Source organism: Triturus cristatus, chromosome 5_2 (genome assembly GCF_964204655.1).
Source record: "Triturus cristatus chromosome 5_2, aTriCri1.1, whole genome shotgun sequence".
NCBI lineage: Eukaryota > Metazoa > Chordata > Amphibia > Caudata > Salamandridae > Triturus > Triturus cristatus.
This window is the reverse complement of record NC_140588.1, coordinates 764,832,385-764,976,563: the sequence shown is the minus strand read 5'-3', so window position 1 is coordinate 764,976,563 and position 144,179 is coordinate 764,832,385. Positions and strand designations below refer to the sequence as shown.

At 44.3% G+C, this 144,179-nt stretch overlaps 1 protein-coding gene across 1 annotated transcript; it reads left to right on the top strand.

Annotated features, from left to right (window-relative positions):
- The first annotated feature begins 39,692 nt into the window (after positions 1–39,692).
- On the top strand, positions 39,693–113,206 carry LOC146829241 (sodium- and chloride-dependent neutral and basic amino acid transporter B(0+)-like). Its single transcript, XM_085607870.1, has 14 exons — positions 39,693–39,927; positions 49,966–50,110; positions 64,255–64,386; positions 69,159–69,329; positions 73,641–73,773; positions 75,981–76,113; positions 79,486–79,626; positions 93,040–93,268; positions 96,882–97,007; positions 97,115–97,233; positions 102,172–102,271; positions 103,663–103,772; positions 110,476–110,643; positions 111,946–113,206. Exons 1-14 carry the CDS (start codon positions 39,868–39,870, stop codon positions 112,108–112,110), a joined length of 1,932 nt encoding a protein of 643 aa, XP_085463996.1. The 5' UTR covers positions 39,693–39,867; the 3' UTR covers positions 112,111–113,206.
- Positions 113,207–144,179: the final 30,973 nt, after the last annotated feature.

Here is a 144,179-nt window from a genome sequence, read left to right as displayed (position 1 = left end):
AGCTTGTCAGGGTTTACTAGGCCCACAAAGAGAATGAAAGCACGTGGGTTTGTAGAAAACACAATACATAAGCACTGCACAAGAAAACAAGAACTAGTAAACGTGTGTATTCCTGTATAGATTAGAGCCAACCAGATACACACACAGTCAATGCCCTCCGGAGGGTGATGTAGTGGGAAACAAAATGGAGGCCACAGTTGAGCAGCATGTGTTTTATACAGAAACATCCCTTGTATTCATTGCACTTGGATGTTCAGTAGCACCAGAAACAGAAAGAGGAAGAGTTGAGTGACACCATGTCACCAAGAGAAGCACTTATGTCATTGATAGTGCACAAATGCGGGTGGTTCGATCAACGTGCCCCACCTTTCCAGCTCCTACTATTGAGAAACCACTCAAGTATTAAAACAAGTGCAGAGCAGAAGCATTGACAAAAATATTGATATCTGACTGGGAGAGAAACCAGCTACAGAGGCTGACAACTGCCTATTAGTGCATGGTGAGCCACTTCATCATTCTAGGGAGCGTTTTCTTTGTGAGGGGAAATTATCCTGTAATGGAGCCATATTTGTTGGTACTCCAGACTACAGATAGGACTAGACTCCTTGTCCGAGAGGAGTAATGGAGACGATTTATTGCAATGTAGCCTAGATAGGACACTAACGAAGCATGAGCCAGGATGGTCAGAATAGCCTTAGCCAAATAAGGAAGAAAAAGACAGTACCACATTAGTGCAGCAACATAACAAGTGCCAGCTGGAGGACAACCACCTGAGAATGCCCTGGAGGTGGATTATGAGTCTGACTCCCATCTTTCAATTATTTAAGAAAAAGCTCCTTGCTCACCCTGAGCCATATGCTTTTGCCCTATTCTAACAGCTAGATTTCATGACCGCTGGACAGCTGAAGCACCAGCATGCCTCCAGGTAATGTTTGTTCTGGAAATAAATAAATAAATAAATAAACAAATGTGAGAAATCAGGACCTGTTTGCAGTGTTCCCCCACTTTTTGCCCCCATTACGACTCCTATTTGCTGGTTTTCTGACTCTGGCTGCACCCTTGGCTCTGCTAACCGGGCCCAGGGTCTGTGCTCTGATGAAAAGTATATAGTAATTAGGTGTAATTATAATTTATACTTACAGCCTAGCTGTCAGTCCCTCGTATATAATAGGGCATGTAGGTTTAGAGGCCCAGTAGACTTAATGCATTCAAAAGTGCACTAATGTGGGGCCTGCTTTCATTTTAAAGGCACCATTGCTTTTCAGTCTGTCTTTACCTCAAATTTATCTTCAAATTCGACTTTGCAGTTAAAGGTACTTCCAAAGTATCAAACTACCTTATATTTACATATAAGACACCCCTAGGGTCTCCCCCAAGGACCCAAGGGGTAGAGTGCCTTGTAAGTATTAGCAGGGACATTATAACATACGTTTTGTATGCCCATGTGAGGGAAAAACTGCCAGTTTCATGTTCCCATTGTAGAAAAATAGCTCCATAGGCTAACATGGGAATATTTTATTTAAGTATAACTATTGACAGGAGCGAGCACGAAAGGTCATTCAAAGACTGAAAATGATAGGTATGATAAATACAACATGCCACTGTTAGATTTATAATAACTATTACAGAAGAGAAGTTATAGAGCTTTCTTTTCTGTAAGCAAAAATCCGGCCTTCTAGTTGCCCTCTCCTGATTGGCCAGCTTCTGCCAGGCTGAGCCAAGCTGTCTTAATAAGGTATGAAGTGGCCTGCTAGAGAGAAAAATGATTTTCTTTGGGTGAAGAACTGCTGCTGTAGAAGCAAAAGGCAGGATGGGGGTGAAGTAGCCAAACTGATCTTCAAAGGGAGAATTACACTTTAGGACAGCACAGGTTCACACCCAAATCCTACACACCCAGCCACACAGGAGCCCCTGTAATTCTATTAGGGAAGTGGCTGGAAGGGGAGAGCTAAAGAATCTTAGCCACACCAATGGGTTGGCTTAGCCAGATCTAACCCTCCAGGAGAGAGTTTCTCCATCTTGGATTTGGGAAGATTAGTGATTTCTGGGACAAGAATACGCCACAATTTGGAGGAAGTGGCCATACCTGAGATTGGCACCCTGCATCCCATTGTTCAGGGAAACCCCCTGCTTGACGTTCAGTAACACTGAATAAAGATCTACTGCCTGAAACAACAAGGAGAAGAAGGACTGCCGTGCTGGAATCCTGGTCTCTACCCAAAGGACTGCACCTGCTGCACAATCTGTTACTACATCCCTAAGCACTTTGCCTGGCTTCACAAGGATTAAGGAGTGGAATCCCTGCAAGCTACAGGTTAACAAAGCAAACCTGCATCATCTCCACCAAGAATTCCCCATAACGGAGTACATCCAGTGGACTGTTAAGGATTTGGTCAGGTGCATTTTGGGAATTGTAGTTCCAACATCCCAATAACCATCTCAGAGCTTCTTGACCTTTGGATTGGTGTTTTGAACACTTTGAACCCACAAGAGGAAGTTCCAGAAGTTTGGAGCAACTTTTGGAATAAGCTCCATGAGGTCACAAACCCACCATCTGGCCTAAATTCAAGTTTGTCCTACTGAAAGCTCCAGAGCTCAAAGCTTCCAAGAGTTGATCGAGGGCACGCGATGGACTAAGCCGATGAAGCGTCTGAGAATCCGGCCTCTTTGTCGAGAGAAAATCCTCTAGAAGATTTTCTAAGTGCAAAGGTAAAGTTTTGACTGAGGCCTCACGCTTAGTGTATCAGACCATGGCTCCATTGTGGTCAGCCATAAACTTTGACTTTTTCCCGGTCAAGCGTGACCAAATGTCCCAAGTTGTTGCTATTAGTTTTTAAGCGCTCAAAAGTGTTTATTCTTTAAAAAACTCAAATCTCCAGTTCCCTACATTGGACTTTTTTTATTTTGGTGTCTATTTGTTCATACAAATAGAGCTTATTTTTATAAATTGGTGTTGGATTTTTATTGTGTATTGTTTCTTCCTTGTTTAATATATTGGTGTTTTAAATGCTTTACACACCTGTCTCCTAACTTAAGGCTGCCTGCTCGTTGCCAGCTAGAAAGGGATGAGCAAGGGATTCATTTATTGAGACCTTGACTGAACCTTTTATTGTGTTTGTGGCCTTATTACTAGTGGTAGGTCTCTACTCAGCACTACCAATAAACCACTTTCCAACAACAATTAAGTAAATAAATAAATAAATATAGCAGCCAGTGTTGAAGTGAATCTGTGGAGTCAAATAACTATGCTTGGGATCATAGAACGTTAGTGGGCTGGGACTGATTCATCCCACCACCGGAGTACCCATGGGCTCGGGACCGACTAGCTATAGTGTCTCGCTTACCTACCTACTAATCCACAGAGGAACAAGTGGTTAGACACCCCAAAACACAACACTCCCAACCCTCTGATGAATCGCGGTTGCATGACACACCCTTTCGCTCTCACACTCGTACTAGTTCACAATAAGATCTTCAAGTGGCCCAGGGAATCTAAGCGATGAGTGAGGACCCTTTAAGAGAAACGCTGTGACTGCTCACGTGGAATGTCACATGGAGGAGGGGGAGGCACTAATACCGGAAGAGGAACAACGAGAGAGCGGACAGAGAACGCCAGAGTTGCGGGAGAACGAGGGAGAGGCGATTCCTAGGAGAGGCGAATTCTCGATGGAAAGAAAGGAAGATGGCCGGAGGAGACCGCGAAGCCTGACGAGCGAAGCCGGCGAAGCCCCGTCAGCACGAGCCGAGCCAACGAGTCCCGCCACGGCCCCGGAGTGTCGTGGCTCTCACAGGTGCGTGGGCGCCTACGGGGTTATTGGCAAAGAGGGGAGGGGGAGGTTGGGAGGGACAGGGAGAACAAGAGGGAGACACGCAGATTAGAAGCAAAAGGGGAATGAGAGTATACGCTAAAATTCATCCTCGTGCCTGTGCATGAAATCACCTTCCTCTTTTTGATTCCTGTCACCGTTCCCTACCTCCTCACCTCTTATATGGTTTTCTTTTGTTGGCCACGTATATTTTGTTTCTTCTTTCTTTGGACATATGATTTTTGGTGTTGGTGGTCCCCCCACACCCTTCCCTATTGTACAGTTGATAGAGAAGATGAACTTACCTAAGTCCTTTTTCTTTCTGAGGGAGATTGTTGGTCAAGGAGACGTCATCCAGGAGGCCACCATAGAAGACCCTAAAAGGAAGAAGAGGCAAAAGAGACTTAAGAAGGATAAAAGTCATAAGGAAACTATTTTTCTTGCTCCTTCATGTATAGATATATTCAAATAAAGGAAAAGTATACTCATTCTGAAGCTGTACAATTCTTTGTGAAAGCTACCCCTGGAGCACAAAACCTTACAATATCAGAAGATCTCTGGGTGTTGGTAGCAGACCCCTTACCTTAGCATGCACAGATAAAGGTTCTACATTTCAGGTGCTGTCACAATCTCTTCCCTGGAAAGATCCCTCGTCAAGTGTGTTGTTACATATTCTTGCATACCAATATGGCAGAGGTACGTGTTCACAAACAATAGCTGCATTTGTGTGTTTTGTCTAGGTGCTGAGACCTGACCAAAACAAAATAACAAGGTGGCATTGTTGTTCGACCTTGTCTATGGTGTGCAAACTAAATCCCAGGAAAGAACAGAACGCAAAATCAACTGCAGGTTCTGTGTGAAAGTACAGTGTGTCACAAAGCAAAATACTTTTGTATAGTAACAAGTGCAAAGCAGAAAACAGTCTGCAATGTGCTCATGCTAACATAGGGAAAAACAACAATGGGCCTGCACAGGACATATTACACCCTCCCCTTGGTCAGGATGATAGCACCAAAATGACAACAGAAATCAGATGACAAGCAGATTCAAAGCGTTCACAACAGTTTGTAGTAAGTGTATCCATCCCGGACTTTGGTCAGATCAGACAAGAGAGGTGAAATAAGAGATGAAAAAAAAGCATATTTGGAAAATAACGTGTCCAATTACAGCGTATCGCCGGGACCCAAGATGTAGGATGCCAAGTGAGAAGACAAGGATTACAATAAGAAATCTAAACCTTCCAAATTGGAAATGTTAGCCATCCAGTTAAGCAAGTCAAAGGAATAAATGTGCTCTTCGTATCCAGTTGTCAAGAAAACCATGAAAGGACAAAGTTTGGTTATTTTGATTAAAATGAGATCCAGAAGGCACTGCACATTTGCACAGGGATCACCACCGGCGACTGGCCACAATGCAGGGTTGTACACCAGTCACATACCAAAGGAACTGTCCTGGTTATGGGCCACTAAGGGACTCATTGACTGTTCGAAATCCAGGGTTGTGTGACGTGGTTCAGCCAGGCAGACATCCAGGGCCCATTGAAAGGAGCACGAGATGTAATACAACCCAGGCTGCACACAGGTTAAGTAAGCATAGCGGAAGGTTAGACAAAATTCTGCACCCAGAGCATTTAACGGCACCACACCAAATCATTTCAGCATTCACTCATGGTACAGTTGCAGCAATGCCTGTCCTGCAAGGACCACAAATGGAGCAACCATTGTGGAATAGCAGGAAACATTTTAATGTATAAAAGCTGAGATTACTCCAAAAATTGTTTGAAATGATGTCAAGAGGCCGGAGCCCACAAATTAAAAAAAGTGTGCCAGGCCCATGGTATCAGACACATTAAATATTTGATGTATAAATTCTGAGAAATGTAGTGGGAGATTTGTGTTTAACACTGACTGTATTTAACTAGATGTTCTTGCCACCTATAATTTGAAGGTCTCGTGTGCTGAAGTGAGAGCACTTTCTTGTTGAAACAAAAACGGTTTGAGTATGCTTATTTTATTGAAATCTGTTTTCAAAGTTGGAATGGAAGCCATATTGAGCTATCTACACTCCCATCTGAAGAGGGAAACGACACATTATTGAAACAAGTAACTAACTGGGAAACAGACACCACGTACGGGATTTCTGCCCACATACCGCAAAAGTCTTGATTATTAAGGATGAGATAACTGCCATTTGAAAGCAGCATGAGAGTGGGAATAATTGCAGGAACCGGAGTTACTTTTAAATAGCAAGCCAGATTGGGGGCAGAAACATTACAAGGGCTGTGGATTTTTGCTTGTTTACACACAAAACAAAAGGGAATGACCGGCAGAAGAGTCGCACCCTTCCCTTGTGAGAAAAACTTGTCTATCAGCATGTTGACAATGATATGTAAAGGGCAGGGGCTATAATTCATGTATGTAGCTGCTCCCAATGGATTCATATCTACCTATTGGAAAGTGTTTCATGCAGGTTGTGAACTGAACATCGAGATGGGCAACAAGATAACCCTGTGTATTAACCATACAGAGGTATGAATTTCCGCCACAGTAAAGGGAAGTTGTTCAAGTTTTTCTATATGTAGTATGGTGTAACTAGCATCTTTCAAATCCATTGACTGCTGTTTATGTGTCAAATTAAGTGATAAGAATAATGCGCTACAGATAATGCAAGAGGACGCGTCTATTTTTTTTTTTTTTTTTTTTTTTTTAAAACCTTTATTCAGTTTATCCGGGACACAGCTATTCAGCCGACAGCCCGGAGGTTCGGCAGCATTGGTGAAGCAACATAGAAATGCATTCACACTGAACAAACAGGAGAATCAAATAAAAGGTTAAATTTTAAAGAAACACCAACACAAACCAAACCCTTGCAAGGCGTTAAGCTTCGAGTGCACATGAGGGGTGCTCATCAGGGGAAGTCCGTCCCATTCGTCTACCAGAAACAATACTATAATGAGGGGAGGGAGGGGGAAAGCAGAGACCCACAACAGGCAATCAATCATCCACAATACGCATATAGCCGGAAAGAATGTCAAGGGGAGAGCTGTTCCTCTGGCTGATCCAGGTCAGGGGGCAGACATATGTCCCCTCTATAGTGATTCCATCGCCCCCATACTGCATGCCATTTCCGCGGGCGCCCTCTAGCACAATACACCGTCTTTTCCCTGAGCATGCACCAGTCCATATTTTCCTTCCACGCTGCCAGCGCGGGAGGCACTGCCGAGCCCCACAGGCGCGCAACATCCCGCTTGGCCACCATGTTCCCCAGGGTAACCCACTGAGTCTGTGCGTCATCAAGATCGGTAGGACCCCAGACGTTCAAGAGACAACACCGCGCCTCCGGTTGCATGACAATGCCCGTCACCTCCCCCATCACTGCATGCACTCGCTTCCAAAACTCCACAATCACGCCGCATTCCCAGATAATATGGAGGAAGGTGCCCACCATGCCACAGCCCCGCTTACATAGACCCTCCTCCGAAAAACCCATATGGACCAGCCTAGGACCTGTCACGTAGACTCGATGTAGTATTTTGAGCTGGACCAGCCGCAGACGCGACGGAATCGCAACCTCCTTAGGAGAGGAAACTGCATATTGCCAGTCCTCATCATCCAGTTCGAGGCCGTCCCTAGTCCATTGATCCCGCAACCCACGAAGAAGGTCAGCCCGGACATTAATCAGCTTCTTATAGATGAGAGAGATCGTGCTCTCCGGCATATGGCCATCCAGAATTCGGTCCTCCAATGGAGAGGACGCAGGCACCTTCTCACCTTCTATAAGGACCGATCGCAAGGCGTGACGCACCTGGGCATAGCGGAAAAACTCAGTGTTCCCCAACTCATACTCCTTCTGCAGCTCCTCAAAGGACTTCACCTCGCCCCGATCCAGCAAGTCTCCCACCCTTGAGATGCCGATCAAATCCCATTTCTCAAACCCTTTTGTATGCCAAAGCTTCCCAAGGATATCCGAGTCAAATAGCGGGGTAGCAAGGGTAAGTCTGCCCTTCCAACCCAGGGAGTCCGTCGCCAACTTCCACACCCGCACCGCCACCCCAGTGGGCCCCGTAAGGGACAAGTCCAACGACTTCGTGTACAAGGCCCTGTGGTGATTACCGCCACGCAGTAGCCACCGATCCATAGCGAAGCCGGGGCTCGACGCCGAGCCATAGACGCCATGATTAATCGCGCACAGCTGGGTAGCCCAGTAGTATCTGCGAATGTCCGGAAGCGCAATACCACCATCGTACCACCGAAGCGTCAACTTAGCGATCGCTATACGTGGTCGCCCATCCCACAATAGCGAGCGTTGGAGGCTCTCGACCTCTCTAAAATAACTAGTCGGGACCCAGTCAAGAGTATTCTGCAATGCATAAAGAAAACGGGGAAGAGACATCATTTTAAACAGTGCGGCGCGTCCGAGGAGAGAGAGCGGCAGCCTCCGCCATCCCGCCGCATCCCGCCGCAGACGCGCCGGGGGGGGAGCAGATTCTTCTCATATCGCAGGATGGGGTCAGTGGAGATGTAAATCCCAAGATATCGGAAGCCCTGCTGGGCGATCTGGATCGAACAGTTTCGGGGGACAGGTGGAACATCGCCACACAGTACATACAGATACGACTTTCCCCAGTTGATAACAAGGCCCGAGTTCCTACCAAAGGAAGTCAAGACGTCGCAAACCACTATGAGAGACTTCTGGGGCGAGGCAAGGTATAATAGGATGTCGTCGGCGTAAAGTGAGATACGATCCTCATAGTGGGCGACCATCGGAGGCCACGTATACTCGGGTTCCATCTTATCCACGCTGCAAGCGGCTCAAGAGCAAGGGCGAACAACAAAGGCGACAGGGGGCACCCCTGCCGGGTGCCTCTCCCAAGCTTGAACGGCCTGGAAGCCCTCCCGTTTACCACAACACTAGCAAGGGGACCCTCATAAAGCAACCTCACCCAGCCAACAAATCCGGGTCCAAAGCCAAACTTAGCTAGTACCGCCCACAGATATGCCCACTCCACCGTGTCGAACGCCATCGTGGCGTCAAGTGACGCCACAATAGCCGGCTCCCGCAGCGTGTCCACCCTAGCGATCACACCGTGGAGGCGCCTAAGATTCAAAGCAGTGTTACAATGAGGAATGAAGCCCGATTGGTCCGGGTGGATCAAGTCCTCAAGCACTCGGACCAAGCGGTTCGCCAGGACCTTAGCGAGGATTTTCGGCTCAGCGTTAAGAAGCGATATCAGCCGATAGGAACTACATTTGTCCCGAGGCTTACCGTCCTTATGTATCGCCACTATGGTTGCCAGTCGTTGATCAAGAGGCAAATATCCGTTCCCCCGCGCCTCCACGAACATGGCGCGCAGGTGAGGGGCGATCTTATCCGGACAAAGCTTGTACAATTCGATAGGCAAGCCATTTGGACCGGCCCGAATGGCCCCCGCCACTTCATCAACCGTTATATCACCATCCAGGTCGTCCCTATCTACATCAGAGAGGCAGGGCAGAGCAATATCACGCAAGAGGTCACACGAGTCCGCAGTCGGCCTGTCCGAAACCGAAGTGTACACTACGCGGAAATAATCCGAGAAACATTGGACGATACCGTCGGGGTCAGTAACAATCACTCCCTCCTCCGTCGTTAACTCCGGCACCACTCTATTGACCCGCTCTTTTTTGTCCAACCAAGCTAGCAGTTTCCCGGCCTTGTCCCCAACATCATACAGACGGCCCTGCTGCTCCCTGCTAAGGGTCTTGGCAGCATTCTCCACCAAATCCCTGTACTCCGACTGCTTCAAACTCAGATTATGCAGTGTGTCTGCTTCCACCCACTCCTCTAGGGTCTTTTCTAAAGCCGCAATCTCATCCTCAATCTGCACCACCTCGGCGTCCGTCCGTCGCTTGGCGGCCACAACCAGTGAGAGGGCCTCCCCTCTCAAAACGGTCTTAAACGCCTCCCATAGAGACACCGCCGAATCCACCGAATCCTGATTGTCCCGGAAATAGTGATCAACTGCCTTCAGCAGTGCCCTGCGCGTCTTGGGGTCACAAAAGTACCAGGGGTTAATAGGAGCAGCCCTAACCCCTCCCACCCGGCCAATATCAAAACGGACCCACACCGGGGAGTGGTCAGATATGCCGCGTGCCATATGTCGAGCCTCAGAAACTAGCGAGGCATTCGCAGCCAGGGTGAGCACATAATCAATCCGGGAAAGACTCCCATGCGCCCCGGAGTGAAAGGTATACTGACACTGAGCAGGGTGCAGGAGCCTCCAGCAGTCCACAAAGCCAAAAGTGTCCATGAAGTCAGGAAGCCACTTCTTAGCCCCCTCGGTATCCCTGGGCGGGTGCCTATCGAGCAGCCCAGAACCAACAGCATTGAAATCTCCTCCCACCACCAACAGTCCCTCGGGGAGTTCCAACAAGGCTCTGCCCAGATCCGCAAACGTGGAGGCCTGCAGGGCCGGAGGAACATATACAGAAACCAATACCAATTTTCTACCCTCCCACCTCCCCGCCACAGCTACAAACCACCCCCTATCGTCAACAATGGTGGAATCAACCTCCAGTGGCAGTGAGGCCCGCACAAGTATGCCCGCTCCTCTGGAGCCCGATGAGAAGCCCGAGTGGGCAATGAATTTGTAGCCCTTTCTATTGAGTGCATAGCACATATTGCCTATAAGATGTGTTTCCTGCAATAGGGCAATGTCAGGCGAGGCCCGTTTCAGGAATTGTAAGACGATCCCCCGCTTAATCCGATCACCCAAGCCATTAACGTTCCAGCTAATAATATTGAGGCCCCTACCCCCCATCCCCAAACACCAAGAGACCTTCACCCCCCCCAAAAAGCCACCCCCAAACCATCCTGACAACAATTACTACGCCTTGCAAGAAAAACCCCCCCAACAACCAGCCCAACACCCCATGTCCACCCCCCTCCCTGCACCCCTGCGTCAGCTTACAAAGCCCCCCCAACTTGCAGTGTGCCTGTCGCCCTATCAAAAACAAATCTACAAAAAGAACCCTAAGGGAGGAAAGAACTCCTAACGGCCCTCCGCCACCCCCTCATTACTGCAGTTAGCCACAAGTCATTGTCCGGGGGAAAACTAAATGGATTCAACACACGGGGCATCACTCCTGCTCAGCCCGGTCACTGTCCCTTCCCGTGTTACAGTCCCCGCTGGTCCGCCTCCGTGGCAGAGCGTCCAACCACTCTCCGGCCATTTCAGGCGAGTCGAAGAAGAAAGTCCGATCCTCATACACCACACGCAGTCTGGCAGGGAAAAGCATAGCGTATTTTAAATCCATCTCCCTAAGGCGCCTCTTTACCCCCAGGAAAGACTGCCTTTGCTTTTGCACCATCTGGGTGAAGTCAGGATAAAAGTTCACAGAGGCGTTCTGAAAAGGAACCGGGCCCGTCACCCTCGATGCTTGCAGGATAGCGTCCCGATCCCGAAAATGAAAAATTCGGGCGACAATCGGCCTTGGGGGAGCTCCCACCTTAGGCCTCCCGCCAGGTACCCTGTGAGCATGTTCTACTGCAAAATACTTTCCAAGGCCCTTAGGCCCAAGATGGTTCACAACCAAGTCTTCGACGAGGAGGTCCACTGAGTGCTCCTCCGAGGATTCCGGGACTCCAGTAATGCGCACGTTGTTGCGCCTGGCCCGGCCTTCAAATTCCTCCAGCCGACGGGCAGAGAGATCACTAGCAGCCCGCAGCTTCTCGACCTCCGCTTGCAGCCCCAATACATCATCCGCAAGGCCCGTAGTCTTGAGATCCAGGGACTTGGCTCGCTCATTGGTTTTTGCCAAATCCGCACGGATCAAGTTAACATCGACCAAAATAGTATCCACTTTTTGTGCCAAGGCATCAAACTGTCGCCCGATCGATGTTTGTATCCCCTCTATAGCCCCCATAACATCCTGCAACGACAGCTCCGTGGCCGGGGCCGGGTCAGCTTTCTGTACTTCCAACGATTGTCCCGATCCACCAGGGGACCCCTTCTGCTGGGCATAGCGATCCATATTGTTGGACTGGGTATACCCTCCCCGCCTGGTTGTCTTGAGTTTCGGCTTGTCAGCCTCTGCTTTGGCCGACATTGCAGGCTCGAGAGAGACAATTCCGGAGAAAAGTCCCTCACCCAGTTAGCCGAGACAGGCCGGACCGTCACTCAATGACCAAGGCTGGCACGAATCCTCCAGGTATCCGTGGAGCCTCCGGATGCGCTCTCAGGCCGGATCCAGCACAAGGCTAGAAAGTGAAAGTGAAAGTGCGACGGTCACCATCCGCTCGTTCACACCCCGCTGGCCCGCTGTTGTTCAATTAGAGGCCGGGCATCTTGCCAACGCGAGCCCCTGGCATCCCTCGGATGTAGGCCTCAATCCGCCATCGTCCACAACTCCGGTCCCCGACGGGCGATTTTGGCCCGGACAGCGTCAATCGTCCCCACGATGACTCATCTGCAAGATACCGTGCATAGATGACAGGATGAAGAACAGGATAATTGACGGAGGGCGCGAGGGTCTCGGGAGCTCAAAGCTCACGCAGCCATCTTGGTCACGCGCTAGGCTCCTCCCCCCGACGCGTATATTTTTAAGTGTTTGCAGTGTCCAACCGAACTGCATAGCTGATCTAAGTTGATTCTGACCATGATACAAGGTATACACTTCAGTTTGCACAATATCTATTACAGATGACACAATATTATCGAAAGTGTAAATACGAGATGACAATGTGATTTAGATAAGGTGCAACAGCAAGCACCTTATCTAAATTATCTTGCTCATTCTGGCGTAAATGTACTGCAGCTTCCAGTTGTGACAATTTCCAAATTTCATTATAAGCGGCATAAATAAATCGTTTTGATCATTGGAATTTTGGACCCAAAAGGAAATCAGACAAGTTTATATCTTCGGATGGGAGGGAAAAATATTGTCTCACAGCAGACAACGTGGAATGTTCTGGCCACTGTTGACATACTTTACCTATGGAATAAGTAGTGACAGTGTTGAAATGCGGTGTTTGTGAATAATGTGGATCTGGTCTATTTAATTTGAACCCAGAAGTACTGTTGATGAAACGAGAATGCCAAACATTTGTGCTCAATGCCATATTGACCACCCAGACAGAGCCATCATAGAAGAAATAAATGTACCATTTTGTATCATATTATTTGGTTAGCCTTCAGTATGATTTGTAAAAGATTGTCAATTGTCAAACAGGGCCAAGAATGGAATAGTGGGTGCATTCAGCTCTTTAATCTTAGCCAATCCCAGAAAAGTAGTCTGTTGGACTGTGTCATTAAAAAAAACAATTTGAGTAGGTATCAGACACGCACAGAATAGAGATTCTGTACCCTGGACTTGCCATGATTTTACCCCATTCTGATGCCAAGTCGATATTGTCATTCCAGTAATCATGTCCTTTCAGGGCTAAATTGTCAATAAACAGGGATGTATATATTAACTTGGTCTGAGTAAGCATATATTTTTTAAAATAGTGGAAACCAATTTAAAATAGTATGATGCCGGATCTGAAAAGTTATAACCCAAAAAATAAGTATACTTCATCTTTTGTGAATTGGAATTACCTTGAGATGGAGTTGGGCAATGTTCCCATTAAGTGTAATTAAAGTGGGGATGCTGTCCATTAGCTCTATGCAAAAAATGGTGTCCATAATGTTGATACCAGAACAAATTGGTATAGTTAGCGAAATTTAGATATATATCCTCACTGTCAACAAACTGTGTAATATTGTAATCCAGAAAACATAGAATTTACAGCATCGACATCCCAATCATCCGATTGCAACCCAGGCACTATCATATCAACCATAGAAATATGGAATGCATATGGTATCTGTAGGGTCTCCATAGGACCAAAGAAGTCAAATGGTACTTTGTCCCATACAATTCCATCAGTGATGGGGACCGCTGAAATGTTAACAAGGGACTGATCTCTAGAGAGTTTCTGCGAGGAAGAACGTGGGGCCAACACCCCGTTGACAAGATCTACAGCAAATTGTTCTGGGAGGTAGTGGGCATTAATCAAAAGGAAAAAAACTGTCACAAATCCAATCCACATGGACAGAAATACAATGGAAAACATGATCTAGATATAAATCCAAGGTGGTACAAGATAAGTGTATTTTAACCAGGAGATGAAAATGCAAATTTCCGCAGGAGGTGGGGTTAATACAGAAGACAAGGAAGGACTGTCTGAAGAAAAATTATCTTGATCGATGTAGTAACCAGAAAAACTCAGCTGGAATAATTGGCGGCTGGAATTCTGGATGTAGACCTGAGGCTTGCACTCCTGAAGGGGCCTTAAGGGGTGGATCCATAATGGAATGTGAAGACAGTAACATAGGTGCAAGGGCAACTGAAGACTCAATATCTCCCTCCAGCAGCTGGGGAGAATCAGTAAGAATGTAGCTCACAGGCTGTAAAGGAATATCCCCTCTTGGGACACCTGAGGCATACTATTGAGTTTTGGCCAAATTGTGTACCTTGAAAAGTTCAATTGAAACAAAGCGGTTTTCTTTGTATTTAGGAAGTGAAGGTAAAATCACAGTTTGGGTACCCTGAAGACTAAGTACAGGAATAGGAGCATGGTAAGAAGTATCAAATTCTTTCTTGATCACCATCTTTTTACGAACCAGATCTCCAACTTTGGAAGCCAGCCAGAGACAGAAATCAGAGCTGCTGCATCAGAAGACAGAGTTGAAGGCAAATGGGTTTTAGCCAGAGTATCGCAACACTTTTGTAGTTCCTGTAAGACAGCACAGTGGTTATCTATGTCAAAGGTTGCAACAGCCGCCACAACGTCTAGACCATCAAGGACCAGAACAAACATCTTGATGCCAAAGAGCATTTTGTACGGTGTCTGCCCTCCTAGAGATCTTCGAAGGAGGGTATTGAGAGCACGTTGCACCCCATAAAGGCGAGTTAACCAGCCACGGTTGGTACCTAGTAGCCTTGCTGTTAAAGATTGCTTTAAGTCTCAGTTCATCCGCTCCACAACAGAATTTCTCTTGGGCCTATATGGACACGAGAAATGCAAGTGCACTCTCACTGACATCAAAGAATCGTGATATGCTTTAGAGGCGAAAGCCGAACCCTGGTCTGAATGGAAAGTGCCACAGACATATGTCCCGACAAAGACATGCAAATCTTTTATAACAGTATGAGCATCAGCTGAGCGCTGTGGCCATACCAAGAGGAACCTTGTGCCAGAATCCACTGCTACCAAAATATATTTGAATTCAATATCGGATATAAGAGGACCACAATGATCAAGATAAATACAGCCAAACAGCTGATCAGAAATAAAAAGGTTTGTCTGTGGTGGTCACAACACAGTAGAACTCTTAATTGGTTGACAAACATATCCACGAGTCTGTTGGTATAAACCGCAGCACCAATAATGTTGCCATAAAAGACAAACAGTGGCAGCTACTCCTGTGTGTGCAGAAGCGATACTTTCATCAGCAGCCACTACCAATCATTGTCTGCGGTCAGAGTTGGGAATCAAACGATCACCAACCTTAGGAATGGACACAAAAGGAACTTTGTCAGTAGTCAACTGGTGAGTACATTTAGAATGAAATCCCAGAGGAAATGGAGTATCATCACGAGTTGCGGCAATGACAGCCAAAATGTCATCATCAATTTTAGTCATAGAACGTGTAACTGTGCCTATTTTATCTGTGGCTACTGCGTATTTGGCTGCTTCACCAGCCATCAAATCCCAAAAGTATGTGCTCCTGCATGTTGATGGCTCAATGTATGAACAACATGTGTCAGTGGCACGCGTTCTTTAACCCCTTCCATGCTCATGACGGAACGGTTCCGTCATGAGCCACGGTTGAGCTGTGCTCATGACGGAACCGTTCCGTCATGAGCCCGCCCGCGCTCGAACCCTTCAGCACCGCGGCGGAATTCGCCCAGCGCTGAAGGGGTTAAGAGCGGACACTCAACCCCAAACCATGTTACGCTTTACTGTGCTACCGTCAGAATCCCAAAAATCATTTTGTTTTCCAAAAAACAAATTGTCATTGAATGACTGAACACAATAAAAAGAATCACATATAACTAGGGTGGGGAGAGGAGTTGGCCTAACGGCTAGGGCTGTCGACGTCGAATCTGGGGATCTGGGTTCGAGTCTCGGCAACGACGCTGAACATCCAGTGATTCTGGGCAAATCACTTAATCTCCCCGTGCCTAACAAATAAAATGAATGTGTCCTCATGTAATGCAACTGGTGCTATGTAAAGCGCTCTGATACCCGATGCGGGTCAAGTTCGCACTATATAAAACTCTGTGAGAAATAAAAAATAAGATTAAAAAAAAGGGTGGGTAAATCAGAATCAGCATATTTGAGAGCTAAAAGAAGACCACTCAATTCGGCCAGCTGGGCCGTGCAGCCCCTAAGGGACTAAGTATGAACCAAGGTAGAGTGAAAAACTCCATCTTTCATTCAACCTACGACAATAGTGCAAGCTTCGGAATGAGCCTGTTTAGTACCAATGGTAGTTTGTGCCGAACCATCAGTGTTAATGATACATTCGTGCTGATCAAGGGGAAGAACAGAAAAAGGCAGAGGGTGAACATGTTCAAACTGAAGAAACTCTTGTGTTTGCAAGGAAGGGTCAAATATTAACCTGGCATCAATGGATGTTAAGGACGTAGCCCATTGAATCCAATGTGGATGCAGAGCTCCGGAATTAGTAACACTAGGTTTCGTGACCGCCTCTAAGGCAGGTACAGGAGAAATGACAAAAATGTGTTTACCTTGAGCAAGAGAGCGTTCTTTAGGAATGTCCACCTGCACAGCAGTCAAAAAAATGTAATTAGAAGAAAAACACAGCTCTGCAGGAGTATACAGATGTGATTTATAGGAAATTGGGACAGTGTCCCCCTCATTAAACGTCATATAAGTGAAGCCGATCGCACAAGGCAAAATCCTGATTACCAAATTGGTAGTATTCAATCTAGTCTGTAAGTATAGCCTAGCAAGCAAATCTGATTGTAAAGCACGCAGCAGCGCAATGTGTCCTGGTAGCCAGTAGGAAGCAGAAAAGGATGGGTCTATCAAAGCATAAAAAGGTTTGATAACGCTAAGCATAGTCAGGAATGTAAGTCCTGCCAAATTTCAGAAAACCAAGCAGAGATTGGAGTTTCTTAAAGGTAGACGGAGGTTGCAATTGTGCACATTTCTCCAAGAACTGGGTGGCTAACCAATGACCTTTATTAGTTAATTCATAACCAAGAACAAGAGCGGCTAGAAAGGCAATATGCGACTTCGCAAAATTGAACTTGTAGCCAAGAGCACTGAATCACATGAACATGTGATCCACTCTCGCAAGGTGGGGATTAAGGCCAGATGTACAACCTTTTTTTGCTGTCGTAAAGGGGATTACGGCCCCTTTGAGACTGCAAAATAGGACACCCAATGTACTAACCCTATTTTGGGATTCGCTAGGCAATTACTGACTTGCAAAATAGGGTTAGCGACTCACAATTAGGAAGGGGCGTGCCAAGGGCGTCCCTTCCTAATAGCGAGTCCATAACCTATGTATGAATATTACGGTCGCAAAACACTAGCAGTTTACCACCCTTCTCGCACTGGCAAACCGGAAGGGGTCCCCAGGGGACTCCTTCCCCCTTGAGAATGGATGCGCAAATAATTTTTAAGAGCAGGCAGCGGTCCCAGGGACCCCTGCCTGCCCTTGAAAAAATGAAACTGAAGCATTTTTTTTTAATTTTGATTTTTTAAATGCAGCCCGTTTTCCTTTAAGGAATGCCGGCTGCATTTTTTTAAAATAACTGCTTTATGGACAAAGCAGTCCCAGATATGGTGGTCTGCTGACCCCAGCAGGGCACCATCCCTGGAAGTGCCATCCATTCTCAATAGGGTCGAAATTGCGACAGCCGCATTAATATTCATGAGGAATGCAATTTGCGACCCCCCCATTGGGAATCGCAAACAGTGTCTGAGACACAGTTGTACATTGAATTTTGCGACTCGCAATTTGTCTCCATTTGTCGCACTTTGGGAGTCGCAAAATCCAATGGTTGTACATCTGGCCCTCAATTCATCATCAGTCAGGTATATATCATCAACATAGGAGAAGGCTTCAGGATCAGTATCATGCAAAAAGGAAATAATATGTGCTGCAAAAAACCCGGGGTTATTCTTATACCCCATGGGCAATCTCACGTATGTCCTCTGAGATCCGTGGTCGCTGAACGCAGACAGATCCCAGTGACTGAAAAATCCAGTTGAAATATCTAGTGTAGTTTAAAACCGTTTACGTATGATATTATTCACTAACATTGTATTATGCATGCTTTGCACTGAAAATGTACGAGTATGACTGTTCAAATGTCTATAATCCACAACAATGCGATACGAACCATCAAGTTTCAAATAAGGAAAAAGAATATTAATTTCAGAGACACAGGGTTTAATTGCACCCTAATATTCTAATTGAGTTAGAATCTCTTAAAGGGACGCTTTGACATCACATCTGATTGGATGTTGAGGCTGAGGAGTAGGATGCATTGGAACAACATACAAAGGAGAATCCTTATCCTAACTAGCCTGGTTGCTGGATAAGGCAGAAGCCAAAGCAAGAGCCCATTCAGAAGCATAAGTATGCTTAGTCTCATCAGGGACGAATTGCGAAAAAGAAGGAAGGATCGCATCCTCACCTAAAGGACATGCTAGAACAAATGGGGGAGGCCAGTCAATTTCCACCAACAAAGTATCATCAGAAGTCTAATTGTCCCTAAAAATAGCATTAATGGTGCATTTAATGTCACCTTCAATTTGAATGTCTACATGATAACGTCTACCAGGTGGAGCTACATTGGGGTCCGCGGTTTTAATAGGTACAAAGGTATTAGTTGCTTTTGCCTCGAGAAATAGGTGGAGTGTCTGGTGTACTACGTTAATTTATGCCACGCTCTCAAGGAGAGTAACTGCCCCACTCAGGAGGAGGGTTCTCTCCATCAGGGGCATATTTCACTGTTAAAGCGGCAACTTTCTTCTTCTGGAACAAGGCTCTATATGGAGGTGGTTCCTCTCTCCTAACTTTCACGTCCAAGAGCGCTGTAGGTCCCGCTTGGGTTGCGAGGACTCACCCTGTCTGCAATCCTGCCTTTTTCCTCAGTCATGCTGTTGATCAGACGATTCCTGAAAGACATGGGGAGAATGCGGATCAGGAACCTGGAACCTGTCTGGAGTTTTATTTTAGAGCGATCCAGTAGTTCATGTTTATGTTCAGAAGGGTCCGGTGGTGGTGACTGTAGGAAGCTGGGTTTCTGTTGCAGTACCCCCCCCCACACTTTTTGCAAGACAACTGATGCACTTTGACTTGATGTGCCACGGGTTCCTGCCAATCAGGTTTCCAGGGCTTGTGTTCTTTCCCAAAAACTGTACCTTGTGCCCCCAATTGGCACTCTCTGGCCACAGGTCATCCCCTGGTAAATGGTACCACAGGTACCCAGGGCACTGTGACCAGGGAAGGCCTCAATTATTGTGCCACCCGTAGAGGCCCTGTACCTTTATACTCACACACTGCCTTTGCAGTCTGCGTGTTTTGGTGCAGAACAAAGTGACGAGTCGACAAGACCCACATCCCTGTGTGCCATGCCTACAACCCACTGCCCTGGCATAGATCAGCCACCCCTCTAGCTGTGTGCACTATACCAGTGGTCAGGGTACAGGTGCATGAGTCCTGTACCCATACAGTGTCTAAGTCAATTCTTAGACATTGTACGTGCAGTACTGCCATTAAGAGTATATGGTGCTGGGAGTTTGTCATTACGAACTACACAGTACCATAATGGCTTTACTGAAAACTGAGAAGTTTGGTTTCAAACTTCTCTGCACATTAATCCCACACTGATGCCAGTGTGGGATTTAATGAAAAATGCACTCAGAGGGCATATTTGTTCGCCATCTTGCAGATGGCAGGCAGGACTAGGGATTGTGCTCACTCCCCCACGTGGAGTGAGCACACAAAAAGTGTAGTTACCCTCAGGTCAGTAGCCCATTGGCTACTAACCTCGAGACCCCTGAACCAAGAAGGCAGATTCCCGCAACCTAAGAAGAAAAAAGACGAAAGAAGACACCCAGCATAGGAGACTTCAGAGAACAACATACTTGGCCCCAGCCCTACTGGCCTGGCTGAGGTTTCCAGGGATCCTGCGCCAAAAGTCTCATTGTCCTGCAGCCAGCGACCTCCAGAACCCTGGAAGGACTGACTGCCTTCAACAAAGACCAGATCTCCTGAGAACAGCAGCTCTGTTCAAAAGAAAACTCCCAAGACAGACTCTGAGTCTGCTGAGTACAAAGAAACCTGATGCCTGGAACTACCACTACACCAGTCGCCTAAGGCCCAAGTTCGAGTGGCCCACTGGTCCCAGCGAGGTCCCCCAGCGCAACAGCGTCCGAGTCCACCGTGGGTTGACCCCTCCAGGACTCCCCGACGTCACCGGCAGCCTGTGCAGGGAGACCCCCAACTGCAAGTGGCCGGATAAGGTGAAATCTGACCTCAAAAGACACCCCTGCATCCAGCCGCCCTGCGCTCTTGAGGAAAGAACCCGAGGTGCACCTACGTCCCTGTGCCCGAAAACGTTCCTGCCCAGCTGTTGATTCCTCACGAAAGTCTTCCTGGATTGAGCCCGCAGCTAAAAACCAAAACCAAAAATCCCTATTGAAAACAACAGGGCGCCCGACGCCAAAACAGCACCCTGCATCCAGCCGCCCCTGCGCTGCTGCAAGTGCACTTTGTGTGCTAAATCGGATCCCCCTTTGCCCTGAGCCTAACATCAGGAGCTGGGCTCCCACAACCTTATGGCCTGCTCGTCAGCAGTCAGCAGCCACCAACCAGAGGCCCCCTATTCCGCTTTAGATAACATTGGGCCTCAGCACTCTGCACCCCGAGTGCCTTTGAGGGTGTACCAAGAGTGTATCCTTGACTCTGGGGGACCCCTGTGTCTACCCCCAGAATACCAGCTCCCACAACTGAATACTTACCTTTGAACCGATAACCCTATTTTCCTCCATAGGATTACATTGACTGTTTTTCTGTGGAATGTTTCTAAGTGTGGAGTTGGAAAACCTAAGAAATCCTTTTAAAACTGTAATAAATAACGCTTTTACTCACCTTTTACAGGAAATGTCCCAGTGCAATATCCAGGTATACTGTACTGTGTAAGAAAGGTAATCTGCAAAGTACTCTACTGGTCATTTTACAAACAAGCCTTTACAAAGTATATGTACTGTATTTCCAAAGCATTGCATTTTCAGTAACAATACTGTAATCGAAACAAAGTGCATATACAATTGCAAACCAAACTGTGTTACAACTGCATGAATACTGTAAAGTATGTATTGCTTACCTGTGCCAGGATTGCTTGATTCTAGAAAATAAAATAACTAAAAGAATATTTGTATACAAAAACAATTGGTCTGACGTTCAGGCTTTGAGTGTGTGAATTCATTTGCTGACTGAGTGTGTACAACAAATGCTTAACACTGTCCTCTGATAAAGCCTTACTGCTTGACTGCACTACCACAAATAGAGAGTGAAGTGCTATCTACTTTACCTCAGCCTACCTTTTGGGTTCCACTGGACTCTGTGCACACTATACCTCACTTTGGTATAGTATATACAGAGCCATCTTCCTACAATGACCCACAATGAGACCTAGGCTTCTGTTGCTGCTTAGATTTGTCCCATATCTTTTTAGAAAAGACAGGACAATTCTCTTTCTCAGGAGGGAGCTTACCTTGAGAATGATTAGAAGGCCAAACACCCAAATTATTGCGACCTAAGGACATATAAACATCAGCAATAATAAACAACAACTCACGTTCCCAATCAATGTCAGCCACCGAGGAAAGGCGTTGACAAACCATTAAGGGAGCTGATTCACATTTAATATTAGAAATAATCATTTCCGAGACTACTGGAAAAATACCCATTAACTTCATTCCCAAATCCAGGGCAGGACCTGCCCCATATTCTTTCTGTACTTGTTTGAGAATGCTTGGGAGAACGCTCATCGAGGGGGTGCCATAACAAAAAAGTGTATACACTGAGGCAAACACCGTCCCCTAGGTGATAGAGTTCGCTGCGGGGAATCAGATCACTAGCCAAGCACATAGTGAGGATTCTATGTTTCTCAACAGGACCCGTAAGAGGAAAAACCACATCAAGCTGATCAATTTTCTGAGCAATCCAAAAAGGGCAGCTTTCAAGATTCTGAGGACGTTTGCCCATAACCAAATTAATAATAAGGGGACTAATAATAAGATATCACCAGGCAGAGCTGTGAGAATGGCATGGCAATAAATTGGATCAGACGTCTATAACGGAGAACTACCTGAGCATAAACCTCTGCCACATTGGCGTTAATATACAAAGGGTAGGGAGTAAAACAAGCCAACAAGGGCCAAGTGGCCTGCCAATACCTAAGGGGCCCATTCGAACAGTGGTAATAGGATGGGATAGGGTACCATTAAACCAAATCTGGTGTTCTCTGGCCATAAGAGGAACTTCAACAACCGCATAAGGATGATAACCGCTAGAACAGCAGCAGCAGTATTAGCATGAAAATAATTATCATTCGCATCCACAGCGGGAAACATAACCCAGGAGTAAAATATTTCTAAACCACATGCAGGATCCACCTCGACTACAAAAACAACTGGAGACCCTGTGTTTGAGACTCCATTATGCAACAAATGTTGGGGAACCGCCTTGTGGCAACGAGCCGGAATCACAATCGGTTGAGCCATTAAGCCAAAGAAAGGGATACAAACGGTAGCACTAAAACGGGTCAAAACATTTTAAAATTCAAGCTTGAAAAACCTACGGCAATAGGTGATCCAAACAAACTGAGGAGGCAAAGCCCTCTCATCATGGGCATCTCCAGGAAATGGTGCAAGGGTATTGTGGACAAGCACAATCGCTACTCAGGGGACCAGTGAATAAGTACCAGATCAAGTGTTGTTGGTACCATTTTGCAGGAATTCTGTGGAATCACAGAAATATGCTTGAGATCATAGAACTTTAGTAAGCAGGGACTGAGTGATCCTACTGGAGTACGCATGAGCCCAGGATTGACTAGCCTATTCACAGAGGAACAAGTGATTCGACACCCCAGAACACAACACTCCTGACCCTCTCAGGAATCGCGTTTGCAGGACACATCCTTTCACCCTCACACTCATACTAGTCCACAATAAGACCTGAAAGAGACACAAGACAAGTTCAAAATGTTCATTTTAACCATTGTGCTCTAGTATGCAGTATACATGCCACAATAAGTAAGAAAATGCCTAACACAAATACGGTCAGCATAGTAAGTAGTCCATAAATCATAAAAAGAGCTGTCATTGTATAAAACAGACTCAACTTAAGCCCCTCCCCTTCTCTAACCACCTCCCCTTCCACCGAAACAAAATTATTATATATCAGAAGAGCAGATGCTGTCACGATCGCTTTCCTGGAAAGATCCCTCTCCAAGTGTGTTGTTACCTATTTGTGCATACGTATATGGCAGAAGCACATATTCCCAAACAACAGCTGCATTTGTGTGTTTTGTCTAGGTGCTGAGGCCTGACTAGAACAAAATAACAAGGGGTATTGTTGTTCGACCTTGTCTATGACATGCGGACTCAAACCCACGAAAAAACAGAAAGCAAAAACAACTGTAGGTTCTGTGTGTATGTACAGTGTGGCACAAAGCAAAATATGTTTGTATAGTAACGTGTGCAACGCAGAAAACAGTCTGTAACGTCCTCATGCTAACATAGGAAAAAACGACAATGGGCCTGCATGGGACATGTGACAGCAGTGTCCAGTGAACTCCAGAAGATGATCATGTGAGTACCAGTAGAGATAAAACCTGATAAGGGCCATGTGCAGAGATGCCCCAAACGTAAAGAGGACTAGAGATAATAGAAACCAGATGTAGAGCCATTTGTGAAGTAGTGTTGAGTCTAGTGCCTGTATCGGCCAACAATGAAACCCTTCCAGCTCGTGTTACAAATCATAAGCAAATTCCAGATGCCTGCTCAGGTAACTTTTTGAGTAAAAGTGATGTTCTTGAATTTCTACAATGTCAGAGGCCATGCTGCAGGACACCTCAGGCTTTGGGATGAAGCAGTGAAAGTGAAAGTGCCAGTCAGTGAGGCAGATGTGGATTTTTTGACACGAGAGACAACACGTTGCACTTTGCAAAAGCATTTAGTGGCATTGTAGTAAACTATTCAGGGAAGAGCAAGTAGTTTGGAAGGGAAAGGGACTTAGAACTGCATTTCATCCGTATCCAACCCCTGCCACCGATTGCTGGAAAATACATTGAATCATTGACACCAGGCCTCAAACACAAGAGTAGTGGGTGTTAGAAACTGTAGTTATTGCACCAGATATGACAGGTGAACCTAGATCCTAGGATTTGAGCATTGCATGCATAGGTTGTAGATGAATGACCTGAGCAATGATGAAGCAGCTGTAGCTGAAGCAAATAACACAGTTCCAGGCTACACTACAATAATTTGCTCTACATCGTGTTTACCTACAGTTTATGCACAGACTAGTAGTATTCAGATAATGTTGTCCTGTCAGATGCCTAAATCTACCATAAATGTCCTCTAAATACACAACAAGAAAACTGCAATCACAACTCGATAGACAAGAGGCAATCACTTCATTTGAGAAACACATGGCAAAAAGGGCTATTTATAGCTCATGGGCTCCTATTGTGAATTTCTCTATATTTTTATTAAAATATGGAGGACATCTATAGAACCTTTAGGAAAAATATAAAGCAATATACTTTTGACAGTGAGGATGGCAAAATGTAGGCGGGACAAAGCAAAATATATAACATGTGGAAAGTGACCAGGGACGGGGAGCGACTACTGACTGGAGCTGGTTTCCTTGACCTTTAAGTGGTTCCTGCACTGGCACCAGAAATACCAGCAACAAAAACCTAATGTTAAACCAAGGGCGAACAAAGTCACCACCACATTTCAACTGTTGGTATTTTTGACACATGGTACTCTAAATGGAAATTATTGTTAATCTGGGCTATCTGTTGTAACACTGTCAAATCCACTGATAAAGAATGCATACCTTTCATAATCATTTGACTATGCATCGCATACTTTTGATAATCATTTGAGTGCATAATCTGGTAATTCATTTGTATTTACCCACAACTTTATGAGTATGCTTCTTCTTTGTTGATTTATTGAAACCAATCCAGTGTGAAGGACGTTGCCCGATTAGGGTCACCCGGGTCACTTACGGCCACCTCTCAGCCTTTCATACCAAATGAAGAGTCGGTCAGATATTAGAGAATACCAGCCAATATCTCTTTATTTAGGTGCACTCAAAGTGGAGCCCAGTCTGCCAAGTCGCTGGAAGTGCTGCAGAGGGACTAACTTCAGCAAGCATAAAGATACGTTATATACATTTCAAAACCAATGAAGGCACGCCAACTATGGAATTTTCCAAGCCGATGAAGCAAAATAGTGAAGTACAGAAAATAAGTTGTGATTCTGAGGCCGGGCACACACTATCTACTACCTTAAGTGCCCGCCACTAGACAAGTGGGAGAAGGCCCCTATCTAGAGGAAAATGTATGCGCCTATAAGAACAGTGTATTCATTAGTGAAGCAAAACTTAGCCTTGGGGAAACAACTCAACAGTGGCCTCTTCTCGTAAGTAGCAAAGAATAAGTTACGAATATAAGTCAAAATGGCGCCGACATAGAAAATGGCGCAGTGAATGCTAACATGCATAGAACAATGCGCAAACATGAATTTCCTATTCTAACAGACCCTCCTTTTAGCATGAGCTAAACATTTTCTAGTAATAGCAAAGAGCATATAAAACCATAAAACAGAAAGTCATAGGTAAACTTCTTAGGAGCACTCCATGTTGTCAACATCAGGAAGAGAGGCCGTAAGGACGGAAGAAGTCTCGAAAATGCCCTCCTCTATCTGCATGAGGTCATCGATCTCCTTTTAAACCATAATTGCAGCATTGCTGTCATGAATCGATATTTTCCTCCTAGGATTGAGAAAAGTTGTGCAATAAGAACAACAGGAGGGAAGGCATTGAACAAGGACACAGAAAGAGACTAAGATCACAATGAAATACATCAACTTTTCAAGGATCCAACCCTAGCTGCCAAAAAGAGACCAACTCCAGTTCCACTTTCCATTCCTTTAACATTTTCTAGGATGTTTACAATGTGTTGGGTAATATTCTTTTCCATATTTGTGATCACGACTACACACTGGTCTCCTACTACCACGCACACACCACCACTCTAAGCTAGGATGCACTCGACTGCATATCTAGTCTGCTCTGAATATATTTGCATGCTTTCCAATTGGGTGGTGCTGTCACGCAAAGCTCCCACTGGGGAGTTAGACAATATTTGCAGTACCACCAAATGTTATAATGGAGGAAAGAATGTATCCAAAAGTAATACCATTACTATATTTGTTGACTTCAAGAGTTGCCTCGAAACCCTGTAAGAGAGAACACCACAACAGGTCCCCCAATCATCCCAAACACTAAAAACATAGTACCGCCGAGGGCACCCCCAAAGCATATGACCCAAAACAATAGCGGACTTTATACTGACTTACTTCCAGAAGCAGCGAATTATGTTATTATTCTGACTGGAGTTCCTGGGTTGGCTGAGGGTAAGACAGAACCCCATGCCAACCTTAAAAATAAAGTTATATACTGGCTGCGAACTAACAGACCCCTGCCATCACACATAAATGGTGACATAGTGTCTGTTAGATGATGCAATTGGGTAGGTACCCGCCCAAAAGACATTGAGGGGGACGTGGTGATAATTAATTTCAGGGACCATAGAGTCGTCACCCACATCACTGACTGGTTTCTAGGGAGAGGAGATGGTGGTATCTCATCCCGCGATTTGAGCTATTTTTACCCTAAAGCTCTGCTGACCCATCCCAATTTGCCACCAATTTCTGAAAGCTCTAATACTTTACAATCCCCCTTTTGGGACAGCCAAAATAGCATAAGGAGACCCCATATAATCATTCCTCCCCCCCCCTTCCCACCTAGACGTACTCATAGGCCGCCCTTTCATTATTATGGCAACTACCAACACATCAATCACAATGAGCTATGGAGTATTCCATTACGTAACCAATTCGAACCACTGTCAAGCCTCGAGGACCTGGATAGACAGCTGAAGGTTACTCCATGCCCTCTGAAATCCGGTCCTCTACCTGGGATCTATGCACACCAACACTGGCGTGGGCATGACCCCTCTCCTGACAGCTTCAACACTACCACCGCAGTTAGCGAAGTCATCAAACCAATTGAAACAGGAAGGTCCTTTCCCACGCCCAATGGGTCACTAACTCAACAAATTCCACCTCCACTGGAAATGAGGGTACAGGGGGATTCTTTACAACCAATTCCCCTTCCCACTCTCATGGCTGGGGAATCTTTTGATACTATGCTACACAAGGCACCAAATCCATCTGCCTCCTCATACTTATTCTTGTCCTGGAACGTGGCAGGGCTGTTAAATAAACTTGGCCAACAGTCTTGGCGGGACTTGGTGTAGAACTACACCATCATATGTCTGCAGGAAACTTGGGCCATAGATCCGGCACACCTACTGGGGTATCGGACCTTCCACTCACCAGCTCTACCCTCCTCACACGGTAGAAACAGTGGGGGTCTATGCATATATCTTAGCATACAGAGTGGGCTTACTGTCTTAAACTAACTCCTGGCTGAAAACTATCAGATTTTAATTCTTAGATGGGGCATTTCTGTCAACATGATTTTAATTAATTTCTATAATAATGTGTCCACTGTCAACCTGGATAGAGTTATAAACAATCTCCTAAGTGATGTCTCTTCTACCAAGGAAAGAATAGGTGGAGAGTTTTTTCTGGTTTGGGTGGGCAATTTTAACTGTAATATTTGTCAGGACGGACCGAAGGGCTTGTGCGGCCTCGGTATCCCTACTGACGAGAACCCGAGCCACTTTGTTCATTCTAGACAGGGTGACATCCTAAATAATTTTTTGTCCTATTTTAACTTCACATATATAAATGAGCTATGCTCGCTGCTCCAACAGTTCCAGCCAACCTTCCATGGTAAAGGGTGTAATTCTATCATTGATTTTACCTCCTTTCTAGAACGTATGTCCACTTATTAACTTCATGGGAGACATTAGATGTCATTCACGGAGACCACTATCCAATTTCTTTCTCCATAAAAAAGGCAGAACCAGAGCGGATACGGAAGGAAATCAACCCCACTAACCAACTCCCGATCACCCTTGCGCGCAAAAACGGTTACACCCTCAAATGGGACAAGGTTGATCCCGTGGGCCTTTTAACTAAACTGTTATCGAAGACGAGGAAGGAAATATTCATCTGCCTCTCCCCCAGTGTTGACCCATTAATAATTTTGGATTCCTTTTCAAAAATCCAATTAGCCTTAAAACACTTATTGACCAGATATCATCGCCCGGAATCGAGCTGCCACTCTGGCTGGTTCGATCATAAGTGTACCACTGCACTAAAACATTTGAAGACGGTCCTCCAAGCTACTCCTAGATCCCCTCCTGAGATTAGAGAAGCCAGACAACTTTATCGTCTGGCAATAAAAAACAGGGAGAAATCAATGAAAAAAGAAGCATGGCAGGCCGTAATTTCAGCCTCCAAAAATAGGGACTCTAGTGCATTCTGGAAAGTGGTCAACGCTCCTGTTTTTCGTGATAAAAACAATACCGTCGCGATAGATATCACCATAAATGGTGAAGCCTGGGTCACTCACTTTGAACAGCTATACGATAATGAAACCCCTTCCCTATCAGTACCTCCCGTTGCTACCATTACTCTCGGATATGTGGAAAGTCCTTGTATGGGTGCTTATCCTTTGGGAATTTCGTTTACCTACGCCGAGGTTAAAATGGCAATCAGCGAGTGTCCCTTAGGAAAGGCGCCCAGCCCAGACGGTATACCATCCAATGTTTTTAAACACAAAATCGACCTCTGGGCACCACTCTTAACCAATGTCATGAATAGCGCATGCCAAGTGGGGATATTACCAACATGGACTGAGGCCATAGTGGTTCCGATATTCAAGAAGGGAAATAGACAAGATCCAACCTGTTATCGGCCTATTTTCCTTCTTGATGCACTAATGAAGGTGGCCGGTCGCATTGTCTTAAAGAGAATCCAACTGTGGGCTGAGGAAGCTAACATCATATCCAGCCTCCAGTATGGTTTCCGCACCGGCATGGGAACAGTAGAGCAGAGCTTAAATTTGTATTTTTTAATTTCTAAGTACACCCAGGCCAGGAAGGGGAACCTTTTTATTACTTTCATTGATTTGAGCTCTGCGTTCGATTGCGTGGATCATAACCAACTTTGGTCCATGCTATCGAACCTGGGCATCGACCAACCAATTTTAAATTTTATCAAGGAATTATACAGGGGCGCTGGGGCCACGGTGCGCTTTGGTAAACAAGGGGAGTGCTCGTCCAAATTTTCCATCAAGAGGGGAGTAAGACAGGGGTGCATTCTTGCACCCCTGTTATTTACTCTATACATAAACTCTATTGGCGAGCACCTCAAGGGATTCCCTTTCGATTTCCCTTCCTCTCAGGGCCACCCTGTCCCCATACTACTATATGCTGACGACGCGGCTATCATGTCGCAAACCAGGCTGGGGCTTCAGCGAGCTGTCAACAAATGTACCTATATGAATGATAAGGGGCTAAAAGTCAACACTTCTAAGATGTATATCATGGCCTGTGGGCACGGTTTCAAGAAAGTACCCTGTTCTATATACCTTGAGGGTAAGAGGTTGGAGACCACTGATAAATTTCCCTACCTTGGAATAACCTTTGACAAGAAATGCACCTGGCATACAGCGGTAAAAGCGAGAAAATTAGCCTTCTCGAGAGCGGTTGGCGCACTGCACAACTTTGCGGCTAAACTTGGTGGCAGACCAGTCATAGAACTAATTACACTATATCAGGCAAAGGGTACATCCACGGCCATCTATGGATCGGGTCTCTGGGGTATTGAAAATATAACACCTATTCAATTAATTGAAAATCAATACCTCAGATATCTGCTGGGAGCCCCAAAATCCTCAGCCACTTATCGTACCCACATTGAATTAGGTATCCCTTTTATTTCTGACACTATTAAAATTGCACCTATTCTTTTATGGCACAAGGTGTGGGTTACCCCGGAGACAGCTTTTAACCGCAACTTAATTATTGACTGTCTCACCTTGGATGGAGTCAGACATATTAAAGGGTTGTCCCACATGCAAGACCTGTTGACTGAGTGTGGCCATCCCGAGTTTTTCTCTACCCCATCTACTATGGAATCGATTTCTAGAAAATCACTGAAACAACTGACCATGAAACATCTAGCTAACAAAAGATGGTCTATAGAAAAACTAAAAAACACTGCGTTGACATACCAGGAAATTACCATCAAACCTGGGCCGCAAATGTACCTCGTTGGTGACCTAACCTGTTTCTCAAGAATGTTGCTAACACGCTTTAGATTTGGTACTTTCTTCCGTATTGTTACTTTTCCATCTTACAATAATTGGTCGAGGGACTTGCCCTCCTGCCCCTGTGATGATTCATCGCCCAATCTAATTTGCACTGTCTCTTATTTTGTAAATTTTATTCTGTTTCACGAAGGATTATTTTGAGACCAATCCTTAAAGAGTGGGGCCTTCGCTCTTGTAGAGCTGTTTATGTGAGATTGCAACAGCTAGAGAACCACTCAGTGGCTCACGCTACATCCAGCTTTTTAAAACTCCTGATAAAATTCAGAAAGTCTATGTAATGCACTTAATTCATGTACACATCAGTTTTTATATGGTTTTTATTATATCTGTTTTTACCAAATACGATATGCTCGATCTGTATCAACACTGTTTTTTAATCCTGTTTTTCACCTTGGTGATTTTTTTTGGGTGGGTGTCTGTTTTTTTTAATTTGTATGCTTTTATGAATTCATGAATATCGAATAAAGCTTTGAAATTTGAAATTTGAATTTGAGTCCTTTGTCTTTAGCAAAGAGCATGTGCCCTTACACAATACTATCCCTGAACAATTGACATACAGTATAGTGTCAGTAAATTTGATAATTGGACAACAAGCAGGGTAAAAACCAGCTTCTCTGGGAACTGTCAATTCCTTATACTGGTAACCCACCAGAGTTACATTCTGTTTTTCCATATAGAAGTTGTCGCAATAAGCGTTGTTGTCACACCACGGATAACCCATGCCTCATGGCTTTCTATGATATAGACAAAGACCTGGATAGCCAAACCCAAATACTCCTTGCACTTCTACTAAGTCAAGGGGTTGAGTATTGGTATAATTGACAATTGTCAATGGATATGCTGTCCACAGACTAGTGACAGATTCATTGGGGTAACAAGCAGTCCCTTCTCTAAAGAACCTCTTGTGTGTATCTAGAAATGCATTGCTTGGAGCCGTCCTTTTCTTTCAGAATTGAGGAACAACCTTATCCTTACTATGTAAAGGTACACTTTAATCACCTTCCAAAACCCATGATACCCCACATAACATGAGTAGGAGCAAAATCACAAGGGATTACCTACATGAAGTCACGTGGCTCAATGTGAATGCTAAATAAAACAAAGAAGTAAGTACCAAATCGGAACCAGGCAAGGGAACAAAGTCTAGTGTCCCCACATGGACGATTTCTTTACTTTAAGAGCTTTTAGGAGCCCTCCAACCATTCGATCCAGCCTGAGTTCCCTTGCCTGGATCTGATTTGGTAATTGCCTCTTCGTTTTATTCAGCATTCACATTTAGCCATGTGACTTCATGTAAGTTATACAGAGTATTCAATCTCTTGTAGATGCTCTATCTTTTCTGTCCTGATGAAGACCCCATGCTAAGGATTCAACAACCTTGATTTTGGGAAGGGCTCAAAACGTTGACTTCTGTTCTTCCATTAACAAGCATAAACGACCGAGATTTGTTTCAGCGTTTACAGATTGCTATGTTTTGGTTATAACGATTTACCTTCTGGAGGCAGACAGGTTGCTATAATGTATATATGATGTATATATGGCACATTACCTTTACCTTTCCTTTCCTTTCAACCCTCACAAATGCACTTTTTATTCTCACCCTCCTTTTCAGCCTGAGCACCATTCTCCCAAGTGGATAGACAATTGTGATGTCTTTAACAATTGATCTTGATTTGTTGAGAATAAATTGCATCTATTGCTAACGTATGATTATGTGGTTGTGAATGCTTTCACTTAAAGAATTTTCTATGTTTACTTTGAAATTTCCTATTGCTATTTGTGACCAAATTCTAATTATACTGCCATTATTACCCGGGTCGGGTAGCATTACGGGTTACCCCATTGATACTTAACTTTCCTAGATGTAAGACATTCCTGTTGCTTCATCCATATCATAGTCATCATGGTAATACTGCCCATCACGGGAGTCATCAAAGTAATTATTATCAGAACGACCCTGTGAGGTGGCACCGTTCTGAGCCCTATCAGCCCCACCAGCTCCGTGGCCTCATCCGTGAGAACCTCGTCCTCTAGGGACCGCCACCTTCTGCAAAAGCACAGGACACTCGCCACACCAGTGACCCTGCTCCTTACAATATGCACACTGATTCGGCCCCAAAGGCGTCGTATTTGGCGGCCTACTAGTGCGTGGAAGCTGTCGGGCAGAACCACCACATCCAATTCCATTCTCTCTAAATGCCTGTTGCAACAATACCTTCGTCTTAAAATCCTTATGCTTTTTCTCCGTCCTCTCTTTCTCCTACTGGTCCCGATGTTCATAATATTGAGCCATATTCAAAATACCAGAAGGGGAAGAGGCAGATCAGGTACTTTCAGAAGCCTGTAAACGAGTCACAACTTTGGGAAGTAAATTAGAAATAAAACCTGTCGACAAACAACCTAACACCTCCTTCAATAGACCTATCCTGCTCACTATAATCCAAAAATGTATCCTCAAACCGGGTGAAGAAATCAGACACACTCTCATCTTTCTTTGTCGCATGCCGTCAACTTGTCCCAACTTACTTTCTTCGGCAGAATAAGTGAGTGCATATATGTAATGATACGGCCTGGCAAAGCAAGTATCTCTCTGCGGGCTTATTACCTGGCTTTCTTTACTGATCCCATACTTTAATTTGATCCCATGTACTACCCAACTCCGCAACATGATCTTGAGTATAAACCTGCCTCCAGAAATCAACCGAAACAAGAAGACCAAAAAACATTTCAATATCAGCAAGAGTCATTACCGTCGAAGAGGCAGCTTCAGTCAGTTCTTTATAATAAGCAGTAGGATTTTTTCTAGGATCGGGCAAATGACTCTTAAGGGATAAAACCTAATTTCTTTTCCATGGAGTACAAACCTATTGCTCCTGGAAACGGGCAGCTACACCTGTTCGAGTAACATTACCTCACTGATCCGTTAACTCTGGTATCTCTGAGTGATAAATGGGATGAACTTCTTGCATCGGAAACTGAGATACTGTGATAGGAATCTTCTTATGCAACCTGCCCCTATGGGCAACCAACTTGGTAATGTTCCCAAAAATGTGACCTGGGTCCAAACCACTGGCATACACGCAATCTCTAATATTGAATAAAATTTGTGGCAGGTCGTCCCCAAAATGTTGCTGACAAAGGCCAATTAACGTAGAGAACATATGTTTAAGAGCATGCTGCTGTATAAAAGGCTCATAATCTTTCATCAAACCCCAAACATCCTCCACACTGTAAATGAGATTACTACCCCACTGCACATCCTGGTTAGCTACTACCTTCTTCTCCTCATCCCCCACCGCAGACCGTACAAAAGGGCCCATACGCTCCTTAAATTTTGTCAAATCTCCATCCTCAAATCAACATCTTGGCACCTCAACACCCAATAATGCTGGGACATGATCCATCAAATATGGAGAAGCAACAGAAGCACCGGGTAGGATAGTCGCAGGTGGGTCCCCTAGGGGAGAGAGAGCTGGACATAGGGATTCCGAAACAATAGGTGTGCTTCGTGTCCTAACAGTCACAGTTTCCACAGTACACATGATTGGACCCCTCTGCCTTCTGAGCAGGCACGGAAAGAAACAACCCTGCTCCGCCAGTGATTCACACATAATTGAAAAAAATGTTTAGAACCACAGTTGTCCGTAAATTTACAAAACTGTATTGGTAATCTCCGGTCCAAAGAGAAAGTGACAGACACCTTGTGGTGCAAGCCTACACACAAGCTCTTTCCTGGTCCTGAGGAGAACCCCATCTCAAATTAAAATAGGGTTTCAAAACGTGTAGACCACTTCTTGTCCAAACAAATGTTGATTAAAATAATTGACCAGGTTAACCTCTTTTCTTGCAGGATTTATGGCTGATAATTAATTTTGGTTACCTGAGCTACACAATGTTTGTCAAGAGCCCTTAGTGGAGTAATGCTGTTTTTTGAAGAGTTTTCTAGAATTAAAAAAAACGTCCAGATTTGTCCTTTACCCAGCTTGGGCTTTCTCTTTTCTTTTCTTTTCTTCCTTTTCGTTGAAATAATTTGTGTTTTGGAAATTTGAGCTAGTTCACCTTTAAGTATATAACAAACGTGATGTATTGGGATGCCATTTATGTGATTAGGGAGACATTAATATAAATGTGTATTGTCATGTGGTTCTTATGAATTTATGTTGAATTTGCCTTAAAAACTCGAACTAAAAGACAAAAGTGAAATTATAAAGAAACATTGAGCAAATAAAAATAAAATATATTTTTTTACAGTCAATATGAGTGTCGCGTGTGATTGCGATCAAAGAATGATCTAGTAAACATCAGCATTGGCAACAGTGTTGCTCTTCATGTATTAAGTTTGGCCTGGCCTTGCTGATTAGGGCCAGAACCCATTAGTGTTTTCACTTTCTAAAAGTGGCCTTTTCAAACACACAATTTAAAAACCACCTTTACTAAAAGGTGGGTTATTAAATTCTGAGTTCAGAGAGCCTAAATTTCAAATCTCTAGATGTTCCTAATTGAAAGTTACACATGTAAAATGGTACAAGGCAGCTTCAAAGTTAGCCTATGGGAGAGCTAGTCCTTGCAATAGTGAACAACGAAATCACAGTATTTCCCTATCAGGACACGTAAAACACACCAGTACATGTCCTACTTTTCATATACACTGCAGCCTGCCTATGGGCATACCTTGGGCCTACCTTAGGGGTGACTAACATGTAGTAAAAGGGAAGAGTGAGGCCTGGCAAGTGGGTGCACTTGCCAGGTTGGCGTGGCAGTTAAAATTGCATGCAGACACTGCAGTTGCAGGCCTGAGTTACATCGAAAAAGGTCACTTGTACTACTAGTAGCATTTGAGCTACAGGCCCTGGCACCTTCAGTGCCCTTTACTGGGGATTTACCAGTAAATCAAATATTCCAATCATGGATTACCAATCATAATTACAATTTACACTGGGAGTAGTTGCACTTTGACACTGATCAGCAGCGAGAAAGTGCCCCAAGCATCTTAGCCAGCAAAATCGAAATCCAACACAGAGTCAAAGATGTAGGAGGTAGAGGCAAAATGGCAGGAAAACCACACCCAGAATGCCAAGTCTAACACGTATGAAGTAGATCATCAATAAACTCATATGTTCGCTGAAAATAATTGTAAATGGTAAGTTATGTTTTTTTCTGCCCTTAAGAAATAAGGATATGCATGGTTTATCCATTAGGTAGGCACAATCATAGGTTTCAACCACCATCACCGAGGCTGCTTTCAGGGTACCTCTTAGAGGCTAGGAAGTAGGATAATCCTGCAGAAACCAAAACAGTTCAGCTTCTGCTGTCTTGTCTTTGCGTTTATAGAGACACCTTTCAAGGACATTGTCACAGTTGACTAGGTGGTCTTTTGTAAAAAAGAATTGGGTTGGAGGCAGATCCACCCTCGAGGCCCCATGCCTCTAATTCCCCACCTCAGAGTGTTTTCTTTGGTTTTGTGTTTTGGTATTTATAGACACACACCTGGTCTGCCTTTGGTAACCTCAACCCATGTATGTGAAATTGTGAATGGTGAGGTCCCTGTAGCATCTTTGATAGTGTGCCTTGGGGTGTATCAATTCTGACACACCTGCTTAGAGGCATACCGTTATTGCATCCCTCAAGCGATTATTGCCCGTGTAAATGCTTCTGTGATATGCCACTTGCACACTGGAAAAGGTGTTTTCTATTTAAGATGGGGCCACAACCCATGCAACTAATGAAAAGCCAACGTTAAACTGCCCTGGTGAAACATTTTTGTGTCAGAATAATGTGTATCACACAAGGGCCTATACGTTCCTTTGTGGCATCTTCTGTATTACCAAGGGGCACAGAAACACAAAAAACATGGAAACACACATTGTTGTGCCTCGCCTCTTTGTTAATACAGCTTCTGGCCTATACAGTAAAAGTGTCTCCCAAAGCAAAATTATTGTGGACCAAATGCACAAAGGGGCTTACTTGCAGTAATGTTACAAGTGCGGAGTCTCTGAACTCATAGCATAGTCACTATACTCATGGTGGAGTCTCTGCACTTGGGGTTGAATCTCCGCACTCGGAGCTGAATCTCCCCCTGGCACACTCTCTGCAGTGTGCTGGGCAGAGAGTACGCCCTGAGAGCAGATATTCTGCCACAAGTGCAGAGACTCCGCCACAAGTGCAGAGACTCCGCTACAAGTTCAGAGAGTCTGCACTCCAAACTTTACTACACATAAGTCCTTTTGTAAATCGGACCCTCAGTTTTTTTAAACTCAGACGGTAAAGAGTCAAATGTTGGTCCTTAGACTGATCGGCAAACACAAAGGCCCATACCTCAATAAAGTTATTTTGGAAATGACCATCTTTTATGGGGTATTCACCCAGACTTTTTCTTTTACTGCTCTATGTTTTGCTGAACCCATATTGTTGACTTTTCGGATACTGCAAGCTTTACTCCTTAAATTGACATACACTTCATTGACACATATAATTTACTTATAATTCTCCAGTAAATTGTACTGCATGGACCCAGGCCATGTAAATGTAAAGCTACTAGTGAGCTGCAGCACTCATCGTGCCATCTACTAAAGCAGCACTGTAAAACATGTCACTGTCCTGCCAAGGCAGCCTGGAGGACAGTTTAAAAACTGCTATTTCCACCTGGCAAAATAAACCTTATTTTCCAAGCCTAAATCTTTTTTTTATTACTTATAATTCAGCTGTAAGGTAGGCCATAAAGGCTCAGCGGGCAGCATGCATGGTATTTAAAAATTGGACAAGTGTAAAGTTGCTCATGACCTAGCAGTGAAAACCTTGAAAAGTTGTTTGTGCAAGGCTAGCCTCCTATAGACTAACACTGGGTTACCTTATTACACTTAATAAGGGATAAATTCAGTTTAGGAATAGCTAGAGAAGTACTCCTTCCTCCCATTTCAATTTCAATTTAACATTCTCTAGAGGATGTGGCTTAACGGCTACAGCGGTTGACCTCGAAGCTGCGGATACGGGTTTGAGTCTTGGCAACGACGCTCAGCATCCTGTGTTTCCTGGGCAAATCACTTAATCTCCCCGAGCCTAACAAAAATGAATGTGTCCGTTTGTAGCGTAACTGGTGGTCATATGAAGCGCTCAGATACCTGATATATTTGGGTCGAGTTTGTGCTATATAAAGCTCCAAGAAAAAAAAAGCTTACATTATTATTATGCAAAAGTCACATTTTTCTGCATAAAACATCAGCACCTTTCTGTGAGTGTCCATTGTCACAACTGTTAATAGTTCTCCTGTGGTGTGATATGTTTTCCTTTCAGAGAGAGGACAAAAGGGCATTGTCTGTGGGGTTCGCTGTTCCTCTCCTAAGCAGGATAGACTGGGGGGTTGTACCCGGCTCTTCATGAGCTTCATAGGGTAGTCTTAGGGCTATACCCAACTCCTGGGCTTGCCTGTCCTTTGTTTCAGTAGACATACTGGAGCCTAACCCATGGGAAAAGGTAGACCTGACCAGAGCATAGTTTTAGGGTGAGACAAAGATGTGTCCCCCACCCACAGACTGGCACTGGATATAAAAGTGGCACCCTCAGAACCTAGAATCAAAACACTCCTGGACCTGAGAAAATACTGAAGGACTATTCAACTTTCTGAAGAAGGGTGACTTGACTTGCGTTGAACCCAGGACCTCAGAAGTGACTCCAAGGATCAGTTGGCTAACCTCGTATTTGAGCTTCCGGGACAGAACACGTTTCCAGAGGTCTCTCCTGCTTTCCAGCCAATTAGACCCAACTGGACCTGACTTGGTCCCCTCTTCTGACTTCTGTGGGAATGACTCCTGAGCCCCCTCCACCCCCAAATGCTGGTCTCAAGTTAATAGACCCTTGGCCAGAGTCAGAGTTTACTCCTCTCTGCTCAACTGAAGGTTTCATCAGAATTGATGCAGCAAAGCGCAGACCGATGCACCCCTCACATTGACGCACTCGCAGCTCCTGATCTGCCGCTTCACTGTACCTGATGCAGCATGGCACAGAACGATGCAGAGCCTAGCAGCGCAGCACCTCACAGCTCCTCATCAGCGGCTTCGGCGCATCTGATGCAGAGCAACACAGAGGCAGCGCAGCAGCGCACAGCCCCCGCACCAAGGACAAAATGTACCAATCCCACTGGGCTGCACCTTGTCCTGTACCCTAATGACACTCCATTGCAGTCGGCCTGAACTTTTGAATTCATCCCAGTCTGGCACAACAAGATACCCACAGTCGACACTTCACGCCGTTTTGGAGCTATTTTGACTTTAACCTTTAAAAACTCATACAGCTTGTTCCACTGATTAGATTTCTGATGTTTTGGTGTCATTTTATTTATTACAATAATCTCTATGTTTAAAGCTGTTTTGGGATCTTTCTTGTGTGGTGTTATCACTTTATTTGCTTATTAAATGCCTCATAAATACTTTACAAATTAACTCTAAATTAAGGCTGACAACTTTTGTGCCATGCTACCAGAAGGCTAAGCGCATGCTTATTATGTGACTTTTGTGGTTCACCCTGATGAGGGTTTAGACTATTATTAGAGAGAGGCCCTCACCCCTCCACACTAATAACCGAAGTTCTTACAGCTTATTTATTTATCAACGTTTTTTTTATTTGAAAAGAGCTAAGCAAAGTGACAACAAATGCAGGGGAGGTTGTGACCTCTGGTGAGCGCTGCCGTCATGTCAGGTTTTTATGTTGTTTGTACAGCGATGCTTTCCCCTTCCTTGCTGGAAGTTTCAAGTCATAAAACCTCTTAAAAGGCTTTCTCAAGAACTCCCTTAAATATAAGTCTGGGCTCAGCAGTGCTCCTGAGATCATCATTTTGAAGCATAACATGTAAACCTGCAATCACTATATTATTATTATTACAAAGTATTCATCTTGTTTACTATTCCACATACATACATAAGCCTCAAAAGGGCACTAAATCAATATGTAAATTGCTAAAGCATTAGTAATGTCTAAACTATTTTAAAAGTCCTCTAAATTGAAAGGTGATAGGTAACCTGACTGTCAGCGGTGAGCGCATGGTTTCAACACCGGCGATGTGGATCTGAGTGCTCAAAGATGTGGGTTTGCTAATCCCACCCCTCCCGCCCCAGAATGGAAATTCCTAATCGCAGCCTCGTGTTATCGCCATGTCATGAAAAACAATGAGCACTCTCAGGAGATGTGTATTGAAATTACAAAATCTCGTCGCTCTGCTAATGCTGCAACGTTTCCTGTAATTGACTCAGTGCAGGGAGGCGGTTGGCAGCCTTTAAAAGGGCTGGGAGCCGGGGCATGGCCACTTGGGTTGGCATTCCTCGCCAGGTGAGCCGGTGTTAAGAGCGGGTTCGGAGCTGGGAGCGAGCGCAGCCGCACGAGCGCAGGAACTGCAAATAACACTCCCTCCTAGCTCCTCGCGCCGGTACACACGGGAGGGAGGCCATGGGCATTTCACTGCCGGGATTCCTGAGATGCTGTGGTCGGACCGCCAGCAAGGACTTGGTGAGTGCAGCGTTCCTTCACTTGAGAAGTTCACTGTTTGACCACCTTATCTCTTCAGGGCGGCATGCTTCTTTTCCCGGAGACATACTTTCTGAAGGTGATCTGACTGCCTCTGTCACTGGAGCATCAGCAATTCTGGCCTTGCACAGGAGGGCCGCACGGAATAAGGACGCAGCGCATTTACTCCTCTTTTAAGTTATTTGCCGTTAAAAGAGTTAAGCCGACTGAAGTACCTGTGGCCTCTGCACTCCCTCGCCCGTCCTAAACCCTGAGCCGTGAAGCGGGCTTGGGCGTGCACCTGTTGCACCCTGGGAGCAGGTACTGGCACCGGCATCGGCGTGAGCTAGCCTCGGGCGCAGCGTGGCATGCCAGCTCGCATGCATGTTAAGGCTGCTATTGTTCTGCAGGGTGGACATGTTGTTGGCATACTCCCCTCCACCGTTGCGACACAGCGCCCACGGTACACCAATACTTGGAACCAGCCCCGCTCGGTGTCACGCACTTGTGGCAAGTGGCTGCACTCAGGGAAATCTTATGGATTTTGGTGGTCCTGGGCCAAACGTATTTCGGGGGCCCCTTTTTAGAAGAGCTTTTAATTCATGTTCCAATTTGCGCTCTTTCATGCCATCTTTGGCCAGGGCGCTGACACTGTGCAGGCACACTGGTCAAACATCTGTTTATAGCTACTATTCATGGACAGTGAGGTATTTTTTCAATATTGTAACACAGCAGCAGCTCATTAATATTACTGCAAAGAATATCGGCGACCCTCTCTCATTTCTCATATATCATGCCCTCTTTTGAGCTAAAAGCACTTTTCTTATTGATCTTGCATGAAAGTTAAAACACAGCATTTCTCTGTAAAATATCTGTAATAGACTCTCACACATCACCCACATTAAAAGTACATTAAAGTAGAATGGTATTTAAAACAATCTGTTTAAGAATTGTTCAAGGTCACCAGGGCAAGACTCTCTGTAGAACAGAGCTGGCTCTATCGGGGGCTTCCTAAGGGCCTTGGGCCAAAGCCCACTTTGCCCATTATTGGACACCCGAGTTTCCGCCATGAGTCACCGAGGTCTGCCCTCGGTGCTGTTGTTCCGCAGGAGGTTTTACTGCTACTCTTTCTTAACCAGCCCCAGCGTGTGCTGAGGCTGCCCTGGCGAGCTGTGGCATGCGGACTGCTGCTACCACACTTGTTTCAATATTTAATAACACCTTTGTAAGGTGTCCCTGCCGTGAAACGTGATGGGATATAGTATGCCGGACATTGTCAGGGGCGCCCTCGGCCCTAATACACGCAAGGACAAAAGGCACCATGGCAACAGCAGTTGGCAAAACCAATAGGGCTGACCTTAGAAAGAGTGCAATGGTTTTTGGAATGGTTTTTGTTCTTTTGGAAGCATATGCAACTAACTTATGCAACATACGAATACGAAATATACAAAAAAAGTCGACTGTGCAAGGATGCCTTCACCGACGTTGCAAATCAGCCAATGGGTGACATGGGCTGAGATGGGTGGATGCAAAATGTTAGTGTCACTTCCCCAGGCCGCTGGTCAAAGGCGCTTGGCCTAAAGCCCCTGAACATATGTACGTTCATATGCATTTTTGTAGGATATTTTTAGAAGCCATGAGGCTGAAGAGACTGTCTCTGTGCCAGACCTAAAAACAGCCATGTTTGCAGTGCTGCAGGTACGTCACGCATCCAGTCCCCAACGCCACTGCGACTGCAGGACTAATAAATCGTATGTCCCTTACTCACTAATATTGAAAAGCACACCATAGCTGGCATTTTGGTCCACAGAACAACTGCTTTACAAAAAGCAGGTATGGCCAGATGTCTCTAGCCTGCTCTCGTATTGTTAAGGCACAGAAGTTCAAGTTTGAATCGCTTTAGCAAAGTTTATTTTTCTCTTACCTGAAGTATAGATATACATTCAGAAATGAACAAGCTGTGAAAAGGCATACGGTGCACTCCGCGAAAAGCAATATGTCAGCTCAACAGAGTTTCTGACCCTCAGTACTCTACAAATGACAGGTTTGCAGCCATGTTGGCAGGTTGCAACGTGAAGGGGTGAGTGGCCGTTGAGTGGGTATGTCTCTGTCGTGCCCTGGAGGCAGGCAGTCTAGACTCGCTGCCTTCAAGGCCTGTTCAATTCAGCTGGATCCGACCAACGTTTGATTCCTGAAGGGGGCGCTGTTCGGTGGCTGAATGAGACACGAAAAGGACATTCACCACCTGCAGACACAAGGCTGGCCCTGAGGTCAGACAACACGTTTATTATATACTCGAAGCGCTGGGGGAAGAGGGCTTGTGGGCATCAAAACGTGGCACAGAGCAGCTCCACGCATATCTTAGATCCCCTGCAGCGCTCTGTGGTGAGGATCGCTTGCTGTCTTATGTGCAGGGAAAAAACATCAATTTCAACTCTGTCAAATCAAATCTATTTCCAATAAATTCATCTCATACGCATTCGTTATTTAACTCCTTTTAAGGAACACTCCAGTTTCCCACTTGCACATATTACAACCAACCAGTAAAGTAGACTACTGTTGAAGTATGCCCTGTAATGAGCTAGAGTTGCACACAGTGCTTTCTTCGTTTGGTAGGGCCTCGCAGCACCTGCAGAGTTCAAGTCCCCTCACCCATGTTCTCTGGGATTCTGTCACAGACTAGTCTGAGTTCAGGTTGTCCAGATCCATAGTGTGGTTTGGTTAACTTGCTGGCTTGGTATATTTAAGTCTATGTGTTAAATTCAGGTACTTTCGAGATAAGAGTTTGGCATTTGCATTTCCTAGTTTGAAGTGTATGTCTGAGGTGATTTATAGCATTGTGTGTTGATATGGATTCCTCTAACATACTGTGGGGTGCACAGTGGGTGTGTAATAAATTGATACGAAGCGAAATGTAATTTTATCGAGGATGGGGTTCCACGGTCTAAGTATATGGGGCCTCCAGGCTCTGTAGAATGTGAGCATTGTTCTGTCTGTGTTTATTTATTTGTTATGATGGATAGTTTTGTGTTGAGTTTGGTGGGATCCGGCTATATGGAATATCTCATTGGTGTTGCATAGGTATTCAGAGTATTGCCTGGTATGTTGAGTTACATTTACGAGGACGGATCTGTGATACCATATTATATGGTGTATCTGGCCTATGATGGATGCATGTAAGGTATTGTTTCGAATGATGTCTGTTGGATGTGGGTACTAGATATTTAAATGTTCTGCCAAAAAGGATCTGCTGGGAAAAAGCACAAGGTGGCACAATGCAAGCTACACACTCAGGGGCAAATAGAACTCCCACCCGGAATAAAAATCGGTGTAGCCACGCTCCCGAGGACCAAACTGAGGACAGATGTGTCAGTCTTTTTCAACACAGGCTATGCCACCAGACAACAGAGTTCTTCCAACTACAACCATTCTGCCTGTAATATCCCTGTAGTGCCCCTCAACCAGGAATTACCAAAGTAAGACAATTCAGTTCATGTCCCACCAAACCCAGGAGAGAACAAACCAAATAAAAGGGTGTGAAAAGCTGAAGGGACCCCCAGTGGTCTGCAAAGAGTAACCAATGGCAGCAAAGGATGATAAAATCGGCGTGGAGCATGATTTTGGCACGCAGAGAAAACAATGAGGGACACACATAAGACAGAATATGTGGATCCAGAGAAAGTGAGATTTAGTGGAGAGAATAGCAGCAATGGAGGAAGGTATGCCTCCCTGCACGTGACACTACCGGATCCCATGTGTGTGGGAAATATGTGTTGATGTGGTGAGAGAGGGAGATGGAGGAGAAAGTAACACATTATATGTCACTGGGGTTAGAGATTTCAATAATAGCACTAAATGGCTCTTAAAAATGACCTGGTACAGGGTAAGTATGTGCAAATGCAAACATCACCCCATGTTGAGAGACTCTTAGGAAGACCTCAGCACAGAAGAGGAGACATCCCACTCCTGCCAATTCCCAATCAATGTTATTATATAGCCCTAGTAAACCTGTCATGTGAAGATTCCCAAGCTCTCTGTTTCTCTTCCAACACCACCAGACCACCCACCGGCCACTGTTCATCTCACTGGAAAATAGCATAAAGTAGTCTTAGAAAAAGAGCCTGCACTGGGAAAAGCTCTGCGATGCCATATGACTGGTGTGCCAAGGATATGGAAGCCAGCTCCTAGAACGGAGCAGAACCCGGGTTGGTACATATGTTAGATCTGAAGAGAACTGGATGGCTAAAAAGATGGGTGGAAGTCTTCACGAAAGCAGTGATTTAACCAAGATGTCAGTTGGGCCTTGGGCACTCTCAGCAACTTGACTTACACTGGAGACAGCAATTTGGCTTCTGATACAGATTCTCTTAAGAGAATGAGAGTAGGCATGGCATAAGTAAGAGTCTTTTGTCTCTTTGTCGCTAGTTTTAAGTTGCTGATATGTTTCTTGTTAAGCAAACATAGATGAATGGCGAACTAATGTATTTCTACAGCTCTGCCAACAGCTGCAGGTCATGTATTTTCCTTCAAAACCTTACCTGTCATGGACTTGCTGCTATCTCTATTCCTGGTCAAAGGGCTGAGTTCAGCCTTAAACAGGTTAAGTGCTCATATGCTATACAACAAATAGAGTGATTATATTGATGCAGGTCTGAATAAAGACTGACCCAGTGTCAGGACCAAAACTCACATGACCTCTCAACTAACCCCACCCAGCCAACTCTGACTCCACCACTCCCACCTCTGACATTCACAGCCATCTTCACCACTGGGTAGCATGATTCCTTATTCCAACTCTGAGACCTGCCCTTAGAAAGCCCAGCACACAGAATTGCCAAAGAACCATTGACCACCATTCCCACAACCTGTACCCCATTGCAACCATTCAATTCCATTTAAGTTGGACACTCCCATTAAAACTCCCTCAACAGATTCATCCTGCATGAAACTACCCAAATTGAATCCAGGGCTTGCCAATGTGAAAGCGAGATGCTTAAAAGACCATAAAACAAATCCAACATCAAGGGAAGGTGCACACCTCACTCAGACCATGTCCATCGCCACCTTTAGGGCTCTCCACTGTGGCTCTCATCCCTGACTCCAGAACCTAACCACCTCCACAAACACATCCTCCATCCTTGGAACAAATATGAGCTCTAAGTGCTCTACAAATGCCCCATCTTAAATAGCTGCAATGAGTCGTAAATCTCAGAAGAAGATTATGGCCTGTCCTGTGGAAGAGGGGACGTGCTCAAGGACCTTTAATATTCGGGCTTCCAGAACCCATCAAGCCCTATTACCTGGTTCCCCCCAGTCTAAGCACCCCGTGTACCCATTGTGGAGCATACACCACTGCCAAATGACACATGTGGTAGCCGCTAGAGATGGCACAGGAGGAGGTCCGAGAGACCATAAGCATCATCCTTCACTAGAGAAGGGGGCCCACACAAGACTGTCAGGCATGTACTCCTGAATACTAAACTGAGCTACAGCATGCTCCACCGGTAGATCACTGAATAGCCCTTGAAATCTGTTGTAAAGACCTAACTATGTGCTCAATCCTCACCCCTACCTCTCTCCCTGAGCTCCACAAGCTCCACAGTGAAACCACTCAAATCCTCTGAGCCATCACCTTCCAGACACACATGCATCTCATTCTGAGGACCCAGACTGCCACCATTGCCAAACAAAAATGAATTCCAAATGAAGCAATGGCCTGTTTGATATCATCAAAGTATTGAATCTCCCAGAGAGTATGACAGCTCACAAACTGCAAGGTCTGGGAATAGCTTGTTACATTCAACATCTTTTCTTTATGAACGTGCTGAATCCTTTTACCATGTTTACCATTCACCTTTTCTAATCTTGCCCTATTCTTCTTTCATTATTCAGTTTGCCGATTTGTGCCCTCACCATCACTCCCTGTTGATTTATTGTGCCTCATTTATGATGCAATGTTTCACGTGATGTTGTCTTTTAGGACTGTAAGTGGTTAGAATATGCACTACTGAAATGTTCTCAAGATGCGTAGTTGTGGCGTGCACCTGGGGTATCACCCTCCGACCGGGGTGTGGATAGGAATATGCAAAGGTAGTGGCGCTTACATCAGCGACATTCCCCTGGGCACAGCCAAAAGCCTGCAAGCAGCAGGATGCAAGATGCTTGACAAGAGCGTTAAAAGAATAAAGGCTGATCAAATATTCATTCCTTGAATTGTTTATTCATGAAGTGTAGATGCTTCATCTCCAAATTAAATCAATTGGCTCTCAATAAGTCCATCTGTCCGTTTTGACATATCTCCCGACGCATTTCGGGCAGGTCGCCCTTCGTTAGGGGAAGCATCTATAAAGTTAATAAGCGAAAAATATCATAATGGTCACCAAATAGGAAACAGAGAGAAATATCCCTACACCAATAAAACCTGGTGTCACAACAATTTAGGAAAATGAAATCTGGACAACTGTCACCACAAATTGAGCATGAGGTAAGTGATGGATAAAAGTAACAGGTTATAGCCCGAAGTACTGATAGAACCTGACGAAATAAAATAAAGTGAAATGAGTCATCTGTGTGTGGCTAGCAGTGGAAAATGCGCGTGAAAACACATGGAAAAATAAATACGGGCGGAAGAGTGCTCGTTAAAATCATGCGTGCCAAGTTCGTTATATTCTGGTGTGCATCATGCTGGTTTAAAAACAACATTGAGTGAAATGCAAGAACCTTTGATGGGATAATTATGAAGAGTGAACCGTTATCGATCCATGCAAACTCAAACGTCCGTGTGGCAGAGCGGTGATCGAGACGACTGACGTGGTGCAACCCGAAAAAGTGAAGCGTATTTTGCCTGTGCACATCCAGTGTTTCATTCACCGGTTAAGGAAATTAAAGAAAATGTAAGAATTTACGTTTCAAACGTTATCCAGGGCGTGTATTGAATGGGTAGTCACACTGAAGAGCGCAAGTGGTGTTGGTAAAATTACTGGTGAGACGTGCTATCGACACAAAAAAGGGGCCTGGAGTGATAACAACTTACACTCTCAAAACTCGGGTGCCATCTTGGAGTGTGGGATCGGATAGCAAATTAACCAAAAAAACAGTGCAAGCAGTGATGTGCATAGACGTTTAAAAACGTAACTCTAATAAGGGAAAAAAGGTAAAGTGAGAATCTTATGTATGAACACATAAAAAATATGTTTGAAAATGACCTATTCGTTGATAGCATATAATAAACAATAAAGATGACAATTGAAACAGTGTGGTAACCGAAACGGGTAATGGTTGCCCTGATGGCACTATTATTCATGATGCGACAACAAAAAATGTATGAACCAGAAAATACTTATATGTCCAGAATTTGTGAGATCAATAAAGTTTCTGAGAAAAAGAGGCTATGGTGTATATAAGAAGGAAAGATGGGAAGAAAGTAAACAGTAACGATATTGAAAATGAAGTGGAAAATGATAGCTGGAATGAAGTATGCAAAGGAAGAATGTGAATAAAGTGGAAACGAACAAAGAGATGATGAGCAACAATAAATGTGACAGATAAGAATGAGATGACTAAAGAAAGTGTGAAATAATGTGGAAAATGATAAGCCGGAGTAAGGTATGAAAAGGAAAAATGTAAAGGAAGTAGAAACAAACGAAGAAAAGATGAGCAACAATGATGGTGACAGATAAATGAAACATGAAAGAGATGAATCAGGAAAGTGTAAAAAGAAATATCATCAGACAATAGAAGTCGTGTAATGTGACATAAGCACACAGTGTCAGTTTCATAGATAACATAGAAACTCCATGTGATCATTAAGACCATTCGGTTTCATGGAGTCCAAAAACTTAATCCAAAGGTTTTCCCTCTGTAAAAGGAAATTGTTGTTGTCTCTGCCCTCTCGCTTTTCGATTACTTCCAGGACTGCAAATTGTAGCTGACTGATGTTGTGACAGTTCTCCATGAAATGTGTGGTGATGACGCAGTTGGTATTACCGGTGCGAATTCTAGCTTCATTCTAGCTATCATTTTCCACTTAATTTTTCATATTGTTACTGTTTACTTTCTTCCCATCTTTCCCTCTTATATTCACCTTAGCCTCTATATCTCAGAAACTTTATTGATCTCAAAAATTCTGGACATATACGTATTTCTGTTGTCGCATCATGAATAATAGTGCCATCAGGGCAACCATTACTTATTTCGGTTACCACACTGTTTCAACTGTCATCTTTGTTGTTTATTATATGCTATCAACGAATAGGTCATTTTCAAACATGTTCACACACAAGATTCTCACTTTACCATTTTTCCCCTTATTAGAGTTACGTTTTTAAACATCTATGCAAATCACTGCTTGCACTGGGTTTTCAGTTAATTTGCTATCCGATCCCACACTAAGATGGCACCCGAGTTTTGAGAGTGTAAGTTCTTATCACTCCAGGTCCCTTTTTGGTGTCGATAGCACGTCTCACCTGTAATTTTACCAACACCACTTAAGCTCTTCAGTGTGACTACCCGTTCAATACACGCCCGGGATAACGTTTGAAACGTAAAAGTTCCTACATTTTCTTTATTTTCCTTAACCGGTGAACGAAAGACCGTATATGCACAGTCAAAATACACTTCACTTTTTTGGGTTGCACCGCATCAGTCATCTCGATCACCGTTCTGCCACACGGACGTCTGAGTATGCATGGATCGATAACAGTTCACTCTTCATGATTATCCCATCAAAGGTTCTTGCATTCACTCACTGTTGTTTTTAAACCAGCACGATGCACACCAGAATATAACAAACTTGGCATGCATGATTTTAACGAGCACTCTTCCGCCCGTATTCATTTTTCCACGTGTTTTCACATGCATTTTCCACAGCTAGCCACACACAGATGACTCATTTCACCTTATTTTATTTTGTCAGGTATTATCAGTACTTTGGGTTATAACCTGTTACTTTTGTCCATCACTTACCTTATCCTCAATTTGTGGTGACAGTTGTCCAGATTTCATTTTTCGAAATTGTTGTGACACCAGGATTTAATGGTGTAGGGATATTTCTCCCTGTTTCTTGTTTGGTGACCATTATGATATTCTTTGCTTGTTAACTTTATAGATACTGCCCCTGACAAAGGGCGACCTGATCGAAATGTATCGGGATCTATGTCAAAACGGACAGATGGACTTATTGAGAGTCAATTGATTTAATTTGGAGATGAAGCATCTACACTTCATGAATAAACAATTCAACGAATGAACATTTGATCAGCCTTTATTCTTTTAAAGCTCTTGTCAAGCATCTTGCATCCTGCCGCTTGCAGGCTTTCGGCTGTGCCCATGGGGATGTCGCTGATTTAAGCGCCACTACCTTTGCGTCTTTTAGGACTTAGCATTGTGCATATATATTTGCCAATAAGAGGTAAGTTACCTAAAATTAAGTGTTTGGTATGAAACTTGGGAGTACTGAATTAATGTGCCTTATACAAAGACAGGAACCGGTAGTGGTCACTGACACATTAGGAACCATGAGGGTAAAACAGCTGGAAGCGGCCTCCAAGACCATTCAAAGTTTTCTGGTTAATGGCACCCAGCTTCACTTTCTCACCCATGAACTGTCCAATGAAGCAGTACTGGAGGGGTTAAGGAAGAGGCCAAGGGGAGTCAATAGAAAGTCTGAAGCAGGTCTCAAGTTAATCTCCCCCCATCCTAACCATCAATAGAGCCCTGTTGGACTAACAAGCCCCTTCCACCCTAATGGCACAACAGCAAATATACAGGGTGTCATCTGTCATTCTCACCCCCTCACTCCCTGCCAAGAGATATCAAAGTTATAATGATTGACGGCCCCCTCTTGAGATATCACCACAGTCCAGTTGGTCCCCAAATGCTCACCATTGACCCCTGCAGAAAGATTGGGGGCACCTATAACTCCAAGGTCGCTTTCCTGTTTTTGAAGAATGCATCAGTTGTAACCCAGCTGGACTAGCAAAATAATGGATTAACATTGTGTTTTATAATACTCTGCAATAACTTAATGTTTGCATGTTTCAGGCGTCACACGAGGGCAGCAAAGATGAGAACACAGAGCGTGGGAACTGGTCTAGTAAGACGGAATATCTCCTGTCCATGGTTGGCTATGCTGTGGGATTGGGCAATGTCTGGAGATTCCCCTACCTGACGTTCCAGAATGGAGGAGGTACCGTATTCATTCAAAGACGTATTTCTAATAAGAGTACACAATAATAACCTTCTGATTAAAAAGAACTTATTTGAAGAATGAATTGGCACATGTAGTACTTTGGAGGCTTCTTAGTTTAGTAGAAACAAAAGTGATGTGTGAAATGCTTCAATTAATCTCATCCACTGGTACTTTCTCTGGTCCACTTTCCAGTGCAAAATTTTGCTAAACATTTCCACTCCAGGCCCGGACCAACTTTACGTCTATCAGCCATTGTTGCTTCTACACAATTTGTCCAAGATCACATGCGTTGGTGCAGAGGGGAAACTGGGACGTCTATGAGGACCAGTCCAAGGTACCACATTCCCATACAGGCACGGCAGATGCGGACTTTGACAACCAGTCAATGTTTTCTCAGCTGGGTTTGAAAGAAGCACCTGAAAGAAAAATCTCACATGCCACTGGAATGAAACTTATTTGTGTGACAAAATTATCCATTAATAAGGGTAGACGTGCCAAGCTGAGCACAAGGGCACACGAAAGTGTAAGAACGAAGTGAGCGAGTCAGTAATAAGTGAGTTAGGCCGTTTCTACACTGATCATTAACCGTGCGTTGCTTCTAAAAACATACTTAGTCCTGATGGAAAGCCGTAGGCCAGGCGCATTCTGTCCAGAGTGTATCGCGGTAAATCACGCATTACAGCTCTGCCCAGGACCTGTTGAGAAACTCACACCTGGCAAGTCGCACAGACCGCTTGTCAGAAAGTACGGTCTGCCCACATTTGTCTTGCCCGGGCAGAGGGTAACTACCACGGACTCCTCGAAATGGACTGTAATTGTTATGTTTTCACGTCAGACAGTCCGTCATTCCTCTGAGTCATGGCTGGCTTTAGTTACTGAAGACGCTGTGCTCCTCTTCAGGTAGTTTCTTTCCTTAACTCTCTCTATAGCACTGTTTCTCCTGACAGGCCACACCTTGCCAGTGCTCAGAATCAATGACTCCCACAAACTCATCCCGTTGCATGTCTCGTGACGCCACCAGCAACAACCAGCTTTCCCGCCACGCCACGCCCTTCCTTTCCATTTCTCCTTGGCCTGGTGTACAATGCACTGCGTCAGCACGTTCTACATTCCGCATCGGTTTAACCGAATTATTTCCAGCAGGCTTGTCCAACCTTTTACGACACAAGTAACGCAATTCGGGTATAAATCACCACTTACAAAAATAGCAAAGCGCCGCTGTGCAAGGAAAAGGATGCAATGATTATTAAAACAGGTTGTTGTGAGTGGTCACCCTGCCTACAGGTATACAACCCAGTGTACAGAAAGACTATTGGATGGAAAACGAAAATGGGTAAGAGAAAAGAGGTCCGTGGTTGGTTCAATACATTTTTCAGAAAATGATGGTAGCCAAACTTAATCTGTTGAATGCAAAAGACCAGGATACCAACCTCGGATCACAGGGCCTTTGTATCTAGCTTAACACTCGTTGCACCCAAAAGAATTTGTGGTATTTCACAATTCGTCCAAAGTGCAAAAGTTGTGCACACCCTCCTATAGTGTGGTAGACCCGCGCATTTGCCACAAAAGGAAGGGGATCTCGAGTCAGAGCTGCCTTGTGTACTGTTCTATAGGGAGCGATGCCGAGAGGCAGCAGAGCAGGCCCGGCTCCCGGAATTTTTATTTGGGTGGGCCAAGGGTGCATTTGGGTGGGCCACTGCGGGCTGGATTTGTCGCATATATGTCTAGGCAGGCCTGCTTCAGGGCCCTCCTTGATCTCTTGTTAGTCTTACAAGGCCCAGTAAATCGCACTCTTTTCCAAATCTCTTTCTAAATGTTATCACTCTCAAAAACAGTTTTTTCGATGTAATGTTCCTTTGATGGGAAGAGGAGGTTTCTGAGGTGGGAGTATCAGGCAAGTGACTCTACTCAGACTCCCTCTGTGCGAGTCTTCAGGGAGAATCCCTCTTCATTACTACCTCCACCTGACCCTGAACTCGGCAACGCACTCCCTTACAGGCTTAATTATCCACTACTCCTCTCCAGTGCACCTTATCTCACAGCTGACCTTGGGCCCCAGCCCCAAAACAGGTACCATCGGGCTCCACTTTCATTTTTCCCAGTAAAAACCTTAGTAAAATCACCTTCAAACTTAAAACATTGAATATAGTGGTAAATATAATTAGCACGCACTTCAAAGTATGTTGCACAGTAGCCCTTATGACCCGACTGCTAATTAAATAAACAAAAATAGAAAGGCCATGACAGGGCTGATGCGAAAGTCTTTTTTGGCGCCACACCAATAACCTCTTTCTCCGTAAATAACCTTTACTACCACCTTCCAACAGTGCCCCTCATCCCTCCATGCCACCCCTAGTGACCTCCTCCTCGGATTCCCTCACTGCCACCCTTCACTAGTGCCCCTCATCTCTCTGTAGCCCATCCCCCTCATGACCTCCTCCTCAGACTCCCTCACTGCCACCCTCCAGCAGTGCCCCTCATCTCTCCCTAGCTCCCTCCTTCACCCCATGACCTCTTCTTCGGATTCCCTTACTGCGACCCTCCAACAGTGCCCCTCATCGCTCCATAGCCCCTCCCCCTATTGACCTCCTCCTCGGATTCCCTCACTGCCACCCTCCAGCAGTGCCCCTCATCATTACGTAGCCCCTCTCTCATATGCATTTCATTTGTTGTACAGCGCTACTCATATCAGTGTAGTGTGTGTACTTTACACCACGCACACATTATACAGAGACAATGAATCATACAAGTATGTAAATCAGTCTACAGGGAATGTCACAAAAGCCAAAGAGGATTACAAGGTGTATGAATCACATGTCATCCATACTGGTGGGCAGTATATTTTAAGAGGGTTTGGTCTGGAGAAACACAACCTTAGGATTTAAAGAGTATTCCATGGGGGTCAGCTTTACTGATAAAAATGTATATCTGCCCAAACATACTCATTTTAGCAACATTAGAATAATGAAAGACTGGGGAAGTTCTAGCTATATCACAAAACAAAAAAAAGCCAAGTTCTAAGTATACCATTCATGTTTGTATGCAGCTCTTTGGTGACAGTTCACAGGTCACTGTCCTATGTTAGGATTGTAACTTCTGAACTGCAAGTAGCACAAGGATCTCTGTGACAAAGGCAGTAACCCACTGAGCTTCCACATAAAATACAGTTCATCTGCATTTAAAAACTACTAACAGACAAATGATTGCTCTCCAGCAGGATCATTTATCACCAGCGGTATCTGTGCATTTTGTATTATTGTTGTCCTGCATCGGCCATGATAATGATAATAACTGTTTAAATGAAGCACACACGAAGTATGTGTCCTGCTGGGCCAGTGCAGATTTTAAAAAGAAAAACAAATAGCAACACATTCTCTTAGTCAAACTTTGTGTCACAGCCTGATGTGATAAGCAGCTGCAGGGGTCAGGAAAGGTGAATAGGAATAAACAAACTTCTTTTCTCCTGTACTGCATAGAAAAAGAAATATCCACGCAGCAGAACATTGTCACCTTTGCCATGTGGAGATGAAGGGGTGAAAAAATAAACATAGCCTCGTTTACATGTAAATGGTCTTTTAAAGACCTGTGAAGTACTGGGGTGCCTGCGATAATCTCTAAAACTGAATGTGTGTGCGCTCCCGGGAAGCTGTCTCGGCCCGGGCTGACACACACGACCTGTGCTTTGTGCACCTGCCTTCAAGCCCTCACTGCGAGGGCCAAGGCTCCTGTTTGGCCCCCCTGCAGCAGAGGGGGGCCGATGGGCGCTTCTTGACTCCCCATAAGAGTAGGATGGTGTAAGGCCACATATTCACCCTTAAACATACACCTGCATTCATTGGGTCTCTAAAAGGGGGGTTTAATCACCATCCTGTAGAGCAACAGTTGACCGAATGCAACAAAGTGAATGGAATTCGTTTTGCATCAGTTGAGGACCCACCTCAGCTTAAAATATGTAATAGGGTTAACTGATCACTTCTAGCCATAGGTCAGTCGTTTTTTCCTGCTCTCTAATACCACTGTACGGCCTTGAGCTTTATCCATGTTTAAACATCTCACCGGAGAATGACAATTTTTTTTTTAAATTGGTGAATACCCCTGCATAAAAATTCAGAAGTAAACACATCACTGCTTAATAAGTAACAAATTACACCGCTGAGTTCCCTATAGAACAGCACGAGAGACAGGCTATCTGATTTGCTCAGTATAGTCAAAGCAACTTGTCGTAGAAGAACAGTATTTTCATTTGTTGGGTGACTTCCAACATCCTGCTCAATCTTCTGCTGACACCACACCATTCAAATCCCTCTCCTGTGCTGTTTGACCAGGTCAAACACAAACATTTGTACACGACCTCAAAAGAATTCCTGAGATGATCAGATACCTGACCCACCACTCGACCCCCGGTGACAGCCGACCACTACCAGAGGAAGAAAGATACCAGAAGCAGAGCTTTAAAACTTAGCCTTTGCTCAGACAATTATTAGCAACAAATAAATTGAATGAATAACACGAGTCACCTGCCACTATATTTTAATCAGTTTATATTTCCCTCTCGTCTCTAATATTTGATAAAACATACACCTACATCTCAGCTTCCAAACATTCAATGATCATTTCCAAACTTAACACTTTCACCTTTCAACTCTTGCTAATATAACTGAACATTCCCTGCAAAATAAATACTCCGTCCAGTCTTGAACTGTTAGGCGAAAATTCAGCCTCCTCGTTAATCTTTAACGACTGATACACACTGGAATGTTCCCCTAACTGCATGCATTTGAGTCCTTTCTTACTTTAGTCAAATTATACTATAGTGAAAATAGCCATTCCTTTGAATTACATTTCAGGTTGATTAATGTTTGGTTTATCTATTTTTGTTTAGTTAACTGTCAATATTTTCACTGCGTTCTGACTTGTTTTAACCTAATTAATTCTATTAGTTTTCCCCAAACCAGCCTATAGTCCAGGATGGAAGTGACTTCCGTTTAACAAAATCCGTTCCAATGTATTGAATATTCTTTCAAATATATTAAATATTTCGGAAGAAATCATGATCTCATGTCGTCCTCTGTTTTGCTAAATCTTTGTTCTTTAACCTTAACTGACTGATACACGGTTCCTCTCCATTGAAATAGGGGGCTTTCAACTCTAATGTACATCACTCCACAACATTTGTTCTTTTGTTATGCTTCTCTTTGCATTACCAGAACTGAAATGCTTTTTCTGCTTACTTTGTTTTTCTGTGTATGGCTTATTATCTAAACAATATGCATTTAAAATACTTCCTTTATTTTTTTCTACCGGTTAAAATGAGTTGCATTTCTCTCTCATGTTTGCTTGTTTACAACCTTACCTGCCCATTTATAATGAGCAGAATCCCTGTCCACTCACTCATTCATATCAGCTGATTCCCAAGACTGCAAGAAACTGGTTGGCAAACATCTGCATATTCACCTGGGAGACTGAGGTCGATTTGCAGAGATCTATTGGCTTACTTGCGCTCCTGGATTCCCACCATGAATGGTCTCGGGGGAGTTTTTAATTTGTAAAGCGTTTTCTGAAATTCAGACCCTTGTAGGATAGAGGGAGGTGTCAGATCTAGAAAATAACCTTATTCAAAGAATGCTACTTTTGTAATATTTTCCCCTATACTTTCCTATAGGGAGAACTCCACCCAGGTAAAGGAGATATCCCAATCTGTGTGAAAAGTTACTAGAAGTATCTTTACACTGATAAATTCCGTCTTAGAGGTCTTCACCCCCAGAACGGAGGGGGCGGAGACATGTAAGTCCACATTTAGATGTAATCTAAACTCTGAAATGGTGGATAGCAAACAACTGTAGACACACCTAAGTGTGGTAGTAAATATATACGAGTAAAATTACATGTGCTGTGTATCAGACCCAATGTGTGACTCATTCCATTCTCACTGTTAAATTCTGAAAACATCAGCATTGGCATAGATCAATACTTAAATGAGTTGAACCTTCAAAACTTGAATATGTTGCACTTTGCCATATCTTTCCTTCTAATATATTTGAGAACACATTTAAAAAATACACTAACTCGACATTGCCTAATGTTGTAAAATTCATTGTTGGTTTTTTTTTTTATCAGTCTTTATTTCGACTTGTTGTCATAAAAGACACATATAAAAACACAATACATCATCAGGTACATAAAAAAACACAGTTCATCATCAGGTACATCCGTTGGAGCTACACATTTGAGTTATACACAGAAAATGTAACACTGAAACTAAAAACAGCAGGATTTAAGATCACTACATAAATGGTATTCCTACTCGACCAAATAAGAAAATAAATATCTGTCTTCCATAAAAACATACTAAAACTATAAAGAAATTCCACAATTGTACTGGGTTTACTTTAGGGTGACTGGAGAGCTTTCAGTTTCCCAACTCTTATTGTCCACATCCATTTTAAAAATGTTGCTGTCGCTATCACTATTGTTTCAGAACAGTCAGTTTGAAATATTCTCAGTGCAGTAATACCCGTCATAATACCCTTTTGAATGCAAACTGCTCTTATCCATTTGTGACGGGGAGCCTTATATTCTGGGCAAATAAACAAAACATGAGCTATAGTTTCCGGGTGTGTTATACAGAAAGGGCACATTTGGTCACTTTTACTAAATGCCCATTTACAGGTGACCGTATTCAATGGGAGGGTACTTACCCTAAACTGATGGAATAATTTCCTATCATGAGGCATTGTAATCAGATCCCAGTACATCTCATACCCAGGAGTGAGTTTCAGCTCCAAAAAAGCCTTAGTATACGATGGAGCAGTGTGTGACTGGAACTCCTCCTGGGATATGAATGAGCAGTAGGCCTCTTTTAACTGTTGTTTGGTAGGAAATAGTGTCTCCTGAGGATTATCCCATAGATCCCCCATACCTAGAGAATTAAGGAGGATTTTAACCTTTCTAAACCATAGAACTTTACCCCCAGAGTCCATAGCACGCGTTTCCAGGAGTGCTAACGCATAATGATGCAATTCCGGGGTTACCCACAGTCTTCTCCAATAGGCAACTGGTCTAAATCTGCAGATATTTTCTAGACTCTGACAACCCAGATTCATGCGCAGAGGTACGAGTGGTGTGGAATGTGGAAGCCCTGTTATACAGCGGAGAAATTTGTTGTGTGCTTTTTGTAGACCTGCTATATCAGACGACCCACACAGTTCCGCTCCATATAGCATGGAAGATCTTACTCTTGAGTCATAAATTCTTAATACTGGGGCTACAGGTTTAGTGGCTGACAACTTAAATTCTCTTAGAAGGGCACCAGATAGTTGTGCGTGCTTAGAGATTAAATGGGCCACATGCGGCTTCCACTGTAACCTAGAGCCCAATGGGATGCCCAGGTAGCTGAAGCTATCAGTCTGCTCTAACGGTTCCCCATTCATAAAGACTCTGCCCCTAATGTTCCTATGCCTATGCATCGTCATAAATTTGGTTTTAGAGACATTAACAGAGAGGCCATAGTCATTCAAAGCAGTCTATTGCCTTCTGAAGCCCTTCCTGAGTCTTAGATAAAAGGAGGGTATCATCGGCAAACATTAGCAGGGGGACAGGGATGCCGTTCTGTTTGGGTGCATCAGTAGTGGAGTCCCTATAATAATCTATAACTCTATTTATATATAGTGTGAATAATGTGGGTGCCAGCACACACCCTTGCCGCACACCCCTTTCCGTTGGAAATCTGTCGGTCACCTGGCTCTGGTTACCCCATCTGACCTGCGCGTAGTTATTTTCATGTAGTTTTATCAAAACCGCAAGCAGTTCTGGTGGGATACCCTGCTCGTGGAGAGCTCTCCACAACCTATCTCTTGGGACTAGGTCGAATGCAGCCTTTAGATCAACAAAGGCTGCATAAAGTGTGCCACCCCAGGACCACCCATTTTCAATATATTGTGGAAAATCTAAAAACTTGATCTACCGTGCTAGTCAGGGGTCGGAAGCCAGCCTGTAGGATGGACATGACTCCCGAGTCCTCGATCCAATTCTGGACCCTAAGAAGTACCATTCTGGCCACAACCTTCTGAATACAGGCTATTAGGCTAATTGGCCTATAGTTTCCCGGGTCAGCTCGGTCACCCTTCTTAAAAATTGGTATGATTTCTGCTCCCCGCCATATATCCGGCACCGTAGTGCCTTTGGCAATAGTGTTCGCCAGTAGTTCGATGTAAGGGACCCAGACTGATTTACTATGCAGAAACAAATCTGCAGGAATTTTATCTAAGCCCGGGGCCCTGCCCTTGGGTATTAAGTTAAGGGCACATTCAACATCTTTCTTGGTGAACACTAGCGTGTTTGCTAATAAAGGACGGCTGAAAGAGGCCAGGGCGGGTATTGGGACCTTGTTTGTGTTAGCGAACTGGGACTTAAAGTGCTTAACCCAATGTTCTGGCGGGACATAATTAACCGGGGTTGGTTTTTGGTTCCCCGTGCCCCACCTCACAAGATGCCAGAAGTCCGTCGGATCTCTGGACTTACTGGCTACCAATAGCTCCTCCCAGTATTTAGTGTCCCACGCTTTTTTCGCGGCATTTTGTGTCCATTTGTAATGGTTCATTGCCGCCCGAATGACCTCCCTGTCAGTGGATCGCACTGCATCAGCTAGGGATTTGTATGCAGTCCTGCAGTTTTTATCATACCATGACTCCGGTTTTCTTTTCCCTTTACCAGAGTTCCTCTTCCTCGGAATACTAAAATATTTACTTAGTTTAAAAAAAAGGGTCGAGTGAATGTGGAGTACCCTGCTGCAGTAATCCTCATAATCCAGCTGCCCCTGTATTTCAATGATTGCTTCATTTACCATGTCATTCATTTCACTAATGGTTTCGGGTTTACCCAGACACTCGGCCCATCTTACCCGCCGAGTATCATTTGCCATGACGATGTCATCTACTATGTCATCTGATGTTAACCCCTGCCCTTTGTGAAGCTGTAGCTCAAGACTGAGAGGTTTGTGGTCACTTTCGATACGATGAATTACAGTCATATCACGTATTGATGACCAGAATTCAAGATTGACCAGAATATAATCAATTCTGCTGGTGCTAAGTCCGTTGTTAAAAGTTGGATTACCCTGCTCATCCCCTCGTGTCCTGCCGTTCACTGCTCTCAACCCGTGTTCTAAACTGAAGGTCTTAAGTTGTAGGGCTGCCTGGGTCCACCGTTTAATAGGGGGTATACTAAGGGGGGGGATTTGCCAACAGATATCCTCTGCCTCAGTGAGCTCTAGATCCGTGTGGTCCAGAGGCTCATAGGAGCAGTTGAAATCTCCGCAAATTAGTATATTAGCACCTCCCCTCCAAATACTAACATAGTGTCCCAGTGCCGCCATGACTTCTGACGATTTCCCTCCCGGCTTTCCCCTGGCGTACACGTTAAAAATAATGAGTTCACCAAATGAGGGAGATTTTAACTTAACCCCCAGAATATCCCTTGAGTTAATTGCTAGTTGTGTAGTTGTGAATCCATCATCCTGTTTTACCCAAGTGGTCAGTCCCCCCTTAGGTCTTCCTTTATTTATTTTGGTTGCAGCTATTGCGAAGTGAAGGTACCCTAGTCTGTGTTGGGGTTCTAATGCCCATGTTTCTTGCATACTGACAATCATGTAGTTATCAATAAAGGTAGCCCAATCCCTGGAGGCCATCTTATTCTTGAGACCTGCCACATTCCACGAGACCAAAAACTGGCTCTCCACATTACTACTTAAAGGATTGTGAACGTTTGTAGTGTCTCCTATGCTGCTGTTAGCCAGCACTCCCTCTGTCTCTGGTCCACTGGCCTCCACCAGACAGCCAGTTTCGTTAGCCTTACTTGAACAGTTACTAGGTATAGGATAACCTGTGACTCTAGGGACAGCTTCATATTTGATTGGACCATGGATTGTTGTATCACTTACACGGCTACCTTGGTTGTCTGTTTGTGTGCAGTGGTCAGAATTATTTGGCACAATTATAATGACATTAGTCGGGTTAGAAACTCCATCAGATATACATGAAACAATGGGTACATTCCCTTCCAAAGCCTCAACCAAACCACCTGCAGTTGAAATATGTGCACCCACTGTCTCCTCCCCTCCTGACTGTAGACTTCAATCACAGGCATCCAGACCACTAAAGATGTCAAACCTATTTGACATTTCCAGTGGAGTGAATGGTACTGGATAGTCCATGCTCCTATGTACAGTAATACTTGGCCTGGTGGGTACTATATTCCACCCAGGTGTTTCTGCAATTGAGGCTGCATGATGCACATAGGCTGAATTCCTGTTATTCATCATAATGGGGAAGTGGGTTGTAGGAAAAGAGTAACCATGAGCAGGTTGGGAAGGAAATACTACAGATCTTGGGTAGAAGTAGGTCAGAGGGCGTGGGATGATGCTACTGTTAAGGTTAACCTGAGGCCAATTCAGGATGTAGCGTACTGCATTGTGATCTCTGAAATTGACCACAACCACGTACCCCCCCGATGTCTTTAGGTCTTCCACCCAACCACTGAAGACGGCGTACATAGACTATTTCGCCATCTATGTTGCTGGCAATTGGCCTGTGTGATGTCAGCCAGTGTGTTATTTTGTTCTTCAGTTGGGAAAAACCTTCCCTCTTGTTCACTGGGAGCTCTGGTACCCCTGTGAGAATCACTACATATGGTGCGGCCTCTGGCAGAAGATCCGGTAGTGGTCTCCTTGACTGTTCCCCCCGGGTCTGCCTGAGGCCTCCCTCCTCATGTCTTATTGACCCAATCGGGCGATTGCCCAGATCTCTGGTAAATTTATTATCAGAGGTTGATGGATAACAGTTGGATTTAACTGTTGCAATACTTGCAGGAGCATTTGTCTGATTAGTAGTGGAATTATTATGAACGGGTTTAGGAGCAGGAGCTGTCCCACTCAGAGGGTGACTACTAGAGGACGGGGCGTCTAATGTGGGGTTATTTGAAGTTGTATTTAAAACTGACACAATTTCGGTAGGTGATGGTCGAGAGTTATTGGCGGATTTAGCCGCTAGGGAAGGAACTGAGACCAGTTTGGGCTCTAAATTAGCTTTTTGTCTAGTAGGGCTTCTCTTCCTACCCAAGTCTGCTTCTATTTTCCCTAATCTGTTCTCCATATTTTTCAATCTTTCCACTATTGCTAGAGTGTAGGTTCGCATAATCATCTCAATACTATCCAAAAGATTACTGGTGTGTATTGTATTAGACCCATTATCCTCCAAGCTGTGTTTAGTGCTATGTTCCCCCTCTGTATGTGCAGAAGTTAACAATGATATGGTAGCATTATCCATTCCAGTCACGTCCATGGGAACTGCAGCAGCTATAACATTAGTACTAGAGGGGATAGCCTTCTTCCCAAAGTCAGTAGAGCTCAGCTTCTGCTTGGAAGGTTCCATCCTTTTGCGTCTCCTCTTGGTAGGTGGTGGACCATAATTTGTAGTTTGTACAGGTTTCTTAGACCTTTCTCGTACGGTCTTGGGAGGAATAGGTGTCACAGCAATCAGAACTCCAGAAGTACTGGGAGTGCAAAAAGGATTATGTGGTGAGATTGGAATGTCTATTCCAGTAGAACAAGTGCTGGGCACTTCACAATCTCTCAGCAAAAGAGGTACACCATCTGTGAATAAGGTATCATTAGCTAGGTCTGGGGCTAACTCTTTATTAGGAATGGCCGCGGGGTTAGGCTCAGACAGTGCCCTATTCTTAATATTTTCAATAGAGCGTCGACGCTCAGCTCGGCGCTCTACGAGTGAAAGTTCTGTTGAGCCTCCGGATGGTGTTCTAGTAATATAATTATCCAGAGTGCCATTCAATAAAGTCCCCACTCTATCAGCCACCGTTATTGTCGGACTCAGCACAATCGAGGACATGTTATAAACTTGACAAGTAGATGACGTAGCGATAGAGTGTAATAGCAACTTACTGTACGCTGAGTTCTTTTAAATCACAGTTTGGCCAGGGGGACGGGTCCAGTCCAGTCTCGTAGGTCCTCGGAGGGCCTCAGAGGGCCCGCTCTTTGCCCGGTCTTCGCGCGCGTCCCGCGTTGCGTCCGGAGGCCTGCCTATGTAAGAGGAGAAAGGGGGCAGGAAGAGGCACCAGGTGCGCGCGATATCCAGGCGCTAGCACTTCTGGTCCTCGCAGTTCGCTCCCTGTGTCAGGGCGTCAGCTCTCCCCACCAGGTTGTTAGCACCCAACAGGAGGAAGAATGACCGAGCACACGGGCTCCCAGGTCAACAACAAGAGTTCGCCAGTTACGGACAGCAAAGGTTCTCCAGGACGTGGTCTGCAGGCAATAGGAAAGACTACGAGCGGCTCCCGCGGAGCGGGGGCCGCGAGTCGTTTTGAGGATGCAGGGAGAAGGGGGCGGGAAGAGGCACCAGGTGCGCGCGATATCCAGGCGCTAGCACTTCTGGTCCTCGCAGTCCCGCTCCCTGTGTCAGGGCTTCAGCTCTCCCCACCAGGTTGTTAGCGCCCAACAGGAGGAAGAATGACCGAGCACACGGGCTCCCAGGTCAACAACAAGAGTTCGCCAGTTACGGGCAGCAAAGGTTCTCCAGGACGTGGTCTGCAGGCAATAGGAACGACTACGAGCGGCCATTTCATTGTTGTTGTTATCACACACATCCACTCAGACTTCTCCTTAACACATCATATTGTGTGAAATTATCATTCCAACACACTGTGGGGCTTATTTACATGCCCCTTGCGCCACAGGTGTGTCACATTTTGTGACACACAGGTGGGGCATTTTGCTGCCCAATACTTACAAGGACAGGAAAAGCCACCCTGCATGGTTTTGCCTGGCCTTGTACATACAGTCCCTTTACGTGCAGCACTTTGCGTGAAAGGGGCGTTCCATGGGCATTGGTGTGGGTGTTCCCATGCAATACTCATGGAACCTGACACATTCCCAGACTTACAAGAAATCATAAACCGGGGAATGCGTCTGAATGCTGTGCTTCCCCAGGGGAGGCGCACCGAGGAGAAATGTTTTCATTTCTCCTCGTCTTTTCCCTCTTTCTATGCATGCTGCATTCTGCAGCACACATAGGACGAGGAAATCACCTCTTCTGATTTCTTTTGTGAGGAAGTTGTCCCTTCCAGCACAAAAACAATCATAACCTAACGCAGGCACACTTGGTGCAAGGGTGCCTGTATCGGGGCTTGGAAGCTAATCGTGCACCAGCGTAAAGGAGAGCAAAGGGATCCGTAATATTGTTGTAGATGTGACACATCCCTTTGCTTCGAATTAACTCAGTGTGGCGCAGCCAAATGGCTTGCGCCCCTGCGCTGCCTTATTTATTTCTGATCCTCATACACTTCAACCACACACTTGCAGCCATGCACTAATGCACTCTGAAGAGTTGCCAGCAGCCCCAAGCATGTCAAAGTGCTAGGGATGTAAAGCGTTATTTAAAATCTTCAATAAATACATCTCTCAGAGTGAGTGTCAGGATACCACACTACATTTATTTAATAAAAGTGTGAATATTTTGAACGCTGCATTTTTCATACGTTTTAAGAGGCGTTGATGCATGATGTGTTGGCTGCAAACTGAAGGAAACTTCTAGTGAAACAATGTTTTTCAAAATACCGGGCCTTTAACAGGCACCAACGTTTTACTGCCTATGTCAAACAGAATCGCTTTTTAACATAATCTATGGATGCATTTACATAGTCTGCATGCTATTTACATTTTAGTCTTTTCCGTGATATACAGTGGATAAGTTCTTCCAAGACAGAAGCACGATCGAAGTCTGAGAAATTCATTCTCAAATGAGATAGGCCGAGTGTTAATAATATTTCCTTCAACTATTATATTGCTCTGTTGAATTAGCGCCTTAGTGTCCATATGTTTACATTTCCCCAGTCTAGATGTTCAGTAATCCAAGTAAAAGAAGCTCTTGCATTCTGAGATTTAAAAACATTCCTCCATGTGTTTTATGAGAAAATATGATATGTGATAATTGTGCATTTCCACATGCACAATCGCATGCAAGCGAGCCTTGCCTCTAACATGCCCGGGAAAGGGGACGCTGTGCATTCATTTCGTTTACGATATTAGTTAATGTGCTGCTAAGTTGTTTTCTGACTCTGATTGTATTTTTCAGGTGCATTTCTCATTCCATACGCAGTCATGCTGGCTCTTGCTGGACTCCCCTTATTTTTCTTGGAATGTTCCTTGGGACAGTTTGCCAGTTTAGGGCCTGTTTCCGTGTGGAAAATACTTCCAGCATTTGAAGGTGAGTATTTTTGTCCTTTTTGTTTTTTGTTCTTTTCTGGCGCTGATTTAACCAAGATTGCGTTAGATGAAAAAATGAATGTATGAAGGACTGGCTTACTGAGTGCACACCTGTAAACCAAATGCCGTCTTGGACTGCGTTGGGGAAGTTTATAAAACGCCAATCCACACATCTTTTGCAGGTTGCCAGCAAATAGCTACACAATTGAAGATAATGGAGTGTACTGTGAACTCTGAACTTTGAGGAATTGTGTCATTTTAGTACTGGCTTGGAAATAGAAAAGGTGAATGTTTATCAGAAGTGCTTCATCGAACAAAAGTCAAAATGCGCGCCCTTTTCATTTGAAAATCAAATGTCCAAATAGTCAGCAGCTGTCACTATAGCCCCTGAAGCATCCTTGCAGTACTCCGAGTAGTGTCCTGTAGTCCTGCCTGGGTTTGTTTTTCTAAGTTATAAATAGTCGCTTACTACTGATATCCCAAACACTATTCGACATCTGTAGGGTCAGAGTTAACATTTTGCCGATGTACTGAGGAGACAGACTGAAAAACATGGTGGCCATGGGCTTACATTGGTTATGGTGTCTTTTAGCAGACAGAAGGCCCTGGGATGGTGGGGACTTCCTCTCCAAGTATCTATATGTTTAATAACCTAAGAGTTTTCTGTTAGTAGACAACATGCACCAGGGATCTGAGTATCAAGCTAACAGAAATGAGATGTTATGTCATATGTCGTCTTGATATTTTTTTATTCACTATATGCTGTCATGTCATGTCATGACACATCATGTCATTACTTTCATGTCATGCTTTACAATGCTGTCTTACAGAGAATTATACCATGTTAAACGGGCCTTTTGCAAGCCCTCATTGGTTGACTGTAGCTGGTGAACACTTTTAATGATACGCACAGCGTCAGTATAGCTGTAATAGCGATTTGCAATACCACTAAAAATACCTGCCTTCAACCTGCAGGTCATACAAAGGACGACCAGGGCCTGTATCCTGGTGGGCTTTGCTGGTGCACCACAGAGTCAAGAGCTTTCATTTTTGCTCCTGACGTGTGTAACGTGAATTCATTTAACCCAGTATTTCTTTGAGTCCGTGCATTATTCTCAGATAGCACAGCACAGAGACACTAAGCAGGGGTTGCCTCTTTCTGGTGGAATTCTTGATATCCTAAGTGGGTTTGTGTGATGTGTGTCTAGGATTTAAAATGTTTGCTGTGGGTGAGGAGCTCTAGCTGAAGACAGGGGTCAACTTGAGGGTTGTCCATTCTCTTTCAACACTTGTGGCTCAGGACTTGTTTGCGTCAGGGTGGTGGTATGATGGACTTTGTTGTAGGTAGGCGGCAGGCAGCTATGAACCTCTCCTCTCTGCTGTAGCCTAATCCAGGAAGTCACCCGTCCTTTCTTATGTGGCCGAATGTGTTGCCATGATTCATCCCTATAAGTCATGAGACACAAATCCTCCAGGCACAGAGCCCTTGTTTTTGTCGTCTGAGGTTATTATTCTGTTGAAAGATCTCCTAACACTAGTTATAAAGCGAAGCTTTTAATTCTTCTGTTATTGCGTTTTCCTGCTCTAGTCAATTGACGCCTGCTGCTCCCTGTGAAGGTGTTTGCGCACAGAAAGGAAACCAATGCAGCAAGATAAACATAACAACAAGGGTTATTTTAATTTAGAGAACTGTACATTAGCAGTGTTCTGCTTTTTGATTGGTTCAGCGTCAGTTGATATCAATCCAGGAAAGTCGTAGCCAGGACCTGAAACAAGTCTCATTTCAGTTGCAACTCAGATATCCCTCTGTCTTATTCCTAAAACGGCTGCCAGTGAACAGCATAGGGTTCTGAGAGACATAATGCTGAAGAAAACAGCTTCAGAACCCTTCACTTCCCCGTGCACGAGGCCGCATGTATGCGTGATTCTTGTTGTGTTCTTTGCTGCTACAGCATCTCAAATGAAGTAGGTTTTCATTCTGTTTCAAAACAGGTGCTTCCTTTTTGCAGGTGAGGGATGAGGTTGTAGTCATAAGTACCTGATTATTGTTTGTTTGATGAAGTGTTTATCGCTCTGTTGGGGTTAACGTGCCACCAAGTGGTAAGATGATGTATGGAAATTAAGGGAAAAACAAAAACGGAGAAACCCCATTGAGAAACCAAGTCATAGAAAAACAATTTTAAGGAAATACAAATAAATCAATAATTAACTGAAACATTTTAAAGGGAAGATCATTTTAAAGAAACACCCCATGGCGAAGATTAGGGGTAGGTGAGGGTCTTCTTGTTCAGGAATGGGTGCTGTTCAGGGGTGAGTTTTAGGGTTAGGGGTGGCTGGGTTTTAAGGCTGTTCAGGGGTTTACAGAGATCAGGTGTAAGTGGAGTTTAGGGTTGGTGATTGTTTTTAAGATTCAGTGCTGGTTAGAGTTGTGGGGTGGTGAATGGGTTTTAGTGTTCGGGTATGGATGGAATTTAGGATGATGTGGGATTTTAAGGGCTCAGTGGTCGGTGGAGTTTATATGTAGAAAGTGTTTTTAGGTTTCAGGAATGTGGGAGTTTAGGGATGGTGAGGGCTTTAGGGGTCGGTAATGGGGATTTTCTGGATGTGGTGAGGGTTTCTTAGGGTTCAGGGATGAGTGGAGTTTAGGGGTGGTGTGGGATTTCTTCTACACCTTAAAAACAGGTATGCAGAAGCCAATAAAAAGAAAAAGACTTTCTATGAATTGGCTTCTATTAAGTGGCAAATGCCATTCATCCTGAAAACGTCCATTAAACCGTCTAGATGAAATGGTTTCTCCGTAATGGAATCTCATTAATTTGTTTTCTATGAAATCTCGCAGCCTGTGGTTAGATGCAGACTTGTAACCATGTACGTATAGCATTTCTAAACCAGATGCATCTTTAGTCATTAACAACCAGAGTAAGTATGATGTGTACTTTTTCATATAGGTAGTCATACACATAGTTGGTTCTGTATTGGAAATTTCAAAAGTACCACCACATCACCTAAAACACAGTTGAAAGTATTTCAAAGAGCACTTTAATAGCTACACAAAACTACAGAAATAACAAGAGAAAGGATGAGCTTTGGCTTACAAAGAATTATTTTGAATATATGTGGCTATGAATTTAAACTTTCCAATATTATTTCTTTTTTGTCTGTGATTCAACCTTACAACAAAGGACCCTATTTACGAGAAACTAATGCAGCGATGTGCCGCAAGTCATTTTACTGTGCCACGCAGTGTTCGTTTCAAGGCATAGGGATGCAGCATATTTACAACACGTCGCATCTCTGTGCTTTCTCTGCGCTGGTGCACAAACTGCTGCCCTGTGCCGGCGCAGGCACCCTTGCACCATAGTGCAAGGATGCCGGCGTCGTGGGGAGATTGTTTTTGTGCGGGAAGGGACACCTTCCTGCACAAAAACAATCAATTGAGGTGATTTCTTCTTCCATTGTATGCTGTAGAATTCAGCACCCATTGAAAGAGGAAAAAAACGAGGTGAAATAAAAGCATTTCTCCTCGTTGCGCCTCGCTACGCCACCCCTGGGGATGGTGTAGCATTCCAACGCATTCCCAGGTTTACGATTGTTCGTAAATCTGGAAAGGCATCAGTGAACATGGGTGTTGCTTAAGAACACCCATGGCACGCCCTAACATGCAAAGTGTTGAATGAAAAGGGGCAATATTTACAAGCACACGTAAAGCCACGCGGGTTGCCTTTACTGGTGCTTGTAAATATCACACAGCAGGTAGCGCCACCAGTCAGCCGCGGCCCATGGAGGGAGTTCCGTGGGGCGGTAAGGCGGGGCGGGGGAGGGGCAGGGTGGGGGGTTCTAAAAACCGGAATATGGATAATAGCAGGTAAGTAAACAATACGAATTTCGTAGCACGCGCTGCATCGCAAAATGCGATGCAGCGCGCGCTACGAAATTCGTTTTATTTATTTAATTGTTTACTTACCTGCAATTATCCATATTCTGGTTTTTAGAACCCCCCACCCTGCCCCTCCCCCGCCCCCGGATTTACGGCTGTGGAAATCTCCGCTCTCATGGTGAATATCACTGCCCCTGCAAAAGGGCTTATGCCTACCTGAAATTCTTATGTGAATTCCTGGCAGTTGTAGAAAAGTCACATTTGGTTGTAACCTTAACGATACAGCCATATTTACCTTTTTGTATAGGGCCCCTAGTGTATACATTGGATCCTACTCCTGGCAATGGTAACCGCTGACCCTTGAACCAGATCCAGCTCTCCCTAAAGAACCAGGTTTCAAAACATTAAGTAAAAGTACTGGAAAAATTGCTTACTTTTAAGTATCGGGAGCCCTCCAGCAGGTAAAACTCTGTTTTGCTCGCAGCACCTAAAATCTTTGCACTATTTCTGCCTCGAAGCAATTTTTAGATTCATAGTGTATGCTGAAGTCAACGAGAATGTTTCAAGGCATTGTGTTGGGGTTTGTGTAGCTTTGCTTTGCACGCCATGTAACTGTGAATGTTTGTTAATTTCTTGTGTTATGTATATGGCAGACACATGTTAAGTAGAAATTCGTTTTATTTATTTAATTGTTTACTTACCTGCAATTATCCATATTCTGGTTTTTAGAACCCCCCACCCTGCCCCTCCCCCGCCCCGCCTTACCGCCCCACGGAACTCCCTCCACGGGCCGCGGCTGCCACCAGTAAACCTTTACTGAAACCTTGACAGTTAACTTATTTTGCCCTCCACCTTGTTGTAACTTTGTTCCTTCTTCGATGTGTTTTTCTTTGCAGGTGTGGGAGTGACGATGGTCCTTATTTCAACACTAGTGACTATTTATTATAATGTTATAATCGCCTACAGTCTTTATTATCTCTTTGCCTCGTTCACAAGTGTACTTCCGTGGTCTGACTGCTCCAAGTGGGAAGGGCTGAACGATACCATATGCAGTAAAACACCCAAAGGTAGGTTCAGTGTAATTTTACCATTTCTGTCTTGTTTTTCTATGACTCAGAACTTACTTTTTCTGTGTTGTTGCATTAGTAAGCTGAATGATTGATATATTTTACAGCAATACCTTTTATTTTTTTCAAATGACATTTGGTATAATTTAAGAAGTGTGCGGCTGCAGACAAAGGGGCATATCAACAAGGGCTTTATCTCTGCTTTTTTGGCTTTAAAAGCCAAAAAAGCAGAGATAAAACTAGCGCCCTATCAACAACAGGGTGCTAACACGCAAATTTGCATGTTAGCACACTTTTACTCTACGCTTCCCCTTGCATCTCTAATGAGATGCAAAGGGGGCGTTCCAGAGTAAAATAATAGGAGAAATGTCGCTAAGCGACATTTCTCCTATTATCAAGAATGTCGCTAACCCTGTTAGAGACAAAAAAAGCAGCGCTAACCGCGGTTAACACTGCTTTTTTACGTCTGCTAATCTTCTGACTTAGCCATGATATCCTATGGAAGGAGATTATCATGGCTAAGTTTGCCTGTCCCTATCAACAAGGTAACGTGTGATTATCGCTGGGTTTCCAGCGATAATCTCACGTTAGCCTGTTAGCGTGTAGATTTTTATCGCTATTGAGATAAGCGTTGCTAATAGCACGCTATCTCAGCGATAAAAATTCACGATAGCCGGCGATAATTATCCTCACGCTAAGAGCGCTGAGCGATAATTATCGCCGGTTGTTGTTGATATGCCCCTTACTACTTTTTGGAATTCACCAACTCCTGGAAGTATTTGTACATGACTCAGGTTTCCATGCAGATTCCATGGGAAATCACGGGATTTCTATTGTGAGAATCCGTTCCCTCTCCATGGAGTTCTCTGCAGTGAACAGCTCTGCACAGAAGGCATGGATTCCCCTCTGCAAATGCATATGTTTGTTTTTGTTGTTGTTATTTTTTCCTATGGAGAAACCCCTTCCATGACGACCTATCACATTTGGCGGTAATCTGATCTGCTTCCCATCTTTGATGGGGAGTTACGCCAGTCCTGTCCTTGGGTAAATATTTGACCTGTTTCAGGATGGAAAGGAATTGGATCATAATTTGGGAATGGCAACAAGAAGTTTGTTTTATCAAACGAGGGGGACTAGAAGTTTGTTGCCATTCCCAAATTATGATCCAGTAAGTGGGATTTATCAAATTTTCTAGGCAAATGTATGTTTGGAAATATTGACTTGCCACTGGTGGGATTTACGGCTGTGGAACTCTCCGCTCTCATGGTGAATATCACTGCCCCTGCAAAAGGGCTTATGCCTACCAGAAATTCTTATGTGAATTCCTGGCAGTTGTAGAAAAGTCACATTTGGTTGTAACCTTAACGATACAGCCATATTTACCTTTTTGTATAGGGCCCCTAGTGTATACATTGGATCCTACTTCTGGCAATGATAACCGCTGACCCTTGAACCAGATCCAGCTCTCCCTAAAGAACCAGGTTTCAAAACATTAAGTAAAAGTACTGGAAAAATGGCTTACTTTTAAGTATCGGGAGCCCTCCAGCAGGTAAAACTCTGTTTTGCTCGCAGCACCTAAAATCTTTGCACTATTTCTGCCTCGAAGCAATTTTTAGATTCATAGTGTATGCTGAAGTCAACGAGAATGTTTCAAGGCATTGTGTTGGGGTTTGTGTAGCTTTGCTTTGCACGCCATGTAACTGTGAATGTTTGTTAATTTCTTGTGTTATGTATATGGCAGACACATGTTAAGTAAAAATTAAATTTTGACAGTTTTAATCTTAAAAATAATAGCACTTTACATTTGTTTTTTGTTTTTTTAAAGAGCACCCCCTGTGTAGCGGCTTCACAAAACACTTCACCCATATGGTGCTTCCTGCCTGTAATTTTCTATACTTTTCTTCGGAGGCTTATTTTGCTTTCCAGCTAGGTTCATGCTGTTTAGGTCTCATACATACATTTATACTAACATATTTTACATATTTAATTTTGTCTTTGTTATTCATGAAGCTCTCATGCTGTCAGTGCATGGACGTTCTGTAAGGGTACAAAGCACGTTGGTCTTCAGCAGTCTTTTGAATTTCCTATAGATGGATTTTAGGATGAGGCATAGCAGGAAGAGATCTCCAAAAAAGAATGTTGCAAATCAATGGCTCTGCATTCAAAATGCATGTAATCGGCATGGAAAATTGTGCCATATTCAGGAGACTGGCCTTAGGCTACTTGGAAGGAGTTAAAGTGTCAACACTCTGGTAATGTTGTAGGACAACTTTCCATTGATCATTTTGAGTTTCAAACATAGGGTCTTGAAATCAAAGGTGTATTTCATGAGCAGTTAATTGCAGCTCTCAAATCCAGGATGATGTGGCTTGATCCTGATAAGTCAACGATGGGGCAGCAGCTTAATTTTTGTGCTGTGCTGTGCAGTTTGTTTAGCATTCTGTCTTTTTGCAGACTATGTTGCTGAAGGTGACATTGAGGATGTTGACTACACGGATCAGCCAAATCCTTTGAGAGCTTCAGTAGGGATGGAAAGAGCTCATAAACAGCATGAGTTCATAAAGATGCAATTCTCCACTTTTCTTCTTAGATTGAGCCAACATGTCAACAATCACACCATGATGTTTTGTGAGACCATATAGAATGAGGGTCAGCACTCCTCACAGCCCTGATAGAGCCAATGTACACTGCAAAGAGGTGGTAGAAAAATAACCTCAATTTACAAAATGAAAATGGGATACTGCTTAGTATGCTCACTGTCGATCCGCTGAAGAACTTAACAAGATGTCCAGGGTTATATGGTTCGTTATATGGCTCGTAGTGAGACAGGGTGTTCGCTGAAATTGATGGGAACTGTAGAGGTTGAAGATGACACAGCACCTATGGTGCCTTAGTGGCAATGGAAGTGTGTCTGGAGATAATGAAAAAAGTGAGGGACCACAATCTAGGTTCATCAAAATAAACCTGGAGCAGCAGGCAACAGCATAATAAATCAGGCTGACCAGTAAGGAAGAGGTTCTATTATTCAAAGTATGGCACTGATTACATTTAACATCTTTATATGTCTTTTGGTCACTAAAAACCCAGTCAGGCCCTGATTTATAAAAAAATGTTACATTTCCACCCGTACTCATACTTCTACGAACAGCTGTAAATGTATACATTTGGGAATTCACAAATATTTACAGCAGCAGACTTGGACAGCTGCAGCTTTTCAGACATTTTACTGAGAAAATCTTATGAAATGGTATATTTCCCTGACATCTCTGCATTGGGACCTGGCAACTTAGTGGACAAATGCATGTTTTCCTTCATGCATGGATAACATTTCTCACCTTGGAGAAACACCTTTCCTTACACCCCAAGGAAGACTGAGGGTCTTACACTACAATCTTTACACAGCAAGCAGAGTTACCCCAGCTCTTTGCTCCTTTGCTGACTATGCAAATGTCTACAAACGTACGAGTCTGTTGATGTTCACAAACTCTCAACCAATCCCACCCCTCACAACCCTAGCATGTGGTTTACTACTGCTTGATTGTAGGTAGTGTTGGTCTGGCCAGTGTACATTTTTGGCATTGAAGAAAGAGCTGGGCTGCAAGCTAGGGGCCTGCTTTCAGAGCAAGTTTGGTTGCCATGGCCCTACCATGATCCCTTGGCCCCTTCTAGTTGCAACCTCCTGCCGTGTGGGTCCAGTTTGAACATTGTTCCAGGACTGCTTTAGCTTCCAGTCCAGCCTTCGGCTCGGGCCTTTAACGCTGCAGCAGGCCTTTAACAGCCGGTATAGCCCGCTACGGCGGGCTATAAGGCTATCGTAAAACCTACAAGGTGGATGCCTTGAATGTGTAAACAGAGCCAGTTTCATCCATAAATGTAGATTTGTGAGTGGTAAATGGCTTTGTGACTCCGACTCTCTGTACTTTGCATTACTTTGTTTCCTGAGTTTCAATGTAAAACCTGGCAAGTTATTTCAAGATTTTCAGTTATAACTTTATGACGCAACTTAAAACTTGCAAAATGTGTCTTATTGATCATTCATGAGAAATTTATTGCAATATAAAAAATATTTTCAACTGTAAAAATGCTTTTTATCAGTAGTATGTTAATTGCGGTGGAAATAGTAAATATGCTATTTCTGTATGATCCTATTTCTAATGGGGCCTATGCATGAGGTCTGTTCTGACAGGCTGCTCGCAGCCATCTTTATAATTAAATATAAAATATACAATTATTCCTGAGACTTAAAGGACAGAGCCCAAGAGGACCTTGTTACATAATAAGGTTTGATTGATTTATTTTGTATTAATACAGGTTTTTGCAACGTAAGTTTAGGAGGTGACGTAGTGACAGCAAATTTAACCTGGGTGAAAGAAAGTAACCAGACCTGCCTAGCCAACAGCACATTCGAACTAGACGTTGAACTTCCAAGCAAACTGTACTGGGAGTAAGTATCCTTGAGCAAGTAGTAAACATTCCTTCATTTATTGGTAACTATAGGTGTATTTCTAAAGAGACTGCCAATATGACTTGCAAATGACCTCTCAGAGCATATTCACAGATGTTCCTATGCTATGATTTGCTCTCTTTAGTCAAAATGATCTTTTAGCAACAGTTCAACTGGTGATCTCCTTGAGGTCACTGTCCTGGTCTGATGGTTTTCCACCCAGAGAAATGGGTTTGGGGACTTTAAGAATGACATAATTGTCCTCTTGTTTGAAAAAATGTAACTTCTAAATATATTTAATGAATTCATATTTTTCATTTATATTTGTGAGGATGCTGATTAACAAGGCGTGCTCTTCGTATATGTATGCTAATGAAAGACCTTTATATACACGCTGTGTCTAGATAGCACAATTCACCAGGGGAATTGTGCTATATAGACACAGCCCTCATAGACACATGAGGGTACCGTGGGACCAGGAGTTTCAGGATTTAACGAAAGTTCTTAAAGACGTGAATCCTTGCATATTAGAGTGTAAAAATGCCAGCTGTGCAAGTATGCCATGCGTGTGTGGTACCATTCTTGGTTGCATAGTTCTCGTGCCGGTTCCAGATTATTCTGTGAGAAGTTGGCTTTTGTCCTTCAATGAAGGGAAGCATTTTTAAGATAATGCTTTCACTCAACATTACCTGCATTAAAAAACACAAAACCTTCTGCTTCCTTTGAGCACAAAAACACTCTGACCAGAGCAATCAAGGACCAACACAGCTTAAGATATAAAGAAATAAATAATCAAGGACAAAACTGTGCAGAATCAGTACAATCGCTACTCTTGTCAAGGGCTAGTGCAGAATTAGTCGTGGCCTCTGATATTAATATATAATAATCCAACTGTGGTCACTTGGGGTCAATTTTTATAAAGTCAACATTACTCTCAGTTACTACTCTAAAAAATCCCTCCTACTATTTGCCTACGTATACAAAGGCTATTTTATGTCAAATGACAAACCCTTCACCAATGCTGTTGTATGTCTATTTGAAACCGAAGGAGCAGTGACTTAGAGATAGGGGTGGGCAATAAATTCTGCTCCACCGGCAAAGTTCACAGTTTTCCCCACTCACCTATGGTAAGTTGGCGAGTGCAAGCAAGAATTGGCATCCATCAGTGTGATTTTCGGGCACTTGGTTGTCACCCAGTGAAATATTCGCAAAGCGGGGTGTCGTGGGCAGTCACGATTATTCGCTGTGAGAAAGATGCCGCTCGAGTGGAAAATCTACTCAAGGAGCAGCACAGAAGCAGCACCCTCTGGCGCACCACATGGTGCCATTTTCTCAGATTTTTTTTTAAACTAGCTCCTGGCGCTAAAATTCAGCATAAAGTGCCAATTCCGCCCGCTAGCGGAACTCCGCAGAATCTAACAGAGTTTTCATGTTACTCTGCAGGATTTGAAACTTCATGAGTTTCATGAGTGCCCTGTTTCCCAAGGCGGTGACAGGGTGGGTGGGTGGATGAAGAAGGCACATGGAAAGAGAAGGACTGGAGAAAGAAAGAAACACGGAAGAGAGAAGGAAAGCAGGAGCTAAGGAAATTGGAGACATTGAGAGAATGTTGGGAAGGAGAAGGGACAAAAGTAGCAAGTAGGAGAAAGCAGAATAAGACAGAAATGAAGACAAGAAGGCAGAAGGGGTGAAAATGGACAGAGGGGGTAAGTGTAGTGGGCAGGACTATGGACAGAGAGAGAAAGCAGCGAAAAGGGCAGCTTATGAGATGGAAGGCGAGAAGTAGACGGGTACTTGATCATAGGTGGAAAAGGATGGTGGTAGGACAGGGAGTGAAAAGTGGAAGGAAAAGGACTTAGATACGTGTAATCAGGAGGAAATCGACTTAGAAAGGATGGAACATCAAAGACAGCAGGGAAGGGATACTAAAAGGCAGCAATGCATGAGCGGAGTAGAGATAGGTGGTTCCTTATAACTCCCACATCTAAGGAGCAAGTTAATAGGGTTTCCCCAAGCATCTGTTAAACGATGGAGCACATGGGAACACCCAAGACCAGTTGAATGTGACCCAAATTGTTTCCATAAGCATTAGAAATTCCTTGTTAAATTAGTCCCAAGCATCTCTTCACTCTGACAAGTAAGAGCAGCATTGGACGCCCACGGCATGTAATGGCAGCGTTACTCATTCCATACTTTGTTGTTTGCAGACGGGAGGCACTTCGTCGCTCAAGCGGAATGGATGAAACCGGGACGGTTGTCTGGCACTTGGCTCTTTGTCTTCTGTTAGCCTGGCTCATAGTTGGCGCAGCTATGTTTAAAGGAATAAAGTCTTCTGGAAAGGTACAGTATGCTATAAGTGAAACAGAACAATCATGCCTTAAAAGGTTAATTTGAAAAATAGCATGTGACGGGTGTGGATGTGTGTAAATAGTAACCCCCTTTCATAGTTCATCTCATTTTCCGTCTATGGGGCATTTTGGCTCTTTAACGTTTGTGACTCCGAGTGGACTTTTTGCAAAAGTATTCAAGCAGTGCCCTTGAATGTTTAATGTAGCCAACTTTTGTCCAGCAAGTGTAAAAATGAGGGCCGTAATATATGGGCAAATTGGCACTTAGGGTGAGAATGTGGGATCAGGGCAGGCATTTGAACCTGTGTGTGTAGTCCGATAGCTGTGTTGAGATTTGTTGACTGGGGTGGGGCGTAATTTTTAGACTAGGGGTCAGACCAATCTGTTTGTAGGGCCCTTTTTCAGTAGACCAAGGAACACACAGAGTTGTAGAAAATGCCCTTTACGTTAATGTGGTGAGAATGTAAATTCATAGTTTCCTTACCTAGGAAGGAAAAAAATATATTAAAACCTAAAAAAAAGTCTTTCGGTAGTGTTTGGACAACGGTTAGGCCTGCATATTGTGGCAAGAAAAAAATAAAAATAGAAAAATAAATGGTGCATGGGCACTGGAGTCAGCACATTTTTCTTGCATGCTACACGTGTGCTCCAAGCGATGTACGGGATGCTTTTTGTTCCTCTATTTAATGAACCGAGAACAAGGCCTAAGACCCTGCCCTTTGTTTGCTACTTGTATATGTGCTACATTTCCCTTTGAGTAATAGGTAAAAGAATTGGGCAAAGATCAGACTATGTTCACATAACTTACATAGGTCTGGTTTGCACTTATATATTTGTGGGCAGAGGGCATGGTTGAATTTATGTTGTCTGTTACACATAGGACATGGCCACAACAAATATCTTCTGTCCCACATGTCCTGTTTGGATTGCCAATTATGTCTTTGGTTATGTCAAACATTAAATTATCACTCATGACATTGATAATGTCATCTTTGGTGTTTTGTATGATTTTGTAAGTAAAGCAATGGCAGAGGATTTTGTTTGTAAAACTAACCATAACTATTTAATTTCTAGTGTGTTTCAGTTTTTATTCATACCCATATCCACCATTCAACTCAAATATTTTCATTTTATTTCAGTAAATTGTTTGGGTTTTGTGATTAAATAATTTGACCCTGCCTGTCAGAAGATTAGATAGGGTACAACCTACACCCATGCCTTAGGCATTCTACACACATCCAATAGCTGTGGCTTATTCAGTGTCCCTATTCACCCTAATCACAGTACATTGTATTGCTATACCAAGCTGGTATTGCCTGGGGATGTGATATTCAGTTTGTGCAAAAAGTATATCTCTGTTAGAAATAGCTACACAACATGACCTTAGATAATGCCGCGAGGGACGCTGGTACGTACCCTTGCCCAGAGCACTCAAAAGGCCATAGCTGCCAGCTGTAGTCTTTGGTTACTATACACATAGCACAGGCATGCATAAGGGCTGTGTCCATGCTTCCAGTATCAAAAGGGAATTTCAATTCTACCTGCGAAAGTACTCTTGTTTTAAAAGTTTTAGGTCTGTCTGAGGTCGAAGGCTTTCCACCCGACAGCCATGGTTTAAAGTCCGACTGCCTAACTACAATGTTAGCGGTCAGAGTTTAAACCGGCCTGATGGACTGACTGGCCTCCGACTGGCTCAAGGAGCCGGCCGACCAGTCAGAGGCCGCACATAATCCTCCACAGATGGAGTTTCTGCCGTCTGGATTATGACGTTGGTTTCCGACAGGGATTCATGTCAGGCTTTCTGACATGAAAAGCCTGTCGAAAAGCAACCTTGGGAACCCTGATGGGGCCCCAAGCCTCCGTGTCCTCCGGTTGGAGGCCTGGGGGCACCTATTGTGCCTGCTGTACATCCCTGCACCATGTGGCAGGCATCGTGAGGTGCCTGCCACTTGTTGCAGGGATTTACAGGAATTCCCATTTCTATTTGGGAGCTTGTGCTGCTGCTGGTTTCCGACCACAGTACACGCTCCCATAGGGAAATGGGAGCTTTTGACCACACCATGTGTACTCGCATCGCAATATGGTATTCAGAACCGCCGACCTACTGTCGGTCGGTTCCCACAACGAAACGGTGGATTCCGCCCGACATCGTAATTAGAGCCAAAATGTTACAGCATATTAACTCAATAAATCAAATGTTTATTAAATAATAAAATAATTTAAATATTTATTAATTTAAAGACATTAACTTTTGAAAAATAAATAAAAAATTACCCACCCTCCCTAGCATTTTTATTTTTATTTAATAATTAGTAAATACTGTTAAAAGTTATGTAGTTATGCACTTAATTATTTAAATATTATTTTATTTTTGTCATCTTTTAGTAAAAGTTTACTTTTTAAAATATATATACATTTATATATATATATATTTATATCTCAATATATAAATAAATGAATATATATATATATATATATATATATATATAACATACACCTGCATGTGTGATTATCTCTGCCACTGTAGCGGAAATATCGACAGTGTAAATATTGGAGAGGCGAGGGTCTCTGGCCACACATTTGTGATAATGCTGTTTGTACTACAAAATCCAGTTTGTGAATTAGGCCCAATAACTTTCCTAAAAATCCACCGCCAGTATTTCAGTTTCAATAAATGAACAAATTGGTGTGACAGAGGGATAACGAAAAAGGGAAATGTGGTTTGTAAAATATTTGCCTCAGCTACTACTGCCTCTGGTGGAAAACATAATAATTAGCTATGTTCTACTGTAGTGGAGGCGTCTTTAGGAAGCAGAATTCTCCTGGGTTCTGTTGCAGTCATCATAAAAATTAACTTGAGTTCCACTGTTGTTTTAGTTGGCGTGTTTCAAGGAACAGGCATCACACAATGAATACAGTAAGAAAATCAATCAAATATGTAGTACTCAGTGGCGGCTTGCTGTGGAAGTGCTGCGGGCCGGTGAGGCAGGTTGGATGAGGGGCAGGGTGGGGGGTGGTGGAGTCGGACATACAACATCCACGAGTAAAGTAGGTAAATAAAGAAATAAAACTATTTACCTTGCACGCGCTGCATCGCCAACTCGGCGGTGCAGCGCGCGCAAGATATATAGTTTCTTTTCTTCATTTACCTACTTTACTCGTGGACGTCGTATGTCCAACTCCACTAGCCCCCTACCCTCCCCTCCCCTGCCCCGCCGCACCACCCCGCAGCACTCCCACAGCGAGCCACCACAGGAAGTACTCATATAACTAAAAACTTGTGCTTTGTGATATAAATTTGAAAATAACAGCTCAGTATGTTTTTCATCATCCCTGTTTTTTTGGCGTGTCTTCTGCCTGGCAGGTTGTGTATTTTACTGCAATCTTTCCTTACGTGGTGCTGCTGATCCTTCTAATTAGAGGTGTGACCTTGGAAGGCGCTTTGGAGGGGATCCAGTATTACATTGGACAACAGTCCGACATCTCAAAGCTGACTAACGCAGACGTGAGTTCTTTGTTTTTATTTTGAGTGAGAAAAGTCAATTATATTTGCATTTAACTGTGCTGAATAGATTACCTTCCAATGACGTGCTAGGCTCTGTATTGGTTTTCAGTTATTATAAAGGAAATGAAATAATTCAGTGGGTCATTTGTGAAAGAAAGAGTGCTGGGTCACAATATTTTGCTCTAAATCCCACGTCTGCCTCTTACAAAGGCCAGAAAGGTGAATTTCAAGGCTGCATAGTCTTGATTCCATCTTATGCCGCTTTCAGACACCACTGGAACCTCTCTCCCTCTTTATCTTACTCTTGTAGTTTCCATCCCTACCTTCTCACTATGTTACAGCTTTTTAGGGTTGTGTCTGCACATGCATGCGCTAGCGCATGCATTTCGCTTGCGAGACACTGTTGTATACAGAAAAGGGCTTGGAGCCCACCCATGGCTTCCCATCAGTCTTCTTTAAAGCATCCTTAATTGGCCAGTGCAGACGTAACGTAATTTCTGGTCACTTCTGTGGAGCAGGGACCAAGCACAGATTAATTGAAGTTAATTCTGTGTCCGTCCGAGGTACTGTTTCTCACCTACTCTCACTGCCTGTTCCTCCCTCGTTTAATTTTTTTCCAGTATTAGAAGCGAGCTTGGTCAGAGTAGCACATGCTCAGTGAATTTTACAGGCAAGCCTTGGTTTCAGTTTCCATTTGATTTATTTTTCCCTTCCTGTGTTGCAAACGGTTCTTTGTGTTTTTTTACTCTCGCGTTTTATATAGACTTGGGATTTCAGCCTTTTGTTAAATATTTATCTCACTTTTCGTCTACATAATAAACATTTGCAGCTCAACATTTGTTTCACCTTCTTTCTGACTTGCTGGGATTTTACTGCATGCTGACCAGAGATGGAGGCAGAAACCTGCAAGCCACTCGCTGCTTAATTAACGGCACTCACCAGCATAGAAAATGCAGACAGTAAAGGAAATGCGCACAGTGTCATTAATGTTAACTAAATTGCTCCCTGATAAGGGCTGCCAACTAATTTTGTACCTGATCAGGGGAATATGTCTTTCAATTGCAAGTTTTTTAGCTATTGGCATTGTAAATGGCAATGCCTTTTATAATATTAAAAGGCATAGTCATTTACAATACCAATAGTTAAAACTTTTGCAAAAGCGATACTTATTGTATTGCAGAACACGGTATCCATGAAGTGGGCGCCGCACTCACTATTAAAGTTAAAAAAAAAAAAAAAAGTGTGGTGTCCCTGAAGCAGACGGCGCTCTCACTATCAAAGTTTGAAAAAAAGAAAAATTAAACCAAGCGCGGTGTCCCTGAAGCGGGCAATAGCTCAGTATTAAAGTTTAAAAAATATAAAATTTAATGGAGCACTGTTTCCCTGAAGTGGGCGCCGCGTTCAATATTAAAGTTTGAAAACTTTTTTTTCAAACTGAGTGCAGTGTCCCTAATGAGGGCGCTGCGCTCAGCATGCAAGTTAAAAAGAAAGCTGAAACTGAGCGCAGTGTCCCTAAAGCGGGCACCCCGTTCAGCATGCAAGTTACAGCGGCATTGCGCTCTATGAAGGGACTAACAGGCCTATTTACGGATCAGGAGCCAGCATTTACAAAGGACAATGACACACGCCAATGACAAATATGGGCAGAGAGTGGGCGGGGCTTCCAGTGCATACTCCAATACAGCATGTCTGGCAGAGCGAGCAGAACATGAGTGCTGCCGCTTGGCTCGACCTAAAATGAAAGTTGACCTTGGCCTTTACACACGAGGATACTATCATTGCCCTGGGAAAAATGATGTGGGGCAAAGCCCCAGGTTTAGACAAACTTCCAGGTGACATGTTTAAGGACCAGCCCCTGATTTGGGCACCGTATCTGTGCGCTCTATTTAATAACATCTTGCGAGGCGCTGAAGTTCCCGGGTCGTGGCTGGGAGCAGAGATTATACCTATCTACAAAAAGGGGTCGCCTCTGCTCCCAGCAAATTACAGACCTATCAGTCTCATTGATGTCCCCCAAAAAATATTTGCGCGACTTATTTTAGATCGCCTGCAAGAGTGGATCAATGACAATAATATTTTGTCACCCTACCAGGCTGGCTTTAGGAGTAAAACATCCACCACGGATCAGCTATTCCGCCTAGCTATGCTATACTGGAAGACCGTCACTATAGAGGGTGGCAGCCTCTATATGGTGTTCGTTGATCTCCGTTCAGCATTTGACACCGTGCCTAGGGGGAAATTGTGGGCTGTTCTCCGGGACATGGGAGTACCTAATGCTTTGTTGAACATATTAGTGAGATTGCACACTCAGAATTTTGCGCAAGTCAGGTGTGCGAGGGGAGGAGTTTTGTCCGCAAGGTTCCCGGTAGACAAGGGAGTTAGGCAAGGGTGTGTCCTTGCCCCCACTTTGTTCTGCCTGTACGTGAATGGGTTGATCTCTCGCCTGGATGCAGTCTTAAACAACGATGCACCCAGGCTGGCAGGTAAGAAAATCGCGGCAATAATGTTTGCCGACGATACTCTCTTATTAGCTAAGTCACCCATGGGGATACAGCGTACATTGGTTGGGTTCCACGAATTCTGTATTGATCATGGTCTACAAATCAATGTAGACAAAACTAAATTCATGATTTTTAATCCCCCACGACGCACCAGACCCCCTCCTATACTGGACACAGTTTCGCTTGAGAGAGTGCAGACCTTTCAATACCTAGGTGTCACGTTGAGCGAAAACTTTTCCTGGGTGCCCCATCTCTTAAAATCCCAGCTTAAACTGACCCAAACAGCGGGTGGAATATTGAAAATGAACAATGCCTCAACATATAGGCCCATAAGCCCAGGTTTAGAAATTTATAAAACCAGGGCTAGATCAGCGGCCCTGTATGGGGGTGAACTATGGGGGTATGTTGTGAGTCCCGAATTAACTAAAGCGGAGAACAGATTCTTGAGGCAGCTGCTCATGCTCCCGCAGAGTACCCCCCTTATTCCTCTTCGGCTTGACCTGGGCCTACTCCCAATCCAGGAGGAATTGTCTCTTAAACCCCTTAGATTCTGGAGGAAATTATGGCTAACTCCTGAACTCACACAATATAGAACCGAACTGCAGGAAGTATTAAACCTGAGCAAAGCTGCGCACATCCCCTGGCTCTCCTATGTCAAACAGGAATTAATGTTAATGGGTCTTGTGGATTTGTGGTACCAGCCAGCGATTGCCTGTAGTGTGATCTCAGGAAAACACCTTACCCAGTCATATAGAGCTAGATGCACTAGTGTTTGGCTGCATAACTCACACATTGGTCCTATGTAAATTCATTTTTAGAGTACAAATCTGTATACTCCTTTGAGGACTATTTAAATGTAATCTACCCTGTGCTGGCCAGAAAGTTATACATCCAATGGAGGTTCGGCTGCCTCCCCCTTGCATGTTTCACAAACAAGTGGTCTAGCTCCGGGGTTTCCAAATGCCCTGGCTGTGGCTCGGATCTAGAGAATGAATGCCACATTCTGTCCCATGTATAGCAGAGCTCGGAAGCACTGGATTATACCTGTTTGTAGGAACCTGGGCTTTCGTAAATATGCAGATGCACTTAGAGTCTTTAAATCTAATACAGCAGCTCACATTGTGTTTGCACTTTCCAAGTATCTCCATGCATTCTGGATAAAAAGGAGTTTTTTTAATTCGAAACAGTGCCTAGACTAATCTGGAGTGTTAGCTGAAAAAATTTTGTCTTTTATTAACTGATGATGTTTTTATTCTGTATTTTATTGTATTGTGTTTTTATTGTTACTTTTATGGCCGAAACAGGTCGAAATAAAGTATTATTGAATTGAATTGAAAGTTGATTTTGAAAAAGAATTGGGGGAGAACGCATTTACCCCATTATCTTCTATTGAAGCAGAGACAATTTCAGGTGGGAGACAGCTAAAATAAAGCACTTCTTTTCTTCAAAAAATCAGGAGTCTTTCGCCTAAGTTGGGTCTTTTGGCATGTATGCTTGTTGTGCGCCCATTGAGCTTTTAGACTAATACACCTGAAATCAAAGATTTATAGGCGAAAAGTTCAAGACTGGAATCAGTGCCCGTAATTATATGCAGTGAGGTGGTCATTCTACCCTGAAAAGGAAAGCAGTCACTAAATTTACGGAAGTTTGCTGGGGGCAAGAGGTGGAAAACTGGAAATCTCCTGGTAAATCCAGGATGCCTGGTCACCTCACTTAAAAAGTGACAGCAGCATTTATTGAGTTGCAAAATGAAATACAATTCTAGGTGATGAACCTAGGTTATATCTTCATGCATTTTATCATTATGCAGAGGACCCCTTTGGGTTTGGGGAGGCTTGGTTTCACACGAAGAGGTACACGTTGCAACTTTAATTGTTTGGTAGGTAATGGCATATAGACTGCGCCAGTCAGTGAACGTAACAATAGATAGCATGTGAGAACTAATCGCACGGAGGCCCCAGGACTGAGGAAATTAGACTATAAGGCACATAGGATGAGATTAAAATGGAGACACAACCCAAACATTTGATACACTGACGTATGTGGCTAAGTACCCATGGAGATGGGAAATGTGAGATATTGGGCCAATGCAGATTGAATGTTCCAGTGGTTCCAGATATATTTCCATCGTCTAGCCGAATAAGAAATGATGTATACATATGCAATACTTCATAAATCTTGTGCTAAATTATGAAAATATAAGAATGTTTGATAATAAATGCTAATAAACATACTTTAAAAAAAAAAAGAGTGACACGTTGCAACGCTATACTGAAAAACACTGAGTTGACTTAGAAGAGATAGAGACGAGAACCATATTGTAGGATCTTCATAGGGTTGAAGAATCATGAAGGAGGCAATCTTGAGTTGAAGAGTAGTTTAAGGTTTATTTCCATGGAAAGAAGAACCCATCCATACCAAAGCCAGCTCAGGCAACTGCTAACAGATATCTTAAATCTATACATTTCAAAACCTAGGCAACACAGGTGGAACAGAACCATGTGAATGATGTCATTAGTTACCATGGTACATTAACATCGGAAAGAGGATGCCACACACCTCCCCCCCTTAACACAAAATAACACAAAAAAATATTTAAGATGCATAGTCTTTCAAATAGTTAGGTTTCTTGACAATTCTTGAAGATACACGTTGAGAAGATCCAGCATTGAAACCAACATTATCTGCAGGAAAATATTCATAACAAGTGGAAGGACTTGAACACACAGAAATTCTATTCAAATTCTAAACTCTGTGATAATGAGTTCTCACAGCTTTTTTAAAAACCTTAATAACCTTCATAGGTTTTGAGAAATTAGATTTTGAACCAGGAAGTCTGATAACAACCATGTCACCAACTTTGACTTCTGTAACTTTGGTGGAGGTCTTTGAGTCAAAATATGATTTTCTAGCTAAACATTTGGCTTCCTCCCTCTTTCGCCATCCTAAAGTGGAATCAGATGACAGAGAATTAGAAGCAGATTCCTCAAGAAGTCTGACCCAAGAAGGTTCCACTAGGGTACAAGGAGCTCTACCTTTGAAAAGAAAGAAAGGAGACTTGCCAGTGGAACTGTGGGGAGTTAATCTGTAACTTTCCACTTTTTTAAGAACTTCTTCTTTCCAATTGAGACCAGAACTCTTGGCCCAAGAGATGGTCTCTTTCAACACCCTATTAATCCTTTCAATCATTCCGTTGGTTTCTGGGTGGTAAAGAGAGCATCTCTTGTGTCTGATCCCTCATTCCTTAAGAAATGCTTCCATTTCCTTCAAAACTAACTGTACCCCATTATCTGTAAGGATCGATTCCGGATACCCTTCTCTGGCTATAAGGGTCATTAGGAATTTGAGTACCTGAAAAGTCTCCACACTACTAGTAAAATGAGTTTCGGGCCACCTTGAAAACAAATCAATAAGCACTAAAATAAAAACTTGATGACCATCTGAGTGGATAGGACCCACAATATCCAAAGCTACTTCCTTCCAAGGTCCACATGGGAGCTCTCTGATGACCATGGGTTGGACTCTCACAACCTTTGATTTCCCACTCATGGCACACACCATACAGTCCCTAACAACTCTCTCCACTTGTAGATCCATTCCAGGCCACCAGTAGGAGGCACGGAGTCTCTCTTTTGTTTTGGACATTCCAGAGTGAGACTCATGAGCTAAATTTATGAGTATTTTACGAAAATCAGAAGGAGGTATAAGCCTAGTTCCACGTACAAGTAGTTTGTCACAAACAGCCAATTCGTCTTTGACTTTCCAGAACTTGGAAGCTTCCTCAGAACTTTGTTTCTTCGAATGCCAACCTTTATGGATGAGAGAAACTACCTCAGACAACACTGGATCTGAAGATAGCTTGCTTCGCCATTGACTTTCATTAACGATCTCCCCACCCACTGAACACACAAGAACATTACCATCGTCAAAATCATCATCAATAACATCTTCAGGACAATCATCAACTAATTTCGAAAGAGTGTCAGCAATGCAATTTTCCACCCCAGGAATGTACCTGATTTCAAAATCGTGTTCTTGGAGAGCAATAACCCACTTCGTTATTCTACTTGAGATAAGATCAGTCCCTTTTTTTAGAAAAGGTCATGACCAAGAACTTAGTTCCCCACAAAAAACTTTTCATTTTCCTAACAGCCCAGAATACAGCAAGAGCTTCACGCTCAATAACAGAGTACCAAGATTCCGGATCTTTAAGTCCTCGTGAAGCAAACATAATGATCTCCAAACCATTTTCACCCTCCTGTTGGAGAACAGCAACCAACCCCTTGAGACTCGCATCAGTGGTAATTATCGAAGTTTTTGTAGGGTCAAAACTTTTAAGCTTGGGTGCTTTGTTCAATTTATTCTTAAGAGAAGTAAATTAACTGTCACAACCTTGAGTCCATTTGAATTCCGAATCCTTTTTTAGAAGCCCCCTCAAATTGGTACAACATTCAGCAAAACCTTCAATAAATTTGTTATAGTACTCTATCATACCAAAGAACTTCATGAGCTCCTCTATGCACGAAGGAGGAGGCATGTGAGAAATGGTGTCGACAAGATTGGACTTAGGAGCAATGCCATCTCCTGAGATTGTATGGCCTAGATTGTTAATAGACGAAACCCCAAACTGACACTTTTCTAATTTTATAGTGAGGTTGGCTGCTTCAAGTCTACTTAAAACAACATTAAGTCGGTCCTCGTGTTCAGCATGATCTTTGGCAAACACAAGTATGTCGTCTTGATAGACGCAGACAACTTTACAATCCTTGGGTACCTTCTCCATCGCACGCTGGAAGACAGCTGTCGCAGACACCAAACCAAACGGCATTCTAACAAATCTGTATGTCCCAAACGGGGTTATATATGACGTGTAGTCTCTAGATGTTTCTGCCAGTTCGAATTGGTGATAGGCGGACGCCAAATTAATGGTGCTGAAGATCCTGGCCCCTCTCAACAACATTAGAAACTCCTAAATGTTGGGTAGTGGGTAGCGGTCCACCACCACACACTTATTGAGTTGCCTCAAATCCACACATAAACGGAGTGAACCGTTGGCCTTCCGGGCTGCCACAACCGGAGCAAGCCAATCAGTACCAGTAACCTCCTCAATTATTCCTCCTTGCCTGAGCTTTACCAGCTCTTTCTCCATCTCTTCCCTGACAGCCAAGGGTACACTCCTCACTTTACAGCTGTGTGGTTGCGAATTTGGACGTACAGGAATATCTAACTTGAAATCTCTAAGACACCCAAGTTCATTTCTAAATACCTTTGGAAATTTGCTTTTGAGTCGCGCTTCAATTGTGTCTTCAGAGTGTACCTGTACTGTCTTAATTTCATCTTTAAGTTTGATGGGAGCAGAACTGCTAGCATCTAACATGACACTCAAGTCCCCTTGGTGGAACCAACTGATTATGCTGTCACTCTTTTGTGAAACGTAGACCTTTCCTGACACATACCGCCCTTTGTACTCAATTAGGCCTATGAACTAACCAAGCAAGGGAATAGGCTCCCCACCATATGGCAAAGGGCGTTTGTCCGCCTTGAAAAGAGAAGTCTTGTGAGCAAGCTTACTTTGAAAGAAAGTTTTTGAAATGATAGTGACTTTAGCCCCTGAATCAAATAAGACTTTAGTAGGTTCACCTTCTACTTGAATGGTGTCAATGGGACAAGATTTGCATTCTAACGTGGAATTTACTTGAACCACAATTTGTCCACAGACAAAGTCTTTCTCAAGAATGTCTGTTTCCACATTCTTGGTAGTGGAGGAAGGTATTTTGCTCTTACAAACAGAAGAAAGATGCCCTTTCTTCTTGCATTTTGAACAGATAACATTCAAAGCAGGACATTTTTTATCGTTGGCATAATGTCTGACTTTGTCACATCTGAAGAATTTAGGAGTGGTCAAATTCTTTTTGGGTTTAGAAGAGTCGCAAGCTTTGGGCAAGGTTACAGGTTCTTTTTTAACAACTTGAATTGAGACCTGTTTGTCTTTCTTTAAAGTGTCAACACATTTAAGAGAGTGTTCAACCCTTTTGGCAATTTGAATTACCTCATCTAGCATGGGTTCATCCCTCAGCCAAAGCTCCTCTCAGACCTTTTCTATATTGCAGCCTACCATGAATTGGTCTCTAATCCTTTCATCTAATGACTTGCCAAACTTGCAAGAGGAAGCCAGTTTCCTAAGTTGTGTGATGTAACCCTCAATTGATTCTTCATCATTTTGAAGTCTTTTAGCAAACTGGTATCTCTCTAAGATTGTGCTTACTTTTGGTAAGTAGTGTTTGTCTAATTTCATCCTACAGATTTCATACTCATTTAGATTTGTACTGTCTGCATCACTGAGCTTAGCTAAATGATCAAATACGTCTTGTCCTTCAGATCCAAGGCAATGAAGGAGAAGAGATGTCCTACGCTCAGCACTAAGACTCACACCACACACTTTGGCATAGCGTTCAAAAACTCTTCTCCATTTTTGCCACTTGATGGGTGGTTCGCCAGGAGACATTAGAAAAAAAGGAGGGGCAGTTACATTCTGCATGGCTACGAATTGTCCTACTTATGTACAGTTAATTTATAAAATGTAGAGAATTATGAGATAAGTAATATCAAGCAGGTTTTGTAATCTACACATATGACATCAAAGTTGTGAATAACGTTGTAAAATAGTGTATAATAACACTTTTCAAATTCGTAAATTCAAGTGTGTGTGCCACTGAAATGACACACAAAGTGTAAGTGTGTGAGCCACTGAAATGACACACAAAGTGTAAACATCCAATTAAAATGTCTCACCTTGAGATTGTTTGTAAAGAAGACTGTTCAATGAGGGGAAAACAAGAAAACAATAACACATAGTGCTGCAAAGAAAAGTTATTAAATAGTGATCACAAAATTAAATACCACCAGGTGGCACTGTGGGATAAAAAATATATATAAAAACAAAAATTACTTGCTGAAAGTCACCGCAATGATAATGTCAGTTGTATCGGAGGAAACACCGAAACCGGAACATTATGTAAATAATAAACAACTTTGACATGACATTGGGACAAGGATGTAGTCAATGCAATTTTCAAATAAACAACATTACTTGTAGTGTACAATATAAATATGAAGGGAATATGTCTAATTTAAAAGTGTGCCAAACGTTGAGCCATGAAAGTGATACATAACTGGTTGGAGCCCAATATGCCTCCAAGCCAAGGCACTTACCATTCCAGTTATACTCCTTGAAAAAGTCGTGAAGGCCAAGTGGTAGAAAGCAAGATGGGTATGAAGTGGGTGTAAAGGAAAACTATAAAAATACCTAAAGACTGAATTATTTGACTGTCTTTGCATAGTTCCATGGCCTCAATTCCTACTACCAAACTGTGGACAAGCATTTTTTATCCACAAACATTCTGGAATTCTTGCAAATGCTACAGTTACTACCCATAGCCATCAAAGCTTTGCGCGTAGGGTTATCTCATTAATGGGGTCATTCTCACCCATTCAAATTTTTTGGAAGAAAAAAAGATTGATAGTATTCGTTCAGTGTCAAAGTTTCGAGGATAACGGTTTGGAAGTCAACTTTCTCAAAAAACAGCACACACCTTTCCTCTCCCAACTAGAAACGCAAGAAAATATTGACTGTTTGTGTGAAAAAAACACACCCGGGCATAAACATAGGAAAATCATACCATAAAGTTCTAGAACAGGTACAAGCACAGGATGTCTACAAATGCAATTTGACTAGGCTAAGAAGATGAAAGAAGTATTAAGGTGCATTTCTGTACCTTGGCAGACCTTTCCTCACTTATCTTTTTCTTTGTGGTGTCAAAAAAATTAACTACACTTGATAATCCGTTTGGTTTATCAGATTGCAGGCAAAGATTCACTGTTTGTATACCATCACCATGTTTGATAAATTCTAGCCATAGCCAATATCTGCTCATGGCCCAGGTGGTTGCAATGGCATAAAAATAGAAATTAGAGAATTTAGATCTTGTGCTCATAAATCTTTTTCATTTCATACACTAGTAGCTTGTGTTTTTTACATTGATGTATATATTACCGGTGTATTTAAAGCAAACATATTGTATTCTATACTTACTTTGAAAGGATTTGGGTCAGTTTCTGTAACCATTATCTTGTTTTGCTCGGGAACCTTCATCCATTAGCTTGAAACAGTGTCAGTCTTCCTCACATAAGACAGTCTGATTGTTTTCATTTGGCTGTTTGGGTGAATCCTTCTGCCTTCAGAATAATGCATGAGGGATTGTTATAGAGTTTGTGATCAGCCCCGTTTCACCGGGGAATGAGCGCTGATAAAAGTGTCTGAATAATGGATGCTACACAAAACAAAGCATAGCCTTATTTTTTGTATAAGCTATATTTAAGATGCATCAGTCTGCGGTCATGCCTCAGAGGATAATCAAGCATTGGTCAAAATAACACGCCATACAAAATGTCATACTTACTACCTTTGCAACTGCATGTTCATTTTGTTGAAGCTGTGTTGTCTGGTTGCAAAAATACATCTTGTGGGCATTCCGAAAGCTTCCCCAGGAATGCATTCTACCCAGGTTCTAAAACATTTCTGGCTTTCTATTTGCTGGCTTTATTTGTTTTAGGATCTCCAGCATATCTTCGTCCCTCCCATGGAGCAAAGCTTGCTTGCTGTTGCTCTTTGTATTCTTCCACAAGTCCTCACTTTCTGTAAACAGACCTTTAAATGTTGTTCTTATCTTGTCACATTTACTGTCAAATTACTTTTCTTTCTCTGACTTCAAAGTGAGAGTATTTATGTGACAATCTTGCCGGGTACTGGGAAAGAAACGTTTTTTTCTAGAACACAACAAAATGTAAATGTCTGTTAATGAACTGTGCAAATATTTCAGAACATATCAGAATTAGAAAAGCACAGATGAAGCATAATTTAAAAAAATTCGTAAGTGTGTTGGAAAGATATTTAATACGATCAAAACAAATCAGTACACCATTTCCACACATTACTGTTGTGCATTGTATAGTTTTTTCAGTAAAACTGTATGTGAGATTGTAATGGTCATTTCAATTGAAAATGTTTTGTCTGTTACGGCGGAGTGCTAACACACCATGCATACTCCACTCAACTCTATGACACTCTACTCTACGCCACTCTATTTTACTCTACTGTATGACCCTTTACAATACTGTACTCCACTCAGCCACACTCCACTCTATGTCACTTCACTGTAGGGCACTGTATTCCACTCAACGCCACACCACTCTACTCAACTCCACTCTGAGACACTCTATGCCACTCTACGACACACAATGCAACTCTGACACCTTACTCCAGGCTAATCTATGCCCCTCCACTCTACAACACTTTACTCCACTGTATGCCCATCAACTCTATGCCTCCTCCTTTATCATACTATACACCACTCCACTCTACGCCACTCCATTCTACCACACCCTTTGCCACTCTACGCCATCCTACTACGTTCCATGCCACTTTAGCCCACTCTACACTATGCCACGCCACTCTGACACTTTGCTCAAGTTTACGCTATGCCACTGTACACCACTCCACTCTACGCCACACCACAACACTTTATTCCACTCTACAACACATTACTCTATGCCCCTCAAGCCTAGGGCCCTCCACTAGTACACTGTACTCCGTTCTATGACACTCTACTCGACACTATGCCTCTAGACACCACTCCCTCCCACACCACTTTATTCTAGGCCACTCCAGTCCATACCACTCCACTCTATGCCCCTCCACTCTACTCACTCCACACCATGACACTCCAGTCCATGACACTCCACAACACTCTACTGCACTCTTTGCCACTCTACTCCACTCTGCCACTCTGCTCCACTCTACTCTATGCCACTGACTTTTAGTCATGGTGAAGGGTAGCCACCCTGATGTAGAACATGGCTCAAACACACTGGCAAAGCCAAAAGCTCTTGAATAGGGGAGACCTATTAGGTCTGCCAATGCTGGTCTGTCTTTGTCTTCCTCCTGATATCCCCCTTGTGTGCTTTTCTTTCTCTTGCTCTGGGTCTAAGTCTGTTGAGGAAAAATAAGGGCCAGTTCCCAAAAATAAATGCCAGTGGGCCTCACCTTCAACCACCAGTTCAAATTAAACACTGGAAATATTTATGAAAGTGTGGAGCAGACTAACCCTAACCACTGAACGGCAGTACCAGACAGCACTTCCTTTGCCTGGATATAGAACCCCTAAAAACTGAACCTATCATGAAGAAAATATATTAGTCTTTGAATATGAAGCAGTCACATTTCAGTGAGAGAGTAGGCGACGAGCATTGTGGTCCACACCAGGCTGCTAATCTGAGTTCAACTTGTTGTGAGTAATCAGTAACAGAATGGTGCTCTTTGCCCCATTGTGTTAAAGTTTCACATGCGCTCTGTTTACGTACGTAAAGTTGACTTCGCATAGACAATTACAGCATGTAAACAGCTCAGTTAAATATATACTTCACCATTTCGACCTATCGTGGTACTACCTACTTGCACCAATGCTCAATATGTAAAATAAGATAAGTAAAATTTGCATCGTGATTTGCACTGGTCAACCAGGGCAAATTGTCATTTTTAGATGGTGCAAATGCTATTGAGGGGATCATCGGTCTGTGCTAATACAATTTCGTAACAATAGTTTTTATGTAAAATTGCCCTGCAGTCTAGGCACAGTTGTTCCTTCTCTGGTTCTTAAACATATATTTTGCTCTTCAGGAGGCACAGCAGGCTGCATTCACTGCCATAAAACAACAAAAAAAACAATGAACTTCAATAAGAAATGTAATATGCTAAGACTTTAGATCCAAGTAAACATTTGTTTTTGTACTGTATGTCAACGTTTTCCTTCTGTAATGTCATCCATATATTTATGAAATTCTGATCATGTTTTAGGTTTGGAAAGATGCAGCGACTCAAATCTTCTTTTCTCTGTCGGTGGCTTGGGGCGGTCTAGTAGCTCTGTCTTCCTACAATAAATTCAACAACAACTGCTATTCGGACGCCATATTTGTTTGTATTACAAACTGCCTTACAAGCGTCTTCGCCGGATTTGCAATTTTTTCCATCCTGGGACATATGGCTTTCAAGGCAGGAAAACCTGTCTCCAAGGTGGTCGACTCAGGTAAGTCTGAAAATGTGCAGAGGGTTGTGACATGGGCCCCACGTCATTAGTGATCGCTTTGTACAAAATTCAAATCTATTGACAGTAGTGCCTGAAATTGATTAAACGAGACTGGAAATGCTTATGGCAATGCTGTCAGAATTAACCCTTTCAATGAACAGATTTGAGAAAGTAGCACTTCTACGAAACATCTAAAGAGAGCATACAGAGTTCTTGAAAGACAATCACAGAAGCACTAACAACCCACTAACAAACAGCACTAAGAAACAATTAACTTTCGAAAAAATGATACTTAAGATGCGACTTCTGTTACTGCATTAAAACACATAGACAGTTTTTTTAATAGGGCCTTCTTCCAATTTTCTACCCAGCATTACTTGCCTTCAATTGAAACTATTTACTGCCCACACTAGCGAAGCCCAAAAGAAGAGAGTTATTTGATAATTTTGGGTGCCTTGCACAATCGTTTCCATCACAAGGGGTGGGGCTTATGAATTCCGTTAGACACACTTGTGTTATACTGTCAATGAATGTGACATATTTGGTAGCAAATTAAAGAATTTATAAACACATTAGTGTGGATTTGGAGCTATTTGGTTTTGCTATCGTTCTCTTCAACAATTTCTACAGTATGGTTTTTGTATGGTTAGTTCTAAAGAAAAGAGACATTAAGTCAACTTGTATAACTGTTAAAATGCTCAGAAAAACATTTGTGTCCACATCTGCATTTTTAGGTCTCGCCTGACCCAGCGCATGCGCTGGTCTGGCGAGACTTATTGAGAGGGCTCCAGAAAGTGCTACCAGGTCAGCCTGGAGCTACAGTGCATGTGCGCGGGCGCGCGCGCCGCTTTTACCGCGATTACTTTCACTTTCACGGCCGCTTTGATGTTTGATCGCGATCACTTTCACGGCCGCTTGGCATAGCCAATAGGTTTCGCTTTTGGGACCTTATAAGTATTTAGTTATGCAACTGTTGCATGGCTAAACACTTATAAGGTCCCAAAGGCGAGACCTATTGGCTATGCCAATGCTTGTTTTTAAATGCAATAATACTAAAGCAGGTTCCTTACCAACAGCTGAGATGGCCAGGATTTACCAATGCAAAAACAACAGTTGATGGACAGAATGCAGAACAATGTCATACACTCACCCCAGCACAGAGATCTGGGCCTAAGTCCATCGTTTTTTTGCTCACCATGCCATTCCAGTTTGAACCCAGCCATATACAAATCAGTCTTGACCCTGTGCCTCATGGGAGCAGTCCAGCCCGAACTGCCAAGCCAAATCCTCCCTGGACTGGAAACAAGCATCCTAGGACCAGTTTCGGGGTTTCACACCTCTTCAGCCAGGATAGCTTGATTCCAGTGGCATGGAGAGCACAGGACCCACGTCTGGGCATACCCGTCCCACTCAGGGTGACAAATGCAAAAACAACAGTTGATGGACAGAATGCAGAACAATGTCAAACATTCATCCCAGTACAGAGATCTGGGCCTAAGTCCATCGTTTTTTTGCTCACAATGCCATTCCAGTTTGAACCCAGCCATATGCAAATCAGTCTTGACCCTGTGCCTCATGGGAACAGTCCAGCCCGAACTGCCAAGCCAGGTCCTCCCTGGACTGGAAACAAGCATCTTAGGACCGGTTTCGGGGTTTCGCCCCTCTTCAGCCAGGATAGCTTAAGTCCAGTGGCATGGAGAGCACGGGACCCACGGTCCCATTCGGGGTGACAAATGCAAAAACAACAGTTGATGGACAGAATGTAGAACAATGTCATACATTCACCCCAGTACAGAGATCTGGGCCAAAATCCATTGTTTTTTTGCTCATCATGCCATTCCAGTTTGAACCCAGCCATATGCAGATCAGTCTTGACCCTGTGCCTCATGGGAACAGTCCTGCCCGAACTGCCAAGCCAGGTCCTCCCTGGACTGGAAACAAGCATCCTAGGACCAGTTTCTGGGTTTCACCCCTCTTCAGCCAGGATAGCTTGATTCCAGTGGCATGGAGAGCATGGGACCCATGTCTGGGCATACCCGTGCCACTCGGGGTGACAAATGCAAAAACAACAGTTGATGGACAGAATGCAGAACAATGTCATACATTCACCCCAGTACAGAGATCTGGGCCTAAATCCATTTTTTTTTTGCTCACCATGCCATTCCAGTTTGAACCCAGCCATATGCAAATCAGGATTTACCAGTCACATGTTCCTTGAGTGAGTTCAGCTTGTTCTATCCGGCAGCTTTTCAGTTTGGTAGTAAATTACTTCCACTTTGTATGTCGTCAGAAGTAGTTGGTGCACTCACTTCATGGTGAAGTATTATATGATGGCCAGAAACAGGAAAAACGGGCAAACAACCCTTTGAGCGGTACCTATCCCACATAACATTGCAGTACACTTGTGGACCCATCTAGGGCCAGATTAATTGGGGTGCGCAAGAGCCATACTTCATTCCTCCCAGCACCAGATCGCATGCCAAATTTAGAGACCCGGCCCATGTTCGTCATTTCTAGAAAAGGGCTTGAGCCTGCATGCGCTTGTCAGGGCTGCTTGTTGAGCATTCACTTCGATTTTCAGAAACAAACCAAACATTTTTCTTCTGTTCCCTACCAGCAGAATTTTCTTCAGGAGTCATGAAAATATAAAATATATTTTGGAAATCCCGCCCTAAATAGAGCTGAGGTACAGTGTGATCTGTGACCACATAGCACATGGGCCGCCGCTCCAAGGTCTCAGATGGTGAAGCCAGCTGTGCCGTCTCCCCATTGCTAACCTAACGGTATCCATGACTCTAAACGAGGTGGGGGACAGCGAGCTTGGCAGAATAGGACCTCTGCAACATTCTGGCGAAGGGCTTTCTCTGTCAAACTCTAAATAATGCCCCTGCTGCCTGCTATTTTACAATGTGAGGCAGAAGATATTCTCAGCCTGGGCATGTGTGCTTGAGGTGCCCTGTGTGGGGGTTGAAGTCAAAGGGTGTACCTACCAAAGTTCTCCATATGGCGGCACTTCCATCCATGCACAGCAGGCAATTTCATGTATGAGTTACAGTAGACACTGTTCTAGGTGTGCTTCAGGGTATCTCCGGCCTGGCTGTCTAGATGGGTCCTCCCTTCGGGGGATGGTTAGTGGACCTGTGGGGTACTCTGCCGGACTCTGGAAATGCACTCTGTAGATTCGCCAGAGTTTGTTCTACGTGTGTTACCTGGAAAGCTCTGGTGAATGCACATGCTCTGGAGGAGCATCTCAATTATTTGTGGAAGGTCTTCTTGCCTCTTAGGACACCTTCTCCTGGTTACCTCTTCTTGCCTGTACCTTCTTATGTGGTAACACACACAGTAGTCAAGTACCACCAGCATTAGCTGGAGAGGCAGTTTTGTATATCTGGCCATCTCTTGGTTACGTTTACTGCCTGTAAATGAGTGTTTGCTAAAATATAATCCTGAATTTCATAGTCCGCTGTAGGCGTTGCTGTAGCAGTCCCAGCGTACAGATTGCATACCATTCTGCTGACCTCTTTATTTCATGTATGTCTCATTTGTACCGTTTTTCTTCAAATACTGCAGTAGCTGGCACTCTTTGACACTTGTTTTCATGTTGGTGGTTTAGGTTTTGCCCTGGCATTCATTGCTTATCCCGAAGCTCTCTCTCAGCTGCCGGTGGCTCCCTTGTGGTCCATTCTGTTCTTTTTCATGCTGCTGACCTTGGGCCTCGACTCTCAGTTTGCCTCCATAGGTAAGTAGTGTTGTTTTACCGCGCCCCTGGTCTCATCCCTGTACAAACTTGACTACATTTCAGTGACCAAGTCCAACGTAAACTTAATCAGACTCTTTTCTCTGCAGAAACCATTACAACAACCATTCATGACGCTTTCCCAACATTGATGAAAAAGATGCGCATCCCTGTTACCATTGGTGTCTGTTTAATGTTGTTCCTCCTTGGTCTCGTCTGTGTCACCCAGGTACAGAATCGTTCATGTTGATTGCTTTAAGACCTAACGGGTGATTTACTCCCAGAGATACAGAGACACGGACAACGCCGGCTCTCCAGAGAACTTATTCGTTACCGAACCTCAAAACGGCCGGCGAATCTCACGCCGTGCAAGTCCTAGCTCGGGACATCAGCTGACCGAGTAGCATCACTTTCCTCCATTGACTCCCACCTCGGAGATATCGTTTTGAATCAATCAACGCCTGAAAAAAAGCCCGTGGTTGCTTCTGATTTTAGACAGAACCACCTTCAGTTAACCTGACACAACTCCACACACCCAGTTGTGACTGAGTTCTCCGTTCCTTAGACTAAGTCCTATGTCGGTCCTGATGAGAATCCCTGCCAACTAAGGGATTCGAAACGCGTAGACCTTGTCTTTTCTACGGTCAATCTTGTAAAAAAACAGCATTAAGCCCCATCATTATGTACAGTAGTGGTTTGATGGCCTATGTGTAAAGATTATCAAATTGTAGATTTCTGTCGTATGTTATATGTTAGTGTGGATGCATGATTAGTATGAACGGTATGAATGCTGGCCCTATGGGCGAATGAACACAGTGGTGTCTAAATGTTTTCAGTATTGTCATCTTCAAGTTAAGTTCTGTATATGTGGTGTAATGAATATGTACTGTATCAGTTTTAAATGTTTTTGAACGTGAACTAAAAACAATTTTCATAGGATTAAATCCAACGAAATAATCGGTTGTCAGTGTTCTTGTTTCATTCAGGTCACGGGAATTGTAGGTAAATTTACACGCAGCATTGGCTTGTATTCTGTTCTTTCATTATAATTGGTTTGGCCTTGCTGCCATTCGAGCCAGAACCCCCTTTGGTTTTCTAGATTGCTTTAAGACAGCATCTTGTTCCTTATTGGGTCTTCACTTTTAGTATTGAACCCGGCAAAAGATTCAAGGTTTAAAACAATATGAACTTCCCTGTTAATTAGCACTTCTGTCAATATTACTCATTTCAATTACACAGAATATTGTGTTTTTTCTATGTTCACTTTGTACGTACTATGTAATTGGGGGTAAAAGTAATGCAAATATTATTTTTAGCATTTTGCTAGCCTCCTTTTAGGGACCTCCAGTATTATTAAGACGTTTTCAAGCTGTGCATGTTCATATAACCGTACGTAATAGTTTCAATAACTGGAGGTTATCAATGTTAAAACAATTCAGTAGTAGAGCGCCGTTTCGATACTATAGGGGCTAGACGTGGAGTTGAGTTTCTATACTACGGGGTCTAGATAGCAGATCTAGAGAGTCTTTACAGTTGGGGTCAAGGTAGCACAGCAGGATTTGTTTACTATGGGGTCTAGGTACTAGTGTAAGGTTTCTTTACTGTGGGGTCTAGGCAACAGAACTAGAGTACCATTACTGTGGGGGTCAAAGAAATTGAGCTGGCGTATCTTTACAGTGGGAGTCTAGGTGGTAGGGCAGAGTTTCATCACTATCAGACCTAGTTAGTAGAACTGTAGTATCTTTACAGTGGGAGTCTAGGTAGTAGTACAGAGTTTCATCACTATCAGACCTAGTTAGTAGAACTGGAGTATCTTTACAGTGGGAGTCTAGGTGGTAGGGCAGAGTTTCATCACTATCAGACCTAGTTAGTAGAACTGGAGTATTTTTACTTTAAGAGTCTAGGTAGTAGTACAGAGTTTCATCACTATAAGACCTAGTTAGTAGAACTGGAGTATCTTTACAGTGGGAGTCTAGGTAGCAGTACAGAGTTTCATCACTATCAGACCTAGTTAGTAGAACTGGAGTATCTTTACAGTGGGAGTCTAGGTAGCAGTACAGAGTTTCATCACTATCAGACCTAGTTAGTAGAACTGGAGTATCTTTACAGTGGGAGTCCAGGTGGTAGTACAGAGTTTCATCACTATCAGACCTAGTTAGTAGAACTAGAGTATCTTTACAGTGGGAGTCTAGGTGGTAGGGCAGAGTTTCATCACTATCAGACCTAGTTAGTAGAACTGGAGTATTTTTATATTGAGAGTCTAGGTAGTAGTACAGAGTTTCATCACTATCAGACCTAGTTAGTAGAACTGGAGTGTCTTTACAGTGGGAGTCTAGGTGGTAGGGCAGAGTTTCATCACTATCAGACCTAGTTAGTAGAACTGGAGTATCTTTACAGTGGGAGTCTAGGTAGTAGTACAGAGTTTCATCACTATCAGACCTAGTTAGTAGAACTGGAGTATCTTTACAGTGGGAATCTAGGTGGTAGGGCAGAGTTTCATCACTATCAGACCTAGTTAGTAGAACTGGAGTATTTTTACATTGAGAGTCTAGGTAGTAGTACAGAGTTTCATCACTATCAGACCTAGTTAGTAGAACTGTAGTATCTTTACAGTGGGAGTCTAGGTGGTAGGGCAGAGTTTCATCACTATCAGACCTAGTTAGTAGAAATGGAGTATCTTTACAGTGGGAGTCTAGGTAGTAGTACAGAGTTTCATCACTATCAGACCTAGTTAGTAGAACTGGAGTATCTTTACAGTGGGAGTCTAGGTAGTAGTACAGAGTTTCATCACTATCAGACCTAGTTAGTACAATCAGATTATTTTTACTGTGGACTCTAGGTCGTATGGCAGAGTTTCTTCATACTGGACTCTAGGCATTAAAGCAGAGTTTCTCTATTATGGAGATCTAGATGGTAGAGGAGGGTGTGTGTACAACATGCTCTATGGAGTAGAGCAAAGCTCATTTACTACAGAGATTAGGAAGTCGAGCAGAGTTTCTTTACTACAGGGTTCAAGTAGTAGAGCTAAATTTCTCGCTATTTGATCTAGGTAGTAGAGAAGAGTTTCCTTCTGACGGATTCAAGGTGGTAGTGCAGAGTTTCTTTACTACAGGCCTAGGTAGATGATGGCAGTCTGCTTCAAACCATGTTTATTCATAGCTCGTATATGGAAATCCAGTTAAATAATTCTGCAGTTTCAGGATTTTGTATTAAAGCAAAATTACCTTTGTTGAAGGCGGTAAAAGGTAGGACTGTTGGCTAGGTGTCCGACATCACAGCATTATTTACTATCCCAGCAAGTCAGAAGTACTTAGAATTAAACTTAATCCGGGGTTCTCCAGGTGTTTACGTTCTTGAGGATGGGCCAAGACATCCCTAAAGGCATAGACTGACATTTGAGAATACCTTTACCAACAAAAGACGTTTTACTTTTATGCTAAATAAGTCAAATAATCCTGGCTATATATTTTGTAAAATGGCAGTGGTATAAAAGGGAGCGAGAACTATTGTTTATAGAGTCCGCGTAGTGCCAGGTGACCTACCACTACTGGCACAAAGCACCCAGATGACACATGCTAGGAAACTAATGCCCTTCTAGGCAGTTAATAATTGTTAATGGAACACTGCATGAATACGTCGTTGTGATTTGGAGCAGAATGTTCTCTAATAATGTTCTAAAGTCTGGCTGGCTGGCCGGCCTCACTTAAATCATATTTCAAAATACAGTTTGTAAGGACAAAATGTTGCTACACAAATATGTATGTAATTAAAAACATTGAGAAAGTAAGGAAAGTTTAGAAACTAACAAAACTGAGTACAGAAAAGAATGCTCTGCTGTTCTGACTGGCATATGTCTGTCTCTGGGAAATGACTTTGGATTGGGCTTTCTATACTCGACCCCCACTCCTATTCTTCGAGAATTGTGTCCCCTATACAATTAAATATTGTGATCGTAATTCTTCCGCCATTTAATTAGAGAAACAAACGTGAGGACACCAATGACAATTGGAATTCTCAACACGTTACTGATAGCTAGCTGACTTGTTCATTCCATTCTGCCTTACTGTCGCAATGTCTAGCTTTAGCAAATCCATCTCCTGAGCTCTTGAGACGTGGCCCGCGTCATTAAACCGCTGTTCTCGCTAATGAGATTATGGGTGTCTGCTGGCTGGCGTGCGGTGCTTCAGCGTCCCTAATGCAAGTGTCAGCCACACCCACACTGAAAGTGCACTGTTCAATGGAGCTTCTACCCGCAATAGTAGAGGAACACCTACACACTTGTCGGTTTGTGGGTACCAGAAGCTTCTTGCAGCACTCCCTCCATGGAGGTCGGGTAGGCTTACTCCCACGCAAATACTCCTAAATCCCTTTGTGAATAAAAAACAATCGTAAATTTACACCTAAGTGCAAGTTTACCTGTGTGAATCAGGCTCTTGTTACTACTGTGCAGAAAAATCTTCACTAAAAAGGTGAGGCACAATGAATTCCGCAAATGTTGATCAGTGGCGGCCGACACAATAAAGAGGTGGTGAGGCGGGGGAGCACGGGCAGGGGAACCCGGAGGGTTTAATAATTAAAATTAAAACACCTGAAGCTACCTGCTGCGTCGCTCCTCACGCCGCTGTATTCTGCTGCTTCCTGGTCCCAGCAAACACTGGGACAGCAGCAGAGACTACCAGTGCAATCCCAGTGCTTCTCTCATGCTATGACAGCAGCGCAGGGATTGGCCTAAGCGGGCTGCTTTGACGCGCCACTCAGGACACGGAGTCTGTGCTGTTTCTGCAACCCAGCTGTTCAATACAGCCTGTTAGAAAAAACTAAGTGTGCATGTGTGTTTGGCCGGCCTGAGATAACTGACCAAACACATATGGGCACTTATAAGTGCACAATCCAGTCCTCCTCCTCCCTCCCATGGCCCCGGCCTCGCCCCTCCCTGCACACGCCTGCTCAGGGCCAGCAAATGAAAAATAAAACAACTATGGTGTATTGTTTTATTTTTTACCTGCTGACACTGAGCCAGTGAGCGACGCTCCTCTGGCATTATAGAGGAGCTACCCCGATGTTGATTTATAACTTAAGGAAACCTTTCAGTCAAAGTTTAATATTGAAATACTTTCTACTTTGTGGGTCATATACTTGAAATTCGTGTTTTGTTATATTGTTACAGGCAGGGATTTTCTGGGTCGATTTGATTGATCATTTTTGTGCTGGATGGGGCATCCTGATTGCTGCGGTGCTGGAACTCGTGGGAGTGTGCTGGATTTATGGTAAACAAACTTAGTGTTCCTAACTGTAAAAGACTGTTATTAACGAAATGGGTAGTAAAATGGAATCGATGTCTATGATGCCAAATGAAAAGGAGTTTCTATGAGCTTACTCAGTGCGCTCAAAACAGAGTCATTCTGTATGTACTATATTTTATAAATCATCAGGCAGATTTTTCCAGTGCTTAATTTGTTCCCAAGTTGCAGGTGGGGCCTACTTATTTTTCCCAAAAGGCTTTGATCCAGTGCAAGAGAGAGAAAAACACAAAAAGGGGAAAGAAGGCAGAAACATAAGGAACAAAGGGAGGAAGAAGGGATGAAAAAGAATCTGCAAGAGTGAAATAAAGATACAGGGGGTGATTTGTGGTGGATTAAAGAGGAATGAGTTGGAAGCAAGGCTAAACAGACTTTGCATTTGCCACTCCTGACATTCTATAGCACCAGCTGTGGCTGCTGAGCAAAACTTTGGGCCCCGGCCCTTATTGTTCCACAAATTAAGTGAATGATTTTTCAAGACTTTGAGTTTCCTCAAAATAACATAAAATGACACAAAGCGGGGTAAAGTCAAATCACATATTTACTTTCCAGTACAAATCATGTTTGTGCTGAAAAACTGCCCTTAAAGCTGCACAAACACCACAAATAGCGCTTATGTGCCCTACTTTGTTTCAAGAGGCCATTTTATGGATGGCACTTCAGCATTCTACACTACCACACGTGGTTTTTATGCAAGGCCAGATCTACACATTTTGTCACACCTGGCTTTGTGTTAAGAAATAACACCTCTTTGAGGCAGGGGTTAACTAGGAGAAATATATATTTATTTCTCCATATTTTACTTATTATTTGTGTGCTGCACTTAACTGCACACATCCAGTGGGTGAAATGTAAATGTAAATAAAATGCATAAGATTTTGTCATGGATGGGACATCATACACACGCTTTTTCACTATAGTTCAAATGTGTGTTCATGGTACAAGGCAGCCTGTTTGTGCAGCAAGAGAAGAGAGTAGCAGCAGATAGGAAATATGGCTTTGACTTTCTTTCTCCTACTGTGTTGCGCCATAATTGAGTAACTGTGCTCCCACATTTTGAATATTTTAACTTTTATAATTGTAACAATTTTTTGTATGTATTATTTAAGACATATTTGACACTAGTGCTGTACACAGTTTTGAAGTCGTTGGAATAGCATTGTAGATAAATTATATTTATCGTCGATTTAAATACATGAAACCATATCTCGGATTTTAGATAATGCAACTGAGAAATTCAGTAATTTGACAATAAAATCAAGAGGTGTGACACCAGAGCCCATGTACAGTGGTAACAATAATGTGTCACCTGCTCATTCTATACCTCATAATATCTGAACATTTACAACTTTCAACAGGAGGAAACCGGTTTATTGAAGACATAGAAATGATGATTGGTAAAAAGCACTGGATCTTCTGGGCGTGGTGGAGACTCTGCTGGTTCTTCATATCCCCATGTCTCTTGCTGGTAAGGTAGCACCATTAAGTATTATTCACATCTGCTATTTTTATATGTTCTATATGATTCTGGTGCCACCTAAAAAGCCTGGATTCTTCACCTGTTATATGTGTCATTGTGTTTCTAATCATATATAATTAAACACATATCTCCCTAGCAAATGAAACAAATGGAAACTCTCAGGATCAGGGTGAAAACCCTGCAAGTGCTGTCTTCTACTCAAATTTTTCATGAAGATGATAATGAAGGGGCATTCTACCCAGTCGCGGCCGGCATGGCTTGCAGGTGGGGGGTCGTGTTGGGAGAAGGGAGGTCGCCCTGGGAGGAGGGTATAATTATAAATAAAATTAAAAAACTTACCATATGTACGGCCGGCCGGCCGGGTCCCACGTCTTCTCGGCTCCTGCTCTCCTGCCTCTAGCAGGAATAGGAAGCAGGCAGCGTCCGTCCCCTCCCCTAAGCCAATCACAACGATGCAATGGCAGCGTTGTGATTGGTGGGCACACTGCCCAACCCACTGCCCAACTGGGGAGGCCATGTTCTCCATGCAGGCTGCATTGCAAAGTGCAGAGGGCGCATGACTGGTTTGGGCGGCCCCAGAGAGCCGACCAAACAGTCATTGTGCCCTCAGGAGTGGGCACATCACTCCTTCCCTAATCACAGAGCAGCACCACCCCCCGGCTTGCTCGCAACTGAACATAAAATGGTATTAATGGGAAGTTATTACCCTTTTATGTTTCTGTTCTCGCACTGCGGGAAAGCAGTGGGGCGACACTCCTCTGCCCTCTTGGAGGAGCCGCCCATGATTCTACTCCAATCCATCCCAACATGGCTTGACAAAAATGTACAAAATTCACGCAGCTATCTGCACTTCCAAGACCGCTGTCACAATATGCCAGTCCCACAGAAACTAGAGCTGACAATCCTCTTTCACAGATTCAACCATTCACTTACAACTTATGCTTACAAGCAAAATTGCCCCAATAACTGCAGTCCTGCTCCACATGCTTTACCCTAATCAAGTCCGCAGCCTGTGTTATAAGTCACTTATAAATCTATCCTTAAAATCTGATATTCTTTCCAGTACTCTAAAGCAAGGGTTGGTCAAAGCTACAATAAAGAAAATTACCCACAACTTTTTTTACTTGAATTTACGTCGGCCCAAATTCAAGACTCTCGTTTTGAAGAATAGTCATTGAAGTGCTTGCCCACATGCAAGAGCCACACACCATATAGCAGGCAGTAGGATACTGTGGACCAACACTGCACCAACACTGTACCTTTTAGCACTATCTAAGCTTTTCTATAAAACAGCCTCTTCAAAACCAACTGCATCACCTATAAGGTGTGCAAAGGTGTGACATCCACTTTCGCGGGCATTGAAAATCAGGACCTTGAGACAACTCAACAAACCAGCAGCAACCGTACCACAGATCAGAGAGCAAGAAATGCAAAGAAGTGAAAAAAGGACTCAATGCCCTTTCCTGCTGTGTCCTGAGTGTGTGGTAAGCCACCCCAGTAGACGTATGCCAGGCATCACCCCCCTACACTTCAAAAGAGAATTTAAAAACCTGCTCCTCAGCTAACACCTCATCACCATATAAGCTTTGGGTCATTTTTCTAGCCTCAACAGCCACCATGTGCTGCCCCCAAAAAACCTTCAACTAAACCCCTACTACTGTCTACCCATCAAGGTTCCCACTGCACCCCGTCCTCCTCCAATACACCTAACACCACTACCCACCCTGCCTCCACTCACTGTACCGTACCTTTTATGCTCGAGTCTGTTACTTTGGTTAGGTTGGTGCTACATAAAGCTACATACATACATTCATGGTCAGAACGTTCTCTAGCAGAAATGTTCCAAAACACAGACAATAATGGTCAAAATCACAAAGTGATAATGGAGAGCATGGCTCCGAAACTATGCTGTAAAGGTTTGATTCCCTCATGGATTCATTAACTCTCTGTTTTTACTTTGATTAGGCATCAGAATAGTAGCATCTGTCCCGGGCAATGGCATATGTAACAATATGCAGATCATTCATAGTGTTAGTCATTTCTTAGGTATGTTCCTATGTATGTTCTTTCAATGTTTGTTGAAAACCAGTGGCGGCTCCTTGAGGGAGTGCTTGCGGGGTGGTGAGGCGGGGAAGGGCAGAGTGGGGGGTTGTAAACTCCAGCGTACGGCCGAACGGATGTAAGTAAATAAATATAACAAATTACATAGCGCGCGCTGCATCACCATTTGGCGTTGCAGCACGGGCAATGTAATTCGTTTTATTTATTTACTTACCTCCATTCGGCAGTACGCCGGAGTTTACTACCCCCCACCTTGCCTCTCCCTGCCCCGTCTCACCTCCCCGCAGCACTCCCTCCAGGAGCCGCCATGAAATTCAATTTCAAGTCCGCTGAACTGACTTGGAGTCAATAAGTCAAAAACATTCTACTTTTTGTTGTCTATCCCACATTCTTGGGGATCAAATTATTTATCTTGTCTCTTTCCTTAACATTCAATTATCAGCCCATTCAAAAAGTTTACCTACCCATTGAGAAGATCAGCCAAACTACCTGACCCACATTTTGCCCTATCTAAGGACTTGATTCACAAAGATTTGTTTGAGTGTGCATTGCTTCTTCTGGATTCATTCCTACATTTGTATGTGTAAGTCACATCTACCCAACGAAAAAACTGTGCTAATAGGGCTGTGGATAATTGCAACTATAATCAGGTAGAGTGCAGGCATTTAATTACTACTGCTAGTGCAAAATCAAGAAATATGAATAATATCACTTCATAATAAGACCACATCTTCCCTCTCTTCAAAAACTTTAATGACCAATTTATTTACTTTGTATGAATTTTTGGAGCCTTTTATACTATTGGTAATCAGCTCATGGAGGTAAGGGGGATACAGCCTAGTTTCCAGGAATGTTTAGAAGTATAATACTTCATGATTATCCTTAGCTAGGAGAGATAGATGGGTGCTGAATAAGTCCCGACAGAATGAGGCAGTTTACTTTCAATGGCTACCAAGGGCCCACCTGGATAGCAACCGTTTGATAATGGAACCCCTTGGGAAAGGCATAGGCCATTATTTCATGGCCAACTGAATGGCAGGTGGTGACAGCAGTTTGTAGGTGTCTGTGCAGTTCACCTGTAAATAGACACTTTGGGGCTGATTACGATGGTGGGCGGATCGTCACTGCCAGCCGGCGGTGGCGATCCGCCCGCCATCGTAACCTGATTTACCCACCGCCAGATTACATTGGCGGTGGGTAACGCGGCGGACGGAAAGTCTGTCTGCCGCTTTTCCGTCGGGGGCCGTGCGTACTTGGGCCACTAATACGGCTGGCGGTGCCTAGGAGGCACCTCCAGCCATATTAGGATGCTGGGATGTAAAGGCCTTTCCATGGCGGCATCACCACCATGGAAAAGCTGGCGGGGGTTTGCTTTGGGGCCCATTACAGGCCCCCGAGGGTGGGGGGTGGGAGGGGTGCACTTGACCGCGCTGTGCCTGCCACATTGTGCATGGAAATGCACAACATGGCAATTTGGCATTGCAATGTTAAACTGCGGAATGCGACCGCCAGGGTGTCGGACGCATCCTAATTCACGCTGCGGGACAGTCGCATGTCTGGCGGCTGCTCCCAACACTGCGGGGATGGCGGGAGGACTTAAGTCTACCCACCATTCTAATCACCCGCTTAGTTTCGATTAAGTAACTCCCAGCACCTCCACCTAAAATTAACTTTGCTCGCTAATTAGGTTGCTACTAGTTTGGTCCTATCTCCAGAACACACCACAACGCAAATTAATTTAGCTGAAGTCTTCCTGTCCATCAGATAGAAACGTAAACCTTTCCTCTTTTATCCAACCCACACCAGCCAGTCATCGTAAATCACAACCAGCCCTTCTCGAACCTGTCATGAAAATTTCCAGGAAGAACTGCTGACATTGCACATGCCATCTAGTATGCACAAGAACAGGAATAGTTCCTAATATGTAGCTACCTGATAGCAACAAGTATACTGTTTATATAAATCACACCACTGCATCGTAAAACTCATTGACATTTTAGATACTATACCTTGCTATTGAATACAATGAAATAAAAACTATATGCAGCTTTGATTTAAATTGTGTAGAGTGGCAGAGTATTAGAACGATCCCATAGATCTCTGAGAAAAATAGGTAGAAAACGAAATGATATTAATAATTCAGTTTCAAATAATACAAATCAGTAGCCTTGTTTAATTATTAGGTGTTGACCCCATTAGTAATGACTGCTAGAAACAAACATACAGTTTTCATGAAGGTTGTTGGCTAACAAGATATTAAGGACAATTTCCAACTGCTCCTTCAAATTTTTGACCATTTGTTTTAGATTTTCATTAAAATTAAACCCTCATACTCCTTCCATTTGCCAATTTGTAAGCCCCCACCCACTGTCTGTTTACAAAACATTTTTAAATTAGTTTTACTTTTAAACGGGTGACCACCAATTTAAAAGTCTCATTTCGATTGAGTTTCACATTTTTGGAATGCATAAAAACCCCAAAAGCATGCATAGAGTTATTTTTGCAACGCATACTCATACTCCCCTACACTTACCATTGTGTATTCTGCACCCTGCTGACAATTTGCAGGAATAAATATGGTGGAAAGATTGGCTTGCAAAATCAAAGAGTTTAATTTATTCTGCATGCAAACATATGTTTATGTAGAAAAAAGCCTTCCTCATATACTATCCGAAATATTTTGGGTTTTTGGGCCTTTTCATACCAAATGTGCACAATGGGCTATAGATTCAGCACAAAGGGAAGTGCAAACATTGTGTGTGAGTAACAGCTGGGATAGGCTTTGCACGTCTACGGCTCCGGCAGCTCTCTTACCCAGATCTTGCTTGGAATTTTGTATTCTTCTTCCCATGCCTGTATGAGGGCCCAGTACCAGCGCGAGATTTCTTTCTTAATGTTGCCCTCTTCCTGGAACAATTTCTCCATTTCATTAGGCCCCATTATTCTTTTATAAGGCTTTTAACCCAGCTAGTTAGTTGGTAGTATTTACATCTCGCCAGAGTGCCTTTGGTCTTTTCTGTGCGAACTTCCCAATCATTGACAGTGTTATTTTCTATTAGCTGGCCCTATTTGGTTATGCCACCTTCCAACAAAGTGGTTGCTAGTTTGTCCATAAGACATTCTGGAGTTCCTGGAGAGTCCCAGATAGGTGCAATTTCACTATAATACAGGATTTTCAAATTGCTTCGTATTTGGTGCTATAGTTTTGTCGCTGACCAGAGCGTCTTCAGTTTATTTTTTTGAAATACTTTGGGTGTCCAAATTTGTAGAGATAGTGATTTCCTTCTCTATTAACTAGTGCTGGTAAGTGTACGGGATATGCATCATATTTGCCCAGTAGTCTTCGCGTGTATTTAAATTGAAAGGCTTTGCAGTATTCCCAAATATCTGGACTTGCTATCCCCCCTCTTCTTTTTCCCTTCAGAGCTTGATTTATGAAGAAAAAAGTCTTCCTCATACACCATCCGAAATATTTTGGTTTTTTGGGCCTTTTCATACCAAATGTGCACACTGAACTATTGATTCAGCACAAAGGGAAGTGCAAACATTGTGTGGGAGTAACCGCTGCGATAGGTTTTGCATGTCTAGCTTTATGAGTGTTCCCATTTGCCTACATTTTAGCCCATCCACTGTGAACAGCCATGCTCCCATAAACCTGACCCAATTACAATGGAAAATCGGTAATACTAGCATACTTTCCATAGCTGTGAGTTTTAAGGTCGACAATTCTGCTAATCTTACCTCTGAGAATCGCAAATTGGTAATTCCAAGCCTAAACCTTTCTTTCCTTCAGTCAAAATCTATGTCTAGGAATTCAAAAAAGTTTGAGGCTGAGTTGATATATAGCGCAAAGAAGCACTGTGTGGCCATTCTCAGATACTTTTCAACAATGGACTTCCATGCTCCATATCCTAGTGTTTTTTAAATTGATCCCAACTGCCCAGCTGACTACACCAGAGGAACAGACAACTGCTCAATAAAACACTCTGTTTAAGGCAGAATTTTGCTTTGCTCAGCCCAATTGGTTGACTTTCTAACCAATCATGTTGATCAAGTGATCTGCAACTGCCTCCGTGAAGGAGAGCAATACCATCAAGATAGTCTGATAGCCAGTAACTCTGTCACTCATTCATCTTGCAGCAGACTCCTGATGTTATCGACACACACGCATGCAAATTAGTGTTCAGACAACTCACACTCGCAACCTTTTATATTTCCAGTTATCAGCGAGCCATGGAGGAGAACTGGGGCCACCTGGCCTTTTCTAAAACAGCCCTGCCATGATAATGCCTTCCAATGGTCTAAATTACGAGTGACTCAGCATTTTTCAGAAATGCACCTTGGTTCTTAGATTGATCCTATTGGATGCTTTCTTGCGGCCTAGAGTCTTCAGGGCAACAGCCTAATCATGGTGGTACAATGTTAGGGTGTATGACCACGTGTTATAAAGCTGCTTTGATGCTTTGTTTACAATTCCTGCATCCTAATTAGGACGAGGACGAATTAAGAGACAGGCCTTTTCCCTCAATTAGTATCAATCACATATGTGCGCTGAAAGTCATGAACATTTCTGAATGAGGCTCAGCTCAATACATGATGAGGAACTGACCAATGTCTTGCATTTTTACAGGCAATTTTAATCTGGTCGCTGGTGACATTTAAAGCCCCTATGCATGGATCGATAGTATATCCAGCTTGGGGAACGGCGATTGGCTGGTGTATGATCGCATTCTGTCTCATCTGGATCCCAATCCTCGCAGTGATAAAAATGATCAGAGCAGAAGGATCCGTGTGGCAGGTACGTGTTCATGGAATACTTCATGTAAAATCGAAAATGCAATTGCTATGAAACCATTCTGCATAGTTTTTGTGGTAGTCGGTATTGTGTTTCTACGGGTAAAATAAATGCCTTTAAAACATGTTCTTTGACTTAGCACAACAATTGTGGGGTGTATAATGGGACCAGCAGTCACTGCATGCAACACAGCCCTTACTCCTGTTACAGGTCCACAGCTGACACACACTCACAACAGACAGCTCGCTAGTAACGAGTAAGAGAGCAGGAGAGGGAGCGAGATTGAGTGAGGGGGAAGAAAGGGAGTGCGAGATTGAAAACGATCAAGGGCGATAAAGAGAAAAAAAAGGAGGGAGGTACGAGAGAGTGAAAGAGCGAAGTGAGTGAGAGAGTGGCTGAGAGGGAGAGACAGAGAGAGAACGAAAACAGGGAGAAAGAGATTTGGAGAGAGAGAGAGAGGAAGGGAGAGAAGGGGGGAGAGATGGAGTGAGCGTGAGGGGGATGGAGAGGGAGGAACAGAGATAGAGAGAGAAGGAGGAAGTAAGTGAGAGAGTGAGAAGGTAGTAAGAGTGTGACTCCAGCTTGTGCCTCAAATGAGGGCCAATGACAATAAGTACTAACTACAGGATTTGTGGGCGTTAAAGACAAAGGAACTCAGTCGAGAGTCTATGCCCTGATCTTGTGTTATGACTCAAAACAATGATTCTTAATACACACGAAAACTTAAGCAATACACACAGTGTGCTCTTTATTTCACTACTTGGCATGAGCCAGACAATGGTGCCATTCATAAACAAACAAACATCCCGTTCTCACATAGAACAATATAATAGATTGAATGTGAAGGGACAAGTCCTTGATTTAAAAGAATGGAAACAGCCTACACGCTTGTCTGTTGGGTTTAGCAAGATAATCTGCATCTCAGGGAGCAGCGTCGTGTGAACAACAAGGAAAAAAGGTGTGAATAGTGCCTGTTATAGCAGGTGTAAGTTGATCAACCTGCTATAACAAGGTGATATTCCAGAAAGCCTCGCTTAGATGCTTTTTTAGATTCAAAATAGTTGACAGGTGGGACTCTTTCTATTTTGTTCAGTGATTAGAAAGACACACGTTACCCACATAGCACAATAACATTCTACACATAATAAAACAAGCAAGAGTTACTACTGACCAGATTTGACCATAACCCGTCTCTACTGATATCACCACGATAAACACAAGTTACAAAGGGAAGTACTTGAAGATGCAGAAGGCCCTGGCTTTGTTCATTCTTTCACCAAAACATGTTTGTCTTTAATCCACCAGCGCTTCAGATCCATTTGCCAGCCTGCTGCTACGTGGGGGCCAGCTCTTGAACAACACTATGGACAGCGATATGAACATCTTTTGGACCTGGATCCCAAAAAGTCCCGCAAAGGTCTGGAAATACCGACCATCTCAGGCTATGACAATACAGCATATATATCTTGATGGAGTCTTGGATTTGTTGGACATCCGGAGCAGCTATAATGCCACAGTAAACAATCTCACAATATTGCGACACATTTTTGGGTCCAGTCACCAGCGGCAACAATTCAGTAACAAAAACGGCAGCAAACGTGCCAATGTTTGTGAAAGATTAGCAAACTGTTGGGTCTTCTTTTGTGAGATGGTTGTGGCAAAGACACTGTAAATGTGTGAGTGAAGGGTAAATATATTGTGTTTTAGTGAATTGCTCATTGAGTAACCTAACACTTGGAAAGGTAGATGCATTGTGTTTTAGTGAATTGCTCAGCGAGTAATGTATGGCCTGGAATCGTGGTAAATAGACCCAATCAAGGAGGCTTGCGTATCCAGCTTGGACCAGAGGACCCTGGGCATACACCGCACAGTCACCAGCACAGATGGTGTGCTTGTGGTACATGTTTTATTCATCTTCTCAGGAAGCCCCATTATGCTCAGTTTCCCTAGGTAGGTTTCCCAAATGATAACTTAGCATGTTTTCTGTCAGCCTTACCGGTATTGGTTACCGGAGATTATTTAAAGGGCAAGACTAAAAGGTGGAGTTTGTGCTACTTAAACTGTGACAAGGACATGTTTCAGCTATTGCTCTAGTGAAATACTTACATAAATCATACCTTTGACTGAGGGGAAATACCTAATATTGTTAATGTTGAAATCATAATAGACATCTTCCGATCATCTGATGCCAAAGAAAGAGCGATCAAAGATGCACTAAGATGTGTACGAACATTGATAGAAAAAGTCCGATCTAAAATATATAATACATTGTAAATTATTATTTTACCCGGAGTGCTTACTGAACTGTTACATGTGTTGTAGGTACTTTTTTGTACTAATAAGAAACACTGTTTTTATTACCCACACAAGGATATACTTATTTTCTTGTTACAATGTTAACTCCAATGTGCAGGCAAAACAAAATAACGCATATATTTTTTTACCGTTGTACATTTTATGAATTTATATGTGATTTAATGATGATGATTAATGGGATATACCTTTGTTTAATTCCAAATATGGAAATGTCTGATGTAGTAAATAAAATGCAAATGTTTTATACGTTGTCTAGTTTACGGCTGCTTTTTTAAATAGGTGTTTATTCTTTTATTAAACCGTCTTTATTGCATTTTTCAAAACTTCCCTCCCACCCCCCAACCAAGCACATACAAAACAACAGAAACACATAACTAAATACAAGTTGAGTAAATAGCCAGGAGATATAGTAAGACTTACATATATCCTAACAGGCGAAAGACCTTTACAACGCGGTCGTTACACCGCGATACATTTACATCGCGGTCATTACAACACAAACCTTTACAACGACTTGTGCTGGATGGTGCTCTAAACTAAGGACTAGTGTTATATACTATTCCAACACCTTCCCTATTGTTATGTAGGCTGGGGTTGGAATAGTAAATCATACCATTCCTAAGTCCAGCGCCCCTTGCGCAAGTCGTTGTAGCGACTTGCGTTGTAATAACTGCGATGTAGCGTACCGTGATGTAACTGATCGCGTTGTAACGTCACATATTTATCCTAACAACATCATAGCATATCAAAGATTCCATAACACAAATGTCATTCCTGTCCTTGAGATATAAGCCATTTTTTCAGAGGGGCCCAGATTTGAAGCTCCCTTTTCGAAGCTTGGACACCTTTGTATGCGTATACAACACTCTCGATCTGATACACTTAGATTAGTCGAGTCAACCAGTGACTAAATAATGGAGGTGCCGGGTCGAGCCACACAGTTGCCAGGCACAGTCTAAATACCGCCATAGCTAAAAATAACAAGCATTGGCAAAGCCAATAGATCTCGCTTTTGGGACCTTATAAGTGTTTAGCCATGCAACAGTTGATGTTGTTGCACAAAGGATATTGTGCTGCATAACTAAATACTGAATTACTTCATTCATATATATCTTAACATGACATCACGGTGCTTCACCCCAGCTGCGACTCTTGCTGAATTACCATGCGCACAGATGTCGCCCATAATTGGCAGTTGATAGTAAGAACAAAAAATCAATCGTATCAAGTTAGTGTTTGTAACATGCTTTGCGAAGTAAATTTCGCATGTGATGCAGGGCCAAAGTGCCATTTAATCTTGCCTCGGTTGATAAAAGTACTACCTTTGAGGCAGGTGGTGGTAACGCAACTACAAAACTGTAGATGCAAGCACTGTATGAAAACAAACAATTATTCTTGTGCACCTAGATTTACGCTACAAAAAAGACCCCACACATGAGTACAATAGGCTAGGAAAACCAGCGCTATACGTAAACCAACAAACGTTAGAGCTTTGTGTTTGGTCCTGCGGTAAGGTGTGAAATTTAACGCAAACTCTCTAGGTTTTTACATGCGAAATTTTATCCAGGTAGTACTTGCAGGAAATTGTGTAAAGGTGACAATGTGCAAAAACGACAAATGTGTCCTTGTGTAACATAACTGGTGCTCATGTAAAGCGCTCCAATACCTTCGGCTGGAGTTTGCGCTATATAAATCAGCAAAAAAAAAATAATAATCCGCAGAGGGCCACATAATTCCCCATTGCATGATGCAAAAGTTGGAGCCAGATACAAAAAATGACCATAAAATGAATTGACGCAACAATTTTTGTACCTGAAAATACCTGTGCACATGAAACAATAGTCTAAACGTGTAAATGTGGAAGCAGAAGTGGTGAGACTTTGGCTAAGGGGCGCTGAGTCTGACCATGACCAGAAGAGCTCGTTTGCCAGAGAGGTGAGAAGTGAAACCTGGAGTTGGAACAGTTTGAGTGAGGTGCATGGTCGGAGTTAAAAAAAAAAAAAAGTCGCAGGTGATGGGGAGCTCTGTCGGGCTGCATTTAAAAGTGGAGTTTGTGGGAAAGAGTGACGCGACTGAAGAAAGGGCTGAAAGGGTTAATGGGAAGGTCACTGAGGTGGAAAAGGGGAGGTGGGGCAAAGAGTAAAAAAAATGTGGGGGAAGGGTATGGGAGAGGCAGGGCGCTGGGGGAGTACTGCAAGGAAGGACGGAGATGGGGGTAAAGGGAAGGTGGAGGAAGTGGTAAATAATATTACCTCTTTTTTTTATATTGGGCTTCAAACATTACCTGCGCAGTTTCGAAGCTCTAAACAGAGAGGATATAAACGTTACCCAAAGTAAGGTACCTCATTTACCGCCCACTGGAGGCTAGAAGAGATTTGAACTTGTGACGTACCGTTCACTAGAGGAAGAGATGAGGTGGCAAATGAAAACGGCAGGTTTAAGGTCGAGGGTGGCATAGAGGTAACGTGAAAAAAACAGATCGCCCCCGTGTTTTGCGCATGTGCAGTGCAGAGCAGCACTACGCACAAGCCTAATGTGTGAGTTTATAAAACTTCAAAAAGTTGTTTAATACATTTTCCGTCTCTATATTGTTTTAGTTATATCATTTGCCTCTGCAAAATGCCACATTGACGCTTGATGAAAAGAAGGGCCCGTGCGCGGCCGTGAAAGTGACAATGATGGCAGGGGCGCGCTCTGTGGTGGGGGAGGGGCAGAGTGAAGCACTTGGGAGAGCAAGGCTTAATGAGCCACGAAAGCCACATGGCGGCTGCGCGCGTGCACACGCTCGTGAACGCAAGCTTGAGGCCAGGAAAAGCCTCTGGTGGCACTTTAAAAATCCACTAACTAAATGTCTCGCAGAGCAACGCATGTGCTGGCTCAAGCGAGACCTAAAAACTGAGCCGATTTTTATTTATTTTATTTTATTTATTTATTACAACTTGTAAAGTGCACAAAAACCCGTAGGTGTCTCTGCGCTATGTGCTGAAAAGGTAGGCATAGAGCTGGTAAAAAAGCCTATTGCTTGTAAAGCCAAGTTTTTATTTGTTTTCTGAATGATAGCAGCGTGGGATTAGCCTTAATCTGCGAGGGAAGAGAATTTCACAGTTTGGATGTGTTAACTATGAAGATTCTGTCACCCCAGTTGGCTTTCTTGGTTCTAGGGACGATGAGAAGATTGGCATCTGCTGAGCGAAGAGATCTGATGGGCGTGTAAGCCAGAAAGGCTTTCTTCAAGCATTCCGGTCCTGAATTGTGAATTGCTTTGTAGGCAATACAGAGGGCTCTAAATTTCGGTCTGCTTCTTATGGGCAGCCAATGGAGCTGTTGCACCATATTAGAGATGGGCTTGAATTTGGGAGTACCCGAGAGTATCGTAGAGGCTGCGTTCTGCACCAACTGCAGCTTACTAAGAACCCTTTCCTGGGTGTTAGATCTGGGGGTCTCTAGTTGGCAGAGGTATACACTTTAGACCAAATAGGGACCCTTGCTTCTAGTCAGGGTACAAGGACACACACGGTAGATAACCCCTGCTCACCCTCTAGGTAGCTTGGCTCGAGCAGACAGGCTTATCCCCAAGGCAATGTGTAAGGTATTTGCACGTAGACACCACAATGATCCCCCCTCCGCACACCACAAACTTAGACCACACAGGTGAGTTATATCAAAAATAATATATCTTTATCTAGTTTCCGCAGTTGAAATCAAGCATCACAGGTTTACACTATATTCGCTTTCTTGGTTGGTCGGGATCTCAAGACGATAGTCTCTAGTCTCTTGCGTGATTCGATACTCACTGAGAATGAATCAGTTCGAGGCTCTTGTTGTTTAGGCAGCTACGTTGCTCCGACGGTGTCACTGCGCTCGTTGTACAAAGCGCTCCTCTGGCTGTTCGGTGCAAGGTTTCCACAACTCCCTCGACGAGCCCTCAGTGACGATGTTGACCTCACCGGAGTCAGCCACTCACAGCGCGGCTTCGTAGAGCAGGGAAGTACGACTCTCGGTCTGCTTCAGGCCTCCGGGTCGCGGCAAGGCACGTGCCGATGAGCACGTCGGTCTTCTTGATGCGGCAACCGGTGTCAGGCCCGGATCAGCGCGGTACTCTCCAGCAAGGCAGAGAGCAGCCAGCCCACTTCACCGGCAGATGTTGAGAAGCTTGGTAGAACAGCCCACGGTCCCTGCAGCACACAGCAGCGCAGGGGGGACACAGCAGAGTCTTGGGTTCGGGGCAACCTTTCTATCCCTGGGTTGCGAAACAGGAGGCCAACTCTTCTCAGGCACTTCATTAATCTTCAAGGCAAGCTCATAGGATCTAAACCATGCATAGATATCCTCACCCCTCTGATAATTCTGCACCAAATCTTTCGGTATGTATACTTTACCCGCCTGTACTGGCTGTGCGCTGCCACCATTCGGGCTGGACTCCACTTGTTTGACTTTAATGTCCAGCTCCCTCATGCTCAACTCATGAGCCAACTGGAGTTTTCTCTCTTCCAAAGCAAGAGCATTCCTCCTCTCCTCCGCCTCTTTCTCACTGTCAAGGCGCAGTTTCCTTTCTTCCGCTTGAGCTTTGAGCTTAAAAAGTTCAATCTCATGGGCCCTAATCCTCTGATTTTCCTCCAGCTCCTCTGGAGAAAGGCTCCTACTGGAATGGGTGCTGCTAGCCCTAGACGCTGGCCTGTTCACTGGCAGATCATCGGATCCAAATCCGTGCTCCGGTGTGCCATCCCCTCCAGTAGTTTCCTCGGTTGCGCCATTCTTGGCCTCCCACCAGGCCCTTAGAGCTTTCTGTAGCTCCGTCTTGTTGGCGCTGCCCTTCACTGGGCATCCAAGCTGCTTGCAGAATTGCTTTAGTTGCTCCTTCTTATATTCGAGCAACTTTTTCACTTCGAATTGCAATTCCGACTCCTCACCTACTCCATTCAGAGACATGATGCTTCGTCGATCCTCCAAGAATAGTCTTCGCAAAAACTTCGTGCAATGCAACTGCTTACTAGATTAGTGATGTACGAAGAATCACTGCAGGTCAAGTGCAAATACTGGTTCTAATCCCACCGCTGCCACCAATGTTAGATCTGGGGGTCTCTAGTTGGCAGAGGTATACACCTTAGACCAAATAGGGACCCTTGCTTCTAGTCAGGGTACAAGGACATACACGGTAGATAACCCCTGCTCACCCTCTAGGTAGCTTGGCTCGAGCAGACAGGCTTATCCCCAAGGCAATGTGTAAGGTATTTGCACGTAGACACCACAATGATCCCTCCTCCGCACACCACAAACTTAGACCACACAGGTGAGTTATATCAAAAATAATATATCTTTATCTAGTTTCCGCAGTTGAAATCAAGCATCACAGGTTTACACTATATTCGCTTTCTTGGTTGGTCGGGATCTCAAGACGATAGTCTCTAGTCTCTTGCGTGATTCGATACTCACTGAGAATGAATCAGTTCGTAGGCTCTTGTTGTTTAGGCAGCTACGTTGCTCCGACGGTGTCACTGCGCTCGTTGTACAAAGCGCTCCTCTGGCTGTTCGGTGCAAGGTTTCCACAACTCCCTCGACGAGCCCTCAGTGACGATGTTGACGTCACCGGAGTCAGCCACTCACAGCGCGGCTTCGTAGAGCAGGGAAGTACGACTCTCGGTCTGCTTCAGGCCTCCGGGTCGCGGAAAGGCACGTGCCGATGAGCACGTCGGTCTTCTTGATGCGGCAACCGGTGTCAGGCCCGGATCAGCGCGGTACTCTCCAGCAAGGCAGAGAGCAGCCAGCCCACTTCACCGGCAGATGTTGAGAAGCTTGGTAGAACAGCCCACGGTCCCTGCAGCACACAGCAGCGCAGGGGGGACACAGCAGAGTCTTGGGTTCGGGGCAACCTTTCTATCCCTGGGTTGCGAAACAGGAGGCCAGCTCTTCTCAGGCCCTTGGAGATTCGGTTTAAGACACAGCACACAGCAAAGTCTTGTTTGGTCAAGTGGGTAGAGTCAGCACACAGCAAGACCCCTTCTCCTCCTCAGCGTCAGTTGTACAGCAGAATAGGTCAGCCCTTAGAGCACACAGCAAGGCAATCTTCCTTTAGTTCGTCAGCGGTCCGTCTTTCAGCAGAGGTTCCTCTTGATGGTAGAATCTGAAAATCTGTTGTCAGGGGTCCTTTACTTATACCCCTAAAAGTCTTTGAAGTCTTTGTGCAAGTGGGTCCTGAGCCCGGTCTGATCCAGTTCTGGGTGTTGCTGGAGCACTTTGTTTTCCTGGCTTCTACTTTCTTTTCAGAGTGAGGGGCAGAGTCGTCAGCCGCCCAGCAGGAGGTGGAGCCAGCACCGTGGCAGGCAGGCACAGCCCTATTCACTCCCAGGTGCTATCTCCTCCCTCCACTCTCCTTGCAAATGTCACCATTCAGCAGAGGGCTCACTCAGCCAACCTCCCGGGGGATCCCCAGCCCCTGTCATTCTCAAGCCAGACAGTCAATCCACAAGCATGCCCAGGCACACAGAAGGGTCAGACAAGAGAACAGCTACTCTCTAAAAAGTACTATTCTCCAACTCAGGATTTAAAAACAACCTCTCCTAAAAGATGTGTTATTAAATGCTGAGCTCAGGGATATCAAACACTCATGTCTTATCTTGTTCCTATGAGAAGATAGGCGAATAGCCATTGGCACCAGCCTCCCCCATGTTAGCCTATGGAGCAAGATAACCTTGCAGCAGTGAACACACAAAATGGCCGTTGTTCACTACCAGAACATGTTACCTGCACTAGTACATGCTCTACCTTTTGCATACACTGCACCCTGCCCAGGGGGGTACCTTGGGCCTTCCATAGGGATGACTGACGTGTATAGAAAGGGAAGGGTTAGGCCCGGTCAGTGTGGACACTGGCCAGGAGGACATGGCAGTCCGGGGACTGCAGGCAGGCCTGCGGTGGCAGGCCTGAGACACCGTTTTAGGGCTACACAGGTGGGTGGCGCAATCAGCGCTGCAGACCCACTAGTAGCATCTGTCATCACCAGCCCTGGCACACACAGTGCACTTTACTAGGGACTTCATGGTGATACAGATATGCCAATCAGGTATATCCAATCAATATGATATTTTACACAGGGAGCACTTACACTCTGGCACTGGTTAGCAGTGGCAGAGTGTCCAAAGCATCTAAACCAGCAAAAACGAAATCCGTCACAGCATCAAAAATCCAGGTAGCAGAGGCAAAAGATAGGGGGAAAACTCACGCCAAGGATGTCAGGTCTAACACTGGGCATTAAGTAAAAGGCTATTGCAGTAGTCAAACTTTGACATGACCAGAGCACAAATTAACTTTCTCCTGGTACTAGCCGGGACAAAAGGTAACAATTTCTTTATCATTCTTAAAACATAAAAGGATGAGGAGACCACTGCGTTAGCATGATGTATAAAAGATAATCTATCGTCAAAAATGACACCTAAATTCCTGACTTTTTTGACAGGGATTGGGAGTAATCACAAATTATCTGGCCACCAGCCCCGAGACCATCCTGGAGAATAATTTCCAAAGACCATTACTTCTGTCTTGGCTGAATTTAATTTAAGGAAGTGACTTGACATCCAGGTACTGATGGCCAACATGCCATTGTGAAAGCTGGCCGAAACTGTGTCCCCATTTTTATTCACGGTGAGCACCATTTGTGTGTCATCCGCATATGATGTGAGACCCATCCCAAATGATTTAATTACTTGTGCTAAGTCAGTGACATAGATGTTAAACAAAGTCGGATTTAGCGAGGATTCTTGCGGAACTCCACATGGGACTGACAAAACTTGTGAATTAAAATCGCCCAGACTAACTAACTGGGTGCAATTAGATAGAAATGAGGACAGAAGGGCTTGGGCCTTGTGCTCAATGCCTAAGGCTGAAACATGATTGATCAGAGTAGCTGCTGGGAGAGCCAAGGGAAGAGCCTCTTGCTCTTGCTCCAGGACTCCCAGCAAGATCAGTTGGGGGGGTAACCTTGATCCGCAGGTTCAATTGTACCTCAAAAAACTGAGATATCTCCCTTCTCAGATTTGCCATACCCAGACATTCTGCCAGCATATATACCAGATCTGCCCTTATTTCCTGACACCGTAAACAGTTTGTGCCAGAAACTCTCCCCATTTACAAATGTTAGCCGGGGTGATATATAAATTAAAACCAAGTCCTATAATGTTGGATCTGGAGGTTGGCAGATATAAGTATTGACCGTAGATTGTAGTGACTTCACCCATCGAGCAGTGTGCTTCTCTATATCATCCCCCATCCTATCATTTAATAGTTTATATATGTCTCCATTCTTAGGTTTGAGCCTAGCTAGTACATCTACAAGTTGACACCTGTTAAACCCCTCCCTACCTCTCCTTTTCTTCCCTATAAAATCCCTAATTTGCAGGAATTTCTTATTTCCTAAGGGGAATTTACTCCTCAGGTTTTCAAAAGTTGTAAAACTATTATCAGAAAGGAAATCCCCAAAAATAAATGGACCGAGATTTTTCTTCCATCGCTTAACATATGAGTCGTGAAATAAATTCTGTAAGAGAGGGTTATCAAAAAGAGGGGTCTAGAAACTGAAGCAACCAATCCCGAGTTTTTTTCTAACACCAGTCCATACTCTGAAAGCATATGTAAGTGTCTTAATCCTAACTTTTTTAAAGTAGCCAAATTCTAATTGCTGGAACTAGGAACCACGAACTGTAGCTCCAACGGTTAATTCAAAACATGAGGGAACCGTATTTCGGCTGAGCTCTTCTTGACGCGGATCAAACAACAGTGGTGTTAATTGTTGTATTGCTGAGGCCCAGTAATACAGTTTGGAACGGGCCACCCGCCCCATTCCCTGGGAAGTGAGAGGAACTTCAGGGCCCTCCAAGGCCTGGAATATGCCCAGAGAAACTGCCCAATCATACTCTCCAGAGCCTTGAACCATGAGTTATCCACCTCAAGGGGTATAGCCCTAAAGAAATACAAAACTCTTGGAAGAAACATCATTTTGATTGAGTTGCACCTTCCAATCAGGGAGAGTCTGAGATTATGGACCCAAATTGCCCTTAACCGCATCATCCGTATCAGCACAAATATTAACGCCCAGGTATGTTGTGTTAGGGACCACCCGTATATCCTCAAACTTAAGGTTTTCATTTATAAGTATTTGGGTTTTATCCCTATTAAGTCTGTATCCTGTAATGTGTTTCCCTGACTGCTTCACTAGGAGCGGGGATAACAATCGCAAGATCATCTGCGTAAGCAAGAATTTCCGTCTTCCAGCCTCTAGTGACCATTGGTGAAATTAAGGCATTACCTTAAATCCAAGGATTAAAGGGTCTATATACAGGTCAAATAATAAGGGAGAACACAGACAGCCCTGACTTGACCCCCGCTGGATCTTAACCAACTCTGATTCCCCCCCATTAGAGAAATTTTAGCCATAGGATTGATACACGGCATCTTAACCCACGATATAAAATCTTCACCTAGACCCTTCTTCTCCAATATCGCCCAAAGATAGGGCCAGGAGACCCTATCAAACGCTTTCTCTGCGACTAATAACAACAACATCATAGGGTCTCCTTGGATTTTGGCGACATCAAATGGAGTGATTACCCGGCAGATGTGGTCTGTAGTGCCCATTTCTGGGATGAAACCATGTTGTGCGGGTGAATAGATATAGATACTGCAGCTGACTAAAAGTTTAGCACCTCAATCATAATGTCCACATAGTAACAAGGTCCTGTGCAATAAACGTCCGAGACCTGCCACAGTTGGGTCTCACTGGAATTCCAGAAACATAAATTGAAGTAAGGTGGAGGCAGCACCAGGGATGAAGTCACACTTAAGTCAATATGGTCTTTTCAATATTCTTTATTCTTCTTTAAGATAAAAGATAACAGAACAACAGCCAACGCGTTTCGTTCCTTTTAAAGGAACTTCTTCAGGCAAAAAATTCCTGTTCAGACACAGACCTACTGTGTGCATCAAGAGAATAGTCAGTCCCACGATGCGGGCAACGTTATGTTTGATCCCGAGCCAGAGTGATCTAAGTGATATTGGAGCGGTATTCCAACTGAATAGGAATAAATGTAGAGGATCCATCAATAGTGTAAAAACGTTTTAAAGTGGTTAAAAGGTCGTGGAAGCCCGGCCCAAGAGAATTTGTAAATGCACAGCAGTGTCCAAATGCATAGGAGTGCTATTAACCAATACCAGCGAATGGGATCCGACCTCAATAATCAGAGGAAAAGTAACATATGGAGAAATTCCAACAACAGATTGTAGCTATCAGCGATCCCACAGAGCGGATGAAGTAATAATAAACTTCAGCCGAGATAGTACCATGAGCCTTCTATTTTGGCGGCAGGTATGCCCGGACCAACAACGGCAGTAGCAGCAAAAACTTTATGGAACCAACCGTGTGTGCCTGGCTCGTTTGGGCAGTTTGATTATAACATCTTATAATCCTAACTGACTCAGGGAACTAGGTAGAAATTCGAGTTTAGTATGCCTGAACTCAGAATCATAAAATACATCTTTTAGTGAAGTTGATTTTAACATTCTGTGTTTGAAAATACCACTTTTAGAAAGTAGGTATTTTCTTGCCTAACCATCCAAGCCTGCCTCTGCTAGGTTGTGTATTCCATGTCTGGTTTGTGAGTGACAGGGGCTGGGGTGGCTCCAGGAGACAGGGTGAGTCAGCACAAGGCTGAATAGACCTATCTGCATGAGGAGTGGTGGGAGCATTAGCACCTGGGCCTGCATAGGGCTGGGCCTGCCTTCCACAATGCTGGCTCCACCTCCTGTGGTGCGTCTGATGACCCCGGCCCACACTGTCAAAGGAAAGAAGAAGTCCTGTAAACAAAGTGCTCCAGGACTGCACAGAACTGGTTTGGACTAGGTACAGACAGTCTCTGCCTCCAGAGACAAAGGATTTGTGTGTATAAAAAGGGGGACCCAGACCCCAGAACTTTAGATCACTTCAGGGAATCAAGATGAAACTTTGCTTAGGAGAAGAACCAGGAAGCTGAAGGAGGAGACTACCCCTGTGCTGTGGGTTTGGGGGTTGGCCTACAGTGATTGCATCATTGCCAAAGAAAGGAGAAGAGGACTGAGAGTGCTTTTCAACAACTTGAAGAAGAATCTCCAAGGGCTTGAACTTTGAGCTTACCTCCTGCCTGAAGTCTCAGGGATACAAGACTTCATCAGCAAGCTCCCCCCTGAATTCCCTCGCTGGGAATTGAAGTGCCTGCTGTGTTCTGGGCCTTCTGAGAGACTGCGTGCCGGAAGCGTGTCTCAACGGCGAAAAGCCGCAGCAGTTGCCGTTGCATCGCCAAGGAAGTGTGCCACCGCTGTCGCCATCGCATCACTGAAGCGCGTCGCATCGCAGAGGTCGCCGTCGCATCACCGGAGAAGGGTGTCACAGAAGATCATCGAGTCGCCGCACGGCCGTCAGGCGTGCACGCATCGCATCAACGTTGTCGCACAGTAACCAAGACGCCATTTTGTCGCATCGCACCGGAGAGAAGTATCGCATCGAGACGCCATCCTGTCGCATCGTACCAGAGAGCAGTAAGAAACCGACGCATCACCTCCCCACACAGTAAGGAAGCGAGCATCAACTCCCCTGTGCAGCAGTAAGAAACCGATGCATCCACTACCCTGAGTGTAAGGAACTGACACATCACCTTCCCTGCGACCCTTTTGTTTGCTTTGCGTTACGCATCCAAGGTACTTTGAGAGTAAAGTGTTGCATTTACAATCTTAAGAGAACTAAGCTATTTCCTAATATTTTAAAGTCTATATTTGAGTACAGTATTGTGGATTTTTTCGTTTGTTCTTATGATAAGTCTGTATAAAAATACTTATTTTTATAATACAACCTTTGTGGTGTCCATCTGTAGTGTTGTCACTGTATTACTGTATGTGTTCACAAATGCTTTACACACTGCCTCTGAGATAAGCCTCCCTGCTCGTGCCAAGCTACCAAGGGGGTGAGCAGGGGTTATTTTAGGAGTGTACCCCTTACCCTGACTAGACGCAAGGGTCCCTATTTGGTCAAAGGTACCCACCTCTGCCAACTAGAGACCCCCAAATCTAACAGGAGCCATTTCAAAAGATATGGTCTACCTAGTGATGTTGCGTTTCTATTATGCTATTTGTTTTATTGCAGAAAACAGGTTAGAGTACTTGGCTAGATCACAAATTACAGATGCCTGCCTATATAAATATGAGCATAAACTAAGTATAAAAGGCAATGCAAGTTAGGGTTACCAACTTTCCTTCCATGACACGTTGAAGAACGTGAGCATGCACATAAAAACTTCAGATAATCGAATTAGCTTCACATGCATTTGAATATGTCTGACCACGGCTTGAACTTTCTAGAGCATCTGGATGTAAAGAGAGTGACACCTACCACCTTCCTGTTGAACCCGTGGTCTTTCCTTTGACCAAAGCATCTCATAACTGTGCAATCGCGAGATGCAAAATACATTTGCAAACTGGAGGTTGGTTAAAAAAATCTTGACAAAAAAAATCGAACGAAAGCCGTCTGCTGTATACTGTTACATACCTAAGAATGTTGATCCAACATTCTCGTTTTATAGAACGTGTACTTTTGAAGGGCTGTCACTGTCACTATTAAATCAGTTTTGAATCAAAACCGGGGCAATTTGGTTGCGGTTAACTTAAAGATAGGCCATTGAGGGTCGAATGACTAGTATATTATTCAGTTCAAGGAGCCCAGTGGTGGGTTTCAACCGGCACACTGTACATTTTATATCAGTACTGAATCTCAAAACACAAATGCGATTTACTAGTCTGGGAACAATTACAAAAAACCTACGGTCAGATTGAAAAAATATGTGTGTGTTTTAAGTATTATTTTTAAAGTGTTTATTACGTGGTGGACAACAACAACAGGCTACATCAGTGTATATGTGTCAGGTAGCATGCTTCTCGGCCAGTTTTTCATTACAGAAAGATAACCAGTCACTGACAAAACAGGAAGCCATCAAAGTTGAACACATGAGATCTCATGGCCTCCAGCCGGGTTGAGAGCTGTGTGGCGGTCTTTCCAAAAGTTGCTTAAATGCCGGTTAACCTTGCACAGGAAGAGTATTGGTATGGCTTCAAGAGATACACAGTGCAGTGATAGCGGCATATGAGGAGCAGGTGCCCGTGTGACTTAACAGAAGTGCCTTGTTGTGACCGGTTAGGGGTGGAGAGGTGGGGTAGCAGACAGCTCAGGGCCCGCCCTTTAGCCTAAAGTATCCTTCCTCCCAACCAGGCCGCCTGGTTTATTTTCATGTCAGAAACAGGCTCGCTGTTACCCCGTAACTACATTGAGGTCCCACAAAGCGCCACGACCGCCAGCCTGCTAAACCTATACTGAAAGCCACCGAGGCAGACGACAGTGCGCATTGCGCTCAGGGCCCCTTCTACCCTGCCGGAGACGTAAGGACGGATCATGTGCAAGACAGTTCTCCTGTGCTCTCCTTGCGCCGGCAAATTTGGGGGCATATCATCAAGGGCCATATCGCCGCTTTCCTGGCTTTAAAAGCCAGAAAAGCGGCGATATTCACCTCGCACTATCAGCAAGCTCGCGCTAAGCCTTGTTAGCGCTATTTTCCATGAGTTTGCTCCCGTTTTCTTATCACCCTGCATGTCATCGCTAATGACATGCAAAGTAGGCGTTCCGGAGCAAAACTTCATGGAAATAGACGCTAACAAGGCTTCGCTTCATTAACAAGCCTGCAGCAGACCCGCTTAGCGACAAGATTAATCGCGCTAAGCCCCGTTATCGCAGGATCTTAACACCTGCTTGAAAGTCGACTAGGCCAGCTACATAATGGGAGGTGGATTGTAGGGTTAAGGTCACTGGGGCGTATCAGCAAGGATCTCCTTATCTCCTCCAATTTAACTCTTGTTTTCAGGCGATACTGGCGCTTTTCGCCGCTATTGCTGGATTTCAGCCTCAGAGATAAGCCTTGATAATAATGCACTATCTCGGCGTTGAAATCCAGCGATAGCTGGCGATAAAATAAATAGCGTTAAGCGCGCTTTCCGATGTTTATCGCAAGTTCTTGTTAATATGCCCCTTAGTTGCCATCTTGCAGGGAGAGTCGAGTCCTGTTGATGCACAGTTCAACCCTTCAGTGCTCAATAAACTATACACTTGAAAGCAACATTATATCAAATACATTTTTTTCCCAAACAAACAATAAATGTCCAACAATGTAATGTAAAATAAGCTGTTGAGCTCTTACATTACCGTAAAACTCTGACCACACATGCGATACACATGAATTTAAAATGACATTTTTGATAGTACCACATATTATTTCTTGTGCTGGTCCTCTTCCTTTCAGTGGTAAAGTTATCCTGTTTAATATAGTGGAAAAGCAACAATTGGTTACCTAAGGCTATGGAAATTTTTGCCATGCAGTCTTCTCCCTATCTAATGAACAGCAACGCCCCATGACTCCATGGAATTGTAACAGAACAAGGAATGTTTGTGGAGTAACAAATAGAGCTGCCGACTTTGGAACCGGGTATGAGTCTCGGTATCTGCTCAACATCACGTAATCCACCAGTGACTACAAAAAATGATTATGTCCTTGTGTAATTAAACTGGTGCTCATGTAAAGCCACCAATACCTTCGGGTAGAGTTCGCATTATCTCAGCATTGCAAAATGTAAAAAAATAAAAACAATAGTAAAGGTAGTTGGAAGCCTTTTTGAGCAAGATCGTGGATGCAGGTGACTCCTACGAGTCTGCAGCTCTTGCAACATGGTGGGAGGGGTGAGGGATTGTTCATGACGGGAGCACAAGGAGGAGTGGGAGCGGCTGCAATTGCTCATATCTTCTTTCAAACAAGAATTTGACAAGCCCAATCCCCCTTAAAAGGAAGCCCAAAACCAAAGAAATATCCTACTAAAAAAACAAGTGATGGTGAACATCAAAAATTGCAAAAAGGCTAAAAATAAATGCTTCAACAGAGTGGGAGGCATCATTAACACAACTGTGGCATTGAGAGGAGGTGGGAGGAAGGAATGTTATATTTACTTGTAAGCAGCTACAGTGTAGAACCTGTACACGGGCAAACAGTTACTGAGAAGGAAACAAAGAAAAAAATAGTCCCCCAAAGAACAGCTAATGAACCATAGAGCAATGAGACAGTACTTAGTCTCTGCTGTGTAGGAGTAACAGGATGAGAAAAGGAGGGACAAAGAGGCAGGACTGACCACTAGCAAGCAAGGATTTTGAAAAGACACCCAAACAAACAAATCAGAAGCAGCCGGATGGCTTTAATACCCACAAGAGAAGTATACTAAAGTAGTCAAGAGGTTGTATGCTTACTCTCGACCTAAAAAGAGGATCAAGGGGGTATGGAGCAACAGGGGAACTGGTGGAGGAGAATCAATGGGGAGCGGGTGAGGGAATATAAAAATAAAGCCGGGTGGTTGAAAAAAAGAAAACCAGGTCATAAAAGAGAGCAACATGGGGAGCAGAAAAGTAGTAAAAGAGGGAGGGATAAATGAGCATGAGAGAGGGGAAGATTGGCAGGGAACAAGCAAATGAGAGAGAGAGAGCAGCACATAAAGGAAAGAGAACAACACGGAGCACAGAGAAGGAGGTATTGGGTGGGAGGATTTACAAATAGGGGCGAGCCGGAAAACACCTTCGCCCGTGCAGTATTTAACAAATAAAAAGTGACCAGTGGAAGTATACAAGTCAGTCAATTGAAAGGATGGTAAAGAGGCTATTTTCCAAGGGAGGAATAAGCAGAAGAAGAGCAAGGCAAGTGAGTGAGAAGTAAGTAAATGAGGTTGACAATAAAGTCAACCGATGGTAAGCAAGGACCAACAGAGTACAAAACCTTTGTAAGTTTTTGGGCCAGCAAAAACCTCCTTTCGCAATCAGGTAGCTTGCAATGTCTGGTAGGCAACAATAAAAAAAAATCAATTCATTGGATCATCGTTTATAAGCAATCACATCCTAATCAAAATATGTCTCCACTACAGAACATTGTAGTTGTGTGGTTTGTGTTTTGTTGACTTGTAAATTGGCTCTCTAATAATAATCATTAACACTATAGGAACCTTCCATAAGACAGACTGTGCATAAAAAAGTTGATAAAAGGCTGAATTAAAACAATAGATTTTGCCCATCAATGCTCATAAACATATTCTTAGTATATTTAAGAATCACAAATAGAATTGAAATGAGAAAATATATGTCTATTAATGAACTCACACATGCAGACTTACTGGAGCATGTGCTATCTTTTGAAGACGTTGTTGATATTTATACATTCCACTGTACTTGAATGGCTAACGGGTAGGCTATGTATGGTATTTATAAGATTACTGATTGTCTTAATGGATAGATTCCCTAACTCTGTTGCATCCTTCTACAATAATTGTGCATTATCGAGTACTCACATTTCCCACAGGATGCATAGAAAATTTCAGGAATTTTTACAGGTGTGAGTAATTGCACTGGTTCTCCTGCCTTATGATAGCATTTTGCTTTCTGTGACTTCATGTGCATTATTTGGGATGGAGGACTGCCCACCTCAAAGAATAATTGAAACTCCGACCAGGGTGAATCCTTAAAGTCACTAAATTAACCTGAACTCAACCCCCCTGGTAATTAGGGAACAGAGAAGACAGACGTAACTTAGGACATGTGTAAAGTGCTTGTGCAGTGTCAAAACAGGTACGAAGTCAAAATGGCAGACAACAAAATCTCCAAACCAAATTATGCCAGTAGAGTAAAATAAAATAAACAAAAACACACCAAAATGGAAACAATTCAATAAGGGTAACCAGAGATATGATTTAAAAAAAGCTTGAAGTAGAAATAGAGCCAAATCATCACTAAGCAGCAATGATAGTCTATGGCCAAATCAGGAGCTAGGTGCATTTTTAGGCTGACTGTCATAGAGGACGGGTTAGATATGCCTGTCTTTTAAGTCCCAACTTTTAAGGGTTTCTGGAGCAGCTCATGTGGGTCACTTCTAAGGCTCCCAGGACCTCCAGGGCAGCATTTAGAGTCCAGAACTCACTCCAGCAGAGACCACCAGCAAGGTCTAGTTGCTCCAGGAAAAAGACATCTTTCAGCTTGTTTCTCCTTACAGCGACATAGCAGATCAGTCAACTGAACCTTAGCGCCCACTTCTTTGTCCTGAGCACAAGTGGAAGCAGATCCAGTCTTTCCAAAAATCATCTCTGGTCACAGAGAAGAGGGTCAGTCCTCATCGGATCTTCCTCAGGTGCAGAACGTTTTCTGACGTGGGTGCATTGGGTGCCATATTTATGGATGGCACCAGCTAGTAGGTGGTGGCCACTCTCAGGCACTCCCTAGCCAATTGGCGAAAAGTTCACAGGGTGAAGCCTACCCACTTTATCTGTAGTTCATGTTTGCCTTACTGCAAACAGGCCCAAAATACCATGTGTCAGGGCCAAAGTTTCCGGCCACACTAAACGTGGGCTCTGAGGGCTGGGGGTCTATGTGTGATGATATTACTATGGTAATTCTTGTGTCCTTTTACATCTTACACAAAAATTCAGTTTGAAGCAGACACTGTACCCACAACAATCTCAGAGACAGACATTGGCAAGTACAAGAGAAGGGCTCTTCAGCAGACAGATGACGCATAAGAATTGTCTTGCCATCCTGTTCTCTCCCTTTCAAGTGTTTCCCAAGTGTTACATGTGATTCAACAGACCTGTCTAGCTAGCAGGATTTGAAAGAGTGGTGTCATAGAATGCCCAGATAGGACTCTGAATATTCTGTGGAGTTCAGAGGATTCATCTCTGCCCATTCAGGTCAGCCTATTGTTTGGTCCTGGAAGGTATTTCACACTGCGTTTAAGGCTGAGCACAGGTTAAGAGCAGGCAATGGCTGTTGATGATCAACCTTCTGAAAGTCAGGTAAAGAATAACTTTGGAAACATTACTTTTTCTTAATATTTATTAAAAAGCCTATTTCACCAGTCAATCAGATTTGAATAACTATTAAAAACAGCGGTTTCGGAGGAGCCTAGCGTGCAACCAAGATGGCCGCGTAGGTGCGAAGCTCCCGAGGACCTCCGCAACCTCCTACGTTTATCCTGTCTTCATCCTGCCTCGGTTGAGGGGACTGTGTCGGTGAGCCTGAGTTGAGGTGGTACCCGTTTCCCATTCTCGAATCGGACTTCGGGTACCGGAGTGGGCACCGATTGAAGTTTGCGGCCTACTTCTCGCCGGACCCCGGATTTGCGCTGGGGGGTGATCCAGTGGCAAAGTGAACAACAACGGCGGGACGGACCTGGCGAATCGCGTACCCCACACTTTCGCTTTCACTTTCGCACTTTCGCACCCCCTTCTCTGCAAGTGGGATCGCGGAGCTCTTTGTGTTGGTGTGGCCTCGCCGGGAGACCCTGCCTGCCTGCCGGCTGTGACCCAACCCGTCGACCTGGGGTGGCCCCCCCGGAGCTCGTGGCCTTGATTGCCTGCCCTCTACGGCGTAGCTGGTGCGGGTGTGTGAACCGTGGCGATGGCCACGAAACAAGACGGAGATCGGTCGAAGACCAAGTCGACCCGGCGTGGCGCCGTACATCAGGCCAACATCATGGACCGCTATACCCTCCAGAAGGGATCTCCCGGCGGACCGCACAAGTCCTCTGAGGGCCCCCCTGATGCCCCGGATTTGCCCACAGATCTGACTCTGCAAGACGTCATGGGCGCCATTGATGAGATGAAGGCCTCGGTGGGCCAGCGGTTCGACACCTTGGCGCATAAGATCGACGCGGTCCTCGTGGATGTCGGCCTGGTGAGGGCTGATCTCTCCAAGACCAACGACCGGGTTGATTCTTTGGCCTGAACCGCGTCGGGCCTCACGACTGAGGTGGCGGCCCTCCAAACGGAGGTGCACCGACTTCGTCAGGCGAGTGCGCTTATGGATCGGCGCCTGGAGGATTCCGAGAGTCGGGCCCGGAGGAATAACATCCGCATCATCGGAGTACCCGAGGGACGAGAGGAAGCGGCGGCGGATCTTTTTGTAGAGGACCTGATCGCTACCCATCTCCAGCCTCGGGGACTGAGTAAATTCTTTGCCGTGGAGAGGGCCCACAGAGTTCCCGGGGGAAGGCCGAAGGTCGGAGCCCCTCCGCGGCCTCTCATTGCCCGGATTTTTAACTTTCGGGACAGGGACGCGATTTTGCAAGCCTCCAGACTGCAAGGGCCGATTAAGCTGGAAAATATGGAGGTGAACTTTTATCCCGATTTCACTCAAGCGGTCCAGAAACAGAGACTGAGTTTCCTGGGTGTTAAGCGCCGGCTCCGGGTCATGAACTTAAAATACGCCATGCTCTTCCCGGCCAAGCTGCGGGTAGAGGTGGATGGTCGCACGCACTTTTTTGATCGTCCCGAAGCGGCCGGGGACTGGCTGGACACTCTGTCTGGGGGTAGTGCTCGAGATGGTGGGGGGGGGGCGGCGGGAGGAGACGGCCCACTGGATCGGGACTGAGGGGTTGATATTGGGCCTCGCTCTGGACGACTATGATGCCACTTTCGACCAAGCTTCTGTCTTTGTTCTTTCCCCTCCCTTGGAGGTTGTGTGGGGTCTAGAAGGGGTACTCTTTCCTCCTCTAGGGGGTCTAGCTAGTTTCATTATATAGGGGCGACAGGCACACTGCAAGTTGGGGGGGCTGTCTGGGCTCATGCAGGGGTGCAGGGAGGGGGGAGTTTTGTTGGGGGGGGTGGGTTGGGGTGGGGTGTTGTTCGTTTCTACCACAAGGCAAAAGCATCGTTGTGTTATTTCTAAAGTGCTCTCTGGGGGACGAGTGATGTCTTCTGTTTATGATGGGGGGTAGGGGACTGAGTCTGTTGTCCTGGAATGTTAATGGATTGGGGGACAGGATAAAACGAGGTGTGGTCCTGCAGTTCTTGAAGCGAATTTCGCCCGATATAGTTTTTCTGCAGGAGACACACCTCATTGGCAACTCCTTTTGTGCCATGAATCGACGGGGCTACCGCCTTGTGAAAATTCGGGCTTCACGTCTGGTTCAAGGGGTGTGGGCATTATGGTTAAGAACTCGCTCCCGTTGGAGATTGATGAGGTGCACCATGACGACAGGGGACGTTACACGGTTTTGGTGGGTAGAATGGAGGGCAGAGTGGTCGTTTTCGTGTCTGTTTATGTCCCGCCGGGGCTGCAGACGACCACCTTTGCGGATCTGGGGCGCCTCCTCCTTGGCCTTCCGGAGGGGATTCTAGTGGTGGGGGGGGATTTTAATGCTGTGGTTTCTGGAACTGCGGATCGTCACCCCCCTAGGGATCTCCCCCATGCCCAGGCGTGGTTGTCTGGCCTCTTGGATACCTTGGGGCTGGTGGATTGTTGGTGTTTGAAACATCCCACGCAGCTACAGTACACCTTCCATTCAGGGGCTCATGGTAGTCTCTCACGGCTAGATTATGTCCTGGTTCCGGCGGCGCACGTTGGGAGGATAGGGGAGGTGCGCCATTTGGCACGGGGTATTTCGGACCACTCCCCGCTCTTGTTGCACTTTGATATTCTTCCGAGGGGAGAGGGTAGGGTGGTCCCGATTAATCCCTGGTACCTGCGTGACCCCACCATTCGCGCAGAGCTGGTTAAATCCCTTAAGCGCTACTTTGACGAGAATGTGGGGTCTGTGTCATCGGCGATCTCATTGTGGGAGGCGTTCAAGACGGTACTCAGGGGAGAGGCCTTGTCCCTTATTTCCCATTCCCGGAGGCGCGAGCGGGAGGAGGTGACTCGTGTTGAAGCTGAGATAACCGAGTTGGAGGGTGATCTAGAATGTGGGGTGACGGATGACAAATTACATGTTCTCCGACTCAAGCAAGCGGCTTATAAGGCCCTCGTCACGGAGGCGGCCAGGGGCCTCAGTAGAGAGCAACAGGGGAGACTGTATGATGTGGGTGATAAGGCTGGTAAATTGATTGCGTGGCTGGACAAAAAGGAGAGAGCGAGTCGAGTTGTCCCGTTGATTGAGAAACAGAATGGTGTGTGTGTCACTGAACCAGAAGACATTGTCTCCTGCTTTGCAGACTATTTCCGTGGGGTGTATTCCCCGGTGTCCTCCCGCTCTGAAGAGGATTCCCACGCCCTGCTCAGGGATATCGCGCTGCCTTTCCTTTCGGAGGAGGACAGAGTGTCGTTGGACGCCGCTCCAACTTCCGAAGAAATTGCCCTCGCCATACGTTCGGTCGCTTCCGGCAAGGCCATGGGTCCTAATGGTCTTCCCATCGAGTTGTATAAATTGCGACCGGATACGCTGGCGCCGCATCTCCGTGCTATGTTCCTCGCGGCCCACTCGGCGGGTTCCCTCCCGCTAGACCAGCGTCTAGCTACTATCGTGGTTATCCATAAGGCGGGGAGGCCACGGGACCGGGTCACATCCTATCGGCCTATTTCGCTATTGAATGCGGAGCCCAAAATCCTCGCCAAGGTGTTGGCCAATCGGCTGGTTGGCGTAGTGTGTGACTTGATTCACCAGGATCAGTCCGGCTTCATCCCTCATCGCAATACAGTGCTTAACCTGCGGCGTTTGCATGGGGTGCTCGCACGTGTCCCGTTCATACGAGAGCCGGCCATTTTGGCCCAGGATTCATCAGTTGGGTAAAATTGTTGTACTCTGGCCCGCTGGCGCAGGTGGTGGTGAACGGTAGAGTGTTGGCTCCGTTCGAGCTGGGCAGGGGCACGCGGCAGGGCTGCCCGTTATCGCCGCTCCTTTTCGCGCTCGCCTTGGAGCCCCTGGCGGAGTGGCTGCGGTGGGAACCTTCTATTCGTGGTCTCCGCTGGACCCCCGAGTATGAGGACCGCGTATCTCTATACGCTGACGATATTCTCCTGTACCTGGCTTCCCCACGTAAATCACTGATAGTACTGGTTGATGTATTGCATTCATTTGGTCTTAACTCCGGCCTTGTCATCAACTGGGCTAAATCGTGCGTCTATGTTCTCTCTGGGGAGGACCCTATCCTTCCGCGGGGCTGTCCTATCCAGATCGCCCCGCGGGGATTTCGGTACCTGGGTGTCTTCATTACCCTGGACTCGGAGGCCCGATATAGTCAGAACTTGCTTCCCCCCCTCCAGCGCCTGAAGGAGGATGTTGCGCGTTGGAGGCGCTTGCCGCTTTCGCCGCTCGGCCGGGCGGCATTGTTTAAGATGATGTCGCTGCCGCGTTTCCTGTACGCTCTGCAGAACACAATGGACGTCGTCCCGGCGCGCTACTTTCGCGAGGTGGAGAGTTTGCAGCGCCGACTGTTCTGGGAAGGCAGACCGCGTATCGCCCTGGCGAAGCTAACACTCCCGTGGTATGACGGTGGGATCGCCCTCCCGGATATCAAACGGTATTATTGGGCCTCCCAGCTGGCTGCGATTAATCACGGCCTGTACGGGCCCGCTCTAAACCCGGCCTTTGAAATGGATAAGATGTTACTGCTGGGTGGTGATTATAACCGAGCGCTTTACTCCAGCTCGCTTGACGCACGTCTGACGGGCCCCACGCGTGTCATGGTACGAGTGTGGCACGCGGCTAATGTGGCGATGGGGTGGAAAGATCGTTTGACCCGGGCGTCGCCACTATACGCATCTGAGCAGTTGGGCTCCCTGTGGACCTCGAAGGGCTTTGAAAAGTGGGACATGATAGGCATCAGCAGGGTGGGTGATCTCTGGACGAGAAGGGGATTCAAAACGTTCGAGATGCTACAGACAGAATTCCAGTTGCAGGACAGGGAGTACTTTCGGTATATGCAGATCCGTCATGCGCTATGCTCCGTATTCCCGGACGTTGCCTCCATCCCGGAGTATTCCCCTCTGGAGGATAGAGTGCTAGATGGACATGTACCGGACAGCACGATTTCATTAATCTATAAAAAACGTATCAATGACCGCTCGGGACTGCTGACTAACCTTCGTGAGGCATGGGTGGCCGATGGATTGGAGCTGGATGACGAGGACTGGGTTTCGGCGGTGGCCTCCCCGAAAGAGGTGGCCATACCGGCCCACCTTCGCTTCGTCCAGCTCAAGATACTCCATAGGGTCTATGTTACGGGGCCAAGGCTACTGCGTATGGGCTATGCTGTGGACGGGTTGTGTAAGCGTGGGTGTGGTTCTTTGGGGACCTTTCTCCATATTTTGTGGGAATGCCCGGAGGTGGAGCGATTCTGGCGTGGTGTGCATGAGGTCCTGCGGGTGGTTATGCGTGTGTCGCTGCTGCCCGTAGCGAGTAGATGCCTGTTGAATGTGTGGGAGCCAACCGACTACTCGGTGCCGCAGACGCGGTGGGTGACTCTGGGATATATGGTGGCCAAACGCGACATTGCTCAACTGTGGGGTTCCCAGAGGTCGCCGACTGTCTCGGCATGGAAGGATAACATGGATTGGTGCATGTTTCGGGAAAAGGTGGTGTATGTTGCGAGAGGTAAGCCTGGGACATGGGTGAACGTATGGGGCACCTGGAACGCCTACCGCGGGGGAATCTGTACCCCGCCGTTATTGCCCGATCCGTCACCGGCCCCGTCCCCTTAGCCAGTTTATCTCCCCGGTTCCGGGCACTGAGTCCACCTAATCCCAGTCTTGACCTTTTTCCCCCCCTTGATACTCTTATGGATTGGTAGGGTCCCCCCCGCTAGGGGAGCACATGCTGCTGTTTCCGATTGTGGGTTGCCTTGTGGATTTGTTTTTTTTGTTGTTATTTATATTAAAATGAAACCGTTATGTGGGCCCGGATGGTGTGGCTACCACCGCTTCTAACTCCTGTGCATTTCCCTTTGCCGCGGCATGCGCGCTATTGTTTGTATCACATGCTCCTCTTGCTTGCTAGCGGCCGGCCTGAAGGTTGTAGGCCCATCTTTGTATATTTTTTGAATTTTGTAATAAACGGTTTCCAAAAAAAAAAAAAAAACAACAGCGGTTTCATCATTTTTTAGCTGGTCACATTCCTGAGATACTGAATTAGTATTTTAATCTGTACTCTGGTTTACTACATAGGACAGCTAGTTCTGCCACATTGAAAATAACCTTTTGGGCCTTGTCACTGTAGGTACATGGTAATATGAATTTTCTAGATGTGAGCTTTTAAATACCATGCACCCTTACTTGTGGGCTTCAAGGCTTACATAGATGTGTCTTACTGATATTTACAAATGGAGGATTTTATTTGTCATGAAGGGTTTTTTAAATAGGTCATACTGCAAGTGTCACACTGCAATAGTCAGGCTGCACTGGGAGGTCACCAGCCATGTTTGCATTGCCACTGTAATGGACTGCAAAATAAGTGCTGCTGTCCACAGGTGGAGTTTAACTTTCAGGTCCTTGGTGCATTTTCTACACTACATATCAGGGGATTAAAGTCAAGTTTCATGTGCCAATCAGGACTATGCCAATGTGTCCATGTTTAAAGGGGGAGCACATGCAATGTACTCCTTGTTAGAAGGAGTAAGCGTAGAAAGTTCTAAAACCGGCATAAAATAAAGAGTCCAGCAAAAGGTGAAAAATCAGGTTTGACCATGCAAAGGTGGATTTCATATAACAGGAACAAGTACTTTGGCTTTGGTTGAGCTCATTCTAACTAATGTGTTGTTATTGGCTGCCACCTAGAAGGTGTGGTGGAGGTCTGAGCATAAAGAGTTATCATTAGAGCTAGGGTTAGATGTGTTTGTTTGGGTGTATTATGTAACTTGCAGATTTTTAGTGGGAAATCTTTTGAATTACCAGATATGTTGCTTGGATGTTTTTGTGGCCTCTGTGGAAAGGCCTGGAGTAAAGAAAATCACAAGGGATTGCTGTGCACAAAGGGCCCGATTCACAGAACTAACTTAAGACAACATCCTAAACGTACTACTTTTGGTATTGACAGAAGGCATTTAGTAGTAGTAAAGTTAGGAGTTTGTCTTAAGACTGTCTTAAGTCTGTCTTAAGTCTGTCTTAAGTCTGTCTTAAGACAAAATTCTAACTTTACTACTACTAAATGCCTTCTGTGAATACCAAAAGTAGTAGGACAGACTTAAGACAAAATCCTAACTTTACTACTACTAAATGCCTTCTGTGAATACCAAAAGTAGTAAGTTTAGGATTTTGTCTTAAGTTAGTTCTGTGAATCGGGCCCTCAGTTCAGTCGAGGAACATAGTTGCAATGCAGTTTAGCTTGATTCTAACTGTACAAATGAAGTCCAAAATGTTGTTTTTGGTTAATGAAGAGCAGAACATTTTGGTGTTGCCAATTTCCAGGAGACTGATTGAGGCGTTTACAATATTAGTTGTTCAATTACCATGGAGGCTGGCTGAAGTTAATGAGGAGGATACTTGTATGGTAGCAGTTGAAGGCTATGTAGATAAGGCTGAAGACCTCAGAGGAGCATGTGCATGTTAAGGACCCTCTACGTTATATGCTAAGTCTCTCTTACATTTCCTAGCAACTCTATGTACACTAACGATAATTCATTTGTTTAATTTTTAGGGCCTGATTCTCAAACTGCACAATGTAGTAAGTGTTGTAGTAATACAATACATGCTTCAAAACATATTACCAAATGCGAGTTCTGCCTAAAGGTATATGTGCGGAGTTCAAGCAGTATAGATTTTAGTAGTGTGGGTAGGACACAGGGGAGTGGGTCGGAAATGGGGCAGGCTTGCTACAAAATGGGATGGGTTTGAGAGAAGAAAAAAGGGACATTCATGGAGGTAGAGAGAGGGGTTTAGGTAGGGACATCACCTACACAGATGAAAGTCAATCACATTATTCTGGAGGTGGAGAAATGTAATATGCACCTCTGTAGTACGTTTCTACTCTGTTTGTGAATATTGGAAGTAGTAAACTTACTACAAAGTATAAACTTACTCAATAGTGTAACTTACGTTTGTGAATAAGGCCCTAGTCTGTACATTTTTGCCTCAATTACCTTAGTTGAATACCCAATTTTTCACAGACTCAACAGTGCACTCAGTTAATCTATCAATCATATACAACGGTGTTCTCTCACAGATACATTCTTACTTTCCTACTGTTACCAATTGATCACATATAGGTTGGCTATAATTTCAACACACTTACAAGCACTTTCTTCTTCCCTTCTCATAAATGTATATAGTCACTCACCAACTCATCTATTGAGCCTCTCACTCACCTCTCCGTTGTCATATTCATTCAAGAAACCACTAAGGGTCTAATTTTGAGTCCGCCAGAAAATGGAGGTGGACATTTTTCTACCCAAAGATTGTGATTATGGCTGGTATCACTAACATACCTATTTGGAAGGTCACCCTTAGACCTTTTGCCTTCAGCTCTTTCTGTTGTCAGAACCAGTTTTTGTTTTGCTTCAGGGACTCAAGCACTAGTTAGCAAAGGAAAAGTGCACAAAGTGTTGGCACAGTTGGCTTACACTCAATATGCACATTTATTTTTCCTACTATTTTATTGTAAGTCGTTGGTAAAGTGGGACTATGTGTCCCCAGGTCCTGTAATTCGAATGCTACTAGTGGGCCTGTAGCACTTATTGTGCCACCCACTTAAGTAGCCGTTTTAAACATGTCTCGGATTTGTCATTGAAGCCTGTGTGTGTGCAGTTTTTTACTGCTATTTTGACATGGTAAAATTAGCCCATACCGAGGCCTAAACCTTCTTTTTTAATACATGTAATTCACCCCTATGGTAACAGCCTACATCTCTCATAGGATAACACTAGGTTCTTATTACATTTAATAAGTGATAACCTTTGTGTAGGAGCAGGTTGGAATGTCATGTTTGATGCCTGACTAATAGTAATCTTAAACCCTCTTTAATGGTAAAGTCAGATTTTAAGTCAAAATTCTGAAAATACCACTTTTGGAAAGATGGCATTTTCTTGTGTTAACCATTTGACCACGTGACCAGCTTGTTTCCTGGGTCACATGACTAGGTGTAGTTGGCTATTGGCGTTTGTGTATTCCTCTCAGACAACAGAGGGCCTGGTTGCTGGCAGGATAGGCCTTTCTGACTTTATCAGAGGGGTGGAGCTGTCACCTTGCACTTCAACGACACTGCCACAGCTCACACACAAAGGCCCTCATATTAGCCCAATGTCACTGCAGACATACTGGGACCAGACCAGAGAGGCAGGAAATCCCAGACACCTATGTGGGGGCTAGGGAGGCACTCCAGAAGCTTTTCTCTCTTCAAAGGTAGCATTTGGTATAAGAATGGGACACTCATATCAACTCTTCAGATCACTTCTGGTTCTGTGGAAGCTTCTCTGTTGCTCTGCTGGTGGAAGGACTGCCCTGCTGCAAGAAGGGATACCATGTTGCCCTGCTGCCTGAGGAAAGAAGACAAGATCTGTTTCTTGAATCCAGAACCAACAGAGGGAGCACAAGGGCAAACTGACTGGCCTCCGGTTCTGAGCTACAGGTTAAAAACATGCTCCAGAGACCTGTCCAGCATTAGCCCAGCTTCCCAGAATCAACTGGACCTGCCTTTGCTCTGCTACTGGACTCTGCCGAGTGAGTCCTGATCTCCAAAAAGAGCCTCCCAGGTCCTGGACCCTTGGCTGGCATTACCGTGCAATCCTGTGGCCCAACTGTGGGTTCCTTCAGAACCAACGCATCACAGTGCAGCGCAATGCAACTCCATGCAGCATGATGCAGGAACTTGCATCTCAGCACCTCGCAGCCCCTGATCGGTGGTGTAAAAAAATTGGGTCTCTAGTTGGCAGATGTTTGCATCATGTCCAAGCAGGGACAAACACCCGAGTCAGGGTATGTCAGATACACACCCTAAATTAACCTGTGCTCATCCTCTGGTAGCTTGGGACGGAGCAATCAAGCTTACTTAAGAGGCAATGTGTAAAGATATTGTGTAACACTTAAACTACAGTAACTCAATGACTGAGGTTTAACAAAATAGAGAATATTTATCTGATTAAAACAGGACCAAAACAATAAAAAAACAATAAGTGTAAGTCGAGATATACATTTTTAAGAATTAAATGTGAAAACAGTGCTTCAAAGTCACCAGTCAAAAGGTGACTAGAGGTCACGAAGAAGCGGAGCAAATTCAAAGTTCAGGCTGACCGAGATGGAGGGCAAGCTGTCTTTATAACGCACGCAGGGTCTGCTGAAATCGATGCAGCAGTCTTTTCCACGCTGTCAGGCCACTGCGTCGTTGTCGAGCTCTGTGGAAGTGAAAACAATGCGTAAATGTCGAGCCGCACAGAGTGTCATCGAGTCATGCAGGCTGTGGAATTTTTGTCGAACAGCCTCTGCGTCGAAGCTGTGATGTGGCAGAAATTCTCACTCAGTTGAGGCAATGCATTGTTTTTTGCAGAAATCAGTTGCAGAACTCAGGACTGAAGGGATACCTTGGGCAAGGTTACGCCTCACAGATGGGAGAGTTCAGCAGCACGAACAGGATTTTAGGAAGTCTTTTGTGTCCCTCAGACTTCAGAAAACCGGAGGCAAGCCAGCAAGCCCTTGGAGCCACTTTGGGTTCAAGCAAGCGGGTCCAGTCCTTGTCCTCAGTAGGACAGAGATCAGCAGGCAGCAGGGAGGCTCAGCAAAGATGAGAAGCAATTCCTTAGAACAGTCTGGCATAGCAAAGTCGCAATCCTTTCAGCACAGCAGTCTTTACTCCAGCAAAGTTCTTCCCAGGTCCAGTAGTGTACTGATTTGATAGGGCCAGAGCCCTTTTACTCATACCCTAAAGTACCTTTGATGTAGGAGGTGACTTCAAAGGAGTTCTCCGAAATGAGCAAGGATTCCTTTCAACCAAACCCTGGCTCCAAACTACCACTGGGGGTATATCATCTCTTTGTGGTGAGGGCAGGACACAACATATTCAGATGCAAGTGTGAGCCACCTCTCCATTTTTCTGCCCAGGAAGGCTATCAGTATGCAGATGAATTCCCCCTCACACCCATCCCTTCCTGTGTTGTGGCTGTCCAGAGGGAATGCACAAAGTCTATCTCTCACCCAGCTCCAACATGTCTTGAAAGCAGGCTGCAGACACACAGAGGAAAGTTAGAGCAGAGCAAGGTCTACTTCCTAAAAGTGGCATTTCTAAAATGGCAATGTCAAATCCAACTTTACTATTAAGAGATTTTATCACCAACAATTATAAAGATATTAAACATGAAATTGCTATTTCTTTCCAATCAGGAATTACAGCTCAAGGTTACCCCCAATGCTAGTCTATGACAGAAGTAGGCATCACATCAGTGACAAATAAACATAGCTCTTTGTCACTGCCAAGACTTAAAAGTACATGTCTTATCTAGTTACACAGCACCCTGCCCTTCGGGTCACCTAGATCCTACATTAGGAGTGACGTATGTGCAATAAAAGGTGTGTTTAAGGTTTGGCAAATGGTTTTAAATGCCAAGTCGAAATGGCAGTAAACTGCACACATTGGTCCTGCAATGGCAGGCCGCAGACAGGTTGAAAGGCTACTTGTGTGGGTGGCACAACCAGTGCTGCAGGTCTACTAGTAGTATTTAGTATACAGGCCCTGGGTACAAGGTATACCACTTTAGAAGGGACTTACAGGTAAACTAAATATGCCAATCAGGTATACACCAATGTTAGGATGTTTAGGGTAGAAGCACATGCACTTTAGCACTGTTTAGCAGTGGTAAAGTGCTCAGAGTCATAAGGCCGATAAAAAGTTACATCAAAAAAAGGAGGGAAGCAGGCAAAAAGTTGGGGGAAGACAACCCTAAGGATGCCAGGTCCAACAGGTGGCATTATTCGAACTGACGCAGCATGATGCAGCTCGACACATGACCTCGCATGGCAGCCCTTGCAGCTCCTTATCAGAACTGACTCAATGGGACATAACTCAACACGACCTCGCATAGCAGCTCCCACAACTCCTCATCAGAACTGATGCTCACAACACAAATCAAAGCAGAATTTTGCATCGCAGCCCTTGTAGCTCCTCATCAGAACCGATGCAGCACAAGTTAACGCCTACCTGCAAATATGGAGTTTGAGCTCAGCAACATGGAGAGCTACTATGCATTGGAGCTCAGCAAGGAGAGGGGGCGTCCAGCTAAAATGAGTTGCAAGAACAAGTTGCTCCAGAAGGTCCTCAGGGGCTGGGAGGAGGCCACAGCAGAGGAGGGGGAGGCGGCTATGAAGGAACAAGAAGAAGACCTGGGCACAGGTCCTGGGCTTCAGCAAACTGAAGAGGAAAACTTGCCCATGTACATGGAAACCTCCTGCCAGGGCCTGGAGTATTGTGTCTTTCAAAGGTCCATCTCCATAGGAGCTGGAGGACAGAAGGACCGAAAGAGAGTTTAAGCTGCAGCTGGATACATTTAAATTGGAGACGGCCAAGGAGGAGGATGCTACTACGAAGGCCCTTGAGGAAAGCAAACTGGCCTTAAAGGAGAAGCAGGCAGACCTAAGATAGGCTTGGAAGCAAAAAAGATCTTGTTGGTTTATGTAGTGAGTCTTAGAGAGCTGGACGTAAAGGACAAACAAAGCACAGGGTGCAGAAACAACGGTGGTAATGAAACCAAAGTGTCTCACGAGGAAAGTAGAGTTTGCATACATAAAGACCTGGTGCCAAGCTTTTCAGTGGGGGATGACATAGATAAATGGTTTGATGCCTAGAAGGTGGTCTTCTAAATGCACAGAGTCCCTTGGGGAGATTGGAGCTCCAGTCTGTGGGGCACATGTTTACAGAGGGGAGAGATTATTTAGTGGTCCTAGGGAAGGGGAACACGATTAAATACACACCCATAAAGGCCACCTTTATACAAAAGTATAGACTCACCAATGAAAATTATAGACAGTAGTACAGGCAGAGCCAGAAACTGCCCCAGCAGTCTTGGGTAGATTTTGTGGAATATTTCAGTAAGGCACTGGATGGGTGGGTGAAAGGTAGTATAGGGAACACATTTGAGGACCAGTAGGATCTGTTTCCACTATGCCAATGGATTCAAGCTAGCCTGGATGATATGGGGTAATACCCCGAAACAGGTACCAGGATGCTTTTTTCCAGTCCAGGGAAGGCCTGGCTTGGCAGTGAGGGCTGGACTGTTTCCGTGGAGAGCAGGGTCAAGACTGATTTGCATATGGCTGGCTCCGAACTGGAATGGCATGGTAAGCAAAAAAAACTATGGATTTAGGCCCAGATCTCTGTACTGCGGTGAATGTTTGACAATGTTCAGCAGTGCGTACATCATCTTTTTCTGTTACTAGTGGGCCTGCAACACTTATT

Excerpts from the sequence above, each read along its gene's own strand:
- LOC146829241 (XM_085607870.1), top strand. The coding sequence starts at position 39,868 with ATGGGCATTTCACTGCCGGGATTCCTGAGATGCTGTGGTCGGACCGCC. Across the intron at positions 73,774-75,980 it reads CCAAGCAAACTGTACTGGGA|ACGGGAGGCACTTCGTCGCT; the intron begins GTAAGTATCCTT and ends TGTTGTTTGCAG. Across the intron at positions 93,269-96,881 it reads CTCCAAGGTGGTCGACTCAG|GTTTTGCCCTGGCATTCATT; the intron begins GTAAGTCTGAAA and ends TTGGTGGTTTAG.